This window comes from Chaetodon trifascialis, chromosome 10, assembly GCF_039877785.1.
Source record: "Chaetodon trifascialis isolate fChaTrf1 chromosome 10, fChaTrf1.hap1, whole genome shotgun sequence".
NCBI classification, from domain to species: domain Eukaryota; kingdom Metazoa; phylum Chordata; class Actinopteri; order Chaetodontiformes; family Chaetodontidae; genus Chaetodon; species Chaetodon trifascialis.
In genome coordinates, this window is record NC_092065.1 from 12639047 (window position 1) to 12783225 (window position 144179).

The following is a 144179-nucleotide window of genomic DNA, read 5'->3' on the forward strand; positions in this document are numbered from 1 at the left end:
TGCTTATCATCCTGTTTAGCTGCACCCCATCATCATCACATTATGTGGTTGCGTTGCATCATAGCCACTGCAATACCTCATCCCAGACACACTGACAACAAGATAATCCAATAATTAATGCTGGAAACATGCCGTGCAAACATTACGGCCCCGGCTACAACTTCACCCAACTATTTTTATATCTGATTGATTGTTTGAAAGGAACTGTTTTGGGAAATATGCTGATTCTCTTTCTTGGCGAGAGTTAGATGAAAAGATTGATACCATGCTCATTTCTGTGAGGTATGCAGCTGGTTGGCTTAGCTTAGCATGAGGACTGGAAACAGGTAGCCTGGCTCTTTCCATCAGTAACATCATTTGCCTTCCAGCACCTCTAAAGCTCCTGAACGAACACGTTATAGCTTGTTTCTCTGTACAAAAATTGATGTGTCAAGACAGTATATTTTGGTTTTACAGGTGGTTTAGAGTGTTTTTTCCAGTCTTTATCCAATCTCCTCCCCATCTAACTCTAAGAAAGTAAATGAACGTCGTTCCCAAAACATCAAATTATTCTTTTAAGTCGTTTTTCAAGCAAAAAATGCCAAACATTTGATTGTTCCAGCATCTCAACGCTCGATTGAAAGATTGTTTTCATTATGAGCTAATCTGTTGATTTTTTTTTTTTCAATTAATCAATTAATTAGTCTATAAAGAAACTAGTAAACTAGGAAATCCTACACTTCAGATACCTGTCCAATACTGAGTTCATTTAAAACACACGAGAGCAAATTCTTACATCAGAGAAGCCTAAGAGAAAGTTAGGCATATGCTTGATAAATGGCCGATTAATCGATTATGAAAGTATCTGCCAAATAATATCTGCTGATTGACTCATCAATATCAGCTACCCTCAGATTGCTTCAGCCCTAGAATAATCCTTGGTAGCAGCTCTGAGACTTCACAGACAATAATCCGTGTAGATTTAATGTGGGCAAATGATCAGAAAATGACAGCAAATCACTTTAAACTTGCTGTGAGGAATCACACACACACACACACACACACACACACACACACACACACACACACACACACTGGGTCCCGCAGGACTGCTGTAGTGATTTTTCAAATCAGAGGCAAGTTGAGCAGACTGGAGAAGCTGCTGCACAGCGCCTCTAGGGCCGTGCATGTGCTCACAGAGGAGGAGGGCAGCGGGGAGAGAGGTGGGAGCGCAGAGACAGAGAGCAGTCATTGTGCGTGAAAGACCATGACAGTCCGGAGCGGCAGGAGTTAGAGGAGAAGACGGAGCCTGTAACCGGACCCGTCACCTGCAGCTGAAACCAACGAAACCCCGCGACGGAAACATGCGATGTGACAGAGCTTTGCGCGCCCGTGGCTCACTTGTGCCTTTGCAAACACCTTCAGGGAGTTCACATGCTCCTGCGCGTCGACGCGGAGCCAATGTTTAGGCGCAAACGAGCGGTGGAGCCCCGCTGAGTTTGGATGTGTGTTTTCGTAGCTTGTCCGATGTAAGAAGAGCGACTGTAGGATCAGGAGAAACTGCGACAAAGGGGCACCGCGAATGTAGCCTTGGGGGGAAAACGAAACACTGTACCAGCCAGTGTCTTCCCGCGGTCCTCCTGCTGTGTGTTTCGGTTTCTCGCAGTGCTGTGTGGGTAAAAAAAAGTAGGAGAGGATGCAGGTGAAGAAGCACCGGGACTCGGACCGGAGCGGCGGGGACATGCTGGAAGGAGACGGCCTCCGCAAAAACTCCTCATGCTTCTCGAATATCAAGATATTCTTGATATCGGAATGCGCCCTCATGTTGGCACAGGGGACCGTCGGAGCATACCTGGTGAGTGCAGCACAGCCAAAGCTCATGCAGGACTGTGGGCTCAGACCCTGTTACCGTAGCCCATAGTCAGACTCGTGTGATCCGGGTCTGGGCTTCGCGTGTGGGGTTCCTGCTGCTCTTGCACGCTTTAGACTAAATAACGTGCAGCAGAGCAATGACAGGACATAGAAACGTCTCTGCTGCACAGGAAAGTACAGCCTGCAGGACACGTTACATGCTGCTCAGTTTGTTAGTTATGAGAAAATATGCTGCTGTTTGTGTGTCGTTATGTCTTGATTAATCTTTATCACAGTTCAAACTGAGCCCTTTTTTAATCCACCATGCAGCAACAACTAAAGGGCGACCTTAAAGCTCTGGTTAGTGTTAATGACAGTAGTCTTAGTATGTTTAAAGAGGCAGTAATTGGTTGATTTTACCAAAAATGTCATTCAAGGTCAAGGACTCCCCTCTCTTATTTCTCGTTTCTTTTTAAGTTTTACTCTCCCTTTCACTTTAACTATTATCCACACTGACAATATATTACATCACTATATACAAGGCTTTAAATGTGTCTTCTCTTTGTATGAAAATGTGTGTTTTTGTGATTCGGTTGCAGGGAAAACATCAAAACAGAAAAATCGGAACACATGCTGAGATTTTAATATAGATTTTGTGGGACAAAGCTCCCAGAAGTGCTCCAAAATATTCCTCAAAGTGTCCCAGAGGAGCTCCTGTGCCTCAGGCAACCACTGTGAACATTTAGTTTCAACATTAGCAATGTTTATTCTCCAAGAATCACTCGCAATTAATAGACTAAACCCCCAAATGCCTTGGCCATATTTGGAGTGGAACATCTTATCTTCTCTGTTAAGTGGACCTGCTGAGCATCAAGCATCCCGCAGCGACAGAGCACGGCGGTGCAGCTCAGAGTTAGCTATGGAGGACGTTCTTCCTCTTTATCAGCTGTTTCTGATGAAACAGGCAGTGTCGTTGTTCTGCTTTTTTTATGGCAGGTTGGTTTTGGACACCTGTTCAAACAGTTTGAACTCTAAACCTGGAGCTTCAGGTGAGGTTTGGGATCATTTCCGCACACAAACACATGAGGCTCTCTGGCCTCTTTCTAGCTCATTTACATTGAGCTTCATTTACATGGGCAGGACATTAGGTGCCTAGTTCAGTGACAATCTGGTTAACTGGTGTCGACCTGCATGAGCTACTCTATTTCTGATTGGATGATGGGACTTAAGAGTTTGCTGGCAGTGAAGGGACAAAACTCAACTATCATAGTCTCCTTGCTTTCCCTGAGCTGCTTACAGCACAAGACACTTAGCAGCATGCTGGGTGTCCTGATTTAGCAGCCTGACTTCAAGTGAACAGACAGTAAACCTGCACAGGAGTGAGTGCACTTCGCTTCTTGATTTGGGGTTTTGTGACAGGAGAGACACTTTGTGTCAGTGACAGGAGAGAACTGATGGCCTCTTGATTCAAAATCGACATCTGAACTAAACAATTTCATGAATGAGTCATTTCAGCAGGTGGTGACCTGGTTGGTGTGTGCTGTGCAGATGTAGTTTGCACCTCTGAATATTTTATTTAGTAGCCTTCTGACACCAGAGGACTCTAAAATGTACCAAAAGAAGCTGTTTACATTCAAGCATCAGTGTCGCCCAACTCGCACTTCTCTTCAGTAACTGCATCAGCCGGGAATTGAAGGCGTTGGTATGAGATTTTAAGCCCTGGGAAGCTCTATTTGTGACTTTTGAGTATGCAGCACCTGAGCGTCTAAGCTCTGTTGGTTATTGTAGCATCTCCATGATAAGAACCAAATCTGAAACTTCAGAGCTTGAGCTGCAAAGTGCAACTAACACCTGAACCTGAACTGCGCTCGTCTCAGCTGAGCGAACCTGTCAAACCGTGGTCGCAATGAATCAGCTGAGAGTCAGACGGGGAGAGAGGTCCACATTATATATCAATATTAATAGCTGTGGTCTAATAAAAAAAACATCTATTTGTTCAGAAATGGCTTAAAAAGTCATTTTGTTCATTTATTAATGATGTTTATGGTGATATGTCCAACAATTCGTCGTTGTTTCAGGTTAATACACAGAATAAATCAAAACATACATCACCCTTCATAATTGGTGTTTCAGCCTTGGGCTTTGTCCATTAAAGAGTACGAAGGTGTAGCCAGGTGTTACCAGATTACCTGACGTCAGGTGCCCTTGAGAAAGTGACGAAAGTCCAAAGTGATGAGTGAACAGTCACATTATTGATGTTAAGAATCAATAATCAGGCAGTTTTTCAAAATATACTAATAATTTATCTGTTTTTTTCTCACACACATATGCAAGAACTAAAAAAATGTACATGTGTTAAGTTTTCTTGTGCACCAAAAATAAGGATAAAGGGAGCTAAAAAGTATAAAATTCACTGTATGGACACAGGTAAGACTGTAGATGAAGCTTTTTTTAGACCGCAGTAAAACAACTCTTAAAGTAAAACAATAGCTTTTTCAGAGCCATTAAAGTACCTTTAGCTAACCTTTAGTCAACCTTAAACCACCCCATAAAACTGAGTGGAGATGATTCAAAATAGCCAAGGCTTTGGTTATTAACAGCTACTTTGCCTTCACACATAGCGCCATTTCAGCAGTTTCACGTCAGTGCTGAATGTTAATGTGCTGAAGCGAACATCGGCATTGAGCTGCTTTTTTTCTGCCAGCTGATACAGACCCTGTCGGTACAGCCTGATAGAGTCTGTGGAAGCTGGGATTCCTTGTGCTCAGACTCATTCCTCTGCTAGCTGATGGGATGTCACACAGCATGACGTGGTTTGTTTTGTTGCCATGCAACAGATTAAACATTTCCACAGTTTGAGAAAATGTGGCTGTGACCACTGACGAGTATGCGCTCGATTTTTCCTATATAATTTATTCTGGGATTAATCCTCCTGGAAAGCTGCCTGTTTAAGTCAGAGTGGAAGTGGACAAACATGCTGAAAGTGGCTTAACTCATCCCGAATGTTTCCACTGCTGAGCTACGCTGAAGCAGTCAGTCACACCGCTCGCTCGGGCCTCCCGTAACGGGATGGGATGTGATTGGATTGGATGACGGCTTCTCTGCTATACCTTGTTGCAGTGTTGCTGTCTGTGGGGAGCTGAAGCCACAGTGTCTGCAGGTTGTTGGGGCTTGGCATCGTTTCGAAGAACTGGATGAGACATTGTTGCGATCAGACCCCAGCCGGGCGGAGCCGGCCAGGCGTAAACGCCGTCCGTCCAGTGTGTTTGCATTTGTGAGAAGGAGCCACCCAAGGGGCAGAGACGTCATGACTCATTCTGAAGTTTTCTATCCACTCAACTTCACCAGAGGCACCAAAGGCACGAACCGCTCCTAACAATCATCCTCCCCACGCTTTGATCTGCAGTGGAGTCACTGCAGTTGTGTTCAGAGCAGCTGCAGGAGTGACCTGCTGTCACTTCTGCTTCCCGAAAGTCACAGAGGACAACTTCTTTTCAACTCTAATGACAAAGCAAACAGGGTGGACAATGTTTGTTTCTGTTGACAATGACGTCTCCTCCTTTACTGACCTTTTTGTGCATTAAATCAGGTTTCAAAGAGGAGTATAGAGAACAGAGTAAAGTATAGTGAGCGGTGATACATGCAGCAAGGGTGTGATCAGGTGGATAAATGTTTGGATAGCATTTTTAGTAACAGATCATATTTTAATAACCGGTGTCAGAAGGGACTGAGGGGTACAGAGTTTCTTCTCTGCCTCAGTACAGACTGTAGTATCAGAGGAAAACTTAATCCTCTATAACCTCTTGCAGCAAAGTGTGACACTTCATGTCAAATTAAAGGTACAATTCAAGTGTAACTGCATGACGAAAACCAGCACTTTTGATCTGTCACATCCACGTCAGCAAAACCAACCAGCTGGTTATAGATAAAGGAGGTGAAGTCATAGGCCCTGGTATACATTAATGGAGCAGGGGTGGAGCAGGTGAACAGTTTAAGAGAGCTCAGAACTGTATCATCATTCTGAAGCCCTAGTCAGCTTTTACAGAGGAGAGATAGAAAGCACCCTGACGAAACATTAAGAATTGGCATGGTTTGTGTCGCAGCCCAGGACAGCAGGGCTCTGCGGCAGGTGATTAAAATCGCCCAAAACATCATTGGTAGGAAGTGTCTGCTACCACCAGACTACAGGCAGCTTCTTTCCTCAAGCTGTGAGACTCCTCCACTCATCCTGCACTCCACCATAAAAATAGTTTTTCTTATGTAGTATAAAAGTGTTGTAACTTGCATTTTGTTGTGCAACTCTGTATTGTAGAATGACAAATACATGAACCTTGAGCCTTGTAAAAGCACTACGCCTCAAAAGTCATTTCCTTATTTGAACCCATTCAAATCCAACCCAGATCAACTGTGTACATTATGTTGGCATAATTGAGTAACTGATGGGAAAAGTTTCCACCAGTGAAACCACAAGTTAATTCATCTTGGAGTCCCTGTTTTTAGAAGGGCATGTTTATGTTGGCAGGATGCTTTTTTTTAGAGCTCAATCAAAACGCTTTAACGGAGCCAGTTGGGAAATGGAAAATTGTGATGCCCTTTTAAGGACAGTTTGGGACAGATCCAAAAATAGCTTGATAACTTTTAAAATGTGAGACAGTGCTTCACATGGCACCGATAGATGTTCTCTGCTTCACATCAGATTCATTATGAAATCTTTACTTTGAAATATAATGATGGAATTAAAGCTGTGGTAGTTTATTTTTAGCATCACTGGGCAAAAAGTCCATAATAAACTTTCAGCATATTGTAATTCAAGTGGTCTGAGAGAAAACTAGACTTCAGCACCTCCCCGTGGCTTGTTTTTTAGGCTTTAGAAAATCTAGCCCATGACTGGAGACTTGGAGCCAATTACAGGTCATTTCAGAGAGAGAGCGTCCCTATTGGCTGTTCTACAACCCTTGGACATGCCTTAGCCTAGTCTTGCATATCTATCAGAATGTGAAAACCTGTTTTAACGGCAGAAAATGATACAGCTTAAATAAATAAACATCCAATATGTCCTATGTCTGCAACAGCGTATCGTACAAAATGTGTGTGAACACTCAAAGCGCCGGGCTCAGTGTGTTCGATGTATGTGGCGCTCGTATCGACAAGTAGCAAAGAGGCGTGATGGTGAACAGTGGGACGGGGAGCTGTGATGTGTGTGTGGTGTGCTTCCCTCTCATGCTGCTGTTAAACGGCGTAGCGGTCGCCTCTGAAGCCTGGGGCTCTCTGCCTCCGGCCATGAAGCACTGGAGGGGCGTCTTTGAGAAGACAACTCATGGCGAGAGTTCCTGGGGTCTTGTTGAGGCTCATGCCATGGAGAACGGGCCCTACGAAGCATGAGATTTCGCAGGGCAGCATTCTGCTGCCATTCGAATTTGTGGATTTGGTGGGAGGGGGTTAGCGGAGTGATACGAGGCAGCGCAATTGATGCCTTCTGCAGCTTTAATGTCTAACACAGTTAACGTACTCACTGCCTGAAAATAAATATTGTCCCCTCATTTGATCTCTGACCACTGGCAGTTACAGTTAAACAAAAACCTGAACTGGGGTGAACAGCCTTTTTGTTGTGTCTGCTTCAGCTGGAAGTTACTGGTAGGTTCTGGCTCTTGTGTGGATGACAGCTGGTGAAAGAGAGGGAAGCTCCTGATGAGCCGTTCTCACTGAAGCCATGGAAGTCAGTGCTGCAGTGCCAGGCTAATCAGAAACAGAGGCCTGTTTCCAGGGAGGAGCCATAGTGTGGAACATCTGAACAGCTTGTTGTTCGGGGTATTCCAATGGAAAGGCACAGTCTGAACGGCGTGACTGATGATGAAAACACGCATGTCCAACAGAATCAAATACAGGCTCCATTTCCACCTGGTGGGAATATGTGCTCTGTATCTGGATACGTCATTTATACCTGGTATTATTAAGCTTCTCAACTTGCTGGGCGGCTTTCTTAAGAATGTGGTCACGCTCTGCATTTCCATCCGGCTGAGATGCCGGTCTGACAACTTTTACGTGTGAACTGTCTCATCCAATCACAGTGTGTTCTGTGTGTATTTACATCTGCATTTACACATGTTTTTCCTTTTCCAGATAGCACATGCAGATGCAGGCTGCAGGTTATTTCCAGGTGTAAAAAGAGTCGTAGAGTTAAAATGCTTATGATGCTGTACATTAACAAATCATGTGATGAATTTTCTCATTCGGTTGGTGATGTTAGATTCCCACATGTGTTGGTTTTCTAGATGTTTGTATAAATACGACCATTTTTGTTTCATTCAGCGTCACTCCCATGACCCTGGTTTGATTTTGTGTCCCGCTCTTGTTTTCAGGTGAGTGTGCTGACCACCCTGGAGCGGCGGTTCAACCTGCAGAGTGCTGACGTGGGAGTGATAGCCAGCAGCTTTGAGATAGGCAACCTGGCACTGATCCTGTTTGTCAGCTACTTTGGGGCGAAAGCACATCGACCCCGTCTAATCGGCTGCGGCGGCATCGTCATGGCGCTTGGCGCCCTTCTCTCAGCTCTGCCTGAGTTTCTAACTAATCAGTATGAGATAGGGGAAAAGTGGAGGACTGACATGGGTCGGGATGTTTGCTCCAACACCAGCAGCAATGATGCCCAGCTGGCTGAGGATGCTGTGTGCACCAACAAGGCCAACACCAACATGATGTACCTGCTGCTGATTGGAGCCCAGGTCCTGCTGGGGATCGGAGCCACACCGGTGCAGCCCCTGGGGGTGTCCTATATTGATGATCACGTGAAAAAGAAAGACTCGTCACTCTATATAGGTGAGCCACATTCACAGAACTATATGTACAAAGTGTTTAAAATCCAGACTGTACCTACTCTGTTGGGGGAAAAAAGGTTGTCACTGCTGAAGGAAGCTTTGAGATTCTTTGCCTGAATGAAATTAGCCTTCAGTGAAATGATTATTTCACTGGAAATTGAAAATCTACTGGCTCCAACACTGATTTCTCATGTCAAGTAAAACCAGTACTGCCAAAAGTCAACCATGAACATGTTAGTACATTGTCTTCAGGTGTGATATTTGCAGAATTTGAGTCAACACTGTATATATGTGTGCTCTCCGGCTGCACACCGTTTCCCTTTGTTACAAGCTCAGGCCTGTTCACGTGAGTGCCAGGTGAGCAGATCTTGGAGCTTTTTAATCTCCATTACAGCGGTTTCAGTGGCGAAGAGGCCAGATACAGGTTAAATGTCTCTGCTTCACTCAATCCTCTCTCAAAGGCAAGATGCTGCTGATGTGGCTCTTCGAGGATTAAAGGTGCATTTAAAGTGCTTCCTCTGCAAACTTCTGAATACACAATGGCTGTTTAGGGATATGTGTATTTGCTGTGATATGTATATTTTCCTATTTTGGTATACAGAATGTAGCTGTAGTACTTGGCTCATTAAGCCATGCAAAGATTCTCAGTTCTGGAGCTTTTTCTTGGAATCCACATCAGATATTTAGCAACTATTTAGTGAGATGTGTTACTATGCTAATAAACACATATTCTGCATATAGAAACCAACAAATAGCTGCTAAAATCATCCACCAGCCCATTTTATTTAATGTTTACGCTATACAAAAACCAACATGTAACAACAATAATTTGCAATTTCATGGGGAATTACATGCAGGACTATTTCATGGCTGGTAGCTGTCGTAATCATAAACTAACTGGCTGCATGCTCCTGCCACATGTTTACAATAAACCCCTTTCACACTTTGCACCATCCCTGAAATGTGCAGGAACATTTCCTGCATGGCATCAGGTGTGAATGGGAGCAGGAATTGATATTCAGGGTTATTCTCTGCCGCCAATTAGACCAAGTAAGATTTCAGGGAAAATGCAGGTAGCCTGTGTTGTAACACTCCCAGTAACACTGCAGGGACAAGCACGTGAAGGGTTACATCCGTCTGATGGAAGACGCTTGTAGGTGGAGCAAGCGAACCTTATGCTTACTTAATTATAAATTGCATGTTCCTGAAAAGGAGGCATCTTCTGATCTTGCCTCATCTTCTTCTTTTGAGTTTTATGGTGGTTGGTGTCTGTGTTGCATTGCAGCCATCTGCTGGAGTATTCCTTGCCCCATCCTCTCTGACATTGCCATGGCATATGTTGGAAGGATCAACATGGAAATGCTCCAGAATGTAGCTGCGTGTGTAAATAGTGAAAATCACCAGCACTGCCTTGAAAGTTATCCCACTGATTTACTGGTACCTGTGTGAAAGAGGCTCAACAGACAGATTGGAATCAATCGTTTAACTTTTCGTAAGAGAGCAAAAAAGCAAATTTCCCAAACTATTCCTTTAAAGCTCAGCTCTCAGAGGCTAATGTTCCTGCATTGTTGGTCATACGGGCAGAGGAGTTACCCACAAACCACAGCCGCAAATCCATTTAATAGTACGTTTCCTTGTTTTGACGGGGACCTGCCCGTTTGTTGTCCGGACTGCCACATCAGCCTTTGATGGAGTAGATGAGATGTGTCTGCATAGTGTTTGCTGTTTGTTATCAGTGCGGAGCAGAGACAATGAGAGCCTGAATGGAGGATGAGTTCAGGCTGGCACTCACCCTTTTCTGATGCATTCACACAGCAGCTTGCTGTGTGGCTGCCTTTTGTCACTCCAATACAGATGTGACCTGCGAACAAAGGCAGCAGTGTCCTCTGTAATCTCAAGCCCAAAGCTGATTTTCTTAATTGCCATTTGTTGTGTTTATTTGTCCTGAACATGAGTGGCTTTTTACAAAAAAGCACCTCGAGCTTTGTTTCAAACAATAAAGTATCTGAAAAAGTACCACAACAGACTTTGACGATTTGGCACCACCGTAGTGGCTTGCTAGCAGTTTACGGTGGGAAGTGGTCTGTGAGTGATTGAAGTTTGGCAGGCGTATGGCAGGGTTGAGGGAGGTGGGGGGGATTTGGTTCTGTCCTCCTCTGATAAGCTGCAAGGAGAGTTGGAGGAAAAACAAGCGGTGAGCAGCGAGGAACAATGTGGTATTGAGTCGCGCTCAGCTGATCGTCCTAATCCTTCTGCTGCAGGCATGTCATGTGCCCCCAGCTGCATGAATGGAGTAGATTGTGTGAAATTCTCTGAGATTTCCTTTCACATACTGATAATGTATTTGGATTATTCATCAGTTTACATCAACAAGTTCACATTGTTGCAGCAGTAACAGAAAGTTTTGTTTAAAAAGACTTTTGCTTGGCATGCAACACTTATTGCATCGCATGCCAAATATTTTTTTCATGTTTCCTGTAGGTTTTGCACAACTTCTGTGGGCTTCCACTCTTATAAATCATATTTAATTGACACACCTGAGGAATAAGTCCCACAACATCACAAGATTATTTGATGAAAAGTAAGATCAGTGTATCTTTATTGGTGGATTTGCCAAACGTGAAATTGGATCAATCCGTCATCTCGCTCATGTTATTTGGTCTCGACAAACAGGTACTGCAGAAGGTTTGAGGGGGAATTTAAGAGTGGTTTGAAGAAGAATTAGAAAGAAAACACCTTTCAAATCTGACACCAGAAACGTGATACATTTCTCACAACAGCTGCAGACAGATGTGCAGTATGAACACGTGAAGAAAAGCTACCACAAACTCTCATTTTAACGCTGCCAGATGACAAATGTGTATCTTCATGCTGCTTGGCATGTGGACTATTTCACAGCTTTAAGTGTTGAACCTTCTTCACACACTCAATGGGAGACTGCAATTCTTTAATTCACTTTAATGATGTGATATCAGATCATTTTAAGTCCAGCACAAGGTGAAAAAAACATCATGATTAACCTTGATTCATGATACATGGCACTGAGTGTAATTGAAGCTGCCCCCCTCCAACTATTGCGTGTTGTTGTTGTCAGCGCACATTTTCACCGGGTGATGTGTTAGTCTTACAATTATAGGCTGAGCTGAATGGCCAGGTGAAAAGTGTGAACCTTCAGCAGTCTCAAGTCCCACCCTTTAAGAGCGTGGCGGTGCCGGCAGGGCAGAGCCGAGAGGCCTGGAGAGGAGCCATAATTACAGAGCGAGGCAGGAATGCCAACCAGCCAGCCATGAGGTGGGTCTGAGTGGGCCGGGACGCACATGCATACCACACAGGCCTGTGAAAAACAACTCCTCCAGAGGCTGCGACTGCCTGTTTTTACTGTGTATGCTGCAGCAGACACGGCTTACTGCTGTTTAAACAGCTGTAAAACACGCTCAAGCAACGTCGGCTGTGACTCTTCAGAGAGCTTTTTGTCTCTGCCTGGTGAAGATATGTTCAGTGTCGCGGTTAGGATTTTTTCAGGATTGTGCTGCTAAGTGGTGCATGTTCTTCTTGAAACAAAGTACCTCTCAAAAAAACATTTTGAACGCCATCACCAGCTTTAAAAGCAGTGTCAAGCATAAACACATGTATTTTATGGAATCGTGTCGTTATGGTTTGTTCCTAAGTCTAGATGTAGGCACTTGTCTCTGGCCAAAGGAAATAAATATGATTGGACAGATTGCGTCAACAGGATCTCTATTCCCACTGCTCCATGACCTTTCACTATCCACTGCTAATTCTGGCTCTTCCCACAGGACCCCTGACTGCATAAATATACTGTACAGGACACACAGAGACGGCTGTAGAGCTGATGTCGTGTGTCATACAGCACAAACTCCACCCGCTGCCTCAGCACGTTTCGGAACCTTTTAAACAGCTTCAGTTTCTTCATGAAAGTATAATGCGCAGTATGCAGTGCCTGTGGTACAGTGCAGATGGTGGAGAGTGAAAGGATGACATTAATTCATTCATTAGGGTCATGTATAGAAAGTCCCACAGATTTGGACACGTGGATGTTTCTTGTTGCATAATAAATTTACATCTAACCTAAATGTCAATGTTAGATATTGTTCAGATATTTCAATCTGCACCAAAACGGTGGACTGACCGACCAACGATGCCGTGCCTTCAGCCACCAAACTAGTGTGGCACAAAAAAAAAATATAGATATCAGCACCCAAAGAAAGACATTTACATTTTACGTTTATTGTTTTCATAAAGTGCCTCCTGTCTTTGCATTTAAAAGGTCGTTGGTTCTCTGTGTACATAGTCAAAGAATGTCTTTATCAAATTAGCTTCTTATAAACTGCAGCCATTTCCTTAATACAGAAAGAGCCACTGATTTTGAGCAGTCCAAATTAGCCTTTTAGCTAATATTTCAGATAATATAACACTCTTTTCTGCAGATAAAGACGTATCTTGCGTTACCAAACAAACGTCCTCAGGGAAAGCGTGCGTAGCTCATGTCAGTTAGCTCGTAGGCTAGTCAGCTGTGGAACACTGAACAAACATCCCTGCTAATGTCAACACTGGTTGATTTACATGTTAAATGTTGTGATCCTTGTTCTTCACTACCCCTGTTAACGAAACTACAGTCTGTTCACATTGCCAGTCAAACACCGGCTCACCCACTCACAGGCTTGAATGCTGAAGGAGTATTTCTGATATCCCCCAAAGACCTTTTTTCTTCAGCTCAATAATGAATAAATATTAACAGCCAAAAGGATGACTAATTGCGATTTCAGTCGGACTTTACAACTTGGTGCAGCCTTGACAGACAGCAGTCACAGAACGCAGCAGCCGAGAACATGAAGTGCCTCTGAGTTTTACTGTCGAACACAAGCCTGTCAGAGCAGCTGTAGCAGACATGCCTGCTCTCTGTCTCTCTCTCTCTGCTGTCTTTGTCTCTCTCTCTCACACACAGCCGAACTACCAAACTAGGAATGACAGACTGGCTGTGGGGAAACACAAAGGTCCTTTTTTTCCGTTGTGGCCTGAAACAAGATAACGGCTTCTACCTGGAGAGGGAAAGCAAAGGAAGAATTTGCCTTTCGTATCTCTGCATTTTTGCCGTTTCTATTTTATTTTCAGGCCTTAGCTTTAGCTTTCACCACAGCTACTGTGTATTATTTCAAAGCTCCATATTCCAGCAATTTCCTAATGATGTATTTCATCATATTGCGTTCACTTCAGCTCTGCAGGGATAAATTTAGTTTCAGATTTGTTAGGAAAAAACGTTTGCGGCAGTGACAAAGGTCTCAGAGGGATCCTCGAGAGACTTGTCAACATTCCTGCTAAAATGCTCCGACTCCAAACAGTTGCTGCAGTAGGGCGTTTATATAAGCTACTTAAACTCAGCGCATGTTAATGTCATCTTGAAGGATTAGATTCTAAATGGGTTTTTCCGTCCCTGCCATAAGCTGCATGCTGGGTTTGCCTAGCAACACCAGTTTGTTTTATCTCAAGATGATAAACGGCGTTGCAGTAAATGTTCACCAGCCAGCCGCGGCTCCTCTGCATCACTGTAATGATCTTTGTGCGCCACGTGTGACAGCAGTCTGCTATGCTGCGAGCTGAATGACCCAGTGACGTTCACTGCACGCCGTGCAGCAGGCCGGACATGGCGGCTGCCCCCCGGCCTCAGCCTGGTCCTAGAGAGGGCAATGAACATGAGATTAACTTATGTCCAACTGGTCAGCAACATGTTGCTCCTGTCTCCAAGTTAATCAGTAATTATCCCCAAGTACTCCAAGCATCATGTAAAGGTGTCAGACAGGAACTGAGCGGAACAACCAATCATATCCAGTATTTCTATCAGGTGCCGTTACTGATGTGATTCACTCAGCAGATATCGGACTATAAATATAGAATAATGCAATGTTGCAGCACAAACTAATAAATGAAACAGTTCTACCAAGATATCTAGTAGTCCTCCTATTTTTTGTCTCCCAGAATTCTTGGAGAGGAAGCTCGCACTTGACCATGAACCTGCCCCAATGTAACATGAGACTGTCTGCAGCTGAGTAAGCTGGTAGCACTTGGCTAACTCACCATGTCTTTAATTTGCAGATATTTTTGTCTGGAAATGCAGAAAAGCCACACAGCAACTCGCTGTCTGGGATCAGAACTGGAAAAGGTGGACTGGTGCATCTCCAGGGAGGGAGACTCCACACTTTGCAGAGACCCCATTTTGATAAATGGAAAGTCAATACGATTGATTGGTGACTGCCAATTTGAGCTGAGGATGTTTTTTTGTTTTCAGTCTGCTCTCCCACCTTGAATCTGATACAGTCATCTTTCAGTCCTGCCTGTCCTGTCCTGGCATACAGGGCAAATTCATCAGCTGATAATAGTTTTAGATTTTTCAGTAGCTACTGTCTGCAGATGACAAGAGCAGACTGAAGAGTTGTTTGTTTACGTGTGGTTCTGATATGAATCGGATGGGGCGGGTGTTTGTGTTAAATGAGCCTCAGAAGGGTGTGGACTTGGCGCAAGCTTGATTTTTACTTTCCCAGATTTCTTCTGTGTGTCAGGCCGCGTAGTAGCTTCATAAGGACGCGTCATCTGGCCACTCGTCTGAAGTGAGTCACCTCCCCCAGTCAATCTGCTGTGTTTGTGGGATAGTATTGCAGTGACACCATGATTATGCCAGTGTATGTTTGGCTGTCTCTTGGGTGTCTGGCTGGTCAGATCAGATGTAAATATTCCCCCATTTTGTTAGATTTTTGACAATGTACATGGAAAATACGTGAACCAGTTTTCTTAATGGCACCATGAAGCAAAGACACAATAGAGAGTATGTTGTCCAACTGAGAAACATGGCTCTTAGTTATCCGGAGTTAGTTATCTAACACTACGGACTGGTCTAAAATGTCTTTGTAAGACTGGCTTCAGCACTGCACACCCCAAGAGTTTGACCCCTTTTAAAGATCATTTCTGAGGTTCCACTGATCAACTTCTCTGGCCGGAAGAGCCTTTCATCCCTCAGCTGGACCATGAGGGAACTGAGAAAGTGTGAGTTCGGAAGTCAGTAAATAGGTCAAACCTCTGTAGGAAGTGGATCAGTGTCGGATAAAAGATATGACACCCTCGGGTCGTCTCACCAGACCCCGCAGAGCCGTATGTTGAAGCCTCTTGCCGTTGCCATGAGCATGTTGTCCTTTTTTTTTCTACCAGATCACCATCTGTAACAGTGGAGACGAGGCCCAGCAGCCTGAAAGGTGTTCCATGTGACATCCTGCTGCATTGTGGCCAGTATTTTGTCCTGAACATGCTTGTGGCATCTTTTTCTTCTCCATCATGAATCCCTGTGGCCTCAGTAAACCTTACTATGCCATCATGCAGACTTCTTGAAGCAATCTGGGTCAGGCTCTGTCACTGCTGATTAAAAAGGGGATTTTTTTTTGTCATCCATGGGGGGAGGAGCATGGGGATAAGAGGTGGGAGGAGACGGATCATAAACACAGCAGCTTCAGCAAGCCGTTGCCACAGAAACGGCCGGTTGTTAGGCTGTTTTTTTTTTTTTCTTTACTATTGGATTGAGATGCTCAGTCCTTCCTTTGCTCCTGCTGTGGAGGATGCAGCTGTCACTCTGCTCTGCCCAATCATCAAACCACACCAAGTTTAAAAACTCAAGACCCAGTCCGCTGATCCGCTCCTGTCTCAGACTTCATTCTATATACGAATTTTTCATTCTGTAAAATGAGCAGTTAAGTTGATTTTTCTTTCTGAAAAGTGAGCAGTTAAGTGTGTGGCAAATCCTGACCTTGGACAAGGACTTTGCTCAGGAAATAGAGATTCACGCTGCGCTCATGGCTTTACCACAAATCCCAAGCCTCATTGATTGAGTGATGTGCAAGTGGTTGTTCTCTGGGCTCTTAGGATTACTCAGAAGCATGTTCGGCACTTAATCCCCATATCAGTGATGGCAGAGGGTGAGGGATGACAGTGCCTAATTAAATGGACTCTGATCAATAGGGTTGACAGTCATTATAATTAACTGTTTGATTCAGTCAACTTTTATTTGCTCGGTAAACAGAGGTGAGTCTGTCTCTTTCCAGCTCCATGCTGATCCAGCCATGTTGTGCTCCATCTGAGAACATTTGGATTTTTCCCAGCACAATGCAGCTTGATTTACACTGATGGAGAAACCTCACGCTGTAAATCAAACTTATTCAGGTGATTTTTTTTTTTTTCCTTGCATGATACGAAAGCTCGGTTTTTGATGGATGGCTCTGCAGGGCTCAGTCATAATTCAATGATGTTTATCAATTTTTAGCGGAATCATATTGTAATACCGTCCTTGTGTCATAAAATTGTGGTAGTTTAGGATGTGGCTGCCAGCCAGTAACATACCAGGATTCACTAATCCCTGAGGCCAACAAATCTCTTATTGAATCTTTTAGCAATCCTCACTATTCACCCTAACCCCTAACCCTAACCTTTTTATCGTCCAAGATCGATGTACAAAACGTTCAGGTGGCAAGCCTCTCAGTTTTAGCTTCTCATATCAAAATGACAAACAACATCTGCAGCTAATTAATGTTAATTCTATAAATAACTCAAAAGGTCAAAATGAATGTCTTGGCTGATGTCAGTTTACTCTCTGCAAGCTAATGTTTGTACTCTGTCCAAGATCATTTGTTAGACATTGAAGACCCACTCTACACTCAGGGTGGGTGATATGGCCCAAGAATGATGTGATATTTGAGGGTATTTCTGCGATATAGTGGTATTCGTGACAATGTGACAAAATATGGCGCCAGTGCAGTTTGTCGGCTCGGCTTGGATTCAGATGAGACGAATTGCTATTGAACCCCATCCTTAGACTATAGTTCACTGCATCAGTTTCATTAGTGAATTTGTTTATACTCGATGTATTGTGATACACATCCAGAGAAAAAACATCTTAATATTTAGATTCTGTTTTCAACTATACTTCCACTTATGGCTCTTTCCTTCTCATTCAACTTTTTTCCTCATCGAGCCACCTCCCACATCTGGCTTTTCCCCATTGATTCTCCTTTTCCTCAGGATGCAGCACAATTGGACACCGTTGTAATTGGTGGCAATCGTACTTATATTGTGCGCCTGCTTTCCACATGTTCCTGGAGAAAGGGGGAAACAGGCTGTTGGCATCTCTATCCTGATAATTAAGCCAAGCCACCTGCTGGAGAAGCTGTAACCAGCTGCTGTGAAAGAGTCCCTAACCTCTCCGTGCTCCTCATCTTCAATAGAGCAGCTGCAGCTCTCCAGCAGAGACCTACACGCTCTGGACTTGTGCCCTTGCTCCACCATGCCTTCCTCCTACCACCCAACTGCCCAACAAAGGAGACGGTGGGTAACTCTGTCTCAGCTCCAGTAAAACATCTGAAGCAGGATCACAAACAGATCACTGTAGCCGGGCAGAATGACAAGGCTTTGCTCTGTTACATTAACTCCTACTCACTGTCTACCCGCCGTTCTCACCCTCTGTCTCCCTCCCTCTTCCCTCCCTCCTCTGCTGACCCGATGCTCACAGAGCTGGCAGTCTGGTCGACTCCTCTGAGCTTTCAGCATCGCATCATTGCCCTGTTTGAAAACATGCCCGGACTCTTTATGTAATCTTATGGAACAGAAATCATCATTATTATTGTAACAGTGGTCGAAGCTCGCATCGTTTGCAGTGAAGACCTGGCAGCACTGATTCACAGGAACAGTGAATTAAAACATTGATCGTTATAATGGTGTGTCTGGGTCCTCACAATGAAGATCATTTCATTAATTAGCAGTGTGGATTTAAATCTGTGGAACATGAAACAAAAACAAGTGGACTTCAGTTAGAGCTGACTATTACTGATGACATTTAGGTTAATGAGGGCTTTTACTGCTTCCTGGAATAGTTGGAGAGTGATGACACAAGGTTAATTGGACTCCGAGATTAAGCTAGTGGATGTCAGGTTGAAGCAGTCTAATGCCATTGACCTACGACGTAGAAGAAGAACCTGATTAGAGGCAGACTCGGGACAGTGTGAACACTCACAAGAAAATGTTTAGCACATGTTTTGAGCTACCTTCACTTAACTAGAAAAGTAGAAGCAACTCTGCATCAGCATTTTACAGCAGTGTGTTCAACACAAACAGATTTTCTCCACAAAAGAATATGAGCTTCCAATCTGTTTGATGAACACTATGATTAAATTGTCATATGTTGTTATACAGCTGGTTTTATTATGACCCTATTTGAAATGTGTGTGTGGACGTATATTACTCACATTGTAATGTGAGGGACATAAATCTGCTTGCACAGTCGCCTTACTTACGAGAACAAAACACAAGTCATCATAATGTTTCAGTGAAGACTTGGGTTAAGGTTAGGGTAAGAAATGAAAGTAAATCAATGTGATGTCCTTTGCAGTGATGGAAATGCGAGCGTGCGTGCGTGCGTGCGTGCGTGCGTGCGTGCGTGCGTGCGTGCGTGCGTGCGTGCGTGCGTGCGTGCGTGCGTGCGTTAATTGGCTAAAGGTGAGTAAATAACACCAACAGGATCAGGAGTAGCTTCCGTAGCAAATGACATTAGACTAAACTTCTTGGAAAAGGTTCCAGCTCGTATTCCCAGTGACACTGAAATGTTCTTTTCTCCCATTGATGGAAACAGTTAAAGTACTACTCACTTTGATCAACCTGTTGCACAGTAATTGATACACTTGGGTTTAAAGTATTAAACCCATGCTACACCTACACAGGTGATATGAATTATCTTGGCCCTTTTCACTGCAGGCATTTTGATTCGTCACAGTTGGAAAAGCACAGGTGTTACTAAAAAGGCTGCCTCTGTTCTGTTCTGTTATTGTGCATGCTGACAATGAGCCGGCAATACCAAGACCCTGAAACTGAAGCATTTATATCTTCTTCTACTGTGACATGTCAAAATGTCTTCCATGAAAAACACCTATTAGAATACGTCTCAGGACTGTGGGGGCGTGTGCAGGCTGTGCTTGACTGACATCTTCCTGACTCTCTTGTCAGCTTTGTTGCACCTTTCAGGTCCAGACAGGTGACACATTTATCATATGTAGCGATTCCTGGAGTCTGGTGGCATCTTATAATTCCAGCATGCAGCTCTGCTCACCTTCAAGCTAATAATCAAAATAACTGAAAGCATGTGAATGAGTGTGAAAGGCCTTTAATGTCATGCTTAACACGGAGTCTTGAGATTCCTTTTGGCTGAGAATGTTTGACCCAAAACAGAGTGTTGGCCTGATAAAGAGTTTGTAAAAAAGCTCATCTAAAGGTCAGTTTTGAGTCTCTGGTATTGATCAACAACATTCTTGGTACTGTGTGCTGAACTCTTTATGAACGCTTTTTGAACAGTCATTCCTTTTTTTTTTTTCTTTTTTTTTATTTCCCTCACGTCTGTTTGTTGACTTTGCCTTTTTTCTGCTTTTATCATCAAATTAAGTGTTCCTCTCCAATATTTATCCGTAAGGAGACCCATACAGAATATGAACACACACACACACAGTTTGTTTCTTTCCAAAGTTTAATGTGATGGCTTCACTCTGTCTTATATAATGCAAGAGTGCCGGATGTTGATATTTTTTTTTTTTTTTTTTTTTTTTTTTTATTAAGATTAAAAAAGCATTTATTTCCATGACAGGGCCTCACTGTTCCAGCTCCCTCCATAAAACAGTTTTTTCCCATCCCGCTGCACTGTGTTTTACTTAAGTGATTTTTCTGTGTATTGTCATCCAAAGAGTCATGGGATGTGGCAGCTCGGCTGTCGCAGCCCCTGAATTATAAAACAGGACAGAGGTCTGATCCTCAGTCAGTGTTTACTGCTTTTTTAATGTCTGATATTACACAGTTGGTATGAATATCATGAAGCAATGTAAACAGTGAGGCTGCAACAAATGATTATTTGCACTGTCATCATTAAAAGGAAGTCCAAGGTCATGTCTTTAAATGCCTTGTTTGCCTGAGCAACAAAGATATAAAATTTACAATTATAGAAAACTGAGAAAAGCAGCAGATACTCATATTTGAGAAGCTGGAACCAGAAAATTTGGCCTTTTTGTTTAAGAAATGACAGATTATCAAAATAGTTGATTCATTTTCTGTTGATCGACTCATTGATTAATCAACTCATCATTTAAACTCTAATAAACACGTGTTTTAAAAAAACATGGCTATATTGAATATATAGGTTTTCATCTTTTTTGAATCCATGAATGTTCAGAAAATATCATTTTTAAGAATATAAGGTATACACAAAATAAACCTGGTACAGAAGAGTTGGACAGTATTTTGATCTGTCTGAAAAGATTACTAGTGAATGAAATATTTGTGCTGTAACTCTGCTTTAAATATTACTTCAAGTGCCATTTCCTGAGTAATATTTATACATACAGCACTGAAGCAGCGGAGATGCTGGCATCTGTGTAGAACAATTGTGTGTTTTGTGATAAGTTAAAGATTATGTAGTAAAACCATCTTGTGTACATTTAGGTTCAGTAAAAGCCATCTGATTGCTGTATAAAAATAATCTTGTTACAAGCAGTCTAGACTCATATCAGGAGTCTGTTAAAACAGACTGCAGATACAATATGAGGTCCCAAAGCCTTCAGTGAGGCCCGACGTTGACCTCCCATTTCAGGCTGTGACCTCACGGAGGCTTAGATTGAGCCAGAGCTCGGCTTAACGTGACAGGGTGTCGAGGGGAAGAGAGCCGCTGAGAAGCCGGTGTGTCGGCCGGCCGCAGAACCGGACAAAGCTCTGCAGTAACCCCACTGCTCATCCTCAGGGTCAAACTGCTAATAGTTTTAAACATGTCCTTAAGCTGCACTTTTTATATAGTGGCCATATGGCATGAGTGAAACTGTTCTGACCCTCGTCTGCTCCAGTGCAAGTTAGACACTGACTAGACTAGAAGACGTTGTTTTGATATCAGATTGCATCCGGACGTGTTTGGAGGGGTGGTTTCAAATTTTACATGATTTGACGCAAGCGGAAGTTAAAGCAGGATGATCCTGACATAATGCCATTTGAATGTGAGTTGAGAGCCTACTTTAAGCTTTGGCTTGTTATTTAGGTCATGGCTGTGCAGAGCCAACAGGGTTACTGTCGAGTACGACTGACCAACAAGCCATCTCAATTTTTTTTTAGCTTCACTCGTTCATTTAGAGCTGTAACAATGAGTTGATCATTAATTAGTCGCTCAACAGACAGATCATCAGGAATCATTTTGCTAGTTATTTTAGCCAAATGTTTGACGTTTCCAATTCACAAATGTGTAGATTTGATGCTTTACATAAAGTATATTCGGTCGGATTAAGCTGAATATTTTGGGGGTCTTTCACTGTTCATCAGATACAATAAGGAAGTTGAATACATTAACTTTGGCTATTGGAAAATTATGGTTTTTTCCTGTATTTCATAAACAAAAAGAATGAATCAGGATAATACTCCACTGATTCATCAATAAACCACAAGCTATAGCCAAATAAACCTTGTAAAATTTGTTGGATTGTCTGAAAAATGCATTGCAAAGCTGAAAACAGGGCTGCTGACATTTTGGAGATATGGGTTAAATATCTCTTTACTAAATGTACAAAAATGCAAACATTTGTCATACATGATTCCTGAGATATTTTTAAGGCCCAGTAAGTCTCCCTGCCTTCAGTGTGAATAATGTTTTCTTAGACAACTGATGTTGACGTTGATACTAAAAGCCACTCAGGTGGGCTGAGGCTTCACTTGCTGGGGTGAAAGCCGCCGCCTAATGCTATTAGTCCTTACTTATGGATCAGTGAAGATTTGGTAGCCTCTAATATCCTCTGTACCTCATCAAAATAGACTTCACCTTAGAGGCGACTTTTGCATGACTTTTACCTTGTGTGAGCGAGGCATCTAAACTGATGTCATACTCCGATCACATGGTCATTTATTCATTTAAATTGTCTCATTTCTGGTCAGGAAGTTTGTTTTTGTTCGCAGGATCATATCATGAGTGTCAACCAAGTGTCAGCAAGTCAGCGCAGATAAGTCTGCAGGGTTAGACTGTTGGTTGTACTGTCCAGAGATAAGAGATTTTCTTTGCGAAATGTAAGATAAGAATTTTGTCAGTTCCCCTTCAGAGTGCCTGAAGACAAATGACTTTGAGAATGAGATCAGATGTGACAGCGAAAGAAAAAACAAAAAAAAATGTAAAGAGACAGAACTTTACAGAGGCTGAGCAGCCAGTTCCTTATTTGAAGTTTCATTTCATCCATTTATTTTTCCTAAAATAAATTCAATACACCTGATTAGCATCAACAGAATTGAGAAAGACTGATTATTCTGATCTCAGTTGAAAACATGCAGAGTCAGTAACTGTAGGTGTGTAGCAGAGTCTCACTGTGTCATTAGCAGATGTAGTAGTAGGCAGTAATTTGAGAACCACAAATTATGTCAATTGGCTTTTTTTGACGTACTAAGACCTGATGTCAAAATGCATTTTCTTATGAGATGCTCGTTAAAATGGCACACACTTGCTGATGTGAGTCTTTTTAACAGCTTGTGTGCAGATAGTTAAGGAAGTCACTGTAGTAAGTGTAAAGTACTGACCTGCTAAAATAAACCCACAGACCAGCAAGGCACGAATTATCTCTAAGGTCAAAGTCTTATGTTCTGTCTTTTTCACAGTTCTGGTGATTTGCCAGACTATACGCTGATGTTATGTGGAAGAAGATGACGTGTGGGCGACTCTACCACTTTTTGTTCTTTTATGTGTGTAATAAAATAATTTAAATATTGTTAGTTATTTTGTCTCTTTGCAGCCAGTTGAAGCAACTTCTACAACTAATCCTTAAAACTCAACAGTGTCCTCTGACTCCCTTAACAACAGAGCACTGATGGACACATTGATGAGCACTAAGATCCTCACCCACACTAGCACATGGATGATAAACAGTGATGGTTTCTTTCACAAATGGATCACTTGAAGTGGTGCAGGAAATGACATCAGTAGATTGTATGAAGTTGCTCAGCCACCATACATGTCCCTCTCAGGCTTGTGAGGTTAATGCTCTTTATTGTTTTATTAGTGATTTTGAGTGCAGAACTTCACACATATTTATTGCCCAGCTTGTGGTAGTCTGGCTACAGTGGCATGGTAATGTGTTTGTGAGGAACTATGAAAGGCAGGACAAAAGTGCAACCAGTTATCAATACATCTGTGAAAAGTGCCAGAAGCTTTACTCACCTCATTCAACACAGCCCTCTAAAGCAAGCTATACTCACATCACCAGATAACAACTGTCAAAACATGTTAAGCTAACTAACATGTTGCCATCACTGTCAGCATGTGGTCCAGCCCATCAGTCAATCTTCCCTATCTACCTCCCCTTAACACTTTATCTACAGCATCAGCAGCCGACACCGTCGGCGAACAACATGCTAACTAACACTAATCAGCTGACATGCTAGCCAACAGTAACCAGCTAACACGTCAGCTAACAACATGCAAGCTAACAATAACAGTTTACACCAAAAGCTGACAAAATGCAAGCTAACAATGTCAACTAACACCATCAGCTAACAACTGCAAGCTAACAATAACAGCTTACACCATCAGCTGACAATATACAAGCTAACAATAACAGCTTACACCATCAGCTGACAATATACAAGCTAACAATAACAGCTAATAACATGTGTGCTAACAATGTGCTAGCACATAATAACCAGCTAACATTCAAGGATATAATATTATTAAGATAGATACAATGTAACTGGATCCATGAAAAGCTTTGGTCATTAAATGTTAATTTAAAATGCTTGTGCTCTTTCCCAGTGAAAATGTCTTCAATCTATTAAACCCAGTGCACTGCATAGTAGTGTTTCTTTCACAAACCAGAAAAAGTTTACAGTTCCTGTGCAGTTGATGAGAGTAGAGGAAGTATTGCCAGGAAGCAGATGAATGTTGTTAGGTGTGGCGTGTGAGTAAAGAGGTCTAGTCTGAATCTTTTGTGTAACTGTCATTGTGAGTGATACTTAAAATTCACATGCAGAAAATGGCCTGTGCTCAGTCTGACATCTCTGGCCTGTTTCTACTGGGTCTCTTCAGTCTTCAAATGTCTTTACACTTTTACACACAGAGGATGTTATGACCTGATGTAAGGCAGAGGAGGAAGACAGGGTTTTTGTTTGAAAGCTGTAACTTTATAGAATGTAACCTTGAATTCTTATGTCTGCTTAATGCATTTCCTCTGTCCCAAGAGTCAGTTGACCTTCTGACATAAACTCATGTTTAGGTCCCAGAGCCAAGACTCTGGCTCTTAGCTTTATCTTTAGTAATCATTTAGCTCACTCTCAGTTTCAGTCTGGCCCCTTGTGAAAGTGGCACAAGCTGTTTGGCCTCCCATATCGCACTGTCCCTCTGCTCTTATTTAGCTCAGGGGATTACTGAGCCAACTTGAGCAGGATTAATGGAGGAGAAGGAATTCCTTTTGTACAGTGAGAGCAGGAAATAAACTGTGGAGGGTGCAGGAGTAATGCATTTGACATTTCACATACGTTTAATTTATAATCTCAAACCCTGCTCTACAAACTGCGTTTTGCAACTTCTTAAATGCCCATTATCTTTATGGAGGACCCTGTATCTGTGTTGAACAGCATTAACTCAGCCTCTCACTGGTTTCACCTGGCTCCACATTAATCTCAGGCGTGATTTTCTGAAGAGTGCAGCCTGTCATGTTATCATCTCCTCTACTATGGCTTAATCTTTGCATAGTGGTTTGGCTGAACCATTACGAAGGTATATAGGGTTGAGGTGCTTATATGTGGTCATGTACTTAAAAGGAAATGCTGTGTGAAAAGTGTGACGATAAATAGCTTGATATCAGTCACCTAAATCACAAGTGCTGTGTGTGAAATACTGACCCTGATCAGCAGCTTACACAGGACACAAAACCATTCATCTGTTTTTCAAGGGAATGCATAGGCATTTGTACATTCATTTGTGTATTTAAGGTAACTCTCCAAATGTTCGTGTGGGATACGTGATGCATCTGTGGGTTAATTAATATCCGGAAAAGGACAAGGCTCATGGACAGTTGCATTCCCAGCCTTTTTTATTGGTCTCTAAACAAATTAGAGGGAGACAAAAACACTAGAGCTGAGCTTTGTTATTGAATTACATCTGACATGCTCCCCTGAGAGTATAATTCACAGGATACTAAAAGGCTCGGGCGAACTACAACATGAGCAAATTAGTTTGTTTTGTACTTATCTCGTAACAGAACCGCTGGAAGGGGAAGGGGATTTAGAAGCGGTTTGCCAAAGTAGCGTGTTACAAAGATTATACCCATGGCTGTGGTCGTGTATTGTCCTTCATGGAGATTTAATGTGCTTAACTTAGGTTTTCTTTTTTTTTCCTCCATCTTAACTCTGTTGTGACAAACATGAAATATGTCCCTTTACAGGCACAGTTGTCTTTTTTATGTGTGGCCTGAGAGCAAGGGTCGGTTATTTGAAATATGATAAGGAGAAAGAATAAGTGTGGCACTGACATGGATGGGGAATAGAGGGTTGTGATAACAGTATCCAAGCTCGTCAGTTTGTGCCAAGGGAAATCCTTCACATGAAACTTTCCAAAGCAGGCCTAATTTATGGTCACATGACATGTACATGCCTGTACACAATAAAAATTTAAAAATATTTTATTTAAAAATAACCTTAAATGGGAAGACTGAATGCTTATATCTGCGTGGAAAGTACATAGCTGGAGCCTGGAAGTAGTTAGCTTAGCTTAGTTTAGCATAAAGACTGGAAGCAAACAGCTAGCCTAAATGACAGTTATTGGATTTAGGAGAAGTTAGGTGAAGGCCCACTAATTGCATTACAAAGTGCTTGACAGACAGATAAACAATTGTTCATCAAGTAATGGTCACTAACTCCTTAGAAATTGTTATTTTTCCATCCTGTTTCTTGGACAGAGACAAGCTAACATGTTAGCTGTTTCCTCTTTTTTTCCAGTCTTTTGCTAAGCTAAGCTAATTTGTGACTGGCTATTACACATTTACCGCATTTGTAGCTAGATGAGAAAGTCAGTGTCATTCTCATGTCTGGATGGTTAACAGAATTTATGAAACCGCTTGCTTGCTACTCTTAACAATAATGAAAGGTTATGGTTTTCTTGGGAGGTAATGTGCCTGACTATTTCTTGACCAGACACAGTGACTTCCTGGTTGCCTCACAAGCTGTTTCCCCCGCTTCTACTTTTTGTGCTAATCAGCTCCCGCCTCTAGCTCTACACTCAATGGACAGACATGGAAGTGATAAAGATCTTGTCACCTAAGTCACGTCAAGCTAGCAAATAAACATGTTTCCCAAAATGTTGAACTATTCCTTTAAGGCAAACTGGAAAATCTAACCAGAGATTTGGTCAAGTTTGCATGTAGCTGCACCTAAAAAGGTAAAAAGATTGTTTTTATCTTGAGCACGTCACATTAAGAAGCTTAGGTTCCAGCTGGTAGAGGGAAACTGTACTGAAGCAGTGTTGGACTTGAGGCTTTGCTTGTGTTTTGACTACAAGATCCAGTTCATGTTCATGCTAGCTTAATCTCATTGTGAGATATTGAACTTGCTGCACATTTTTCTTCTTCCGGCTTTGACCTTTTTTTGACCAAGAAAAGTAAAAATAAAAAATATTTTAGTTCATTTTTCATGTGAAGATTACGACCACACCAATTGTGTTCCTCTTGTTTCCCGTGCAGAAGCAGCAGCTCGATAAGGACGCACGGCTCCTCGTAGATTAGTGATCTTTTCCACATGTGAGGCTCGTGCTGTGGCACAATGTTATCATCAAGGAGACAGAGTTTCTTAAAGTAACCGGGGGTAGGCACGGATCTGTGTGGAAACATTAATCCTCTCAGTGGTCGTGGACTCGTGGGCTAGCTGAGCCAACATCTCCTGCAAGGTGATTTCACTGACTGTGTTTCCTCTTTGAGGTTTCCTGTGGTGAAAGCAATTGTGATGTTGTTGCTATGAGGAGACAACACTCAGTTTCTAAGGAAACACTCGAAACAGAGAGTGCACAGGCCTCATTTGCAACACCACAGGCAAATTTGCTAGTCACACTGACTGCAGCCCTCCTTCATGAGAATGCTGTCAAACTGCGCAGTTTCATTGGTGACTAGCCACTCTAGCTCTTTCCTATGTGTCTGCATGTGTCTGTGGTTGTGATATCATCTGTGTATGTTAGAGGTGCTTCAGCACTGTCGTTTGAGCTCAATTGTTTTAAACTTTGATTTGATTTGTCAGTCTGGCAGTCAGAGAGGAAATGAGCCATAGCCTGGTCTGACCTGCCTTCTTTTCTTGTAACAAAACTTCAGAAGGTAGCTAAAGAAAGAGGTAAAAACCTGTCAAGCTCTGGCGCCTCATGGACACGCTGTTCATTTCCGTTCTGGTCTGAGTGTCAGCCGCAAAGATGTTTCAGCTTTACGCTTGTGAAACAGTAAGACAGCATGTTCACATCCCAAGATGAAAGCCCGTTTCTCTTTTGTTTCACTCCTCGTCACGTCTAATACCATAGGTAGTGAGCCACACCTGTCTGTTTCCTTTATGTGAAGAATAAACTATGTGAAATGAATGTGAAAGAGGCCACAATCATGTCAACATGTTGACTCCCTTCCTATGTGGGTGGTCAAGGCAGGAAGCAGGCCCGGTATTCACTCTCAACACTAGCAGAGACGCACAAAGCTTAGTCACAGTTTCCACGCTTGTTCATTAAGTGGCTGCTCCTGGCACTGGAACAATATCTTACTGGAGACGCTGTGCTGATAGCAGCGATGTGCAGGCCAACCTGCAGCCAGTAAAGGGGATGTTTCTCATACTGCAGGGCCGGAGGAGGAAGTGGAATAGCAGAGATGATTTTATCTTATTTTGATGGTAATTTGAAGCTAGCATTGCTGTTCTTGTGAGTAGCAGCGGTCAAACTTAGATCCGGTTTGTCGCTGTGTGCCAGATACAGTCCAACGCTCCATACTGCAGTCTAATAATAGGCCTATGACAGATCACAGGACTTACAGTCAGGGAGAAATTTGTCTCCCAAATTGAGCTTTGAGTCTTCATTATCTGCCTGCAGTCTGAATTACACGCCAGACTCTCACCCCACTGACAGCGTTCTAATGAGGATTTTGGACCAAGCTCCACATTTTATCTCCAGCTGCCCACTAGAGCAGATTAGAACAAAAAACTGGTTTGTGATGTCAGGTGTCTTACTCACAGTCTGTTTGCATTTGTTTGTTCGGTGTGTTACCCTGCGAGGATGAGAAAGCTGAGCCATGTGATCGTAATGAGCGCACGGATGGTGTGTTTTGTCACCACTGCTGCACTCCCCTTGTGGTTTTACCTGATTCGCTCGCTGATTTGATCTTTCATGACAGACAAAATATTTGCCTGTTTGCTGCCTCATATTCAAGTGGCCAAGACGTTGCTTTGCATTCATGATAAAATGTTGATTTTTAAATGTGTTTTTTAAGTCATTCATGAACTCACTGACTTTGTTGCATGCTGCGCTGGGCTTTAACATGTGTTTAAAATAAAATGTGTCCCACCAGAGCGGGAAGTGTGTCTTGCCAATATAGGCAACAAACACAATAAAACACTATCCATGTGTTCAACACAACAAGCATCACAAATCATCAGCAGTTTACTGTATGTGCAGAGGTTCATTCAGTTTATTGAAATCATGGGGACATTGCCTGCACATGGTATAAAGCATCCCTTGTGTATGTTTTTGCTTACCAGAGATGTTTTCCAGCATCATCCAGATTAACAGTATTATACAGAGCATCTCATGATATTTGTTGGTGACCTGCAGAACAATATTTATGTCTGTTCCCACTCGTTTTGGGGCTTGTTTTTGACGCTATGAACATATTTCTGAGAGTGTCAGGTGAATGAAGGCAACACCAATCATTCAAGTTGGTATTTGTTTTGTGCAGGAATCCTCTTCTCCACGCTGGTGTTTGGGCCAGCCTGTGGCTTCATCCTCGGCTCCCTCTGCACTAAGTTCTATGTGGACGCTGTCTTCATTGACACCAGTGAGTTTACTCTCTCTCTTCAGTGTTTTTTCAAGCGTTTCTCTGTGCTTGAGGTGTGCTGACTTCTGCTGTGTCTCTCACCAGGTAAGCTGGGCATCACTCCAGATGACCCGCGGTGGATCGGGGCCTGGTGGGCAGGCTTCCTCCTGTGCGGTGCCTTACTCTTCTGCTCAGCTCTTCTCATGTTTGGCTTCCCTCAGTCACTGCCGACCAGGGAGCGAGAGGAGGGGGCCGACAGTGAGCAGGTTATGCTTCCTCCCTCTCTCAATTCAGACTACGAGACTCCTAAGTCCAGCAACGGGGTGGTATGCAACCACGAGCCTGCCAACAGCCCCACCTGCTGTCAGCAACTCAGGGGTGAGTGTGCAGCATCCTGGACTGTACTGTACTGCAGTGTTGCCATGCAAAGAAAATTCACATGCTGTAAATGTAAAAACCTTTTAAAATACAGGATATATATTGATGAATGTATTTTCTATATTTCTATATAAGAATTAAAATGTTAAACTATAAGTTTATTGGAATTGGTCTAAAATGGGTAGAAGCTAGAAGCGGTGAGACCAGCTCAGTGTATAAGAATTATTCAGCTCCTTTTAATTAAATAAAAGTAGTTATACCACAATGAAAAATACCATGCTGAAAATGTTATTCAAATAAAAGTGTTAGTGGCAAAATTTACTGTACTCATTATGCAGATTATCCCCAGTCATTATTATATATATATATATTACTGTAGTATTATTACTGTTGATGCATTAACTAGTATACTAGTAATACTGTTCATTGCTCTGGCAAGCAATTTGTTTATTATTTGTGTTATTTGATCACTAAACTAATTTAATCAAGTGCCAAAAAGACACAACAACAACAACAACAACAAGAGAGTCACGTTTGTGCTGCTAATCATCATGCTTGGATGTTCATGGTCGATTCCTCCTTACTTCTTCACCACTAGTGATCCCCAAGGTGACCAAGCACCTCCTGTCGAACCCGGTGTTCACCTGCATCATCCTGGCGGCCTGCATGGAGATCGCAGTCGTGGCTGGCTTTGCAGCCTTTCTGGGGAAATACCTCGAGCAGCAGTTCAACCTCACCACCACCTCTGCAAACCAGCTGCTAGGTGTGTGTTCACACAGCGCTCACTCACATGCACGGGAGCGTATGTGTATAACGATATAACAAACGCGTTTTGGCACCGCTTTATTTTTAAGGGATGACAGCCATTCCGTGCGCATGTCTGGGGATCTTCATGGGCGGCCTGCTGGTGAAGAAGCTGAACTTGTCGGCGCTGGGAGCCATCCGCATGGCCATGCTGGTCAACCTGATCTCCACCGCCTGCTACGTCTCCTTCCTGTTCCTGGGCTGTGACACCGGTCCTGTCGCAGGAGTGACGGTCCCATACGCCAACAGGTAAGAGAGAGAGAGAATATGTGGCGGCCATTTGTATTTAAAGTTGAACACACGGTGAGGCTATATTTCTGAGATGAAGAAAAAACGCATTTACTTTTTTCTTACAATAAACAATATTCAAGCCATAAGTAGACATTTCTTTGTTTTAAGGAGTTTACAACCCAAAAAAGTTGGCAACCACTGGCTTAGAGAAGTATTATTCTGTTATATAAATATATGTTTAACTAGTTAAAGTGACTTCATCAGTGAGCGCAACGTAGTCACGCTGTCTGAAACTTCTCTGGTCTCACTTCTTGGATAACTGGTCTTATGATGGACTGGATTTTCCAGTTTAGCTGCTACAGAGTATTTATGTAAAATAAGAAGAAATAGTTGATCCCTGAAAACCAGTGAGTTTTTATAACCTATATCATGAAAGGAATGTGAAGGTTTGTGCCCTGTCATAAGGATCCAGTTATTCTAATAAATAAAAATGTGCTGTGAAAAGCTGCTGCCAAGGTTAGAGGACTTTATTAGAGTTGAAGTGCTGATGGTCTAAATGTGTTAATAAAAATTCTTATCACTGCCAGTCATTGGGCCGCAGTGGGCTTACTTTTTATTCAAACAACTTTGTGTCATCTCATGGACTCTATAAAAGATTTTCTATTCAGAAAGTGACCTCGTGTTGCTCAGGGCTGCGCAGACTGAATACGAATGCAACAGACCTCACTGAATCGCCCTCCAGTCCTCTGAAAGAGTTTAGGGCCAAATTATTATTCAACAGGACATGTTTTTGAGGTTAATAATGATTAACTGGTAGACTGTAACTACTGGCTGATTTACATACAGACAGAGGCGCTTATTAATTTTTTTTTGCAGGAGCTGGGAATTAGATTTTTGAGGAATATGAATATGTTTTATATGAAAATGTTTTCTGTTTAACAAAATAAGGCAAGCTTTTCAAAATGCAAACTCTATGAAGGAAAAATGATGATGGAAAAATCTAAATTTTTGTCAAATTCAGACTTTTCCATCATTCAAACTGTAAATTTCTAATTCAATTGATTGATTCATTGTCAGCTTGTTGTTATTATATGTTGTCATAATTATTTATAGTGCAACACAACTAAAGCTGCAACAATTATTCAATTAATTGATTATTCAATTGATAAATAGTTAATCAGCAACAATTCTGGAATTCGGTCAAGTGTTTTGTTTTCATTTTTGAAAGCAGAAATGGAAAATTAAACTAAGTATCCTGTTAAGATTTATTTATCAGACATCAGAAACATGTTGTTATTGACATTTTTTACGGATCAAATGGTTAATCTGTTCATCAAAAAATACTCTGTAGATCAATTGATAATGAAAATGTCATGGTCAACAGATTATGACACACACACACACACACCTAATCATATGACATAGTTATTCATTTGGCTTTAAGACAGTAAATGCTTACGATTAACAGAGAAGATGAATAAGAAGAATTTCCATTACAGGGGTTTTCACAGATCCAGTTAAATAGTATTCATTTTCATCCTTTATGAGTCCAGGGTACAGATACTTGACCGGTGTTAAGGTTTGATACCCAGCTGGATTGTTGCCTTTATTTCTTGTCATTTCAGTGTGAAAGCAGTATTTTGTCTGTATGGTGGTCCTGTAGAAATACTGACTTTAGGCCTTCACTGCTTTTCCATGTGGTAGCCTGAACCCAGCCTGCTCCAGAAGAGGTTTAGCTGTGCAGTGCAGTTTCCATGGAGATGTTAAAATTGGACCAGAGGCCCATAGTATCAGTGATAAAGGGCTGAGAGTGCTTCTTCGATTTTGTTTGTGCCTCATACGGATATAGTTGGTACTTCCAGCGGGAGAGGATGCTCAGCTTTCTCTATGTATCTCTGTTCAGGACTCTGCAGGTGGGCGAGAAGCCAGAAGCTCAGTGCATCAGTCACTGCAACTGCTTCACCTCCTCCATCAGCCCCGTGTGTGGCTCCAACGGCGTCACCTACCTGTCTGCCTGCTTCGCCGGCTGCACCCGCACAGGCGGCGTTGAGACCACATCGAGGATCTCTCAGGTTCTTACCCTAAGACCAGCTTCTGATAGGAATCAGTAAAGAAAAATCACAGTCTTACTGAGGGATAGTTATCCTCCTGATTGCACCACAGAAGAACTACTAAACCAACTGCAGATGACGCAAACTTTTCTTTGAATTCATTAAGATGTTCTGTATACTTTGATATGAAAGTTCAAAGTAAAAGAGTCACAGTATTTCATAGTTCTGTCGTCAGCTATCACATGCTGGGCAATCAAGTTTTACTGTGGTTCTTTGGAGATCAGATGCCGACTGCAGATTAGTGTCCTCTATATTCAAATCACATGCAGAGAGAATTTCTCTCAGCTCAGCAGCACAAAATGTCACTGTTACTGTTGTCTCGCTGCTGCAGTTACAGCAGTTTAATTTTATTGCTTTTAAAGTGCTGAAATCAAGCACAGATCACTGAGCAGTTCTGTTGCCGCGAGGCGTTCCTCCAAATGTGGAAAAAAAAAGTGAAAATAAGTTGTTTTCCCTGTAATTTGATTTCTTGTGTTTGTTCAAACGGGTCTTGAATGGTCTTTTGCCCTCCGCAGAACCTGACTGGATGCGCTTGTGTGTCTGCTGAGACTGAATTCGCGACAGCGGTTCCAGGCAAATGTCCGACGCCAGGCTGCCAGGAGGCTTTCCTCATCTTCCTGTGTGTGATCTGTGCTTGCAGCCTGGTGGGAGCCATGGCCCAGACGCCCTCTGTTATCATCCTAATCAGGTCTGTTTGTGGATGGAAACCTATGTGTGTGTGTGTGTGTGTGCGTGCGTGCGTGCGTGCGTGCGTGCGTGCGTGCGTGCGTGCGTGTGTGTGCAGCACCAAATCGTTTGTGAGCACAGAATCTAAAAGGAAAACAAAACATAATCACTTATTCTACCTGCTTTTCTTGAAGGACTGTGAGCCCTGAGCTGAAATCATACGCACTCGGAGTGTTGTTTCTTTTGCTACGACTCCTCGGTAAGTACTTTTATCAAAGATGACTTCCTAATTTTAGATGCTATGGGTCTGTCTCAGTATTCACACTTGTTGCATTTGCTACTGTGGAAGACTGATTCACTAGAACTCGACCTCAGATGCTTCCTTCGTTATATGTATCTCCAAATAGAGAAGAAACAAATCAGATCAATGGCACACATTACTGTTGATGACAGTGGAAAAACAAAAGCACGTCCAGCTGTGGGAGGAGTAATGAGATTAAGTCTAAATTGAGTTATCCAGGCATGCTGGTAAACTATATGCAAAAGGGACCAAACGTGATATTATTTTGAATGAATCCTGTCTTTTGGAAGTGTTTAGGAAAGGAGGAGCATAATTCTCAAATCACTGATAAAAAGTATATTTAATATTCATGATCACGTCAGTGTGACTTACATCCAGATAGAGCGAGGCCAGCTGTTTCCCTGTGTCCAGGCTTGATGCTAAGCTAAGCTTACCCGCTGCTGAATAATGTACATATATGAGCGAGACACCAATCTTAACATCTCACTCTTGGTAAGAAATATCAAAAATGTCAAACTACTCCTTTAAGAATGATTTGAACTTTAATGTTTTAAAGTCAGTGTGTAACTGTAGAGTGGTTATATAAGCTTCATTTGATCAGGTCGTCTCATTTAGGCCAGTTAAAAGTTTAAAACCAGCCAGTGGGATGAGACGTTCACATTCTAAAATTCTCTGTAATTCATTTCATTTATAAGGTGAAAAGTAGTGAAAGACAGACTTCTAAGGTTCGGTATTTACCCTGGGGGGGGTAACGGGAGGTAAACAGTCTCTCCTCTGGTGGGTCATGCTTTTAAACTTGAGAAGAGAAATTTTATATGAAGCAATTAGTGTTTGGGTACAGTGCACGTCCGTCATGTCAAGAAAAGAAAGAGAGAAATCAGTAAAAGAAAGAAACTGGCCAACTATTGAATTGTTATTGACCTAGAATGCACATAAAGTCGTTTTTCTAGTCTTTAAAGCTGTCGTGGAATCAGAGTCTGTGGCCTCATCAGTGTTTCTGTTTGCAGGATTCATCCCCCCTCCTCTGATCTTTGGCGCTGGCATCGACTCCACTTGCCTTTTCTGGAGCTCGGACTGCGGCGATAAGGGCGCTTGCCTGCTGTACGACAACGTAGCTTACAGGCATCTGTACGTGAGCCTCGCCATCATTCTGAAGGGCATCGCCTTCCTCCTCTACACCACCACATGGTATTGCTTACGCAGGAACTACAAGAAGTACATCAAAGGCCACGAGTGCCACATGTCGCCGGCTGAGTTTTACCCGTCTCTCACAGACGGCCCCAAACTAGTGGACAGGACAAAGTTTATATACAATCTAGAGGACCATGAGTTTTGCGAAAATATGGAGTCAGTTTTATAGTTCGTAGCGCAAGCAAAGGACAATGTGGACATTCTCTCAAAGGACTATTTTATGATTTTATTCTTCTTTTCTTGAAAGAATAAAATGTTTTTTGATAAAGGCAATCTATTTAATGGCCCTTTTCAGGTCACAGGAGATGTGGCTCTCCACTGTGCTCCACGTGCTCGCTAAACTGTCGAAAGGGTCCATTTTAGTCGTTTACGTATCAGCGAGGTGTTGTCCTGTGTTGACGTGGTGGTAGAAGACGACTACAGTACTGTCTGGCCCAGTCCTAGTTGATTATTAGTGAGTGGACATGATGCTACCACAACTATAGTTGCCATATTGTTTTAGGTCTGTCATGATTCCAGTGATCTGTGTGAAAAATGACAGTTTCCTTTCAGTCAGTGCACTGTGTGTTCTGTCTGTCGCTCTCTCAAAAAGAGATTTTTGTGGTAAAAAACAAAAAAAAGTTTGGGTGGTTCTTCAGTTATTCATATTTAAAAGTTGCCAAGTGTTTACAGACTAATAGTTCATCAGTTAATGCATTTTATGTCAATGCAGAGAAGAGGACGGGGGTTATTATAGTGGCCTATTAGATGTTTTAACTGTCAGAAAATCACGTCTAATAACTTTAAACAAGCTGGTGTTTTCACGTCATCGTGCACTGTTCAGTTTGTCGTCCTCTTGCTGGATCACAGGCACTGTTCTTCATACTGTTTAGACTAGACTGAGGTCTTGTCTCATAGGTGCAAATGTGCAATTCACATCTGATACGTCCATGTTTATCACTAGTTGTGTGTTAGACTGCAGGTTTGTTTTTCACGATAGCAGTTTTGTTTCATTTCCATGTTTTGTTTTTGCATCTGCAGCCTAATATGTCTTAATAAGGGATTGTTCAGTGAGACTGTTAATTATGTTTTCTGTTGACTTTTGCACCTAGTGAAAGAGCAAAGAAAGAAAATCAAGAGTAATATTTCTTTGTGTTTTGACATTCAAGTAAAAGAAATGAGGAGTAATATATTTGTTTCATTAGGCCCAGAATGTTTAATTAGACAGTTTATGAGAGGAGAGTATAGATTATATATGATCTCATTGTCTGAGATGTTTGTGTCTGATGCCACAGAAGATTTGGGACAATTCATAGTGATGATGAGTATGTTGCATTATTGGGGCAAAACCAAAAAAGAAAAAACATAAACTGTGTCTCCAAACCTGTAATATCTGGGGTTGAAATTTACAGAAATGCTACATTACAGAGCGCGTGTCAAACAAAGTGAACACAGAGAACACATTGAATTTATTCCCGGACACGTCTTCAGCCCAGCCCGGCGCATACAACCTACAGCTCCACTGATCTCTCTGCAGTTACAGTTTTGACATTGTCCCTTTTCTTACACTTTTTGTATGGCAGCATATCATTTATTTTACTCTGGAAATAAATTATTTTTCAGAAAATAGATTCCAATTTGAGTGTTTTTGCTTCCTTTGTATGTCGGCTTTGTCGTTTTTAGACAGCAGCTGTGGTTTGGTTTGGTTTTCTTCTGTCAGAGGCAGCTTACGCCAAACAAAATTCAAAAAGTCACAAAACAAAGATGAAAACGGACGATTCAGTTGAAGAAGGGGCATGGGCATGCGGAAACCAAACCTGTATGAAGAATTCAAATAAACCAACCCATAGCATATAAAACAAATGCATTAAATTGAAGTATGACGCTGGATGTTGCTGCTGTTCCTCTGTCACATTACACATGGACATGAAAGCATTATAGTAAATATCACTGATTGTACAATTAGTACATTTTTACTAACAAAGTATTTTCATCTGTTTTGAAATATATTGGCATCGTCTGGTGAACTGTGAACTGAATTTTCGGCTCCTGCATATTGAAAGATTGACATCCAAGAGGATAATACAAACATATTTTATGATAAACACTCTGTGAATGAATACTCTGCTTTGATACACAGATATACATGTTTTATATGATTACCTTTTATGTACTCTCTTTAACTTTGAACAAGCGTTGAAGCACCATAAAGGGAACAGCATGAGTTTTGGACTGTGGCTGTCTATTCACAGCTCATCCTGTACCCTCAATATTGCGCTAAGTGCTCGCTCACTAAGATGTGAAGTATTGAGCCGAGAAATTAATGGACCACACAAGCACAGAGAGTTCTCTTATTTTCATCCGCACAGCGGATTTAAAGCTGCTAGTTTACCTTTTTGGATTTTAGCATTCAGTCCCTATTCATAAAGGAGCCACTGAGAGTTTGAGAAGCTGTAAAATACAATGCCGTGTGAAAGAATTTACTGAGCGTATTCTCAAGTAAATCAAGCAGGTAAGTAAGCAAAACAAAGATCCCTGGTTTGTCATGTTTTTCAAGCAGATACTCAGACTTTTATTGTCTTTTAAAATGCTGCAGAGCTTTCATCAGCATCCATAGTCAGGATGGTAAATGGCATTGATGTATACTGATGTCTGGTTCAGACAGCAAACGGCTGAGGGAAGGACAAAAGACAAGGCAAGCTTATGTGTTAATGCAAAGTGCTTTACTTGAGAAATGAGGCCATATAAAAAGACACATCAATAGGATTTATAAATATATATATATAGAAAAAATAAACAGGATTAGTATGATAAAAGAGAAAATAAGAATAAGCCATAATTGAATAAAAAGGGAGAATGTTGTAAGTGCAGCACAAACTGAATGAATACACCGAAATGAATTCATTGAATCTTGAAGCAGCACATCAGAAATGCATTTTGGCCTAAAACCATTCAGGGCTTAATAAACCAAAGTCAAGTCTTTGACACGCAGGAAGACTGAGAACTGGACTGATGTGGTCTTCTCTCTTGGTCTTAGTGTCCTGAATCAGTCGTCTGCTTGACCTTTTAGAGAGAGCTGTAGAAACACCGCACCAGCAGTTGAGCCTCCACCTAAAAATCAAATCATCCTTTCATTCTTGATATATTCTGAAGATGATAGCTTGCAGCTGTCCTCATGTGGAATTCATCCTCACCGGTGTCACCAAAGTGTTTTGAACCATAACGACATGAATACATTTTCATTCCATAAACACACCGTGAAAAGCAGCCGAGACACAGACAAATGTTGTGGCATTTTGTAAGAGTGATGACCTTTTTCAGGCAAAAATAAAAGCCATGAACAGCAGATTGAAAGCAGATTCCTTTTTGTACTTCCAGCCACTACATTTCCTGATGAAAATGTCAAAACTTTGTGATTGTGCTCAATAAATCATCATTTTGGGAGCGTCTATTCAGTGTGCGGGCGCTCGCTAGATTGTTCTTGCCTTTTTGCTGACATACCTGACACCACAGTGGGATGAGCAGGCACCACCTGATCAACCTCTACACTGACATACTGACATTTTGGCCACAGTGTATGTGAGCGATACTTTGAATTGAAGCGAACAGCATGAAATACGAGATGTCACTTCTTTGTAGCCAACAATCGCATTCCCAAAATATTTCACAGGAGAAGTTGTCACACCTGCACACAGCATATTAATGCCTGACCTGAGGGGGCTTGGTTTGGTGTGTGTAGGCATGTTGCTTTTACACATTTGAAGACTGATCAGAGACACTTGTGCTTGAAATTTTAAATTCTGACTTTGTACCGTAACAAAGCTGAAGTCACTCTGCATTTCTAAACAACTGAGCCAAAACTAGGCTTTTTGTTTTTAGTGCAAAGCTCCCACGAAAGGAGACAATTATCAAGGCACCGTTTCCTTGTTATCTTTATCCAATGCAACAAAACACAGTCTGCTGGACTGGAATGAATCACAGTTTCATTAAATCGTAGACCTCACTGGGATGAGATAAATAACTGACACCATGTAAACAATAAATAATAAATTAGAACTTTATTCAAAGTGTTCATGTTTGGCTCATGCACTGAAGCAGCCTTCCATGAAAACGTGTTATGCTTTGAAACATTAGACGTGTGTGTAGAGAGTGTTTCTGCGTGAGTGTGGTTGTAAAGTCTATTAATAGCACAGCGACACTTCAAGACGAGACAAAAAAGCTCATGTATGACAACAGTATCAGCAGCATCTGCCTCAGTTAACAACAGTCTCTGATAGACACCTCACTCCTGATGCTCATCACATCAAAGACGCACAAAACGCAACTGCGACTCTCGGCCAAAGTGTCCTCGTTGAAAGTGGAAACACAGAAAGAGCCAACAACCAACCTTGAAATAGAAGCTGCTGCAGGCAAAGAGTTTTCTCTTTTAATCAAGAGGCGTCAATTAGCCTAATGGGTGCTTTAGCGAGACAAGCTGTTACACCACAACTGTGGTCGGAAACATAGAGCAGTAAATCCTCAGTGGAGAGCTTTGATTTATGTCTTTTTCATATTGTTGAGGGATATACTGTGTAGTTTTCAGTGAAGATTAATCTTGCGGAGTGGCTGAGTTCAGCCGGCTGACATTTCGATTTTCATGCTTGGTTTTTCACAACAAGATCACAAACTGCAGCAGGCCAGAGGGATGCATGGGAGATTCTACAATATAGTGTCACTGAAGTGATCTAAATGCAGACAGTTTAAACAGGGAATCAGCATTAGATTGAGTTAGATATGATCACCAGGGTCTTGTCATTATGCTCACTCTCAAGGCTCCAGCTGCACTTTTCACTTCATGTAAATAAGCCCTTTATCCATGTCTATGACACACAATTGTGTAGATAATATATGCATCAAATTTGAAAACACACACTTTACATTTGCTCTGACTAATTAATGCTTGGTGGTCAATGCTTGAGGTCAGCTATCCTGCGATGAGCAAAAAGATAATAAAAATACACTTTGATGCGATTTATTTTAGGCAGCTGCAACGTCTGAAAAGCAAGACTGGACATGTTTGTAGATCATGATTGGATGAGAAGGACTCAAGGAAAGTCCTGAAGTGCTGAAGGATGATGATGAGGATGATGCACAAAGATGTAATACAATCTGTAGTCACTTTAATAACAGTATACAGTGTGGATTTTACATGCATTCATTTTCACTTGTAGTTATTTATGAAGTAGCGTACTGACACATCAGCCACCAAAATGAGACTGCAGTGCTCTCACATACTGCGCTTAGTGACACTGATAGCTTCCAGTGAAGTTAATGTAGCTGTTATAATTAAAATGGATACTGCGCACAAACATTTGTAACTTATAGGTAATTAAAGTGTTAACATATGTTTACTCAATACTTAATCACGAGTTAATTAAGCAGCAATTTGCGAACTCTAATGTAAATCGTTGCTGCAAGTGAAATGGGGTCTTCGCTGCAGCTCCAACATTAACATTTATGTGCTGGAGGTGTAGCAAACACTTAAGCAGGAGAGGAAAGAAAGAGCAAAGCCAGCTTTTTCAGGATAAACTTAAGCTTTCAAAAATATATAATCAAAGACACAGCAGAGCTAGTGGTAGTCACAGTAATACAAAGATATATGGTCTGATGCATTTCTCTTCCCAGCATCAGCAGTCTCGCCATTTTGTAGAGAAAAAAAAAAGAACTGAAATTCCCTGAGCAATGCAGAAGAAATGATAGATGTGGGCAGCTTCAGAAACATTTTTGGGGGGAAATGAGAGCTATGTCCAGCATTTCCTACTTAGAGGGAATATCTCACTCCCAAAATCAAAGAAACATATTACAAAAACATGTACTCATGCGACTTTCAGCTCAGCCTTCCTCCCAACTACTTCTCCAAAAACACTAAGCCTCATTCACGTGGTTTGGAGCTGCAGGATTAAGATGTATTTAGATCCTTCACTAAGGAAAAATGTAAACATACTGCGTTACAAGTGAAAGTCCAGCATTTAAAAGTAAAAGTACAAAAGTATATTCTGCAAAATGTACTTAAAGTATTGCAGTAGTGCAGAAAAGTGGACCTTGTGACTTCTACCTGGCATTTTTGGACTGTTAACACTGAGGCATTAATGCATAAGCAGCATTTTACCATTGTAGCTGGTCAGTGTGGAGCTGCTTCATTAAGAGTCATGGTCATTTGTTCCAAACCTTTGCATTGAACCCCCTCTGAAGGATCATAAGATAAACTGAGGGCTCGTGAGATGATTGATGAGGTTGAGGCAGTCTTTGCTGGAGCTGACATATAGTGTGAGATGTAACTACTTTAAGTACATTTACTGAAGGATGCTACTTAAGTACAACTGTAGTTACTTTCATATTATTAGCTAGTAAAATAGTTAATAAATTATAATGTATTACTACAGGTTAAGATGTCCAACAGCGTAGTTAAAGTTAATCCCCCTGTACCAGTATTTCTACATGGTGGCAAATGACAATGGACTCTAAGTGGGGTCACACGCATTTCACAAGCGTTTCATCTTGATTGCGTGATCTTAAAATAAAATGTTAATCAGAAAAGTAACTACAGATAAATGTAGTGCAGTGAAAAATACTGTATTTTCTCTCTGAAATTAGTGGTGTTGAAGCATAAAATGCAAATCAGAAACGTATGTATACTTGCTGTACTTCCTTACCTTCTGCCACTGGTGGCCAGAGCTATAAAAGGATGTCCCCATTACCTTCAGTGGGTGTCTGATCTACTGATTCTCCCTCACTGAAGCCTTGACCTTTATTTTTGAAATGTAGGCTACAAGACCAACGCACCAGCACTGTCTCACACTGCGCGTTCTGCGCTCGGAGCCTCGTGCTTGGCGCAAACCTGCCTCGCACACCTGCCTGGCTCACTGCGGTCCTCCACCTACACCTACACCTCTCCGCGAGCCAGCATCACCTGGAGGGTGAGATCAAAGTGAGTGCAGGCAGAGCTGGACAGCGGTGCCCCTGCGCCTTTAAGGCTGCATGTGGTCTCCATCTCGCTGCTCCCGTGGCAGGCGCTGGAGGTGCACGCTTTCAAAGTTTGACTGGGGAATAGAGGTAACAGTGGAGGCGGCGGCAGCGTCGCCCCGTCGGGAAACAGATACAAGGCAATCACCATCATCCTCCTCATCTGAGGGGGGAGAGACGGGACCGCAGCTCGCGTCCGGCGATAAGAACAATGCGAGAGATGACTGAGCGGATTCTGGATTTCTAAATGGAAAACACAAGAAGGTTAATATAATCCAGTGTTTGGAGAAAGGAGGGACTCCCGGCTGCAGCCTGCCTGCCCCCCTCCCTCAGCCATGCCGCTTGTGCTCCGCACGCTGTTGTTCGGCTTTGTTACGCTGCTGGCTGTGGTTCTGATAATAGATGATATTGCAGAAGTGGAGGAAGAAACTGCGTAAGTAGCCCACCGTGGTTTATCCATGCATGGCGTGCGTGTGCGTGTGCGCGCGTGATCCATTGTTTTCTTGTCCAGCAGGTTTGTTCCTCCAGGCTTTCCTCTCAGCACTGGATGTGTGAAGTGGTAGTGGGTGAAATAAATGTGTGAAATAAATGAGTTTATTTGAATTGAATGGAAGTTTGGAGTTGAAGGTGGAGTGTGTGTGCTTTGTTTCTGCCTTTGTAACACTTGGGTGCAGCAGCAGCAGCTGCTCCGACAGCAGCCTGCCCGGGTCTCCAAGGATTAGGCTATTTGTCTTGCAGCAGGCTGCATGAGGGATAGGATACGTTTACACTACAAGAGAGAGAGGAGTGTGTGTGTGTGTGTGTGTGTGTGTGTGTGTGTGTGTGTGTGTGTGTGTGTGTGTGTGTGTGTGTGTGTGTGAGAGAGAGAGAGAGAGAGAGAGAGGGAAAGGGGGCAACAGATTGGAAACAAAAGAGGCTTTCCTTTCTTTTCTTCTTCATTTTCACACTTTGAAATGTTGAGCAGTGCAGCAGAAATCTTCCAAGTCTCACACACACACACACACACACACACACACACACACACACACACACACACACACACACACACACACACACACACACACACACACACACACTGCCCCACGTGCATTTGGCCTGCAAGAAAATACATCTCTAATTTAGCCTGAAAATACTTGTCTCACGTTGGAAAGCAAGCAGACCTCAGCAGTGCATCCTCCTCTCCTCTCCTCTCCTCTCCTCTCCTCTCCTCTCCTCTCCTCTCCTCTCGTTCTCATCACGATCATCTCAGCTATAAAGATGCTGTGTTACCTGAATAGCAGAAACCACTTTTGTTTTCTCTGTGAAGCTTTTGGATTTTCGCATTTCCCCTTCAGCAAGAACATTCTGTTTTGAATGCAATTACCCGGCTGTGGCTCACGTCGTAATGAGGTCATATTGGTGTGTGATTCGCCGTGGGAGAAGAACCAGAACCAATTCCACTTGTGCATAAATGCAGCTTAATACAATTATATATTTAAAGCCACCAGGATTGTAAAATGAGTGCAAGCGGCCCACCTGTGTGTCAGAGCAGCACTCACCTGATTCAGTTTCCAACTCTGTCGTTCACACAGCTGCTGCCTGCTTGTCATGATTTTATCAGATGTGACCAAGGTCATGATTGTGAAACAGACTGGTGCTTAAAAATCTGAATGCACATAAAGGGTGTTTACTGTAAATGCATCTCAGCTGGCGTATTCAACACCAACTGTGTAAAGAAAACCTCCTTTCAGTATAATGGGGCTCCATTAAGGCCACATTTCTGCTCATTACATCAGCAAATGGGCCCACAGTGGATTGCTCTAAAAATACCTTGATGTGCTTTTCACCTTCATTTTGTCTTAAAAGACAGACGTACAGTATGCCGGCTGTTCAATACACTGGGTGCATTATTGTTACATGATATGATTGCAGGAAGGATTCAAAGCTTCCGTCCATTATCAGCCAAGACTTCAAGCTGTACAGCCTGTGATTCAATCTAAATCTTCTTTTTTTTCTAGAAATAATGGACATTCAAAGAAGACAAGCTTGCACAGGCTCATCCCTAAACCACAAAGGTCTGAAATCCAATTATCTACACACACAAACACACACACACACACACAAGCGTAGATACATATAGCTGTACACCTCCAGAGCTCGCTGGTCTTTCCATAGCTTCAGCTGACATTGGTCATTTAACTCCTTAGCAGTCTTGAACGCAGTGACTCATTCGCAGCGAGTGTCTCATTACTTTTTTCAGAAAGGAGGCAGCTGCTATAAATACCCATCAATCTGCTGGTATCTATGTTATGACAAAAAACTTCTGCCGTCAGGATAAAGCTGAATTAAATTTCAAATAAAATGCTGTTTGTCAAATAATGTCATTTTATTGCGTTGAGATTATTCTGAGCCTCATTCAAGCCACGTCAGGGGAAGTCAGTTTTGTTTGTATGCACAGTTTTGCAGGATTGTATTCAGATCCTTAAGTGAAAGCAGCAGTACCTCTATGTAAAAATACTGCATTCTGCTTAATTGTCCTTAATTAAAGGTACAAAAGTAATGTATTTAAAGTGTCAGACATGCTGTTTATGCAGACAATGGCCTACGTGAGTGTTATAATATGACATGTTTTGTTATTAAATCACTATCCCTGATGTTGTGTTTAAGGTCTGGTTAGGTTTTGGCACAAAAACCACTTGGTTAGGGTAAGGAAGAGATTGTCCCTTTAATCTGAGCTAAATCTCTTTGTTACCTTTCATAAGAATTTCTATATTATGTATATGAAATGTTAATTTAACGTATGGATGGTTTGCAGAAACATAGAATGCCAACATTTTATTCAGGCGACTTGGCTGACCTTCAGAGAAAACATTTAATTGAGAAAAAAAAGAGGGACCGAATAACAAAGCCTTTGTTTCTTATTGATCAGTACTTAAAAGATGAACACCGTGTGTCAATAACAGGCCTCTCTGTTCCCATTTAGAAAGGCTGCGGTACACATGGATCCGACTGCTTTGACAAGATTGAGCAAAGATACAAATCGTCTCAGTCAGAACTACAATAACACTGCCAAGTTCTCCTCAAACAACTGGACCTTCAACAAGACCCTCTCCAACCTCATCAGGCAGACTCATCACCCTCCACAATTATCTCAGCATTTTCACACTCGTCTAAGCAGAGTCTTCCATAATAACTACACTTTCTCTTTTCCACAGGAAGAATATTCTGAGGTTTCTTGATCCCGAGCGAGACATCTCCATTCTGAAGGGCACGCTGAAGCCGGGAGATATCATCCACTATGTTTTTGATCGCCACAGCACCACAAACATCTCAGAGAATCTCTACCGTCTTCTGCCAACTGTGTCCCCCATGAAGAACCAACATCACAGGCGCTGTGCTATTGTGGGAAACTCTGGCATCCTGCTGAACAGCAGCTGTGGACCCGAGATTGACTCTCACGACTTTGTTATCAGGTATTATTTTGTTCCACACAAACGCCGAAAGTGATTTCAGAGCTGGAAGTCTTCCACTTGAAATCAATCATGAAACATGCAAGTAAAAGTGGACCGTTATTGAAATTGATTAGCACATTAGTTTCAGCGTTAGGTTTATCTCACTTTGCTGAGAGTATAATTCATTCACTTTCTGGAGCTCTCAGTTTTAATTCGGGTTTAAGAGTCAGTGCTCACGCAGCTGGAAATATATTAATTGCACTTTTGAAAAAGCTGTCAAAGCTTTTTAAATGATTTAAAGTTGAAAACAAACTGCCAGACGGAGAGCAATTAAATGCATGATTATACATGAAACTGACGTTTTGAAAAGCATTTGCAGCAGGCAGAAACACATTGTGCTTGTCAGAGAAACACTGACACTCTCAGGGGCCCTGCTCTCATTTACCGGAGAATTCTGTTTGTGAAGCCATCAGCTGCCTCTGTCTCGTGTTTGGGTGTAAGCAAAGGAGTCACGGAGCGGGTTATTTATCACTATTCAGACTTGTCACTGGAGGAAAATAAATCAGTCTGGGGTTATATTATCATAGAAGATGCCAAAAAGAGGAGTACTCTGGTTGGGATGCTGTGGACAGTGAGGAATAATCTAACAAAACACAATCTGCAGTGAGAAACATGCTCTCATGAATCAATGACGTTAATGCTGTATAAATGGAGCAGGAAGTAGCTGTCTGGTAGCACCTCATTGAGCTGATTGAGCCTGGAAATCCTTTTTATGTCCCTTTTTTTTCAGTTCAATTGATTCTGCTGTCTGCGTATCTTGTGTTTTATAAGTGCTGCGATGTTATACTGATGAGGAAGAGGTCATGATTTCTAGACTCCAGCAGCATGACAATAATGCCCGGGCATGGCGGTAATGGTCGGCTGAAGGCAGACAACAGGCGTTGTGGCATTTTGAGAAGCTGAGGAATTTGCTCTGGCATTCACGTATCGGATAGAGAGATAATGTCTCAGCTAAATATAGTCCCCTGTCCTACGCTTGCTTTCCACGTAATAGGTTGACAGGTTTGGAGTACAACTTATCAGTTTATGATAACTTAATGGAATCATTTGGTGTTTCAAAAATACATTTTTGACGCCATGTTTTTCATGTGTTCTTTGAACCCACTAAAGCAGGCGCATTAGCTGTTATGACAGCAATCATTCAGCTATAAAAGAACACATGCATCCGTAAATTTAGTGATTCAGAAGGTTTCAAATAAACCAAAGAATTCATTCTCCTTTACCTTTTCTTACACTGAACAAAAAACCTCCTCGAATTATCTGAAAAGCTGATGTTTTGGAGATACGTGGTTTTCACTGCACGGCGACAAGCATATCAATGGGTAAATTAGAGCATGCGAAGTTATTATGAACAAGCACTCCTGTGTGTGTGTGTGTGTGTGTGTGTGTGTGTGTGTGTGTGTGTGTGTGTGTGTGTGTGTGTGTGTGTGTGTGTTTCTGCCGCACACTTTCTTTTAGAGAATAGAGATGCTTCACTGTGAAGGTAATTATGTGTTTTCTGGCATTTATTTTGAGGCAGAGGTTAACATCAATTAACGAAATGCCATCCTCTGCTCTTCTGCTGAATTTCACTTGTGTTTCTGCTCTGTTTCACTGCTGGTGCACATTTCTGCAGGGAAAATGGTTCGAGTAGCTTGAGGACAAAGACAGACGAGTGAGAAATGAAAGGAAAAAGCAGAATAAAAGTGTCTTAAACCTCTTTCAAAAACAGTTTCAGGTAAATTACTTGGATTTACCACAATTAATTCTCACTATTCACACATGTAAGTACATTCAGGAACATTTCCATCTTGCTCCTTTTCATACACGTCATGACAATACTGGAACAGATGGGGCGAGGGACAGTCCAGCAGATGTCCAGCGGTATGAATGCTAACCGCCATGAAACTCAACAGAAGAAGAAGATAGGGGCAATTCCCAGTGCTCTTGTGTTGTATTTAATCTTCAACAAGTTTGTGCGACAAGTCTTGTTTTTTTCACGATCTATTAACCATAAAGAAGTGGCGGATTCAAATATGTCGTCAGTGGAGGCTTGTGATTGGTTTGCTTGCTGAAAGCGTCTTTCATCAGAGAGATGTGACCCTTTATGACTTTCAATCACAACACAGCCGCACCAGCCTCTATCCCTGAAATGTTACTCGGTTTCAAGGTGGAAAACTGGTGGTCCTGTATGTCTGACGTTAATATTCAAGGACATGAGGATAATGAGCTGTCATTGTAACGTGTACATTTAGCTTTGGCTTTCATTTAAGCTCCACTCTGAGTCTGAGACTGTGAAGGCCACAGCATATGAACTGAATGTGATTCTTATGTTCTGTATTGGAGCATTTGCATGAATATTTCTCCACTGATTTGTTTCAGTGATCCCCTTAATTTGTCTCCATCTATACATACATTTTAGCAAAACAAATGAGGAACAGGCTCTGCTTGCTGCCTTTACATTAAAGTCTTTCGAAATCCTTTAGGATTGAAGTTTCCTCTCAAATATTGTTCAATTAAATCATTAACATTCCAAGATACTTTGGGCTGTGCTCTCCACAGCGTGCTTGTTAAAAAAAAATGTGACGTGGTGTGTGGGATGTCAAAGCTTTAACTGTCTAAAAAGGGAGAGGAAAGCTTGTGTTGTCTGTCTCCCCTTCAGAGAATTTGTTCTTGTAATGTTTACACCAAGCTGGTGTCAAACCGTGTTGGTCTTACACTAAATGCTTAACATTTGCTTTGTTTGCAGATGTGTATGTGTATTCAAGTTTATCTATGTAGCTCAATATAACCAATCACAATTTGCCTCAATGTAAAGCAATGTAAAAAAAAATGGAATGGAAGAGAGGTTCAGAACAAAAGATCTTTCTATTTAGGAAATCATTTCACATTTGTTTGCCCTGAGGTGTAACCTGGCGCCGGTGGAGGAATACTATCGGGACGTGGGGTGGAGAACCAACTTGGTGACCATGAACCCTTCGGTGGTGCAGCGGGCCTTCCAGGACCTGGTCAGCGAAGAGTGGAGGGATCGCTTCTTGCAGCGGCTTCGAAGCCTCAGCGGCAGCGTGCTGTGGATCCCGGCCTTCATGGCCAAGGGGGGAGAGGAGCGCGTGGAGTGGGCCCTTCGGCTCATCCTGCTGCACACTGTGGACGTCCGCACCGCCTTCCCCTCACTGCGGCTTCTCCACGCTGTCAGAGGGTAAGATGCAGCTCAGGCTCACAGCTGCTGCTCCTGGTGTGCTGCGTCTCATAAGAACACCTGTGAGCAGCATAATGAAGGGGTTGGCATACTCTGATCTGCAACCCAGGTGGCTATTTTTAAACAGCGCATTAAAGCTGATAACCAGGGCCAGCGCTTTGCTCTCTCCTCACTCAGGGCGCACCTCAAGTCGTCACGCTGAATCTATCTTGATCAAGTGTGAAATTTGGCTTTGTGTGTTTGACTCTGTCTATTTTAACAGTCTATTTTATGTTTGATTTGGGTGCTGGGATCAATCATTGATGTCTTTGTCTCTCTCTGGCAGACATTTTGGGAAATGTCCTTATTTGCTTTCTTGCAAAGAGTCAGATGGGAAGATCAATAGTAGCCTCCTGCTTGTGTGGCTAATAAGAAGCAGGAGCCATACTGCAAGAGGGGGGAACCTAGTCCCGCCCTCTTCAAACTTCAAAAATATACCCACTAACACCTCCAAGGCCCACTATATCACATTATATCTGTGTTTAATCCACACACAATCAGAAATGTGGCAACAGTCTGCAATCATGCCAGCAGCTTTGTGAGGCTGTACTGAGGCACAGTGCTTTGAGCTAAATGCTAATGATAACTGCTAACATCCTGATGTTTATCAGGTATCGTTTGCGCATTCATTATTTTAGTTTAGTGTGTTAGCATGCTCACAGTTGCTAATGCACCAAAGTACAACTGAGGCTGATGGGAATGTTATTACCAGCTGTAACAGTGTGGCAGGGAAATTGTTCACTTTGCGAGTGTGTGTGTGTGTGTGTGTGTGTGTGTGTGTGTGTGTGTGTGTGTGTGTGTGTGTGTGTGTGTGTGTGTGTGTGTGTGTGTGTGTGTGTGTGTGTGTTTGTGTGTGTGTGTGTGTCAATCATCAGGGCAAAATGTGGTGCTGGAGGCACCTATTGTCGCAGGAACTACCACTCTGTCTGTCTGTTGTCAGCGCAGTAGCTTCACAGCTGTGCAAGATGCAGCCACAAAACTTGACAGATCTGTAGTTGAGATCAAAATGACAGCTGAGTTCAAAGATAGTTGTGTTCTAAGCTAGGGCGCCAGAAATATGGGGGGGTAACATTTATTTTGAGTGGTGGTTCACTGAATCCAAGGTTCAGTCATTCCCAGTCACTCTAAGATATTAAGTGAACCAAGCTATGAAACAACTTGGCTTTGATCAGTGCATCAAAGAAACAACTGCAGACAATGGACCTCTTCATTGATCACATCTGCTGCAAAAGAGTGTGTCCTGAAATCCTCACAGATGTTGTCAGCGCCTACTGCTCGGACCATGATTTCACAGCAGTGATTGTTCCTCAGGATACATGACAGCTTTTTAGCTGTTGGACATTCAATATTCATGATCTTGCCAAACAACTGATCATTTATCTCTTAGCAATAATGATGTATTCTACATTCACAAACGAGGGAATATTTCGGCAAAACACACATATATGTCTGGACTAACAGGTTAAAAGCTGATCATGGGAGGATGGTTGGCATATTAAATAAATCTGGCACAGTTCACCTGTTTCACCAAAGTCACTTTTCTCATGTCGTGTTCGATTGCACCATACATGCTGATTTGGGGTCATGGCTGGTGGGATTCCATCACTTTACATAGTTTTGCAGGTATTTGCTTCCAAACCAAAGTACTGGACAAATTAACATGGGTTCATTCTGAAGGGGACATGCATGTCTGTACCACCTATTTCACGCAGGAACACAAACGTCAGCCTCATGATGATGAAAAGTCTCATCCAGTCATTGTTGGACCAAAGTGGTGGACTGACTTTTGAGCCAAGAATCTGACCTGTCTAAAAAGAATAGTTTGTACTTTTACCGGGAGTCACATGCTTTGACTATTTCTCGGTGATCAACAGCAGTGACTTCCCAGTGTCTTGTCTTCATGGTGAGGTTACCAGGCAACCAGCAGAGACGCTGTGTGTAAGTGCGGAGCAGATGGATAAACTGCTCTTCGTCATATTGATCTTCTCATCTAACGCTCTGCAAGAAAGCGACTAAGTGCATTTCGCAAAATGTCGAGCTATGAAAATGAAGGAAAACATTCATTTGCGAGGAGATCAATTTGCTGCATGATTCAGTTATGGACAAAGTATTTGTTAGCTGCAGATTGTGCTATTTAGATACTGTTGTGGACAGGCTGGTGCAGTTGCTCGGGAATAGCGCAGATGATAAGCAATGCTGTTAAGCTGTTGTATAACAGGACTTCTATATTTTGTTAATCCTTATTATTTGTTGATTTATCATAGAGCTGGCCAAGGATCTTTTTTGAGGAATGCTTTTTGTCAGATCCAGCCTCTGCTGCCTTCAGGCTTTTAAAAAATCTCTCTCTCTCTGCAAATTTTTCTGCTGTCCTTGCCTCACTGTCATCACAACGAGGCTCTGTTCCGGATCTTTCCTGCGTTGCTCAAAGCGTAACAGCCACCACTGGTCAGTGACCAAATTATGCCATTTTCTATGCCCCAACAAACACTCTGTATTGCAAAGAGGTAGAACTGGGCCATGCGGTTAATCGTCTGTAAGATCAGTGTTTTACAAGAGAAAATAATTAGCCTGAAATTTTCCTGGAGATAAAACATACGCCTTTGTCCTTTTTATAGTTGGGTCTGATAAATGATCCCCCTGAACGTGTCCTTTTCTCAGTAAGGCTGATCCTTAAATCTCCATCAGGTGCAGTAGAGGACAAAGGATTCGCTCATAATTCCTCCACCCAAATGCCACACCAGACCGTTTCGCCGGTAATTAGACCACCTTCCTTTTCTGCTTGTTAAAATGCTCATCACCTGCTGACTGTAAACCTGCCCACTGTTTGCCCTTCATGGTGCATGAGCTGCTTTAAATAGTACAACTTCTGCATCTCGACATGACCTTCCACACTCACCACGGAGTGCACAGCCGGAGGAGGCAGCCATAGCCTCGAGGCTGGAGAAGTGGACAAGTGGAAAGGAAACTGAAGTTTGGGCAAGTGAACATCTGACCAGCTGCCCCTGAAGCTGCTGCTGAGGGCAGCGTGCGGCATCTCGCCGTTATATGAGCTCCTAGGTCACCTGAAGAATGCCATTGTGTGCGACTGTGTGCTGTGCTGTGTTAAAAGTCTGCTGCAGTGGAAGGACATATGTGCTCAGCAAACACGCAACAAGTCATTTAATCATACATTCAGCCATTAAGAAAGATAAGTCGTGCACTAAAAGCTCTGCCAATGTGATGAGATCCATTTTTCACACATTATTTCAGGAGCGTCTTTGTCTTGAAGCTAGACAAATAGAAATGATTGTTTCCTGCACAGATGGCAGCAAGGAAATGGAACTAGACTCAAGGTTTTTTGAACGAGTTTGTTTTGAATTGGACGTGTGGAATTATCTTGTTTTACTATGTTAGGAAAAGAGGCTGCAAAAAGAAAAGTCAGAAAAGAGTGAAACATTTCTTCTGATTGCTTATTTTGTCTCATCGGCAGTGCAAAATCCAAAGAGATTTATTTTACGATGACATGAAACAGAGAAAAGCAGGAAATCTTCACATTTGAGAGGCTGGAATCAGAAAATATTTCTTGATAAATGACTTAAATGTTCGATTTTTCCTATCAAAATTGGCGATCAATTAATTGACCGACTGCTTCAGCACGAGTTAAAAAATAAGATTTCAGACTGTTGCAGTAAATGGCTTGTTAAGAGGGCGAGTTTTGCACTTCATCCACTGAGCGAGCAGAAGAAAAGAAAAGGTCATTCATTGATTATCTGTGAGCAGACAGCTCTTGAGGGGGCAATTTGGTGGTCTGCAACAGAGTAAACATATTCAGCAAACACTAAATGTTTACTTGTGTGACTTTTTAGGATTCAGCTCCACTCTCCGTGCGACAGCATGCTGAATATCCGGCTTAATATCAAAACCCAGAGGGAGAAAGGTGTTAGCCAATGACATAAGAAAAAAGCTCTGGAGACCTCGAACATGTTATGCTGTATTTGTAGTATAGGAGACAGTAAAAGGAGTCAGTGAAGCAGCCAATCACACAGTGCATGTCTTTGCCAACAGGTATTGGCTAACCAACAATGTGCACATCAAGCGTCCGACCACCGGCCTCCTCATGTACACGATGGCCACTCGCTTCTGTGAGGAGATCCACCTTTACGGCTTCTGGCCCTTCCCACTCGACCCGCGGGGCAAACCAGTCAAGTACCACTACTACGACACTCTAAAGTACGAGTACACTTCCAGCTCGAGTCCTCACACCATGCCTTTGGAGTTCAGGACCCTGAGCACATTGCACAGACAGGGGGCGCTCCGGCTCCACACTGGGACCTGTGATGTCGAAAGGAGGGCACAGATGGAGCTCAAGAGCAAATAGCTGGATGGGAGAGGAGCAGACTGTGGAAACAGATGTCTTGGGACAGTACTTTTATGAAACTTGAATTAACTTATTTCCAGTTAGTGGAACAACCTTTTTCTATTTGGAGCCTTTTGGTGACTTGTTTCAATGCTGTGTTTTACCTTTTACTGAGATTTCTATGGCAACCTTTAAAATGATGAGACCCTTTTTTTCCAGCTGGTGTAACTGAAGATCCTGTCATGACCATCTGTCGGCCCCTTATAGCTGCCACAGCCCACCCAGGCTCTCGGCATGGTTAAAGTTATGGATTAAAGATTCAGAACACATACAACCTCAATTCCAAAAAAGTTGGCATGCTGAATAAAACAGAAATAAAAACAGAATGCAATCATTTACAGACTGTTTATCATCAACAGTTTTCCAAAGTGTTCCTGAGCCCATGTAGTAACATCCTTTATACGATCATGTGTTCACAAAGTGGTGAACCTCGCTCCATCCTCGCTTCTGAACGACTGAGCCTTTCCAGGATGCCCCTTTCATACCCAATCATGATCCTATCACCTGTTACCAATGAACCTGTTTACCTGTGGAATGATCCAAACAGGTGTTTTTGGAGCATTCCACATCTTTCAGTCTTTAGCTGCTCCTGTCCCAACTTGTTTGAAACATGTTGCTGCATCAAATTCAGAATTAGCAGATATTTACAAAAATCAGTGAAGTTGATGAGGTCAAGCCTTGAATATATTGTCTTTTGCACTATCAGATGAGTATATGTCAAAAAGGACGAGCAAGTTATCACACTCTGTTTCATTTATGGTTTGCACAGCACCAACTTTTTTGAACTAGTGTTTGTAACTTTTTTTCTAAATTACTCAAGAGACACCATGTATTAATATTCCCAGTTTATGGCATGATAGGGCTCCATTAATAATGTGTCATAATGTTCTCAGCACGTCAGCAGCATGAAGAGCTGTTAAGGCAACAAATGGCTGTTGTGAGTCACTGGTTGGGCCACAAGATGGAAGCACTTAATAATCAGGGAGACAGATGATAAAAGAAAAGAATGTCGGTAACCTGCTCAAACACTAGTTTTTATGATGACGAACCCTTTTGATTATGATCTTTTCAAAGACTTCATGTGACGTTTCAAACTTGTGATAAGACTTTTTCCTCTGATGGAGAACATTTTAATGCTTTTGTAGCTTCTTATAAAGCACCTTAGCTGGTGTTCAGACAGGTATTCACAAGAGTCCAGTCCACCAGAACTGCCATGTGATACGTTTCGGTTCCCCTGAGAGCCAAATGAAGGACTGGAAGCACGTTGAACTGTATTCAGTTTCTGTGAGGATAAAGGAGGAGTGTCCCAGCTGCTCACATAAGAATGTTTACACAGACTCACACAGTAAACTCGCTTTGTCAACTTCTGTCAAAGAACACCAGCCCTGTTTCTGCACTGGAAGTGTTGAGGTCTAGTTGCATCGTGGTAGCAGGAAGAGCTTTGCTTTTTATTTTTAACGAATGTATCAGTGATATTCTTGCAAACGCCGTGAGAAGTGAACCCTGTAATGTGCTTTAAATTCATTCCTATAGTTTCAGTGCAGTAACACAGCTGATGACTGCCTTTGCTCATTTGAAATAATGTACTTGTATAGTTGTATGTTTGGGCTTGTACTGAACTCATATACTGTAGGTTGATATAGATATTTGTGGATTTAACTGAAGTTAGCAGTATTTTGTGCCTCCTATCAATAAATTTGACTATTTAAAATTGTACCATTCACACACCCAGAAGTATGTTCAGGGTTTATCCATGTTATTCTTAACAGAAAGAAAATGAAGAGGTATGTGTTTGTTTAATAGTGCCGCTCACTTCTGAAACCCATATATGAATGCAAACATGCAAAAAGCAATATTTTATGAGAGACTTCAGGGAAGAAACTCAAGATTGTGTTTATTTTAAGGCCAATACTAGACTGATTTCTCAAAGCAATACATACATTTAATGCTAATTTGGTTTATATTTTGTTCGTCCAAGCTCCATCTCAGTAAAAGTCTCAGTAAAAATCCAGTTGTTCATTAACTTGATACTGGGCTTTTTTTGCCAAACATTTTGGATATTTTTCTGCAACAAAATGCCTCTGTTAATAAGAACTGACAGAAGTATTTGAAATATTTGAGGAGCTCTGCAGCTAAACAAGCAGCCTCTCATGCGCTTCCAGTCATGTGATTTATCTATAAAAGAGTTGTTTTGGCAGGATGCATATAGGCCTGCACCGCCACTTCACTTTAGAATAAACATGAAAGTTGTACCAGAGACGTCAGCAGTCTGAAGCAATGAAAGGCTTATTTGTGAAAGCTCATCTGAGCTCGGCAAAAATAGAGCCATTCTATGACCAACACAATTAAGTTTATTAACTCAGAATCTGGAATTTAGAAAACTTTGTGCACACACATAGTTTCTGCTCTGCTGTGAAACTGTCAGGGTTGTGCTGTATAGTTTTACCTTACTTGTCTTATATGTCTGTTTCCATCTGTTTAATGACAAACAGGGGTACGTTTTTGCATGTCTGTCTTGCCTTGATACATTCGATTTCAATTTTTTTGTGTTTAAAATATTCAATGTGACTCAAGGACACTGAAATTGTGCAGTTGCGACAACCTGAATGTACTTTTCTGTGACAGTAAACACACAAAAGACCAGAATGGAAAAAAAAATAACACTTCAAGCCTCTCCCTTAAAACGACTGAACACTTCAAAGGAAGCAATTTTATTTCAGTAGTGTTTTCAGACAAATGGAAACTGAGGAAGCAGCCGTGGGTACACACACTGTAACATCTCTGTGTCAAAGAAAAAGAAAAAAAGCAGGAACTTGTTTTCAATAAACTTCCAAAACAGTTTGAACACTGAACTTCGTTTTTGCTTTGACTGTGGGATTTGGGTGATTAACTAGTCTGCAAATAGCTTCCACGATGACTTTGATTCATTTTACAAGAGGAACTTTCTGCAGCTGATGATTCAGTACTAATAAAAGTCCACAATTAGCATCTTTAAATGAGCAGGCTTTTTCCACAATTTCACAGCTTGAGATAAAATAAAAGACGTTGCCAAGATGGGAGAGGATAACGGTGCCAGGCTGACAAACCCGCCTGAGATGAACTGCAGAGGCACAAAACTGGTTCTGCAGTTTCCTGCACGCACAGTGAAAGACTGAAACTAAACATGACACAATACTGACATGGACAGTGTTCGTACGGTCTGCAGCCAGCAGTCTGATTAAGAACATGACATCAAAAAATATAGTTGAAAGTTTGATTCGCATGTGATTCAATGTATGATTCAAAAACCTGGTCAGACATTCACACACACTCCCGCACAGGCTTGTACATCATTGACAATGAACATATCCAGTCAAAAACAAAGGAAAATACACAACGCTCTTTCTCCTGGAAAGAAAATGTTCAATAGGTTGTACAAGATTGCCCGCAGCCGTTTCTCTTCTTTTCTTCTGTCAGCTATGGGTGGAGGTCATTTGGAAACAGCTGCACCTGCAGGCCACCGTGCACTTTGGATTAAAACAGAAGGTCACCCACTCTCACATTTGCTGCAGAAACCTAATCTAGGTCTCCTCTGCATTGTTGTTACTTTAATTACATTTCGAGTGCAAGGAAGGTTCATTTACTTTAAATCAGATTTTTGGTTCATTATTGTGTCATGTACTTGAATGACAACAAATCCTACCAACCAAATGTCAGACGTCCATCAGCAGTCACAGCCAGCGTTGCCTTCACTCAAGGAGACATACTGGGTTAGAGTTCGGTTTAGTAGCTGGCAGTGGGTTCCGGTTTTTACCTCTGCAAGCTGCTACTACATCTAAAATAATACATTTAATACACTGACAGCAAAGGAAAATCACATTAGAGGAGAATGGCTTACATGTTTTAACTGATTTCTAAAAAATTTGCTCAATTCTTCCAAAATATTAAATCCAGTTGACGAGATCTGCATGGCACCTAGGAGCAACTCCTCAGGGGAAAAAACAGCCCTTTTCAAGTTAGACATTACAAGAGTCAGTGAGCTATTAATGGACGTTATAGTGGGAGAGACTTCACATAACACTGAACAAGCCGTTCACATGCTATCTCAAGTATCAGATAGCAGGCTTTGGGGATCTTTTTAAATGAGTTATTAGACATTATGTGGTAATATAACATTGTTTTGATTTAGAAAATAAGACACTGTGGGTGCGACAACACCGCTGCCATCTTCAAACCTGCTTTTCAGCAGTTACTTAAATGCAGTTGTCACATGACTGAACACACCTGATCACAACAGATTACAGCACTCACATTCAAAGCTAATGGATTTATCCCATAAACACCTCACAAATGTGTCCTGGCAATATTCTCTGAGCTTTTAATCAAATTTAGAAACATTAAAACTCCCGCTGAGATAGCAGCAAAACAGGAATGTCAAAAACAAAAAAAATAAAATAAAAAACACGCTTACTCTGTACATTAGGGCAGAACGCCTTCAGTATATATGCACAATAAAGTGGTTAGTAGATAGAGATATATTTGGTATGAAAGTATACTTAAAATATAATTACTGTATATCACTAGAATCTGCATAGATGCAGAATATTTTATTTGAATAAAATATTTTCTGTGCAATATTCGTTTCATGTCATCGTTTTATGCATTAACTGACTGAAGTGTGATTAATCCTGCGTTTTAATATGAGCAGCTCATTGCTTCAAAGCAGGCAGTGGTTCCTAGTATAACCTCGTCAGCCCAACGAACCGCAGCTCAAGTGTAAAAATTAAATGGAAACGACAAAAACAAGACTTGCTATGGGCGGCTGAACTCCAAGTCACAGACAGCCTGGTTACTGAATGAGTTCAGAGAATAGCCACAGCATGACGCCTCCTGATTTAATATTCCAGAGAACTGTGCAGGCTATTTGGGCCTCATGGTTGAAGCGTCACTAAAGCAGCAAACAATGATATCTATGCGGCGCCAGTCCTTTAAACACAGATAAAAGCCATGCACAGGCAGCATATGAATTTGCTGATTCGGTCAGACTTGGCAACACAAAAATACAGAGAATCACTTGAGTTGTCTTGGGCAAAACGGGAATGATCAAATATTGATGTCCATGCTGGGATTCACCTGTAAAAAAAGAAAAAAAAAGCGAGAGCTCACAGTTACTTGACAGAATTTTATCTGGCGTAACTATCTACACTCTGAGGCGGAAGCACGTTGGCCTGCAGAGTCCTGCCTGACTTGGAAGTGAAGAATGTCAGGTAAACAGGACATCATATCTTCCTTTGAGGAAGTGGTTGTGTGTTAAAGAACAATAGAAAGGACGGAAGGGTGAAACCTAATGTCAACATTGCATGAACTAAAACAGTGTTTCTTTAAAATAGCATGTTTCTTGGAGAACAGCGAGCGGCTCAAGTTTTAAATGCACTCTGAAATAGCTATTCTGCCTGTGTGGTGCTGTACAAAACAGAGCCACAAAGGGCTTGAGCTGGAGCAGTTGTAGGGACATATACTGTAAAGATCCATCCCTGTAGAAATAAAGGGCCAAAGTGCGTATTATGGACTACATTATAATGGCCCTATCATGCTTTATAGTGGTCAATATCTCCACTGCTACAGCATCTCCACTGCATAGGTAAAACAGGCCTAACTAGTCTGATATGTGTACAACTTCAATGAGATAAACCCTACAGTCTTATTCAGGCAGCAGAAACAGAAGGAAAAGACAAGTTTTCCCTGTTTTTCGAATGACAAGAACTTCTTACCCTTTAGGTAATTAAAAAAGACCAAACCTGTATTTGACGTCAAAGAGGGTTGAGTCATCCTCATCGTCGTTGTCCTCATTAAGAGGGGCCATCTCCACACGCTCTGCAGGTGTCGTTATAATGTCATATTTCCGTGTTTTTCTGATTCGTCTCCCAGATCTGTGTGAAAGAGCACGGAGGCGAACATGAGGCGAGCAAGAAATAAAACCACACCATTCAGGCTGACAGAGGGAGGTTAAGGTGGGGAGATTTGAGTTCTTACAACCACTTTAAAGCTCAAACTGGCTGCTGAAAGGACTATTTGATTGACCAAATGACACCAATTGTGAGAACTGATTAATCATTGATCACATTCTCTGATGATTTGCTCCTTTTTTCTGTTCGTAAATCAACCTGAAGGGACCCCACTGGGCTCTGGGAACTTGTCATAGTCGTTTTTCACCTCCTAAAATGATCCACTGATTAATCTATCAATGTGAAATATGGCAAGAGTGAAGCTAAAATAAAATCTTTGCGATACATGCAAAGATGCTGGTATGATCAGAAGTGTTAAAAACTCATTGATTTAGGCTGACAGATCACAGACACATTGGATAAAGCAGGTCGCTCAGTCGGTGCCTCCTCTCTACAGCTCCCTGTAACAGGCCCAGACCTTTCCTGAAGGCTTCCGCCGTCACGTTGAGGCTGACCACACGGTCCTAATCGATTCAATCACCAGGATCCCAACTGAGACTTAAATACACCATAATGTGACTGCATCACAGGGCTTACAGCTGCAGAGAAACAGAGGCATGACGCTGCCTACCTGACCACTTTGATGACCAGGCATGTGATGAGAGCAGCTGTTAACACGCAGATGAAAATAACAATGTTTTTCAGAGTTGGGAGGTGCGTCATTAGAGATGAAATCCGGGATCCCACGGCAGCATCTGTCACGTTGTGTGTCAACTCATCTTCGCTGATGATGGATGATGATGATGATGATGATGATGTTGAATTTAACTGCGTCGCGGGTGAAGAGAGAGTTTGTGGTTCGCCGCTGACCCGCCAAAGAGCCGCGATAATTAAAGTTAAAACCAGGTTGTATGTCATCATGATGCTGGAAGAAGAAGATGCAAAAGCGGGGTGTTCTTTCAGTAGTTTCTCCAAACTGGGTGAAGTGCGACAGCAGCTGTCACATCATAGACGATCGGATTACTCAATGTCAGATTTTGCTATTTACACAATAAAAACAATGTGAGACGCAAATATCCATCTCTCCGCTCCTCCAAGCTTTTCCTAATGGCGGGCTTCTGGCTCGTAACTTACAGTTTGCTTCCAAAACGTGTTTCCTTGAGGTGAGTTGGAGCAATTCCTTCCTGATTGTATTAAGACTGCGTGTGGGGATGAGGATTATCCGCCTCCGGAAGGGCTCTGCAGGCTGGCCCGCTGTTCCTAGTGCTGAAGAGGAGCATTATGTGGGCTTGTGCTGCCTTGAAGGCACCCTCGTATTTTCTAAAACCTACAGACCTGCCGTCACCGAGAAAAGGATGTTGGGAGATGGATTTGAAAGAAATGACAAGCGAAAGTTTTTGTTTTGTGGCACATGTTTGGTGACTTCGTTAAAGAATGAATTATATATATATATATATATATATATATATATATATATATATATATATATATATATATATATATATATATATATATATATATATATATATATATATATATATATATATATACTACAATTTAATTACATTGAAAAGTTTATATGCAGGACCAAAGCCAGGATTTTGGATTTACTGAGATAGTGGGTTTTATCATAAAACTTTTATCCCTCAATCTGTTTGGAAATTTGAAAAATATATTTATTTATAAAGGCATTATTCTTCCTTCTCACGTCTATTGAAATAAACTACTGTTGTTCATTTACTTGTGCATTTATTTACTGATATTATATTCTGCATTAAAACAAACATTTCCAATGACAAAATGTTAAAAAAAAAAAAAAAAAAAAAGGTGATATGCGGACTAACTGGACTTCTAAACAAAATAACAACACAATCCCATATTACCGTTTGACACAGTTAACCCATCACAGCTAACACTCGGGTAACATAACATTTTCTAACATTTTCAAACTGCGCTGCACATTTTTCAGGTTGGCTAAAAGTGACAAATTTCCGACAGTACTTGAATGCAGCATTTGTCTGTTTACCAATGAGACACAGCAAAAACAATTTGCCAAGGACAGCAGACGATTGGGTCACGACCACAGATTCTAGGGAAAATCTTTGACCAGACCAGACGTTGATAAGCAGCCAGCGGATCTGAAGACATAAGGCAAACACAAAGTCAATCTCTGTCTTTGTCTCACTCACTCAGACACACTGTTTGACATTAGTTATGTCCAAAATAGATTCTCTGTTTGCAGTCTGCATTACAGTTATGTCAAAAAACAAAAAGAGCCCATGATAGCTTGGCTTTAAAACTACTTTAGACATCACATTCATATATCAGACCAGTTTCTTACAGTGTGCAAACCTGTAGGGGCTCTCTTTATCTGAAAACAAAGACATGACAGCCTGTTGAGTATGGTCTGGTTTGATGTCACTTATTTCCATGCTCCTACTGCTGGGAGTGAGGGCCCTCTGCTGCAGAGCTGTTTGATTTGATCAAAGCCCACCAGATGGCAGCACAAAATAACAACAGAGCCTGCATTTCCCTTCATGCACAGGGTGAAATCCAGCAGAGACTGCTTTGATCTGGAGCATCTTTCAATTAATAAAACACACTGTCGCTGACATTTGTTCAAATTTGAATAAATCAGTTATAAAAGGCCTAAGGTTTCAGGTTTAAGATAAGCTCATAATGTGAGGGACACTTGCATGCACGCAAAACAAGACAGTGACGTGTAAGGTGCCCATGCAGTAGCTTTATCTTGATTTTGCATTCATTATTCACTGAGAGTGTTATGCCACTGTGAAGCATGATTCAGTTGCCACAAGAAGAAATATAACTATTTAGCCAAAGGGGGTTGTTTTCACATTCTGAAGCCTGAACTTTGCACAGAGAAAGCAGCTCTGCAGTGACTATCACATTGTTTTAAACTGGCTTTTGGCAGAGTTTGGCTTTTATACCTCAGTGCAGCACACATATTAGAATAATTTAGACAATGGCACCCTTTGAAAATACAGCTGTGGTGATGATTTTGAAACTGGTATCCAAATTCAAGACACGTATACAGAATGTTTGCCTTGCCAACTGAAAAGCAAACTTAAGAACAAAGCCTACCTGTTCTTATGTCAACTCTCAAAGGTTACTAGCAATGTAACATGAGAGTTGGTGTCCATTGTTTCATCTGGAGTAACACACCCATGAATGTAAGCCTGCGTGTTGCTGGTGCTGTGTTCAGGCACGCCCTATTCTGTGCTTTTCTTTTACAAAGCAAACAGCTGCATTTCTGCCTTCCCATTCTGACAGACATGTTTCATGTTCAGGCATGATCCTTGTTGCAGGTTAGTGTGAGCTCATTGCACACTCATATGTCATAGCTGGTGGTACTGTACTATTCTAAATATGAAGCCCTTACAAAAGCTCTCAGCAATCTTTTTATGCAACAGTATTTCTCAAGTGCATTATCCCTAAAAATGGTGAAAGTCTTTTTATAATCTGTATATAATGTACATAAACATAGTTGATTTTTTTTTTTTTTAATCCAGTATCCTTTTAATCTTTGACCCTTCTGCTTCTACTGTTTTTGCCTATTTTTAATACTTGCAGGTATCAACTCAGTTTCCCCAGCGTGGGATCAATGAAGTTGATGTAATGTATGTTACATTAATGACCATTTGTTTGTATTACAGTAAAGACCTCCAATGATTCAACTGTATCAAGCACTTTTCCTTTGTTCTTACATGCAACACTGGTATCAATAATATGCTCAGTGCATTTAACAACCTGCCTTAATTTTAATCAAAATGGTGTTCTTCAGAGGATATTCTGCTACCTTTATACTGCAACAGCACTGTAAAATAAATTTCCAAATTCTCAATCTCTTAAAAAAGCACCGTTTTTTATTACAACTTTCAGGTGACTTGCTGACACACAGATGATGGCAACAGACAAGCACTTTCTGGGCTCTTAGAGGATCTGGTGGACAAACTCCTCCATATTCACACCCATCCAGCTAACCAGTCGATGTGAGGCTGTATACGCTTCACTTCCAATGTCCGGGCTCATATTAGACTTGCAAGGCACTACTGTTGCTAGGCCAAGGATCTTTTTAAAGAAATCTTCCAGTGCAGAGAGCATGCGCAGTCGTGTCAAACATCTCATTGGTCAGTGATGGGGGTGGAGTGCATTCCACAGACTCCTCAGATTGTCCAATAAAGGCTACGCTGACCGAGCTGCAGAACTTCGCCAAGTTTTGCTGTTCGTAATGACTTATATTTCATGTTCAGAAGTTTTGCGGTGTAATAAGGCTTCTGTCAATCGTCAGACATTGCATTCACGTTTGTTATTTAGAGGAGCTTAAATGAAGCTTCACCTTCTGTAATGTATTTTTTATATATGTTAATATCATAAAAAAAAACAAACTTAAGTCAATGGGTTGTGCATGGCCTCAGTCACTCTTTCACCACTGAAATGGTGATAAACAGGTAGCCTGCACCAACACTATGAACTGAGTGCTATCTGAGCTAATCTGTAGGCCTACATAAACTAGAGAATTAACATGTTATTGATCATTTATCAACAGCCCTGTACACACAATACACGGCCTCTCGGGGCTCTCCTGACGGAAAACGTTCAAAGAGGGACTGTGTGGATGAAATTAGGTTATTACACCGGAAATGCCGTGGATCTATCTTACTTCTAAGTATTCATATACGGCCGATGAGAGGGAAAATTGAAACAGACAGCACTGCAAATAATGTTTTTTGTACCTCTTATAAAACATGTAGACCTATCGTCACATTTACAGTAGTATGACACATACTACGTTTTATACGTTATATATAATGAGTTCATTTCATATGAAGTTGCACGGGTTAGCCTACTTGCTTTTAGTAACCGTTACCGCTTACTAACGTCAAAACCTAGCTTGATTTGATTGGCTCACTGCTCACGTGACTGAGCAGTTAAATATATTTTATTAACGCTACTCTAAAACAAACATTTTTAGTTATATAGTTGCCTTTTTTCGCTTAACTAAATCATGTTTCGACGGTTTTTGGGTTCAGTGGGCTGCTAGCGTTAGCTGGACGGGGCTGGAGAGGAAGTGGAGTTTGGCTTACGTTGAGAGGAAAGTGGGCAGAGCCGCTGAAGGATATCAGCTCAGGCAGAGAGAACGGCACACACAACAGAAGAGCAGGGCGTCGAGAGCGGAGAGGAGGAAGAGCGGGACGATGCGGCCGAAAGACCCCGCAAAACGACGAAAATCGCCTCAAAACGCGACACTGGTCGGTGAAGATGACGGGGGATAGACGCGGCCTGGGAAATGGGTAAGAACTTACAAGTAATCCAACATTAATAGCTGTAAAATACGAATCAGGGGTGTATGGCAATATGGTGGATAGAACGACAGTTAGACGCAGTGTTGTAAAAATGGCCATGGTGTGTTGTTAGCGAAGAATAAAACCATCGATGCGGACAGTGTAAATTCCAAGTAAATGTGCTTTATTTGATGGAATTTGTTTGTTTGCTAACCCTGTTTGGAGTTAACTTAGGTAATATTTGGTCAAGCACATTTCTTCTCGACCTGTTAGGAGTTATTTCAACCTACGCATTTAAAATTTGCTTTGTCCTTGAAAGGGCAAATGCCCTTATGTGAATTTGCTCGATTAAAACAACAAAATAAAGCAAATGTTTGGTTTTTTCAATGCTGTATAGACACTGAGAGACATCAACTGAACAATATTAAGCAGATTTTTGTTTATTTTCTATATAGGTGTTTTTTGAGGTTTTTCACCGAATTATTTAATCCAAAACATATTTGAAAATCGATAATTTTTCATGGTAGTTTACCACAGTCTGCACAAATGTAGTTCATAAGAAGGTATAAGTAAGTGTGAATTGCTTAATGCTTGGTATTTAAACATAGTTGAAATTAATAGTGACAAGTTGTCAAAATGCTTAAAATGTGAGTATTAAACACAGTTCTTCCATTGTATACTCTGTAATTAAACTATACTTCATTTGTTTATTAACTAAACGTTCTATATGTTTTAAAAGCTTAGATAGACTTCGAAATACAAAATAGGGTGTTGGCTTTTAACCCTTTGAGGTACTGAATAGAGAAGGAATATAAATATGTACATTAATTTTGTTTTTCCACCTTACATTATACCTGTAAGACGTGTAAAAGATTTCTTCGTGTTATAAAGCCTCACTACAAGTATGTGAATTTAAGGACACTCAAAATACTGTATTAAAATTAAATAAAGAATTAAATTCATCTTTCTGTCATGGTCTCATGGACAAGGTTGTTGATTTATCCACATATGAAGGCAGGTACTTCACATTTAAAAGAAGATATGTGCTATCTTTTATCATAGATATTTTTGTATCTTTAACTATATTGTTAAATTCAAAGGATTAGTGCCACCCTTCATGTAACAAAATGGCCTCTCATAGCTATTCTCAATGGGATGTTACTGTTGAAGACAAATTTAGTTGCATTTTGAGCCACCAAGACACGAAGAGATGAAACATTTTCTTGACCAAATATGCAACGACTTATTTGTGATATTTGTAATATGTTAATGAGCTCCTAAACATTCTTGAAAACAATCTTTAAATTATCTTAAAACACTATTAGCCAATCCATGTCTGATTTTATGCCAGCGTATGTTGTGATTTTAAAAAAACTACAATGATAATAATCGCGTTTTGTATTTTGCAGATCTCCCTTGTTGTTTCACAAATTGTGTCAAAGAAGAAAGAAGATCACCTGACCTGGACAAAATGGTATGTGTTTTTAACCAGTCCAGGCTTTTAAATGTTTTTTGCAGTCTGACTAGCTTCTTTGACTTTCCTGCTACATACGTGTAACCAGTAGGGTGTGCTGTTGACACATTTCCTCTCTGAATCTGTATCTTTCTATTTTAAAGGGTTGATATGCAGTCGTCATGGAGTCGTGAATTGAAGGATCCTAGTGAATAGCACAGCGACGGGGAGTTGTAAGTATAATATTTCTGATTGATTATACATTTGTCTGAAATTCTTTGCATAGTATCTGTGTATTGAACTCTCAAAACGTCTTAAATGAAATTTACCGTTCTTACTGACCACTAAGATAACCGAAAAGACAGCCGAATGAACAGTGCGATTTTTTTCAGTTTTATGTGAAAGTCATTGCATGCAAATTCCATTAAAAAAAATTTGTTATGTAGTTCATGTGCAATGTAGTGTGCGTTGTAACAGTCTTTACTAAAAGCAATGACAATCCTGTCTGACGATAGGGCAGTTCTGCCATCTAGTGTATGTTGTGACTAGGATGTACACGTCTATGTGTAAGTGATAAAATACCTGACTAAGTGAGACATTGTGTGGTTCGTTTCAAATACTTATTTAGATTCAAGTTCAATTCATATACATTTTAGAGTATTTCGATTATTTAGTGGCTCTGATATATTATTAAAAGTGTTTAAACACCTGTGCACACTGCAGAAACGTAGGATGCGTCCAAAAGATTTTTCAAGAGTTTTCAACATCAACCTCTCTCTGTACAATCTTTTGTTGTTTAAGGTGTTAAGGTTACTGATAGAGTTTTTGAGTTAACAAGTACATTTTTTTTTAAAGCTGGATACCTACATACAATTTATTATACTGCTATTAAAGTGACACACAGATTTTTAAATGTTTCCTGATGATCTTTCGTTTAGCTAGGTAACCTGTGAAGCACGTAGCATCATTATTTGTTAATCTTTCTTTTTTTGTCATAACAGTGTGCCATGTAATAAAAAGGTACTGACAATCATCACATTGCTCTCATATCAGTCATATGCAGAACACTGAAATTGCACAACACTAACTGTGGCACCTAGTCAGGAAGTGATTTTGGTGGGTTTGCGATCCCAAAAGATGCATCAGGCAATGCTTCAAAGACACTGACCATGCAAACCTGTGACTTGGATGTTGTGTCTCTTTTTGAGTGTTTTACTTATGGTGAATTAGGAATTGTAGTGCAACTCAGCACATTTTTCGCTTTTTCCAGTTACATTTTAGTTCTATCAAGTTTTCAAGCTGGTGACATTTTGCAAGGCAAGCGTGATCATAAAAGAACTACTATCAAATTTGGTTATGCAGTTGCACTATAAAAATATAAGTATAACCTTGGCCCATAGAGGGCATCACGACAGTTGGAAATTTTATTAACATACATGCTTTCATCATAATTTAAATATAAGCTGCCGTGTTGTGCATTTGATCTGCATTGTACAGTTTTTCCTGATGGCACTGATTTTGGTTTGTGTCAATTTGAAAAATATTCTTAAGTAACCCCAAACTATCAGCCAAATGGGAATCATAGTATGCACAGGTGCCTGTCTTAACTGGCAGTTGTGAATGTTCTTTAGAGCCTGAAATTGCAAGTATCCAAGCACCAAAATGTGAAAACAAAAGCCAATCTTGAAATAAGAGAAATATCTTAAGTTGACACATATCAACATATGTTGAACATTTCTAGAGTCAATGGTTGCACCAACATCAATAAACAGCAACAGTAAACATTAACTACCTGCTTGTGATCTGTACTAGTAGCTATTGGTCAGATACCATTTTGCATCTTGAAAACATTTGCACTAATTCACAGTTCATGGTTGATGAGTAAAAGAAAATCTGAAGGCATTGTTTAACCAAATTGACAAAGCACGTCACACTGGACACAGAAGAGCTATATTTAGGCTGCCCCATTCAGATGTATTTCTCTCCCTTTACTGTTTTCCACTTGAGTATAAGAAGTGACTGTAGGAAGAAAGAGGAGGAGCCCTTACAACAAAAAGCCTGAGGCTAGAAAGCCCCCAAAAAGAACATCAAGGCAAAACCAGACAGTTATCAGTATGAGATCCATGAGTTTCTCAAGAGCACACGAATGCCACACACTCAAAGAATTGTCGACCTTACATAGAGCAATGCCTACTGATTCCTGTCTGCACATGCCTTAGTTAAAAGTGCAGGATGCTTCCCTGACCATGTACTCCATTGTTTTTTCTTCCCTGAAAAAAGACTTTAGGAATTGACTTTAAGTTGTAATTGTTACTTTAATCAGACACGGTAATGAGTAGTGATTACAGGACAGATCACATAGGAGAATCGATTTTTATTTTTTATTTTATTTTTTTATTTATTTATTTTTTTTCGGGCTGTATTTGGCCTCCCATACATTGTTAACCTCCAGAGTTTTTTTTAACCACGCATTGTTCATGTAACCAGCACAACAGCTGTACAAAGGTCATGTTTGTAACAGATTGGTAAAGTTGCAGTATTGCAGTAGTTTTAGTATAAGTAAAATGTGAAAAGATACATGTCATTTAAACTTAATGGTTCTGTTAAAATAGGGTTCTTAATAGAGCAGCAGAGTTCTTTCTTATCCATAAATCAGTTAAAGACATTTGCTGTGTAGAACATCAGCTATTGATTAATGGTTGTAGTTACTGCAAAGGTTGGAAAGAATTGTGTATTTTCTCTCAGATAAACTCATTCCTCAATTTCAAATGATTGCGCATTTGTTAAAGCAGTGTCTTATCAGTCATCATTTAAAACTAGAAAATGCCAACACTTCAAAATAGTGAAAGTCAGCCATGTTGAGTAGTCCACTCATTTACTATTTCTGTGTGGCTCTTGTGAATGGTAATAGGAGTATCATTCATTGGTCCTTGTCTCTTCCACAGTGGAGACCTGTGCTGGTGTGAGGATTTCGAAATTTGAAGAAAAAGAAGACAGCTCTGTAAGTTTTTCAAGTTTGAACTGACGAAATCCACGTGCCTACTGAGCTCATTACTATAACAACTAGAAAATTTTACTCTATAAAGTATATGTTCCCTATATCGAAATCAACATCTTGAGGTTGAGGATATTCAAGCAGACCTCACCCTACTTGGAATATTTATTGCTGCCCTTCTCTGTTAGTTCTAAAGGCTAGCAAAAGACCTAGATGTTACAATGTAGAGTCCATACATAAAGGGTAGGTTTTAAACATTGTGGTAGTACATGATGACAATTTTTATTATGTGGATACTTTCATTATTGATAATGATATAAGCTATTTGTAATGCAGCTTTATATGGACGGAGGCTGTGTTGCCTCCTGTTGGTACATTATAAAAATGGCCTCATTTCTCCAAGAGTTATTATATTTTCCATTTTTGTGAATATCTTTGATAGGTTTTTGGCCTGAAATTTGAAAACATGATTAAAAAAACACTGAACTGAATTGAAATATGACTCCAATATTTCAACATTTTAAGAGCTATGAGGGAAATTTTTCCTGATTTTTAACAATCGACATAAATTGTCATTGTACGAAGGGTGGCTTCATTGGATGCTGTTACTGTATGTTGTCTATCTGTTGGTCAGTCACACCTTTGCTTTTGTGACTCTGGTAAGCATTTTGTCAGATCATTCAAGGGATCTCAATTTGCATACAGCATTGTTTGCTCACATGCCAGTGTTTTGTTGTTTTAATCGCAATTTATTTGAACATCACTATTGCTGCGTAATTGCGTAAAAATGTTTTATGCATAACGCGTGATGTGAATTGGGCTAACTCTAGACTCATGATACCCCTGGTGGTCAGTTGAAGAATTTATTTGCAAATGATCGGAGCCTTTATCCAACTTCGTTTTTTTCGATTTCTTTGAATTCAACAAACAATATATCGATTCACCATCACATTTGACAGAACATTCATTATCGGCACGTCTTATTGCACTTCTCCCTGTATAACCAAACACTAAGGATCCCCATGAGGGAGCTTTGGCCAGATCTGTTAATTTACGTGATAAATAAAAAGTTACATTGAATGTCTTATTTGAAATTTAATACCATGAAGTTTGGCTATGAAACAATATTTAGACAGCTTTGGTCCAAAAATGGAACAACAGGCACAACACTGGATTATAAACACCCCCAAATCTGTATCTTGCATTCTATACATTATGTTGATATGACTTAGATTAACAGTTAATGAAAATAGCTAAACTTTGGTAAATATTTTTACAATTCTGTTATCTTACAAAAGCTCACATTTCAGATCAACACACACACATACACAATGCTAGCTAACGCAACTGAAGGCTAGCCATGTATGTGACTAAACTGTCATAATTTTAGTCTAGATTAGCATGCCGTCTTAAACTGCTGGACAGTGAGTCATGAGTCATTTCAGTTACACTGTGGGCTTACAACCTTTCCTTCTTTTTTTATCCTATCAAGACCCCATTCAACTGGATATTGCTGAAGTGGAGACAGCGTTGTTTAACGTGAAGATTGCAAGTGATTTGGCAGTTAGCCAAATTTTGACAACATGAAAGACGTTTTCTGACTGGACTTTGACATTTTGGATTTTTATTTTTTACAACAACATGGACACTGGAACACCGCTGCTGGCTATATAGCGGACTTGTTGAAAAATGATGTTGTTTTTGGGAAACACAAAATCCGCCTTTGTACATTTGATATTCAAATGTTTTTAAATAAAGTGTATGTCCTCGTATTTTTCCTGGCTTTGTCTCATTAGCTGATTAACCAGAAAACCACTAGAGGATATTGGCGTAACATTTTGATAACGTTTAAGTCCATTAGCTCGGCTGTTGGTTTTAGTATTTCAGCTGATCCATACAACAAATTATTTAGTTTACAATAACTCTGCCGCTTATCAATATTTGCCCATTCCTTCCATAAGCTAGCTAAGTGCTTCAGGTTTGCACAGGGTTGTGTAATCTCCTGAAGTAATACTCTCTGTTTCAGATGATGCCATTCAAAGGAAATTATCTTTCAGTCTTTGAGAAATGGGAAAATGGCTGATGAAAATGCACCAGTGTGCTTCAATAAATATTAATCTAAACAGTAACTGCATTCATTTCTCTAAATTGACATTGAAAGTAGTTAAAAAGGCATTGGTCTGAACACAAATGGTTTCCAAAGGCTCTCTAAAATGGCTCCTGGTCGCCCTTCTTCCTGTTTGAGCAGGAAGTGATGCAATTGGTGAAAAATATATATATACACTTTTAATAGCCTCTCAGTATTCTTACCTTTTTATTAAGTGGGAAGAAAAGTTTCAGCTGAAAGCTTGTGTCATGGGGCCGAAAATATATGTAAGTTTTTATAAAAGTAAAATTTAAACATAATAAAAGGGGTGGGACTTAAACATCACCTGAGTGTGGTGTAAATGGAAATAACGTCAATCAAAGGCAAAGCTTTCAGAGCTAGGAAGGAGCTCTAGATGGCGGCTGAGCCTTGGGAAGGGTGCCATGGGCTTTCGTCAGACCGTTTCTTTGCCTGTTTTTCGACCGAAATCGCTTGAATCTGGTTTAAAATTAAGCGATCTGATGATACGATCGGCGTTTTAACGGGAATATCTGCGTTTTGTGTGGTTTTGTGCTGATTTTTCGAGCCGATTGAGCCGTCTGTGCCGGGGAGTGCTTGTCGTTGTTTTCCATACTGGGCTCTGGCAGCCATGGCGCGCCTCCATTTTTAGTGTGCTGCTCGCGTCTGTCCCTCTTGACTCTGACAGTAGATGAAGACTGTAAAGGCCTACAAGCGATTTGAAAAAAGCCTATTTTTTCTTATTTATTGTTAAGTTATTATTTCTACAGTTTGTTATTTTTATTCGAGTCGGATAAAAGCCTGTGAAAGAGCGAACGTGAATCTAATAGTTCATTTATCGGTTAGCACCTTTCTTCACATTGAATTGGACTGTTTACATTGTGTAGTGCATAATTTCCTGATTTTCTCATCCTTAAATCTTATTTTTCTAATCCTTCATGTGATGACGCAGTTAGAATTAATTGCATGCGGCTTGATCCGTGGGCTATATTTAAAGACACAACTTGGATATTTAACTTAATGTATTAACACCTGCCATATTTCTTCGGTATATACATTAGCGATGTAAATAATGATCCTCAAATCTGTCGTTTTGATGCCTTTTTCCTAACTCGTGTCGCACCGCCGGGGTTTTATCTGCCACCTGAGCAAAGGCAGTCTTGTGGGACTTGTATGATAGTTCATGCTTACTCTAACTTTTTGACAGTAAATACCAGGACAAAAGATCATCCGATCACAGATTCTCAGGATAATACGATGATGAAGAATAAAAGTAAAAAACAAGAGGATGAAGGATCGACTCAGAGCAATGCATCAAGGTATGATCATTATACTTTTTACCTTTTTCATATCTGCCTTGATTGTTTACCTTGTCAAGCATGGTTGATCACCTGTGTGTACATTTGCGACGTGGTTTTGTTGAAGTGCACCACTGTCATGAATGACCTTGCCATTGTTTAATAGCCACACCCTGATTTTCCTTCCATTTCTTACACTCAATACTGAGGTTTCAGGCCTGTGTTAAGACATCATTGCCCACAAGATGTATGTGTTAGATCACAGAAAAAGTCGTTGTCCTGTATTATGTTGTACATCATTTATCACAAATGTTTGATGTCCCAACGCTTTAGTAACATGACCTTGTCTTACTAGTTGGTACTGCAATGCACCATTTTATCAACGTTGTTGTTTGGTTTTTGTTTATTTCAGAAACAATGTATGACTTTGGTGTTCCTTATGGTCAGTAACATATCCAGTCCATTAGATGGGTTACATTTTGTCGTCAGTTCTTTGACCTGAGTACACTTTGCACGTGGCTAACATTTTCATTTTTGACATCCTTCTGTAATCTTTTATCTGTACTTTTTGATCAAGTTATAGAGTTTTAGGAAATTCGGGTTTTCTCGTGCTGAGTTATTTCTGCAATTCAAGTCCTTCATACCTTAGATTTCAATACCTGATTTCAATACCCTAAAATCATTTTCTGTTAAATGGATAGTGAAACTTAAACTGCTTCTTAACTCTCATGACTTATGCCACTTGCTTATGTAACATACCCTTTTAACCTCCAACTTTGCATTTGTTTTCAGGGGAAGGCTTTCTTTTATTTTCTGTTTGGGGTATTATTGCAATGGAGAGTTTCAGTTCAAATAATTCTCTTGACACATTGATTGATTGTTAATTCTTCTTATAGATAATAAATGATTGCCATCACTTCTCAAGCAAGATAGTTGATCCCTTCATAGCCTATTGCCTACATCTATTGTCATTTTAAAGTTTCAAACAAGTTTGAAAGGCACTTTTTGTATTTGTTAGTATTTGTTTAATTGAGATTGATGTGTTACTTGAAGCATCTGTTTTGAACTTGTCTGGTGATTGTGAAAGTTAGATAAAAACACTGTTCTTTTCTATTTAAATGTGGCTTCATGTGTATAACTTGTCAGGTAGATTATATTTAAAGCTCTGTGGCCAAGAGTCACAGAGCTTGACCCTAATATATTGTTAACAGTATTGTCTGATTTTCTTTTCACAAACATGCAAAATTCTAAAGATGGTAAATGGGCAAGTGTGTATCTGTCACCCACAGGTATCTGAATCTTCAAATACCAAAACGAGTGGAAACACCATTTTATTTTTGATCAATAAAGATGGTTTTAAAAACTAATACCAGGTCATTTGCATGGTGTCAGAACAATGCAGAAATTCAGAAACAACACAAATGGCAAGCTGTTATTATTATTATTATTATTATTACTACTACTATTAAAAAGATGCTATTTCTCACCAGAAGTTCATAGTATTAGAACTGCTGCCATGTTTTCACAGTAAATAATGCAGCCTGATCTCAACAGACTGTTGTGTTTGTAGATAAAGACACAGAGAAGTTTGGATGCTAAATGCAGGTAATCACCCTCAGCATTTTCCTGACTGTTCACTGCACCAGGTTACATCACACTTGTAGTTTTTCTGTGTGATCTTGTGGCAGCCATTTTAGTATTTTCAGCTGTGAGTGAAATATGTCCTCTGCCACTGATGACAGCGTAACCTTTTCATTTGGACAGATGAGCACTGTGGACATGCAAAGCAAGAGAATGATCAGGAGAAAATCTGGTGGTTTTTTGTGCCATTACATCCTATTAAAGTTACTATATACATGCTTTCCTGAGTCACAAAATGGCCCTTGCTTTGTGTGCCCAGCTTGCTCACTTATCTGTATTAAAACTCAGCTCAGAACTACATGGAGGAGGAACAGGAAGAGTTCAGACCTGGGAAAGGCTGTACACTGTGCTGCTATAGGCTAGACTTCCACCTAGCAACACGCTAGCCAATAGTAATTTGAGATTATTTCCACGTCCCACCCACTTTTGACCTCACTTAAAGCGGAAGAGCCTTGCACTTCCGAATTTAGTCATTGAAACAGCTCAAGGTAAAGGGAGTGAAATCTTAGTGACAGAGTCAATATACGCGTTTTAACACTACGTATATTACTATTGAGTTCCAGTCAGTTAATTAATGTTCCACATCAGTTTTATTCTCATGGTTGAATATAATTGGCAGACTAGAGAGACAGCAGTACAAATTTACTTATTAGAAATTATAACAGCAGTGTTGTTTTTAAAAAACCCAAATGGATGAAATAACGATTAAGCCTACGTATAAAATGTAGTCTTTAAAAGACAAAAACCTGCATGTCTTTCCAAAGCGACCCATGCAAAGCAGTGCTTCCTGGAGATTTACTCTGAATGACTGTAGCGCCCCCACGTGTCCAAAACGAGGCGTTTCACATAGAAAACGCCAGACAGGAAAGGTCATACCATGCTCGATGTTTAACATAGAAATGATCCCCATCGCATTCAAGTGCTGTCATTTAAATATTTAACCTAAATTCTATTGTTTTTATTGACAGAATTGATCATTTTGTATTGAATTGGAATTAAATTGTATCAGGATGAAAAGTACCATCCTCTTTTTAAAGGGGTCTCAGAAACATTAGAGGCTCCTTGTTATTGGTGATACTGAGTTATGTGGCAAGCTTTTCTGAAGAAATTACACATGCAGTCTGTTACTAACTGGGTGTTTGGACATTGAAAGAGGCCTAAAGATCTTTTATTTTTATTTTTTTAAGCACAAAATACTGATTTATTTTTTCCCCCACATTTCTCTCTTTTTCTTTTGAAATACTGGATACATTCATCTCTTTAGGCTCCTAAAAATTCTTTGAATTTTAGTCTGAAAAGGGAGCAAAAGAAAATCTGTATAGCTGCTCACAACATATGTTCAACTAAAGCAGGTTAGGAACCAGTTGCATACGCTCTGGACTCATTCTTCCATATTTATTAATCAATCATTAGATTGCAAAATGTAGCAAAGTTATTTATGCAAATTTTCAGGCCATTGTAATGTTATTTTCTATTATTTCACTGCTGTACATACACGTCACAAGTAATTGCAGGTTAGCAAGAGCAGAAGCTTTCAATACTTAATTACAGTTTAGCTCAGTTTTATTTTAGTGGTGAAAGCTGATCTTAGGCTTTTCAAAATGCCTGTAAGAGGATTTGTGTGGCCTAGAAAGAATGAGGTTATTTAAGACTGTTAGCTGAGTAAGGAACATACTGCATGATGTAATGAGGTTTCTGTTTCCACACCTTGTTCATGCCATCAAGCTCCTACAGAGTGGGTGCACTGTTAAGACATTTTTAAGTTGCTCAACAATGATTTTGACATAATTCTGTCAGTAAATACATATGCACCACAAAGTCCTAAGAACATATTCTTGTTCCCGTAGCAATTCAGCTTCAGAAGAATCCAACCGCTCTGCATCGGAGTCGGGAAGTCAGTCAGAGAGCGAGCATGGCAGTGAGAGGAGGAGATCCCACAACTCCGAGTCAAACAGCTCCTCAGAGTCAGAGAGTCACTCAGAGTCAGAGAGCGAGTCTGCCGAGTCCAAGTCACAACAAACCACAGCAGAGGTCAAAGACAAGCCAGTTAGAAAGAAGGAGCGCCTGGCAGATGTGAAGAAGGTAAAGGTCACTGGGCATTAGAGGGGGCGCGTAAGTCTTCTGAGGTGACGTTCTGGTTCTAAAGCACATTAAGGTTTCTGTCCTCTAATAATGGAAGATTGTCTTAACTTTGTTTGTGTTCTCGGCTGTTAATGTGATTGTGAGGGTTTTGCATGGAGGACACATGTAGTTGCAACTGAAATTAAGCAAATACTTTACTCCAACTCCAACTTTTTACCCGTGTAAGACTGCAACTGGGTCCCATTTCCAAACTACATCCCAATTCTAAGCAGGATATGAGTGTGTAGTGTTCACACAAGCATACTCACAATACTAAGAAGGAATACTAGAAAACAATTAAAACATGCTGTTGATTCACACCACTGTTCCATAATGCAATGCACAAAGGAAGTGGAGAATGTACTCAGCTAGCAGTTTGTAGTAGGTGGTTAAAAAGGCTACAGAATCATCAACAAAATGACCATCAGATCTTTATAAAAACATATGGATTGGCTTTCAAAAGGTGCAGCTTTGATTAGCTTTCATCAGAACACACACAGCATCATTTTATGTAATTCCAAAACTTTAAAAGTCTGCTCATTCTTTTGCACTAACAGCTAAAATAGAACGACAGTCAACAAAAGGCCCATCAGAGCTGAATCAGGCAGTAGAGTAATTGGGGAGGGGACAGCAGAAATGCAGACCAAACCGAGTTCAAGATTCTCAACTATGAATACTTGCTGGGACTATTTGTTAAGTAACAATAAGACATTTGACAATGTCACCTTGAACAGCATATTGATCGATGATGAAACCAGCAGTTAGTCGCAGCCCGATGCTTTTGAATTGAATTGAACTTAGAATTTGCAAAGGAATTGGGACATGCTGTATTTGTTTAGTGAAGTGTAAAGACACTGGTTCTGATAGTAGTTGCTGTTTGTTTACAGATGTGGGAAGAACATCCAGATGTGTATGGGGTCAGGAGGTCAAATCGCAGTAGACAGGAGCCGGCTCGCTTAAACATTGGAGCTGGGGTAAGCAGATTTTTAATGAAAGCTTGAAGACGGACAGTAACGAATATGTAGCATGGCCTGGTTCCACACAATTATCTCCAGTAGTGTCAGCTCATCTGAGCAAACCGCTTGTGCCATCTAGTGGCTGTAATGAAGAAGTGCTGCTGTTCACACAGAAACAACGCTCTTACTGTATTTACAGGGCAGCAGTGACTCTGAGAGCGAAAGCCCCAAGAGAAAAACATCACGAGCTAAGAAAAAAGAGTAAGTACCAAGACTGAACAAATCTTGAGGGATTTGTGTTATTATTTTATTATGTCCTTTATTTCTGATTTATTTATTTGTATATGTTGAGATGCTTATACTGAACTCTTGTCAGCAAGGTTTTTGTTATTTAACACTGGATCCATACAGTAGTTTTGCACAGCTCATGTCTTGCCATTGTGTTTCCAGTCTGTGTTCATACTGTGATTTTATCATTTGTAACTGGGTATCTGTTTGTTCCAAATGGGCACCGTCAGTTTCAGTCAGACAGGTGATTTTCTACGTTTACGTCAAATTTGATTGGTCAGATCAGCGGCTTATCCCTGATCAGATTGGGTTGTGGCGAACACCCCATGGCCAGTATTTCGTGAGATTTGAAATTGGTTGTAGCTGTCGTGGGCCTTGAGGGTGAACTTGTGGTATTTCTTTGTTGTAAGAAATATCTGGAAAGATGATGACTCAAATGATGACGAGGAGGAGGAGGAGGAGGCTTCCGACATTACAGACAGTGAGCAGGAAGAGAAAAAAGTTAGATCCAGACGACTTCCTGCTAGAAGGTAAGAGCGTAGCGAAGCCTGGCTGCCAGACAGCTACCCACTGGTCATCTCCAAATCATTCCATACTGTGTGAGCACTTGTTTGATTGCATTTTTTCCCTTTGCTTTGGTGTGAAGAGTAGACCTGATACACACGCTGCAGCCTGATCAAAGCTCAGTCTACAATACAGCATCTAAAGATTTTAATGTAATCATAAAACATGACGCAGATATTTGAATAAAAAAAAATTTGGCTGCACCAGCTGTTTGCTGCAGCCAGAAAGTAGAATCACAGTGACGGTGATTCAGGAGGTTTGGTTCCTGCACTTTAAGTGGTGTGTGTGTGTGTTTCTGTGCTTAACTGTGTGTTTGACAGACCTCAGACCAAATCATCAGTCAAAAAGCAGCTGTCCCAAAAGGGAAGAAAATCCAGGAAACAGGACTCGTCTGCTGAAGATGATGATGATGAGGATGACGAGGATGAGGATGATGACGATGAGGAAGATACTCCGAAGAGACAGACTCGAAGACGGGGTGCAACCAAAGTTAAAAGGTGCGTTTCTGAACCCAGAGGTGTTGAATTATTGTCAGCATAGGTTTGTCCTCCAGTTGAATGTCTTCTGTCAGGACGGGCTTTTCATATTGATGCATCACCTGTGTCCTCTTCGTCCTTGTCCCACGCTGTGCGTGCGTCACAGTTATAAAGAGGACCAACATGACTTTGAAACAGACTCTGATGACCTGATAGAAATGACGGGGGATGCAGGCGAGGAGCAGCAGGATGATGACAGTGAGACCATCGAGAGGGTTATGGACACCAGGACGAGTAAAAAAGGAGGTGACCCATTTTCATTTTCATTTTCGTCCCGCTATTTTGAAAACCACGTTGCCTCTCGTCAATATATGTGGCCGCATGTATTCAGCCTATAAGGTTTTTTTTTTCCTTCTTGTTTCTTAGCCACTGGGGCCTCCACTACTGTGTATGCCGTGGAGGAAAATGGGGACCCATGTGAAGGCTTTGACCCCGAGAATGACGAAGGGGAGATTCAATATCTGATTAAGTGGAAGGGCTGGTCCTATATCCACAACACGTGGGAGAGCATGGACTCTCTGACGCAGCAGAAGGTCAAGGGACTAAAGAAAATGGACAATTATAAAAAGAAACATGAAGAGCTAACTTCATGGTGAAAGTCTTTGCTGTCGCATTTACACTTTATTTGGAAATGTGCATCTTTCAAGTGTTTTAACTGTTTATTCTGTCCCGGTTTGTAGGCTGAGGAGGGCATCTCCTGAGGATGTGGAGTTTCATAACTGCCAGCAGGAGCTCACCGCTGAGTTGAGCAAGCAGTTTCAGTTTGTGGAGCGTGTTATCGGTAAGAATATTCTCAGAAGTAGTTGCTTTTGTGTGATGGTGCTACAGATAATCTGTTTTAGCACTTGTACTAAAATGAATTCTGTTATTACCAGCAACAAGGACAGGAAAGACCCCAGGATCCTCAGACTTCCCCTGTAAGACCCTTCTCAAAGTTTTCACCAGCACTGTCACGGTCTGTTCTGTTCTATTTGTTGGTCTGATAATTTGCCTGCTTTTTTTAACCAGCTCACAGTCACAAGACACCATCCTCCAACGAGCCAGAGTATCTATGCAAGTGGATGGGCTTACCCTATTCAGAGTGCAGCTGGGAAGATGGAGCTTTGGTCAGAAAGAAGTTTCAGCCCTGCATTGACAGCTTCATGAACCGGAACTCCTGTAAGACAGTCCCCTCCAAAGACTGCAAGGTCAGAGTCCAGTCATCATGAGCCAAATGAGCTTTCTTATGCAGTCGCCTCTCTTTCTGATATTATTAAAAATATTTAAAATTGTTATGTTTTTCTCCTCGTAGTTGAAGAAATTCGCTCCTGTCATTTCAGGTGTTAAAACAAAGACCAAGGTTTGTTGCCCTGAAGAAACAGCCGTCGTACATCGGAAATGAGAACCTTCAGCTGAGGGATTATCAGCTGGATGGTTTGAACTGGTTGGCTCACTCCTGGTGCAGGTACTGTGTAAATAAATAGAATAATTTTTGCTGGTGTTGATGATGTAGAAAATGGGAAAAAACGTTCCTTTTCTTGCTCTCCCTCCTCAGGTGCAACAGCGTTATCCTCGCTGATGAGATGGGGCTCGGAAAGACTATCCAGACCATCTCTTTCCTGTCCTACCTGTTTCACCAGCATCAGCTGTACGGACCCTTCTTACTGGTCGTGCCTCTGTCCACGCTGACCTCCTGGCAGAGGGAGTTTGACACCTGGGCCCCCGACATGAACGTGGTGGTCTACCTTGGGGACGTTATGAGCAGGAAAACGGTAGGTGGGATCTGCAGAGGTTTCCTCGTGCTCTCCTGTAGTGTGTCCACAGTTGCTTACATAAATTTCCATTGTTAATTCTGTTTTGTATAGATCCGTGACTACGAGTGGGTGAATCATCAAACAAAAAGAATCCGTTTCAACGCGCTATTAACCACTTATGAAATTCTACTTAAAGACAAGGTAGGTGCAGTGATTAGTATTATAACACTGTCTGTGCATGAAGTGGATTGACCACTTTAGTTGACAAGGACTTAACATTTGTCTCCAGGGGGTGCTTGGGAACATCAACTGGGCTTTCCTGGGTGTGGATGAAGCCCACAGGCTGAAGAATGACGACTCCCTGCTGTACAAAACATTAATGGAGTTCAGGTCTAACCACAGACTCCTCATTACTGGCACTCCGCTGCAGAACTCCCTCAAAGAGCTCTGGTCCCTGCTGCACTTCCTCATGCCTGACAAGTACGTCCTGGTTTCGACATTTAATGTGTTTAACTGAGCCAAAGCAGGGAAAATGCCATCAGTTTGAATTCAAGCCACATACGAGTGTCATCTGTCATCTCTCTTGTGCGATGCAGGTTTGATTCCTGGGAGGATTTTGAGGATGTACATGGGAAAGGAAGGGATAATGGTTATCAGAGTCTCCACAAAGTCCTCGAGCCGTTTCTTCTGCGACGTGTCAAGAAGGACGTGGAAAAATCTCTCCCTGCCAAGGTGGAACAGATCCTCCGTGTAGACATGACTGCACAGCAGAAACAATTCTACAAGTACAGTTTTATTTTCGTCTTTTGTAACCTTTTCACAACATCTGTCTTGTACAGTCGCTGCATTCCTCTTCTCCTTTAACTTCATTTGTTCCTCAATATTTCCAGGTGGATTCTAACGAGGAATTACAAAGCTCTTTCCAAAGGCACCCGAGGCAGCTCCTCTGGCTTCCTGAACATAGTTATGGAGCTTAAAAAGTGCTGCAACCACAGTTTCCTCATTAAACAGCCCGAGGACGGAGACACAGAAACACAAAAGGAACACCTGCAGGTAAGTCTCCTCATGAACTTCTCTTTAGCTCCCAGCAACACCTCGGGAAGTCTGCGTTCTGCAGAAGAAACTGGCGGCGACATAACAAAGATGAAAACATGACAGTCCCAACAGAGGGCTCAGTGTTCCTTAATTTTTCCTGAATTCTAGTGTTCCCACCCAATTTTTTGTACGTTTTAGAGTCTAGTGAGAGGCAGCGGGAAGCTGGTGCTGCTGGACAAGCTGCTGACCAGACTCAGAGAGAGAGGCAACAGAGTCTTGATCTTCTCTCAGATGGTCAGGATGTTGGACATCCTTGCTGAATACCTGGCCAAGATGCGCTACCCATTCCAGGTAAGATTTGAGTCACGTTGTGTATTTCTGTACTACACAGGACCTTAGTTCACGTACAAAGTGACCTGCGGTCTGTTTTGCTTTTTGCAAGTGTTTGTTGGAACGGACAAAACTGGGCAGTGTGTTTTGAGTGCCTTAATTGGCTGGACTGCAGCAAAGTGGAGGCCAGCCCTTTTAAATGCGAAAGAACGTGACTTCCTGAATGAGTGAGTGATGAAGTTTTACCATTGGTTGGTTGAGTGTTTGAGTTTCCCCATTTGCCATTGGACTTTCAAAATGAATAGGCATGACCACATACTGTACCTCCAGATTTTATGAGTAAAGGCACAGCCCTCCATGGCTATTGCTAGTGGACAATAGGTTCCCAAAAACAGCTTTCTACAGATAAAGGAACCAGTGTTGCTCACAGCTTAGAGGGCTGCTCCTATGCTCACAGAATCTGGAGTTACACTACATAACTAGTGTTCTGTTTTGTCTATGCTTCGCCGTCTAAGGCTGTCTCTAGTGGGATAAAGGCGAAGCAGAATACGAGTCCATCTGATACCCACAAGCACAAACACACTCCCACCTTTCACGACAAATCACTAACGAGTCCATACTTGCAACAGCACATCATATGAGCACAGATGGTAGAGATTCACCACGAGGGCACGAAACTGGAAAACAGCAGAAAACCCACTGCTGTAAGAAACAGCTGATGGTCATGCACTGTAACGGTCCAGCAGAGAGCAGAGTGGGAGAGAACAGCTCTCCATGTGTTGAGAGGCGTGAGGGAGAGAGCATAGTGAAACGGCCACTCCGACACAACACTCAATACAGAGTGAGTGATAGGAAAACGAGTCGCATCCCACAGACAGAAACGCATGAAGCACGGGGAGTTCATAGATCATTCAAATCACCTCTTTCAAATCAAACATCTGAAGATATGAGAGGGGGAATATTATTCTTGCAACTGTATTTATAAAATCTGATCTGACCCAAGCATAGCTTCAACCTTGTCTTGTGATATGCTACTACCATAAAATTGATGATTATTTAAAATCCAGGAATTGACATTATACACACTACTGCTTACCATACACAGTCCAGCACATACTGGCTTTCTGTCGTCATGTCATTAATAGCAGAACAGTTGTTATTTTTGATCATAAAATCGGAGTTGCTTGTTTTCTTTATTGGTGTTTACAGTGTTTGTGCTCTCGGGGTGGGTGTTTTGAGGTGGGTGAGACTCTGATGGGGATCAGATGTCAGTTGTTGCTGCACACATACCCCACCAGGCTGAGAGTCCATGTGGTTATTTATATCACCAAGTTATTTTCTGCTGAAGACCAGCCGAACTCCTGCAAGTCACTTGACTCGGGTTGTTTTTGCTGACTTAGTCTTTGGTTGTAGACTGTTGTGATCACTCTGAGCTATAGACTGGGGGTACTATGGCATGTAAAGTGAAGTCATGCCAAGGTTATAGCAGAGAGCTGCCCGGGATATCTTCACAGGTTTAATGAGTCTGTTTGCCTCCCTCCTCTTCAGCGGCTGGACGGTTCCATAAAGGGAGAAATCCGAAAGCAAGCACTCGACCACTTCAATGCAGAAGGCTCAGAGGTGTGTATGCTCATGACTTAATGCTGCTAACTGATAGACGAGGAGATTCTATCTTTCAATTTCTGATCTCATGATAAATTAATTGCAGTAGCAGGTGAAACAGATGTTTGATAAATGGTGCAAAAAGAATCAAATTTACATAATTACGTGAAAGAAAGTCTGTTGTTGTTGTTTTTGAATTTGATTTGTGATGCCATTTCCCATTTGCTCTACAAGTGATGCATTCCTTGATTAGATCTGCATTAACAGTTTCATCTGTTTTCCAGGACTTCTGCTTCCTGTTGTCCACCAGAGCCGGAGGTTTGGGCATAAACTTGGCCTCGGCAGACACTGTAGTCATCTTCGACTCGGACTGGAACCCTCAAAACGACCTGCAGGCACAAGCCAGGGCTCACAGGATCGGCCAGAAGAAACAGGTAACCCACGATGCCAAGCGATGAGGTTCCCTCCTGCAGAGTTGGTTTGTTGTATAGTAGGTAAGAAAATGTACGCTTTCCCTTCACAGGTGAATATTTATCGACTGGTCACCAAGGGAACGGTGGAGGAGGACATCATTGAGAGGGCAAAGAAGAAGATGGTTTTGGACCATCTCGTCATTCAGAGAATGGACACCACTGGTCGAACTGTGCTGGACAGCAACTCAAGAAACACAAAGTAAGATGTCAGACATGAGCTGCACGTTTGTCGTTGATTTATTCTGTTTAATATTTTGAGTTACTGAAACCTGCTTTTTTTTGTTACAGTTCAAACCCATTCAATAAAGAAGAGCTGACTGCCATCCTCAAGTTTGGTGCAGAGGAGCTTTTCAAAGAAGCAGAGGGAGAGGAGTCTGAACCACAGGTGCTGCGACGACTAATTATCTTCTGTGCATTGAAAATACTTGTGACATATTTGTAAAAATTGAACCAGAATTTCTTTGTTTCTGCAGGAGATGGACATTGAGGAGATCCTGAGGTTGGCTGAAACAAGAGAAAGTGACCAGGGCTCGAGTGCAACAGATGAACTTCTGTCTCAGTTTAAGGTTGTCACTGTTATGTACTTGTTGCATTATTGTAGAGTACCTCAGACAGGCTTCCTTCTCTTTCAACTTCAGATCATTTCCTTACTTTCTTCTCTCTCCGGGTTGCTGCAGGTGGCCAATTTTTCCAGCATGGAAGAGAGCACTCCAGAGTTCGAGGGGAAGCACACACGAGAATGGGATGATATCATCCCTGAAGAGCAGCGACGCAAAATTGAGGAGGAGGAGAAGCAGCGGGAGATGGAGGACATCTTCATGCTGCCCAGAAGCAGGAGCTCGAACAAGAGGGTAAGAGGAGAGGAAAAATGGTGGTTTGCCCATTTCCAGCAGTGATAGCTCTTGGATTCCCTCAGAAGCATACTTTAAAATGCTTACTCTGCTCCAGCAACGTCTCAGCATTTGAATCAGGTCGTGAGATGTCGCTCTGGTTCTTTCAGGCTCAGGCCAATGACAGCGATAGTGACGTGGGCTCCAAGCTGAAGCACCGCTCCTCAGGCTCTGAGAGCGAGACTGACGATAGCGATGACGACAAGAGGCCGAAGAAGAGAGGCAGACCCAGAGCTCGCAAGAACAACGTGGAGGGTTTCACCGACACAGAGATACGCAGGTGAAATATTTACTGAGCATTTGTTTTCATTGGTGTTTTTGTGTTGGTTTCCAGTGAGGAACACAATTAAATGTTATTCATTCTAATATCATTTACAGGTTCATTAAGGCATACAAGAAATTTGGATCTCCTCTTGAAAGGTAAGCACATTTTTAACTGATATTGATAATGAATATATGTCTGTGTTCTGTGACGAGCCATGCAGTCAGCTGATCTTTTCTGCATCCAGGTTGGAGGCCATCGCCCGAGACTCTGAGCTGGTTGACAAATCCATAGCAGACCTGAAGAGACTCGGTGAACTGATTCACACTAGTTGTGTGGCTGCAGTGCAGGAGCACGAGGAACAGCTGAAAGAGAACCCAGTTGAAGGTACTGTTGCGTTGGTCACTCTTTATATTAAGGCACACATATTCACCACTAACAGGTTGCTTATAAGCATTTATATTAGTAGCATATTGACTCTTAATTAGCCATTGTAAAGCACTTATTAATTCCTTATTCTCTAGCAGTTAAGGTTATTAAATTTTAAGTTATTAAGATGGTAATTCATGTGTAACATCCTTCTTACAATCAACAAGCAGTAATCAATTAGGAGGTTATTGAGGTAAGTGGAGTAAGGCATTTATAAGTGCTTTACAATAACTAATAAATGGCCAATATGCATGTTAATGAGCAATAGTTCTTTGAAATTAAAGCATTTTCCAAGCCCCAAAAATGACGCATGTTTCTATTCCAGCCAAAGGTCCTGGGAAACGGCGAGGAATTAACATCAAGATCTCAGGAGTGCAGGTCAATGCCAAGTCCATCATTCAGCACGAGGAAGAGTTTGAGCCTCTGCACAAAGCAGTGCCCTCCAACCCTGCTGAGAGGAATAAGTAAGATACCAGTGCAGATGGCAGAAGGAGCACAGGCTCTGTGTTGTGTTAAAGATGTTTAGAAAAGTGCATCTGTGTGGCAGATTATATATGACAAATCTCTGTTTCCCTCAGGTTCAAGCTGACATGCAGGGTGAAGGTAGCCCACTTTGATGTTGACTGGGACCTGCAGGATGACATTCAGCTCTTGCTCGGTATTTACGAGCACGGCTTCGGCAACTGGGATCTGATCAAGACGGATCCTGACCTTAAACTCGCTGATAAGGCAAATGTCAAATCTCTCACTTTGGCACTAAGTTGGAGAGCGTTCTTGTATGAAGTGATGATCTGAGTCTAAAGCACGTGCTCACATTAAATGAATCTGAACTGAAATTGCCCTGTTTGGATATTGTAAAAACTTTGAAAAATACCTTTTACACATCAGGGGCCTTAATCTTTACTTCCTCTTCACAGATTCTCCCAGACGATCCGAGCAAGAAGCCTCAGGGCAAGCAGTTGCAGGCGAGAGCCGAGTATCTCCTCAAGCTGCTGAAAAAAGAACAAGACAGCACAGACCTGTCCAAAACCGGGGAGGAGGTAAGCTGCTATTAATCACGTCCATCACATCCTTACTGTTAGTTAGTGTCTGATCTACGCAAAGCGACCGACCAACCACGCAGCTCATCCAGTCTCTTCCTCTGAAGGTCAAAGTGAAGAAGAGGAAGCCTCGGGTCAAGAAGGAGAATAAGATTCTGAAGGATGAGCAGGGCAACGACATCTCCTCCCCCCGCCTGTCCGACAACCCGTCAGAGGAGGGCGAGGTCAAGGTGAGATCGCTGCAGTGTGACCTGCTTCTGCGGTGAGGTTTTCCACCGCCTGCAGCACGCGGGATGTGTTTGTGTGCTGATGTTAAAAATGTTACTCGAATTAGCAGCTATTTCAGTATTGTCTCCAAATGCATGTGGCTGTTAGTGTGCCACATTTCCATCTCATATTGCATTGTACCAAACTATAAATCAGACCCTGTGAAGGAGGAAACTAGACCGTAACCACTGCAGAAACAAAGAGATGTATTCAGCTTCAATTTCTTTACATGGAAAGATTAATGGCACACATAATTATGGTGCACATGGTAACCTTCTGTTATATTGTTTAACATAAATCGTCTTTTCTCGTGTTCGAGCAGGATGACGGAACAGAGAAGTCCCCCGCCAAGAAAAGACAAAAGAAAAAGGACAACAAAGAGAACAAAGAAAAACAGGGAACTCCTAAAAAGGAGAAGGACGGGGAGAAAGACAAAAAGGGTTCCAAGCCCAGAAAAGAAAAGGTATTTCAGCAGAGAATTCATGCTTTTATTTTGGCATTTTTCTCATGAAAGCATTAAAATGCCACATGGGGCTAAATGAACGCAGCTCGAACGTTTGTCCCCATCCTGTGAATGAGATATTTTAAGTATGCATGGTGGATGTGGGTTGTCTCGATTTCTGGTGTTTTTCAGGCTAAAGGAGCCAAAGGGAAGAAGACTCAAGGTCCAGTCCACATTACGGCTGGTTCTGAGCCCATCCCCATCGAAGGAAAGGAGGACGATGAGCTCGACCAGGAGACGTTCAGTATTGTGAGTTTCTTCTTCAGTTCTCCTGCAAAGATGAATCCAATGGACTTGGAGTTGTCAGCGAGCAGTTTATTATAATCATTTTCTTGCATGGGTCTAGTGTAAGGAGCGCATGAGGCCGGTGAAGAAGGCGCTGAAGCAGCTTGATAAACCAGACGAGGGTCTGTCTGACCAGGAGCAGCTCCAGCACACTCGCACATGCCTACTGAAGATTGGAGACCGAATCACAGAGTGCCTTAAAGCCTACAGTGACCCCGAGCATGTCAAAATATGGCGAAGGTGAGGTGATTCGATGTGGTCTTTGTGAAATGAATCATTAGGCTCTCCTGCCCCACTCTGCTAATGGTTATTTTGTGCTTTTTTGGCAGAAACCTCTGGATATTTGTGTCCAAGTTTACAGAGTTTGGTGCAAGAAAGCTTCACAAGCTTTACAAAATGGCACAGAAGAAGCGATCACATGAGGAGGAGGCAAGTTGGGCTCTGCTTTATCAAGAGTTAGCAAGTGAAGATAATCTTCTATACATAACCAACACTTAAAAATATCCTGTGACTTTTCCAGAAGGAGCAGAAGAAGAAGGAGGATCCAGCAGGGAGGATCAAAACGTTCAGACCAGAGCCGTCTGGTTCCAGTCGGGACTCCACGGGTACTCAGCCATCCTCCAAATCTACACCTCACTCGTCTCAGCCAGGCCCCCACGGACACCACAGAGAACCGTACAGCACAACTAACAAGAGGCACTTTGGCAATGACGGTGCGTGTTGATAGGATTATTTTAGTTAAAGGCACAGAAAGTGGGCTTTAGAGGTGCTGGAAGGCAGATTTTGTTATCAGTGTACAGAGCTAGGCTAGCTGTTTCCCCCTGTTTTCAGTCTTTGTGCTAAGCTAAGCTAACTATGTCCTGGCCATAGCATCATACTCACCATAGTGATTGGTATTGATCTTCTCATTTAACTCTCACCAGGAAAGGGAGTTTTCCCCCAAAATGTTGAACTATTCCTTTAATTGATGTTATTTAAATGAGGCAGAGATGTTCAGCTCCTACAACATTGTTTGATATCAGCTTTGACATTTTTCATCACAGACCGGGGAGACTGGCAGAGGGACCGGAAATACAGTTACCCGAGTAACAGCAACCAGTCTTGGCAGGGAGACCGACATCATCCCTATGACCCGCATCGCTACAAGGATCATTACAGCGATCGACGTTCACACGGAGACCCGTACCGCAGCTCAGGCAGTTATCGCAACAACAGCTCCCCTCGAAAAAGGCCGTACGACCAGTACAGCAACGACCGGGACCACAGGGGTCACAGACCCTATTACGACAGGTGAGCCACTCAAACTGTTTTTTGGTTTAAACTATTATGTCAGTAGATAATAATAATAAATGCTATATGTGAAAATTCAGGCATCCGGACCCCAAAAGAAGACGTGGTGATGAATTCCATAGCAGCTACCACCAGGGAAGAGAAGGCCCTCTTCAGGACTTCAGGAGGATGCCGGAGCACAGGCCAGCAGGTCCGCCTGGGCCAGAGCACTATAACAGGCCCTTCCACCCCGACAAACCGCCTCCACTGCTGGACCCTCGCTCCCCGCAGGCTCAGAAGTCTCCGCAGGACTCCCGCTCTCCACCCGAGCGGCCTGTAGAGCCCAACGCCGCGGCAGATCCGAACTGGAACAACAGGAAAACATAAATAGTGGCTCAGAAACTGATCTGTGTGTTTTGTCCAGGTTCAAGGCCACACGCTGCTGATGGACACGCCTGGACTTGCCAATCATAAGCTCGCAGTTGGAAAGGGAATCAACTTGTACCCTCTTTACCAGCAAGACTGTTTTGCTCTTTTCCCACAGTGACTGTGGCTGTGAATGATTTGTGCCCTGAAAGGAAGAAGTGTGTTTCCTCCTGTCGTCTTTAGGATGGAAAAAAAATGTAAAACGAGCATCTTTATTTAAATGAATTGACTCGATCAGTAAACCATGACTAAGACTGAGTGGAACGCTGATGGATGCTTAGTCCCATGGACTATTATCTAAGGAGAGTTTAGGATACATGAACTGATGACTGATCTCAATCCTAAAAGTGCCTGAAGGTTTGCTATATGTATGGGAATATTCCCAGAGGACGCATGACGTGGACTTTTTTTTTTCTCGTTTGTGTTTAGCTTTAAGTCTTGCAAATGATGTCATGTAGACGAATTCAGTACAAAAGAATGTGTAATGTGTTATCATCCGCACCTTCAAAATGTTTCTCTTGAACACGTAGCTGAGCTGAATCATGGAGCATCACCATGTGGGTTAAACTGGTGGCGCGAAGGAGGCGACCTGATTCTGCCAATCAGTGAAGCCAGCCTCTAAGCACTCAACATAACGTTAGAAAAGGTTTTTAGCTAATTCATATTTCTCACGTGTACAAATCATCATTGTTTCTGTAAGTGTGTAGCTGTAGAAATCATCGCAATCCTCTTGCTTTGTTCACTTTAACCACTCATCTGTGTCGGCCCAGCGCAGTGGAAGCTTTGTAAGCAGTATTTATTGCAACAACTCGTGCAAAGGTTCATAACACTATGACTTAGATCTACCCTTTATTTTTGGTTTTCAGTATTACGAATGGTAACCGGCTTTCCACCTGCTGTATGTAAGAACTCAATTATGTCTGAAAATACTATGTGATTAAAAAACAAAACAAAAACAAAAAAAAAAAAAAACGTTTTCTTTCCAATTCTGTGGTTTGGCATTATGTCTGACTCACAGATGTCGTGCTGTTGCTGGGAGGTTGTTTAAGGGTTATCAGGAAGTTGCTCATGACATTTCGTTGTGTTCATTTACCTTTTGGTCGTTCTTTTCCTGTGCCAAATGTGGTCCTGGTCTCTCTCGCTTTTTTTAAATGCTTCTCCATTTGTGCCTTATTTATGTGTGTATTATCATACTGTGTGTTGGTCCATGGACAGAGCTGGGGTCTAACACAGGCAGGATGTGTAGTATTACAGTCACATTTAAAGGAAATGAGTAAATAACAATCCAGTGGGAGCAGGTGAAGGGACCATGTATTCTGGTAATCATCATGAGGAGCTGATGATCTAAGGGGAAATGCTAAACATTAATATACAAAAATCATGTGTTTTTCGTCCAGGGCACTGAACCTGTTACAGCAAACAGCCAGCACATCTTTTGTTCCACTTTAAGCAAGCTACAATTCCTGTATCATATGTTCTTTAAGAAAATCTAAATAATTTATATTTGTGACAAAACCACTCTTCATGAGAAATGTGCTGTACATATGTTTGGACATATGTAATAAACTTTGTTACACAATGAAAGCTTGTCTTCTTTCATTTACATCATTGTGTCGTTGCTTCAGGAAATAGGTTTCCAGGAAAAGGTATGTAAACTTTTAGCTCTGTAATGCATTATGATTATTAGAATTGGTCTCAGTCTTGCAGGTAAGAGTTGCATTCATAAGTTTGACCAGAGGAGGCAGCAGCGGCACTCTTTGCACAGTACACAACATGAAAAAGTTGATGCAATATTCAGAATGAAGACAATGTAAGAGTGGGATTCCTCTGAAGTTCATAGTTACCACATCTATAGACAGCATAAGGAGTTTTCAGACATACTAACATGTTATTTAAGGCCTCCACCAATGGCTCTCACTACAGCAGGTTACTGTCAACCAACTCAGTGAAGATGTTTATGAATAACATCTAAACATGTTTTCAGTTTCTAGTTTACTGAAACATACAGTCCTGCATACAAAGCATAAAGCTGTGAAGACGTGACCCTGTTGGAGGTCTGCTATTGGTTGACTTAGTGCTTGTGGGCAGACATGTTTGTAGTCCTTTAGAACTTTCCTCTGTATTGGTGAACTTCACTTAAGAAGAGTTTCGGCTTCTTGATGCAAAACTTACTTGTAGTTTGTTCATATGAAGCTTTTTAATCAGTTTTTTTTTTTTTAAGAATAAGTCAAAGTTCAGGATCATTCTTAACCATTTCTTATCACACACATCTGCTCACCTTCATCACTCCATCTTTACAGCAGGGGGCAGTACAACACTGCAAACTGTGGCGAGAAAACAGGCATGGTGCTTACCCCCCTCCCCCCCCCAAAAAAAAGACAGGAAAAGAGACAAGAGGACACCTCATTAACAAGACATTTTCTTTTATTCAATAAATAATTTACATTATAAACAGCTGGCGTGTGGCACAACATTTGCTTTACATACAAACACAGTTTGATCTTTCTGGCATTTCCCATTAAGCTGTTTTTTTATTTGATTTCTTATTTATTTTACAATTTTTGAACCAGTACAAGTCTGACAGAATTTCAAACTAAATAAGAGCTAAATGAAAAAGAAAACATAAAGTGCTTCAAACTCAAAAACATGAACACCCCAGAACACGTTCCTACATTCCCTTTGTAGATGAGGTGGGCGGCATTTAGGAAGCAGAGAGTGATCCAGCGAGATATCACTCCCTCCACAAACACTAGGTGAGCACACTGTATTACCAAAGAAGATACTGTTCTGCAGTGTTCATGTTTTTGCAAAAATCCCATTTCAAATAAAAAAAAGGTTCACATTCACCAAAACATTGGATGTACAAAAACTGGAGTGATAAATTCAAAACACAACTGGTAATATACAAATTTAAACTCAACAATTCACAAAACATATGTACAATCTCACATTAAACGTGTAGAACCAGATACTGCAAAAACTCACAATACAAATTACATCTATTAACACAAGATTCAACATTACAATCATTTGTTTGTATGGTTTTCTTTTTTTGTCGTTGCACCAATACATGTTCCAAAGAGCAGTAGTAAGGCCTGCCGAATACTTCAGTGTAAAGGATAAATGACCGTAAAACTGTGCCCGAGTAGTAACAGTATCTACAGGGATGACTTACACATTACCAGATACTGCAGCTGGGAGCCAAAGTTCAAATGGAAACCTCTCGCAGTGAGGAGTGCTATCATGAAACACAAGAAAAGCAAAGGTGAGGCTGCAAAAACAGGAAAAAAAAGCTGCTTTTATAGCGCGTCACTGTAAGTTTTCGGCAAACCGCAAATTCACCCACAAACACAACTTATATACAATCAAGAATCCCCTGAATGTGAACTGTTCAAGACTGGAAGATGAAAACTCAGTTGTTGGGGAAATGTTGGCACAAGGGCTTGTTCTTTGGCAATGACTTAAGCCATGAAATCACGTCTACAGACATATGCTTATCATTTACGTACTAAGCCACAGTCAGGTCAGCACACTGGCTAGTCTACAAAATGCTAAACCGACTAGAGGTGACGTCTTTACAGCTCGCACTAACAGCATCTACGCCGCTGCTGGTCACGGCTGAGACTTGAAATGGACAGTTAAATTCACAAGATGCTATCAAAGCGGTGCCGTCGTTTGATTGGTTGATCTAAATTCTGTAAACACTTGAGCGCCCTTAACTAAGGTTGTTCTTTTGCTTGTTAGCTACATTCACATTACAGACTTAAAATACAAACACTGTCTGATCAAACAATGGCGTGAAAGGCCGGGTGACACTGAAAATGACGTACAGATGAAAAGAGATTATTTTTATCGGTTCCCTTTTGGGATTTGCTACTTGGCTGATCAAGTCCATTTTAAGAGACTGTGGAGCATCTCGGTTTTTCTATTTCTGAAATTTTGGGTGCAGCATAAAGACATGGGAAAGATTTCTCCCACTGGAGGTTTGTTATCTCATTTCTGGGAACTCCTGCACCCACAAATGCACAAAATTAACCACAGACGATGAATTCTGCACACATATTGTACTAACGCTCACTCTCACTCTCACACACACACACACACACACACACACACACACACACACACACACACACACAAAACCTAACAATATGACCCATTAATCTCCACAGCAGACAACTGGAGACGCTGCTCTGACATCCTTTTGGCTGAGTGCTTCCTCCAGAAAGGCTCAAGCTTTTCCAAAGCTGGAAACTAATCAAACATAGAGCTGCTTCTGGCCTTAGGTTAACAAAAGCCCCTGTCAGGTCCTCTCGCTTCGCCACATGAGCCACAGAGAGCTTCACTGGCTTGGCACCAATGACGGGATCAGGGGAGGGAGGATCAGCAAACTCCTCTTTCTGCAAAAGATCATCTTGTCTGGCTTCCCAGAGGCATGCAGGCCCAGTGAGAATGTGGGATTTAATCCCAGGTGGATATCCTGAGCTCTGGAGTGGCCGGGTTCTATCACCGCTGCCCTCTTCAAAGACCAGTCCCATGAACCAGCTAAATACATGTGATGAGAGGTGGGAGCATGGTGAAACTCGCCTCCCCTTTAACCCAAAGTCGAGACATGACAATACACTAAAAGGAGACTCGGGGCTGGGATGACCCTACCAGCAAGCCACCGGTCACGCCACAGAGCCAGAGCAGAAGACAGCAGCCAATGTACGACACAGCGATGATTCTCTAACGCTCACTGACACATACACCATGAGGATACTGTTGTAAAGGGACTATAGATGAACTGTATAACACTCAATCCACAATAAGACAGCGAGGAGGTTGAGGAGGAATAGTGAAAGTAAACCTTTGCCCCTCTGCGCTGCATTGCTCATAAGAGTATCCTTTTCAAAGATGTGGTATCGCTTGCTGTTTGAGTGGAGCATTTTTACATCCTCAAAGGCGTAGTAGGCTGCCATGGTGAAGTTTATGTCTCCAGAGGAGAGGAGATCAAACACGCAGGACTGAAAGTACAGGTCCTCCACTGGGAGCCGCTCTTTGCACTTGGCTTGGGCAGACTGGTAGGTAAAGCCTTGGGCCCCGGCACCACTCCTGGCCCTTCCTGCGCTGTGGGCCTCAGCTGCTCGAGCCCTGAAGTTCCTGAAGTCGATGCGCTGGTTGGCAGGGCAGCCATGAAGACACAAGTACAAGTCCTGGTTGTCACCTTCTTCCACTGAGTTCACAACTTCCTCCGGCATCCGCACGGCAAAGGTCAGGTAGCGGCCTACCTGCCGGACCACTATGGTTGTTCCAATGTACCTGGCCTGAATCTCCACATGCTGCCCAGGAACCTTCTCCACCACGCGCAGAGTGTTCGCCCCGTGCCGATCCCCTCCGTTCTTGGAGCCGTCTGCGAATGCGGCTGGCAGCTCATCTGTCTCCGCATGGTACATCTTCTGGTCCACACATTCCTGGAAATTCTTGAAGATGATTGTCAGCTGCAGGAGGACACAAGAAAAAGAGAAATCTCATTAACGCTCAGCAGAAATGACCACATGCGTTTGCCTTTAGGATCCTCATAAGTACGCAGTCATGAGCGGCTGTGTTTTTCTGGCCACATGCAGAATCCTAGTAAACGGCAGGAAATGTAAACATCAGATTTAAAAAGGAAAGTGCTTATGCTTTTGCATTAAGAACAAGTTTGTGCAATATGTGCCATCTACCCCACCACCCCACTTAAGTGTCACATTTCAGCACTAGCTCAACATGGGGGAGGCCAAGGTAAACGCCCTCAAAAAACATGAGTCTCGGCCATGTAAAATCAGGCCTCAGTTTGCAGACACAAAGACGAGCCATTCATAGCACGGAAAACCTGCCTGTGAACCCCAGAACTATGCTCCAGGGAGTGGCGTTGGGCCAGGACAGAGCAATATACTCTGCAGCTAATTAAGTGAGCCTGGTCAGGACTCTGCAAGCTTGGTTTCATCAGGACACCAATGAGCCATTGTCAGAGCAGCGATACCAGGGCGGCCTGGGGACTCTGATGTCTGCTCGCTTGGGACAGAGGACTGGGGGAGTCTGCAGAATACTCTATTAGCTCGGCAATTCATCTGTTGCACCACTTCTGTCTCAATTCCCCCTCCCTTCCGCTTACATTTCCCACCTTCATTAACTTCTTTTTTTGTCCTGGTTCATTTCTTAAGCTTTTAATGAAAACAAACAAAGGAAAAATGCCTCTGTTATCCCTCCCTCAGAATGAAGATGGAAATAACCAGACAGTTTTATTTGCTCTAGCGAGAGCAATGTACCAAACACAGAGCTCTGCTAATGCAGATCTTTTACCAGAGGGGCCTTGTTTGCACAGGTGGCATTGGCTGCTGCCTTGTTTTCCCTTTGTCCAGAATCAAGATCTTAAAAAAGCTGTCTCATTTGCTTCCAAGAACAGCAACATGAAAATGCCATTACTTTAAAAGCTAAAAAAAAAACACGAATGCTTAATAGAGCATCATTAAGAAACCTTGATTGCAGAAAATTATGCTTTCTACCAATGTGATTAATTACAAGACCCTCTTATTCCTCAGTCTAAACAGCTCTGGTACTCTGCAAAGTGGCTGAGGTCCACAATCATTGCTGTCAAAACTTTGCTAAATTTGGACCAATCCTCTAGGTGAATTTGCCAACTACAAATGCTCAGACTTCTTTGTTTTTGACCTCAAGTTTTACTGAAAGCCATTTCAGGAACTGCCAACCAAACCAACCAATGTACCATGAAACAAAACAACAACCAGGAGGAATGCGCTGCTGATACAGCTGTGAACGAAAACGTCTCAGAACGTACAGACAATATTTACAGTTTTTAAGTCAATGTGCTCGGTGTGGGCTGCCCTAGAAGTAGGCCAAACATCAGCCTGAGCTGTCCACTGTGAACAGTGAAAGTGGAGCCTCATGTTAACATCTGATACAGCACTGCTGCTATAATACTAACATATCATTTATAAAGCTTATCGAGATCTTTGCAATTGAGCTGGCTTTGGCTTCTTTATCTGTTATTATGGAACTCATCCAAACACTAACCAGAGTCCACAGTTTGACAGAAAAGCAGCCCCACAGCACAATCAGACCACGTGTAAGAAGAGACTCACGGACACAGAAATATAAACAGCAACATGTTCTGATACTAACATGCATCAGTGGTGCAGCAAGAGGTAACTGGAAAATCCAAATCCCACACATGTTCAATACAAAATGATAGAAAACAGAAAAGAGAAGATGGAACCGGTAAATTGTTTTTGCAATTTTTGCTTCATAAATGACTTCTGTGATTGATTAATTAATTATCACATAATTTTATCTGCAACTTTTTAATAATGCATTAATGATCAAAGTCACATTTTCAGCGTCACATAGCACAATAACCCGACTCTCTCTCTGTATTTCATGGTGCTGCACTGTCTAGTGGATGTGGACTGTATTTATTGTACCGCTGGAATGTTGGTACAGACTCATTTCAGTAATTAGCCTGTTTGGAAATTAGCCTCGCAAAGTGCTCAGCTAACTGGCTAGCTTGGCTAGCTTGGCCTGTATTATTGTGAATACACAGCTGACGTGGTTTCAGTGTAATGTTATAGCACTGGTGGTTATTCCAACAGTTGATGTTCAGTATTCACACAGTCACACAGAGAGTACGCTGACCTCATTTTACGGTCCTTAAATGCTTTTAGTAACTGCTGGCAGTAAGTAACAACTAACAGATATGCATGCATTTGTTTCTTTGTGCTTTCTTTCACAAACTGCAAAATGATGCACCACTCTGCTGCATGTTTGTACTATTTCTATTCTGCAGTTGTGGGGAACAATAATAAGCAGATGAATTGATAAATTAAATCAATTGTTAGTAATAGTACCACTTTAGCATGCATACAGGATGAACAGAAAGGATCCCCACCTTGCTTGTGGCGGTGGCCAAAGACCCCGGCACTACAGGAGTGTTGGTCACCTGGACAGACAGGTATTTGTTGTGGATGAGCGGCCAGGCTCCCTCCACCTTACACGTCTGGAAGTCATCACCAAAGGTTCGGAGGTGCGGGTCTCCGAAGAAGCCACAGTGGGTGTAGTTAGGTGGCGCTGTGTTGCGTGTAAGACTGCGCTCATAATGGCACACCTCTGGGCCATCGGAGCGTTCCTGGCTGTCAGGCAGGAGTGGCGGAGGTGGGGGAGGAAGCGGAGTGCGGGCACGCGGTTGAGAGGTCGGCCCCTCCTTGGAGCAGTTGTGTTGGCTCATTAGATCCTCTATGCCATGCTGGGCGGAGTGGTACGCCAAGTCACCCCTGCAGGTACGTGCGGTCCGGCGTACACAGCTGTTGTATGCTCGCAGCGCCGTGCAAAACTCCTCCTCCGGTCCAGAGTTAGAGGTGGAGGCCCAAAATTCAGAGTTACACTTGAGGATCTTGCACTGCAGACTCACTGTCAGGGAGGAACAAGATACGGTTTGAACAAAAGAAGCAAACCAGAGGCCACCACGTCATGCAGAAACATGATCCTGACACAGATAAAGCTATAAATACACTTGGGCTCTGACTGATGATAGTTTAATTCCACAGATTTACATGATGCTGGATCTAAAACAAGAAGAATAAAGGACTTTTCCAACCAGTCATGAATGCCAACTTATGTCTAATACCCACAGCCATTTTGTTGTTGGGCTGCAGTGCCAAATGTAGTCTTACTTCTCTTACATACTGTACTTCAAATTATTTCCATTCTACTGAAGCAGTAATTCTTATCTTTTGCACACGTACTTGGTTTTGTCTATTATCTAGTTGGAATTTGGTTAACATTTTAAAAACACCCCTATGACAGAGGAAAGAAATAGAAAGGATCATTGTGTGTTGCTGCTGATTTGTTTCAGCACCATGAACACTGACAAATAACATGTATATCTATACAAATCTGTACCTTTTTAAAGCATGAAATATTGTGTCTCAAGTAAATACAACAAAACCTCACATGGAAAAGCAAAAAGGAGCTCTGAACCTCCCTGACCTGAGAGCCACGGCCAGTGACTTTTGGTTTATGTACAAGTAAAATGCCACTCGGGATCCTAATCTACACCTTTGATGATAATGATAATAAACACTGCTCGGCCGTAGATTGTTGTCTCCAGCTTTACTGCCACATCCGGCAAACTCTTTACACAAATGTTCTTCAAACATTTCTCAGGATGCCCTGTTGCGACACCATGTTTGACTAGTATTACCTTTGACTAATAAAGCATGTATTTGAATGGGCTGTGAGAAGTTTCACCCAGTGTCTTGGAGGGAGGTGGGGGGGATATCAACACTTTGAAGTCACACTTAAAACAATATCCCTCCTGAAAGCTTCACAGCCGCTCTCTCCAACCCCCACATCACCTCTCCGTTTACCACCCATTTGATAGATGGCAATAAACTAATCTTGATCTCAGCTATCAGTGCATTATCACCTTGTTGTTGGACGGTAAGTGACTTAAGAGGGAAACTGATAAGGGTTTTGGCAAACATGCAAGGTGAGCTGAATAAGGTGTCCCCACTGCAAAAAGTGACCCACTGCAATCATCCTATTGTCAAATCACAAAGATGTTGATTCAGTTTAAATGCAAAAATGCAGGTTTCTTATACAAAATTTCACTGCTGATGTAGTGATACATATTTATTGGACAACTTTTCACTGGAGCTTTTGAAAAATATGAGCAAAAATAGCTGTTATGGTGAGATTTAAACCATTTTCAACAGGCACATTAAAAGCATAACATCAACACCATAAGCTGTATAAAAATAATAATAATAATAATAAATATTTACATTTGAAGGGCAACAATTTAAACATCCCATAATGCAATTATTTGCTTAATCAACGACCAAACTTAAGGTTGGGGGAAAAACTAAACTATTGGAAGCTCATGTGAAATACTGAGGCTTGCCCCATCCCCCAAACAAAACAAGAGTTGGGGGCTGCAGCAGCTCCAAAAAGACCTCTCACTTTATTTTCTCTTTCTCGGGTAAAATACAAGTTTAATACAACTGATTAAAACTGCTTAAACTAGTCAAATTCGGCGCTGCAATGGCATGGTTGTTCACTTTCAAGCCTGTAGTAATATTTTCCAAACCCTCAAACCATTTCCAGACGTCTGCACGGAAGCACTTCGCCTTAAATCTCTGTAATCTGCTAGATTTGAATCATTTTTCTATTGAGTTTGATACGATAGCAACTACTTTGCTACGGCGAATTATACATACTTAGCAATTTTAATAATAATGTAGGGATTTCAGCTAAAACCGCATAATTTTGGGTGCACTGAAAAACTCTAGTTCAATTGTAATATCACTAAAATATTTCGGCTGACAAATGGAGAGCAATCCTGGTAACTTTTACGGCCAAAGTGATATATGTATATATATATATTTATAAAAGTTAACTTAGTGACGGCTGAAGACGAACTCTGCTGAGTTACGTTGTGATAGACAAAGTTCAACATGTTAATAGCGTTGTTAATAATATTAGAGTAAAACACACCAGAGGGTTTTAAAACGGTTTTAAAAGTAAAAGCAACATCTTACCGGCGGGGAAGAGTGAGAGAAACACGGCGAGGACTCTGCACACGTCAAGCGCCGAGGGTCTTCCTCTTTTCCCCATAACCATCCATCCAGCTCGGGGTCGCACTTCACTCCTCTCCCTGGTCAAACCGGAGTAAGGAAGGATAGAGAAGAGTTAGAGCCACCGAGTCCTCGTTGGAAAAACACTAAAAAGTCCATAAAAGAGGTCTGACGTCTGTCTCGTCTTCTCATCACTGTCTGGTAAGAAGTTTTTTTTTGTTTTGCTCTCCTCGGTACGACAGTTAACTCAACGGCTACAGCCGAGTTAGCTAACGTTAGCTAGCTAACACTCCGTGCGGGACGAGCGGCTGAAAGCAGCCAGGCAGTCTCTCTTCCTTTTAGGGAGTGTCGAGAAGGTGCTGCCTCCAAAGGGCCAGCGGACATACTGAACCAATCACGGCTGCCTGTCCTGCCCTTAAACCCCCCTTCTCAAAGTTTCAAATTACATCTCAATGTACCGACTTGTTCGACGACGAACGCGGCATCACGGCCCGCAAAGTGGTAGTCCACAGCGCCATGTAAGAAAGGTCACAACAATAACTTTACTGTGAAGGGAAAACCTTAAAGGTAAAACTGTCATACCTCCACAGAGCATGTGTGCAGACATTAATACAGAGTGGAGGGAAACCAACGATATAAACAAGCACCATGTTGATTCTCTGAGAGATGTGTGGGAACTGCTTTCCCTCTTCATGCCGTCACTCACTGCCATGTGTAAACCTACTGTGTCTTATGGACATCACCTTAAATGATGGCTATAACCCACTGTTGGCCAGTTAGTAGTCTACAAAGTCACGTCACACAAAGTCAAGCCAAACAGATCCACATTGCTTTATTTTAAACGCACAGTATGTAACGATACCACGTTTGTCAGGCCTAATGTTGGATAAATGTGCACAAAATGCTGCAAAAGACATCAAGATTATTCCCAATTTTTTGAACTGGAGCAGCCATATATTTCACTCAGTGTAAACTGGAACAGGCTGATACAGAATATATTTAACTTAACTGGAACTAACAATTATTTTCAATATCAACTGATCTTTTCTTGATTACTTATTTTGTCTATAATATGTCAGAACATAATAAGCATTGTCCATCACAGTTTTCCAAAGATGACATAACCAGATGAGTTTTATCCAACCAACAGTCCAACATCTGAAGATATTCATCATACATGACAAACAAACGTATCAGATCCCTATGTTTGAAAAGGTGTAAGCAGCAGATATTTGGCACATTTGCTCAAAAAATACCTTAAATGATTAACCAACTATCAAAATAGTAGCCAATTAATGTTCTGTTGATTTATAAATTGATTGATTGCCCAGTAGTTTCAGCTCTGTGCGTGATACTGTCAGACATACTATGGTGAGAAGGGACATATGAAAAAGGGGGAACTGGGTTTTAAAGGGTCATAAGGTAATTTAACTCCCAAGACATTAGATCAAACAGAATACCACAGGGTGGAAGTAATGACAGCACATTTCGAGTCAGCATTTAAAAACCCACTTTGTGTAATATGTCTGTAATCATATGATATAAACTCATCGTCAGGTTCTTAGATGACCAACAGAAGAAATACTGGAAACATGAGTTGCGTGTTCTCACGGAAATATTGATCAGCAAACAACAAACCATGAGCTCATTAAACATGAGAGTTGCTTAAACCGCCCCACAGTACATGAAGTAATCAAAAGCAAAGTGCCTGCTCACAGGTTAACGCAACAACAATGAGAAAAGGAGTGCCAGGAGTGCTTTGACTTGATTCATGAGTACATTTTCTGATAATACTTGTTCACTTCAGTAAATCTAAGAATGTAGGGCTTTCACTTGTCAGAGTTTTTTTTCCATGCTGGTTTAAAGGATTTGAATACATTTCCATTCCTGATCACAAGAGCAGGCGGTGATCCCCTCCTCTAAAAGGCATGATACCGCCTCCTTTGATTATCTTGTGCAAATGACTTATCACGGGTGTCTTTTGCTGCCATTTAAACCAAAATATATCCAGACAGATGGCTGCGTGTTCTGGCCGTGGCTGGCTGTACAGTATTTTTCCACAGCGCGCTGCACGTCTTTGTGATTGCCGTGCCTCTCATGGATGATGGATATGTTCGTATACAATGAGGTCTGAGCCTACACATGTTTTCAACAAGGGTGGCCCTGTGCGGACTGATTTCTAGCTCTAATATGCCAGGCATTCACACCTGAAATGACTGACTGCAGCTGAATGGTATAAGCTGCTTGGCGATATGTTTTGATGAAAGGTGGAACATTTTTGGCTTTATAGCAGTGAAACTGTGGCTGTCGAGGCTGTCTGAGGCATGAAACTGTCCTGTGACACTGTCAGGGCTTTGATGCAGATATCTTTAATGGTGACTGATGTCGAGTGTTGGTTAGAAGACCCTAAAATCTTTGTTGTGTCCATCACATCTGAAAAACAGATGATGCAGATTGTACATTTGTAATATTCACCTGTTGCAGCGACTTTGAAGGTGCACCATTCCACATCATTTAATATTAGGATGTTAATAGGCTGTGTTTTGACACGGTTTGCCCCTGCTCATATAATTAGTCATTTAGTTAGTCATTTCTGTCTAATTTATTAAGAAATCTTTAGTCGATTACTAATTTTGAAATGAATAATAAGCTAATAGTCACTGAAAGATTAAAAGATTGACAGACAGTTGCATTTCTGGCATCACAATTGTAAGCTGTGGTCTTTAATAATAGATATTTAGAGATACAAGTGCCTGACTGCATTCATCTGCAATGTGACAATGATGCTGGAGAAAGGAGTTCTGCAAATATTTCATATGTCATTGAATATTACTGTGAAGTCCACAATCCTCTTGTTTAGTCAGGACAGCCGTACACATTATTTTTTCTGAATCAGAAATATCTAATTAGTCTAATTAGTGGGCAAATGATTAGCTAATTAGTAGATTAGTCAATGGACAACAATGGCACAGAAGCATTCACTGTTCTTTCTTTGTTTCATATCACTGCTGAATGAACATCTTTGTGTTTTGGGACTGTTGCAATCTGAAGACATCACCGCGAGCTCTGACAAATTATGCTGGCCATATTATTCTTTTACTATTTTCCGACATTTTATAGACTTAATGATTAATCCTACGTGAAAATAATCATTAGCTGCAGCCCTATTTCCATTCACAAAGTCTCATTTTATCAGTTTGACGACACCACCAGTCAAAATGAGGCTGGGGCCTCGTCTCGTCAGTCGCCTTTCCTCATCGAGCGTTTGCTATCAGCTCCATTTTGGCTCATGGTTAATAGTTTTAGTGATTAATCAACAGATTGTCTGATTGCTTTTCGTGGAATGAGCTTTGGGTTTGACATCTCCCTGACATAAAATGACAAAGCATCTATGAATTCAGAAATATCCCCACAGAAACATCAGGCAGATCATGTGCTCCACATGTTGTGACAGGTAGAGGTGACATAATATTGCAATAAAACATCTCCATAAATCCAGTAGGCATAATCAAATCACATTTTATGATGTGCTGCTGTAAACCTCTGATATCGCCTGTCCAACCTGTCATCAAAGGCCTTAAAACAGACACAGTTTTGACATTTCACACATCCTAAATATGGCATAATGTAAGTAATCTTGTGTGCAGTGTCACATTTTGTGCGCTAGCCTACTTTTTTTTCCTGTGCATCTTGTCTGGAGGCTCACAGAGGACTGATCCTCTTTTCCAACAGATGGCGCTTGTTATGAGCTCTGATATGAAACCTCAAATCATGACACAAACGCACATGGCATTACGAGGACAACCAAACCTGTCATTAAATCTGAGCTTTATAGACAGCCCGGTTATTGGTCTAATTACAGCTGTCATGCAATTAGGACTGTGAAAAAGGTGAAAATCTGCAGCCAGCAGGCGTATTTGTCCTGTTGCACTGCTCCGAGGGGGATCATCCTTTATTCCCTGTCAGATATTAAGTGGTCTCAGCGGTGTTTCTGCTCTAATAAACGCTGATAATATGATAAACAGCACAGTGCTGCGTGATGTTGCTGTCTTCCTTTAAATGTTTAGTTGTTATCATTATGGGTATCGTCAACAGCAAAGGATCAAGTTCTGAATGTTGCAGAAATCCAACCATCTGACTGTGCAGATGGTTGAGAAGCAGACACATTTTAGCGCATAGAGATAGAATCTGAAAAGCCCCTAAGAGCGAATAGTGCGCAAGAAACTCAGATAACGTGGCTTAAAATTCAAAATAAGTCTCCAACTAACAGACAAACCGACCTTGGCGACTGCATGGGCTCTCCGCGGCTCTGGAGTCCTGCAGGAACCCGGAGGACAGCGAACAGGAGCAAGAGGAAGCGGACTCCTCAAAAAATCTCCCCCCTTCAAAGAACTCGTCCGGCGTTGTCACAGTAATCCGAAATCAAACGCACCCAGCGGATCTCCGAGTGTAAACCCCGCCGATCTGTGCATGGTGACCACCGATCTGCCTCTCAGTGAAATCTGTGTGCTTTTTCTTGGAGTTGGGATTCATTTAAACAGCCGCTTCTCGCACCCAGGGTGGCGGTGTGTGTGTGGAGGGGGGGCTCAGATCTCTTCAGCCATTGCTTAACTCATTTGACTATCAAGCCGATCGGAAAGGGGACATTATGATAGATTAAGTCCAGTAATTGCCCTCACCCGCGCGGTGAATCCAAATTGTTAGTTATGGTCGTCAGGGAGGGGGGGGGAAAGCCTGAGGGCAAAGCTGCTGCTGCTGCTGCTGCTGCTGCGAACGGCCCGATCCGCTGTCTGGATGTTGTGAAATGGCTAGTTAGAAAGTGTGAGAGAGACAATGATCGGCTCTGCATGACGCCGCTGGGAGCCCCACATCTCAGCTGTGGAGCCCCTCTATTCTCTCCAACTTCTCTGAGACGCTTTGGGAGGCAGGACCCCTCAGATTAGGTCGCAGCTGCATTGAAAAACAAGCTAAAATTGAGTTGTGCAGTCTTGTGTTAAAGCAACTGAAACAAAACCGTAGTACTGTCAAACGTCATTCTCATGAGAGGGATATGTGCACTATTTTCTGCCTTATTTGAGAGGACCGACTGTCCTTTCTGCAGGATTTGGATACAAGTTTCCATATGAGAGTTTAAACCTGAATTAATTCATGCTTTATTCATTTGCGACATTGATTTCCAAGAAAAAAAAAGCCCCACTTTCAGCTCTACACCCTCACCAGATAACCTTTAGCAGCGCCTCATCTTTGTAAATGACAGGTTGGAAAAAGACAAATCCATAATAATCAGGATTTAATGGAGGATCAGATGGACAAACACTTTGCAGCCCTGGAGGAGGGGGGTGGGGTATGCTCAAAGGCAGAGAGGACTGCATGGAGGCTGCACCTGTGTTTTAGGATCAGACTGCATGCAGGAAAATACCACCACAACCCCCCTCCTACTCACCCACCCCCTCTTCCTCTTTAGCTTTTTCGAGCCTCCACTCCTTACAGCATAACTGGTTCTCTCTCTGCTCCAGTTTCCCTGTGATCAGGAAAATCCACCACACCAGGGAGAGCAGAGACTTACAGTATCTGACTGAAGCAGCACATTGACCAGTTCAGTGTTCTCACAGTGTGCCAGGAAGATAATTGGAGTGCACAATCCATCAGAAATGCCAAGCCGATTGTTAAAACCTTTAAAAAGGAGCCTCTCATTTCACCTTCTGTTAATGCTGATGCAGGAGTTGTTACTTGCATGCGGCTACTGGACCAGAGCTGTCACATTACATCATCCCTTTGTGCATCCAGCAAGAAACTGACCCCTGTAATCCACTCGTTTACTATCTCAGCCCAGACCTGCCCTTTCCAGATGGCCACTGAGAGGCAGCATATTTTACATTGATGTAACATAAGAACATGAAAGAGTGACACCCCAGTGTGAAAGGAATGGTTTTAGAGGTGCCGGATGCCAGCCCCATCTCAAACACAGCTGGTGTACTCGCTGCCTTGCAGAGATATTATGGCGAGTTAACACTAGATCTACTTTACATATCACTGGATTAATAAAACGCTTTGATTTTGTGTGTGTGTGTGTGTGTGTGTGTGTGTGTGTGTGTGTGGCAGTTCAGTTCCTGCTTCATTTTACAGAACAAATCAGTGACAGTCAACCATGTAACTATTACTGGTCCAAATGAAAGAAGCCTTCATAAAGCTCATCCTCAGGACTCTCTGTGATTTCCTTTAGTAGCCTGTGATTTAGTCCATTATAAAACTATAAAGCTCAGCCTGCCTCAACAACTAAAACAGAAGCTGTGTGGAGATAAAAACTGCCAAAAAAAATCTGCCAGAGAGCAGAAAATTCCTGCAAGACCAATGTAAAAAAGATTACAAGCTACTTGATTTTGACAGAAACATTTATTTTTAAAACCTTGTGATATAGAAAGAATATATATTTCTAGAAAAGACGAGTTCTCTGGTTGATTGAGACGAACTTTCCTGACACACAGAGTCATATGAAATGTCTGCATGATAAATCAGAAACCTTTTACTGTAAGTTTAGCAAACTTTCTGGTGATTTTGTCAGCTCATCACATGCTGTACTTCCCTGCTGTGGAGTCAAAAGTTCACTGTTGTCCTCTTGTTAAAGGACACTCATCATCATCATCAGTTTATCATAAATCCTACTGATGACAGATTCGGTTCCAGTGCCTGTTTTTATTCTCATTTAAACCTTTGCATCTTGATCAAGATCATTTCAGGTAAAATTATGATTATGTAGGACAGTTTTTCTCCGGGCACACATATTCATCAGAAATGTGGGTGATATTACGAAAGACATGCGGGAAACCAGTCAGCAATTGCAGTTTTTCTGAGTCAGACAGGGATTAGTAAACATAGTATGCTCTTAGTGACCCTCCAGTTGGCTTTTGAACTCCTGCAGCATAACAATTAGCTTGTCACCGTGCGTTCTGCCTCACACTGCATTGTGTTTCAAGCACCCCAGGAAGATTTGTCAGGGCCTGTTTGAGATCTTCTTGTGATCATTGTGTCACCTGAAAGAAATATATTATTTTGTCTTTCAATTGTACACCATTTAAAAGGATATTATTTATTGTAGAGTTGATGAAAAATTCATAAACTTAACATGTAACAGAGCTGAAAAGATTAGTCAGTTAATCAATTATAGCAATTATTTTCAATGTGGTTCCATCCTCTTAGTTTCGAGGATTTGCCTTATTGAAAGCATCCTTAATATTTTTCAGGTTTGACATGAAGGTCACACAAGAAATAACGTATTTTTCACAGTTTTCTGACAATTGTACACCAAACAAAGAATCCATTGATACAGAAAATATAAGTTAGCTGCAGCCCTCATCTTCAATAATAACTTTTGAAATAAAAGAAACCCAGATCTAAATTTGTTTCTTCTAAATTACAGCCTAAGAGAACCAAAAAGTTATTTAGCATAAAAGGGATATTTCAGATTTTTAAGAAACCCATTATGTCACAAACAAAAGCTGTGTTATTTGTTTTGATTATCAAAACTGAATACGTTTCTTTGCAATGCTGCCAGATTAATGAGGTTAAACCATTTTTAAATTGAAAAATATACACAGAATATGGCAGTATGCAATGTATTATCAGCACATATATGTTTACATTACTGTGCCATATCAAACTGTAGCTTACGCCATTAACTCCAATGTTGACAACTGTAGCAAATGCCAAAGCCTATCTGCTTCTTGAAATTACCCTTTTATTGTCTTCTTCCACACACATCAGAAGACTCAGTGTGAAATAATATCCATTCATTCATAAGTCACACATATATACTAAACATCCATATCCCTCAGTGTGGACTGTTGCAGACATGGTGTTTTGAACTGAAATGCATGAGAGTATCAAAAACGACTGATTAGCAGTGTTCAGTGTTAAAAATGACCCTCTGTTACTGCCAAAGGTTTCTCTTCTTCCTAAGGCTATTAAATGAGACAAATGTTAGTGAGTTAACCAGCCAGAGTCCCTTGGTAATCAGTGATTCATACAAATAGACTAAGATGTATGTTGCATGTACATGATTGATATTTAAAAAGAGGGGGTGTTTTCATCCTGCAGCACTGTCTTTGGTAATAAGGTGTGAGCATGAATTCAAAAATTCTATTAAGAGGTGATATGTGGGACTCAGACACTGTGTGGAATTACCGCCACAGTCAGTAACAATATGAATGCAGGAACCTTGCAAATTGGCCCGTTCCTGCACACAGAGGAATGGGCTTGAATGTGTAAACCCTCATTACAGAATCTCCTTTCTCATTTTAAACAGAGAAGGTGAGTTTCTTCTTTTTATTCCTTCCTTTCTAAAGCCAGACTGCAATCCAGCGAGACTTATGCACACTGTTTAATTCCAGACATGGACAGAAGTAGACAGAGTGTGTACAGACTGCAAGACAAATAATTAGCTCCGCCGCTAAACAGAACTGATCTCACTGGAAGACGCAACACATCAAGCCAAATTTTAGGGAGCAACATTAGTGAATGAATAACTGTTTCAGACCATGAATGATCGTCACAATTTTGCACCTGACAGGGTTTAAAAAAACACATGTTGGTGAGCAGCCATGACTCCATTAGCATGCAAGATGCCATGAATGCATGCAAGAAGCGAGAGGCTTATCTCAATAAAACAGCTGCCTTTTTAATTTCCTGCTTCTGAAATTCTGTGCAAAAAGTGAAGGGCTATCTAAACATTCAGTTTCTGAATATAGAATTAGATAAGGTTTTTCTCTACACGGTGTGAAATGCCTTTCCAGCAATTTAATTTATAATACTTCACAACTAATCAGTGTCTGAAATAATAAGCAAAATTGCCATTATGCCTTTATTTGTTTTTACTGTCATAAAAACAGTTATTATTGTTACTATGGTTTTTTGTTTTGTTTTGTTTTGTTTTGTTTTGTTTTTTTTGGCATTTTACACTGAATTAGGTGTATCAATTTTGACTTGCATTCATTCTTCAGGCTACATGATTAATATTATAATGTTTAAGCTAACACTGCTATATAAGGAAACCTGTTATATTCTTCATTGTCTGTCAGCGCTGCATTAGCAGCACTGTTTAATGTGCTTCTAGCTGAAATATTGTATCTCTATGCCGCTAATATGCAACCCAAGACAACCCTCTGTGTCTCTGAATATTTTCCATTCAGAACCATTATTTTCCCTCCATCTGAACTCTGGTTATCCATCCTTGACCTGTCTAAATGCAGGGTGATGGTAACACTCACAGGAATACGAGCACAGACAAAATGTCGACTTTTATAATGGTGAATGCTGCCAGTGTCTGGGTGTTGGAAAATAAGCAACCAGCCTGAATTCTTCACAGCTCTTTCATATCTTGGCTTCTTCTGCTTGGTTGTGGAACTTCACTAGTGCTCTGCAGTGTTGTCCTGTATGCACAGCTGCAGGGGCTACATCCTGCCCTTCCTTTTGTCCCATCTTGCCACAGTATAGCTGCAGCAAAAAGCTCAAGTTTTTGCAGGTGCAAGCAAATTATCCACAGCCCAAAATCACTTTGCAGCTTTCATGCTCTGCCGATAGTGAGAAACCGGAATCAGGCCGATTCATTAAGCTGCACAGGGAGTGTGATGCATGTAACGTTTGCTGTTACTTCCTACAAAGGAACACTTTAACATTCATCATATGAATCATCCTGCGTTTTGCTAAAATTCAATAAGATGTGATCCAAAATAAATTCCTAACCAGTCTAGCCAGTAAATCTTCAGCATTATGGCATGGTTGGCTCACAAGTTTTTCATTGTTCACCCTCTAGCTCTCTCTCTCTTTATTACTTTGACCACACACATTGACTTTCAAGGTTTCCCCAGCCAGGATAGCTGTTCCTACAAATCCCACAACTCGCTCCATTTCACCTTTTAGTACTCCTAATTCCATTCAAATTGTCGTTATTTCAAGCAAATATGACCGTTCTTGGATGTTTGGAAGTGGGGGATCATTCCTTCTGATATCTGTGCAGACAGTAAAGTAGATATAATTTGCAAAATAAATTGGCAGTCCTATTTAAGTTTTAAACCACTGTCATGGGTCAGTTGCTCAATAAAATTTTAGAGCAGTTCCATCCAACAGCAGTAATCTTACCCTGAGCCGGTGGAGGGAAATGAATTTGCAATTCTAGGGCAGTAGAAAAAGATCATTTCCATGCTGAAATATTTATAGTCTCCTTAAAACTGTTGAAGAGTGGAATTCAGTGGTGGCTGAAAGAACAGATTAATTTGAAACTCATTAAGATGTGTGTTATCTCCTCAGCAGGCCAAAGAGGAGCTATTTAGATGCTCCAACATATTTGGAAATGCTTCTTGTATTGTTGCTGAAGAACGAAAGGCCGCAGCTACTACATGTCATCCGTGTTCATACCCCTGTGCAGGCTTGTAGTCCACTCCATCTTCGTGAAGTGTGCTGTTGTTCATTAATGAGCTGTGGAAATGTCAACGCTTTGGGTTCAGATTAATTGAAGAGACCACAGACGTCTAATTACAGGAAAAAGACTTACAGCTATCCCCGGCCCTCTGAGACAGTGGATGTTTCCCCTGGGCTAAATGATGCTGTTATTGATCGTTATATGTAAAATGATACAGTCATTTCTCTGTCTCGCCTGTTGCAATAGAAGCAGGTTAATTGGATCAGACCCTAAAAAGGAAAAAAAAAACATTGGTGCTGAGCGAGCTATAAAGGTTTGATTCGCTATGAAGATGCCTTAGCTCGAGGATCGTCCTTAATATGCAATGAGGTTAATTAACAGCGAGTTGAATGGGTTTTGGAGCTCCACAGTCTGGCCCTGCCCTCATAGCTCATAGAGACCTTAGAGAACAGAACCATAGAGAACAGAGAGGTGATGGCGTCTTGTGTTTGGTCAGGTGTTTGCTGAACAGTGGAATGACGATGGAGGCTGTTGATGTTTTACTGACGGACGGCTCCTCATCGCGAGTGCCTCACACAGTGTAGCTCTCCTGAAAAGTTGTGAAACAGGAGGAGACTCGAGCCCCCCTCAGAAAAAAATCTCAACACCAGAGCCAAAATAACATCAGTGAGTCATAGCTGCCTTCAGGCCACGTTGACTTTATCTCCTCTGTCTCAACACGCAGGCTGGTCCTCTCACCGGTAACTTTAATTAAAGCTAGAGTAGGAGTCGCCACATATTGAACCTCATCGTATTATGTCTCTAAAACGGTTCGATTCCAAAAGTCTCCCACTTTCTTTGTGATCCACAGCCTGTTTTTGTAAGAGTTATAAGTCAAGATTTAGATTCACGTGACTGCTAAAAAACTATATTCAGATAAGGTACCACCATTGTGTAACACAACTGGAAGTGTATAATGATTTGCAGCCTCTCCTTGTCACATGGCAGTTGAGTTATGTTTTGTAGTGAAAAGTGAATGGTGGTTTTCATTACTAATATAGGAAAAGTCTGGTTCAGCCTGTGTGCCTCTACTTGCCCATGCATTGTCTATATTTCCTCTCGTTTGTGCCAATCAAAGCAAAAGCAAGGAAGAAACATACCTTTGGCTGATGAAAATTCAATGATATGACAAATGACATATTAGGTAAAATAGGTTACCTATTATGAGGAGCTATCACATGTCCTGACAGACATTTACTGCAACTGTCAGGGCATGTAAATCACTGAAACCTTTGACTGCAAAAAGAAAGAAGACAACAGAAGAATCTTAATGAAAAGCACTTAAATACCCACTTTAAATCACTTGTTCAGATGAGTGTGGCATACTATCATTTGTGCAAGATACATGTAGATATAGATATTTACTATCAAACAAACAAAAAAAACATCCTTAAACAGCATGCACTGTTGTTGACCTGTGCAACCACTGAGACACTGAGCTGCCAAATTAGCTTTGGGGGAAGAAAAAGAGTCCAAAAAGGCATGTAGGTACAGTAACTGAGAATATCCATGACAGGAAATTGTGATATCACAGGCCTTGCACCATCAGTTCAAGGTACACCTATTTAATAAAACAGCGTAACCACATGAGATGGTTTTCATGTCACGAACAGGAAAACATGCCCAATTAAACGGTTGTTTTTTAAAAGATCAAGTGCACAGTTTCCAAATTCCAAATCAAGGAAATAAATTTTACCCTGCAGCCACAGTTGACAGGTCTTTGCCAGTGGGAGAGCCCAAGGCTGTGCTGCTGCCTCTTGTTAGTCTGCTGGAAGCATCCAGCAGTCCACTTAGCACATGGCCATTATGTCCAGCACCCTGATAGGAGCTGGAGCTGCCACTTCAGCTTTACTGAAGGTGTGAGGAGCCTGGGAGGGTCTGAAAATTACCTCTTTGTACTTCTGAGCTACACTTTCAAAGACAAGAAAGTTGTTTTCTGTGCACTAGCCAAACAAGAACATGAAAACAAACTTTCTTTTCATTTCTGAATGTGATTAAATATCTTAGCCCTATGAGTCAGTAGCGCGTCTGGGGAGATATCATATTAATAATCTCTATGTTGAGCAGGAGATAATATTTGTGTGCTTTTGATGGTGGGGAGTGTTTCAGCTTGCTACAAACTAAACCAAACTAGCAGCAGAGAGGTGAGGAGATCAAGGCTACATCCACATGAATACATTTTCATTTTACAAGCATAACTTTTACTGCATGTATGCCTGGAGTCCACACTATTCTGTCACTTTAGAACCACAAATCAGAGACTTTTGGCAATGCTGCTGACCCCGTTTCAGTTAAAAACTCTAGGGGTTGCTCTGTAGTCTGGATGGTGGAAACACAGATTGCCCACTTTCACTTCCTGATTGGGTTGTATCAGTCACCACGTGTCCTATGTTTTGTCACAACCCTGTCAGATGACCCTTTTCTGACATCAGCCTGTATGTATTGATGAGCCTAGACTACCAGTGGTTAATTCAACATGGATAGCAAATGGCAGGTGTTGCTATACTAGCAGCTGCTGTGCAGTTGAATTTTATTACGCTATTACATCCTACATGCGGTCATGTGTTTTCAGGGGTGTTAGCCTAGATGGAGATGATGCTGGTTGTTTTAAAATGTCCTTTTACATAGCTCTGAAGTGCCTTTGTTAGTGACAGATGAGGCGATGGACTACAGTCTTATTGGTGGCCAACTACAGTGCGAAGGAGGAAAATATATGACCTCCCTGTTTTCTCTGAATATCAAACCACACCTGGATGAGCTCAAGGTCCAGCCCAAGTATAGCTGGTTTCTACAGCCTCAGGGCCCTTTTCACTCTGACAGGAACACTGCAGTAAAAAACCCTGGCTTCCTCATTTGTTTTAATGAGACGACTGTGTTGGTACAACGGGGATTCACATTGAAGAAGCCTCGGGCACAAGGTGACACATCTAAAAGTTGGGTCTGGCTCATCTTTTTGGGGGGAACTATGTGGTAACATCGTGCAACACCCTGCACTGACCAATTAAATGCCAGCAAGCCAAAATACCAAGTACCTGCTGTGTTACTTGTTGCATTTGGATGGGGGGGGGGGGTACTTGTGCTGTGATTAACTTCCCCAAGTTGTACTTTAAAAAAGTCTAAACCACTCTGCAGTGCCTTAGCTTTTTATTTGCTTTAATCTTGACTTGTGGGTTCAGGTTTCAGCTTCTAGCTGTACCCTGCAGCAACACGCCAACACCTTGAGTTATTTTGCAGTAGTGAAAGTCTCATTACAGAGCGAGTGAGCATTCAGCCTCAGTCGTCTGAAATAAATGGTTGTCAGCAGCCCACAGATCTTAACTGAGGAGTGACTTTTAATGCTGCGTTCACACAATCGTCTGAACAGGATGCTGAGGGAAACCCTCCGTTATTCAGACTTGGGAGTGTTCATGCATGAGTCCAAAATGGTCACCCAACCGCGTGTCTTGTATTGTATTGTTTTGCTCTGTAACATAATTGCAGCAAGTTTATCAATGAGTGAAAGCAGATATAAACTGTGTTTAGCTCCTTTGAAATGACCTCACTTGATTGTGTTATGTTGAATGTTATTTGGAGGTAACTGTCAGTGATGGAGACTTTACGGCCATAGTGCCAGGCTTTGTTGGCACTTAGGTTATTGCTGTTGTTCCTATCGAATTATAGCTTGTAGGCTGACATAAATGGTTTTTCCTACTCAGATGCTTGTAAGTCTGAAAGATATAGTGTCAAAGCAATAAAAGCCCTGTAAAATATGCTGTTCAGGTCTCTCTAAGAAATGGTGATTTTGACCACGGCCCAGCGATCAGTCCAGGGGAAGAGTTTGAAGCTGCCATCACCCTCATCAACATCAAACATCAGCTATTCTATATAGCTTTTATAACCTAGCTTTGTTTGCTTCAACTCAAGAGCTTGTTGGATGGTCTAACAGTGTCTGAAACTCCCTCTATCCACATCTTTTTCAAATTAGGAGGAGCTGCATCCAACAACTTTTTTAACTTTCTGAAAGCAGTAATCCATCAAGCAAGACTGGTTCACGTAGCAGTCGGCCAGATGTGTAGAAATAAGAAAGTAAGCAGTGTTAGAACTTCTAATTCAAGCTTTCTTTTTCCACACAACTGCAAGTGTAACAATGACTGCTTTTGATGAGAGACTGTCTGAACGTGTAGGCTGTCTCACCCCTTTCTATAACACCCATGCCCAACCTTTGAGCATAGCTGTTCAGAAAAGCCATAGCTACATTTGGCTCGGACATATTTGAACAAGACGTTACAGCACTTTTCTTGCCCCATCTTGAGAAAGCATTCAGCCACAATTGCCTCCCAACTAAAACTAATGTTTAACACAGAAGATGTCAACAGCCAATGCACCACATCTAAGCCAACTTAAGATTTTCTGTTTCAGTTTGGTCAGGGCTGAGCAATTGATTGGTGGGAGAGTTTGAAGCTGTCACCAGTCTGGCCTGGCAAACACTCATTAAAGACCCCCTCCAATGTAAATTAAGGAACCAATCAAGTCACCTTGTTGGATGGGGCAATGGGGAAACAAAGGTTATCAGAGGAGAAGCCAGGTGTAGCTACATATCGGTATTTTGCAGCTTTCAGAACGCAGCGACGTGTTTTGTTTTTGGTTCCAAAGTTGCAAAAGGAGAACTGGTGAGCCTTCATTACTGCCAAAAGATCTGAAAATAGATCTGAGCCAAACTGTAGCCTGCAGTAGCCTTTTTCCAGACCACTGTTTTGCCACAAAACTTATATTGAAGCACTACACTGTTCCATCTATTTTTTCTGGGGACACAGCAAGTACAAGGCAGCATGTTGGTCAAACAGTAAGTTTATTGTTCTCATGTTTTATCCACTGACAACAGAATTTGACTCAGAAACCCAACAATTCCCCCATGAGCAAACACTTGGCAGCATTAGCAATATTAAAATGCCCAATTTTACAACAGAGATGAACATGTTTACAGCCTCATACAATTTTCAATAATTCTCCTGTTCATGACCACTGCACAGGGGTGAATTTTTATTTAACGCAATATGGGCATGGCTGCTTTGAATGGCAGCTAACTGCTTGGTTTCAGCAATCAGGCTTCATTCTTCACCCATGCTCCACCTCTCTGACCATTTTTGGATTAGATGAGAGACAGGAACTTCTCAGAAGCCTGTGGGTGACATCACAGAGACTACATCCATGTTTTATACAGTCTATGATTTGGACTGCAGCACGATCAAAGTGTAGCTGAGTCCGTAGGAGAGGTTTAACTTATGTACATCAATATGTCAAACTGTTTCTGAGGAAAAAGGAACTACAGTTGTCTGCTTGATCTGCAGAGGAAAAAGGGGAACAAGTCTTTTCATAAAGTAAAATGACTCCTTTGTCTCAGCACAGAGGACGCATAGTGTTTTGGGTGACTTTTCCAGATGGCTGACACATGCTCACTTGCTTTCCAGCTGCTATCAGTCTCTTTTTCACAGTAAGGTGATCTGCAGTCATGATCCCAGCTGTTTCTTTGCAGTGAATTCCAGGGTATCAGCAGTCAAATGCTCAGCGTCTCTCGTCTAAGACCCAACTTTGCCCCATTTGGAAAACACTACCACACCCCATACACAAGAGAATAAAACAACGTGGGGTAGATAGATGTGAATGGATCAAAAATAAATAAAGGTGAGACAAAATGCAAAGACAGAATTCATTTGATTTGACCCATAGTATCTTTAAATATAGCCCACTTTAGGTTTTGTATCTGACACATTGGCATTACCATCAGTATGCAGAGAACTGGAAAGAAGCCGTAGTCAGTCAATGCAGCCTACGCAGAGGAACTCTGAAATCACTCTGCCATTTTAGATAAGACACTCAATTTCTGTCAGATCCCAGAGCCAAGAATTCTGCAGCACAAAACCCAGCGCGTCTGCCCGTACTTGTCCTCTGTTGCATTTTAACAGTATTGATTGACAGTATCGACTTCTTTTCCAAGTAGATTTAAAGCAGTAGTCGCAACAGAGCTGTTCTATAATGGAGAAGAATGTTTTTTTCCTTCTTTTTATGTATGAATTATCCTCACACATTTCTAAAAATCTTCACCTATGACCAATCCAGTTTCAAAACAGTTATGTAGAACACCTACAGGAGAATTTTCTGAAGCTTGGTGTTTTACTTCCTCCTGCTTTCCCTCTCTCAGAATCTGTCTTTCTTCTGCATGTGCACTCACCTACCTCTCCCACAATATTTCCCTATTCATTTACCAAGTCCTTCTTTTTGCACCTGCGAATCTGCTGTCACAATGCAGCAGGCTGATAAAGAACTGACGCCCTGGTTTCACAGAGGCAACTGTCAGCCAGCGTAGTTTTAACACAATGGAGGCTAGAAAAAACCTCTTCTAAAGCATCCAATTGGAACCGCACAGGCAAACGGCTCAAAACCAGGCAGAGAAGACGCAGACAGATACAGAAAGCCTGAAGGGTGTGTGAAAAGGGAGCTGGAGGATCCACAGATGAGCACAGACAGGCCTCACAGCAATCTACAATGCTACTGACACCCATGCAGCTGGATTCTTGCTTTTATCAACACCAACTGAAAGCAAAGCAAATACATCAGACAGAAAAGGTTTATTTGGCGTAGACATTAAAAATCATCCATTATATGAACAGCCATGCACACAGTGAGAACATTAGTCTTAATTCTGCCTATTAAGTGTTTTCATGGCATGTTTTAATCCTTATTTCAAAGTTATTTTTCTCTTTTCACACCAGAGATTGATGTACAATCAAGCAGAGAATGATGCATCTTCTATAAAACTGTGAGAACAATTGCAAACAGTTTGTTTAGTGAACAAATAAAAGCTTTGAGAAAGCAAAGACCCAGAGATTCAAACACCATTTAGTTCCAGAAGATGATTGGATCATGGATCAAGAAGGTTTAGTCTGACAATTTAACCTATTTCTACAGTATACTGCTAACAACCTCAACATGCCTCAGAGGCCTTTAATCCTCTCCTGCTGCTCTCAGTCCAGCGCACTGAACCTCTGGGTTGCGACATAAGAGTGCAACACTAATTGGACTTGATGGCTCGTGCTGTTCTTTGGTTGAAAACCAGTTAGAAACAACTGGACGTCCTTTGTGCTGTGCTGTGAGTTCAGTGATAAAACCCTTAACTTGTCAGGCTAGTTAAATTATATTCTGACAGACTACTTTGTTTGCTAATAGCACTCCGGATTATCGGTTTAACCGTTTTCCCTCATGGCAACTCGCTAATTCCATGTGCTGTAGTTAGATTTCACTTTTTAAAGTCTGACATCATTGGCTGCTGGTGATGCCTTCACTGCTCCACCTGAGACAGTCCTGTGTCGTATTGTCAGGAATTTACCATCTGTTTCAAATGTGAGGGAATGTGAGAAAGCGGAAGCAGCAATTTTGAATGTGTCTCTCTGTGGCTACAGCGTATCTGCTCTCCTAATCTTCAGCACAAAGCCTGGATGAGCAGCACTTTGTGTGTGTCAGAATGGCAGGCTTAAGAAACAGGCCCCGGCATGCACGGCTCCTCGCACAGCAGCAACATGATGGAAACTAAGCTGACACTGAGAGCATCTACAGTGATATAGGGAGTAGCACTGGCAGGGATGAGGACACATCCATACGTACACATATACGCTTTCAAGACAAACATGTCTGTTTACTACTGAGAATATTTTTGCTGAGTAGTTTTCTCGAATGTTTGGGTTGGTAGAAAACAAGAAAAAGAAGGATTCAAACTAAACGGATGTGAATGTGTCTATTCCTGCATGAAATTGTGGGTGAGGGTAAAAATTGCATCATGTTTTAGAGAAAACACGAGTCTGGTCTTACTGGTTATAGAAACAAAGATGTTCTGAGGGGCAGCAGTGATGAAAGTGACTAAGTACATTTACTGACCAGAGTATTTCCGTGGCATTCTACATATGCTTAACCACATTTCATAGAGAAATTCTACTTTTTACTCCACTACATTTATCAGACAATAGTTAACATTTCAGAGTAAGATTTTACATTATAGATAAATTGTTCAACCCGTGGCTTCCAACCAGGGATGGAGAAAGTACTTATTTACTTATGTGAAAGTAGCAATTCTACAGTGTAAAAGTGCTGCATTCAAAATCTTACTTAAATAAATGTACAGTTATAGCAGTAACAGTTTTAGCATCAAAATATACTTAAAGAAACAAAAGTACTTATTGTGCAAAAGAGTGCATATTATATTAGTTATATAATTTGTAATGCATTAATGAATTCATCACTTTAACGTTACAGCTGGTAAATGTAGGGTTAATTTGAATTACTTTATGGTCTGCTGGGTAGCTCAACCCATAATACTCTGTCAGAAAACCCATCAGTATTTATTTGTCGATTGCTGATTTTAATAATCTAAATCTGCAAATTAACTAGTAACTAAAGTTACAAATGAATGTAGTGGAGTAAAAAGTAGAAAGTAGCATAAAATGGAAATACTCAAGTAAAGTACAAGTACCTCAGAATTGTACTTAAGTACAGTGCTTCAGTAAAGGTACTTCCACTACTGCTCTTAACCTTTTTGATTTTCGACCCCTTACAAAAAAGCAGCGTCTATTTGGTCCCCTTGGCACATTTTAATGACATTCACTTATGATCATTTTACATTTATTTTACTGGTACGTTAACTTAAGTAAAAGGGTCCGTGTACTTCTTCACCGCTCAGATGGAGGGAGCATTTTGTTGGATACATTTTTACTGGCTGATGCTTCTATATGAAAGAGTTCAATACAATACAGAGTGCTGAGTGACAAATGGTCCTACGCTTGCAGACACCTACGGAAAGCTTTTGCTTTAAAAAAGAAAACATGTTTTGGTGCTTGCATGTGTGTCAATCTTGTGTTGCACCTGGGGGTGTCTGCTTCTACTTCTGCTTCTACTTCCTGGAACCTATGAGGTATTTGGAGCAGCTGTCAGAGACCCAAAATCAAACAGAGGACATCAGGCTGGAGCAAAAAATCTGAGCGCTCCACTGCTGGTGCAAGGAGCCACTTTTTCTTTGTTTGATGGAGCAGCACTTTCTGCTAAAAATCACATTCAGTTCATCTACAAACATCAAAGTGAGTCTAATATGTGCATCTAGAATGTCTGTTTTAACCTAAGATTCAGTTTAATCACTTTCAGTGTACAGCTAATATGATTTGACATCATATTCAGAAATAGATCACAGACAAAACTGTATTTAGATGTTAAAAGACACAGTTAAGTTAAGTTGGAGACTTCAGAAATTGTGTGAAGAAACGAAAGTTCAATTCGGTCCACAGGTCAACTGGAAAAAAGACCTCCCACTCATGCAAATTCATGCATTTCTATTTCAATGTGAGACTTAACAAAAAAAAAAAAAAAAAAAAAAAACTTAGCCTAACCTTGGGATGTGCTGTTGTGGAGCGTAACACATTTAGAAGCTGCCATTTTCATTAACACTGTCATGTTTCTCCGGAGCTCCCACAGGCAAACTCATTTTGGCAGCCTGGCGTTGGATCAGACCAACCACCTGTCATCTTATTTCTGCACATGGCCTCTTCTGTCAAACACTCCCTCACATTCCTCCCTGTGCCCCACACAGCACCTGTGATTGGCTCGCCTATTGCTATCACAGCTGTCAGGCTCACCCTCAGCGTTAATTAAAGTGATAGACCTCCCAAAAAGCTGTTTATTCCAACAGCCTGGTGGTTTTTAGCCTAACCTATTAGAGCAAAAATGTAAAGTGTGAGAGACCAAATATTAAGGATATGATCTGAGGCATTTAGATGTATATGCAGCTCCAGTTAATAGCTTAATACAGTGTGTTCTTAGTGGACAGCAGTGTACTGCTGTTAAATTGTGGGGATAGACACAAAGTGTAGATTTTAAAGCTGACATAATTAGTCAAGCAATCGATCAACTGATCAGCCGATTACAATTAGTCATTTCAGCCATTTATCATTCATTCATCAAATGCAATTTTAGCACAGCACCTTGCATAAAGGGTTATGATAATGGTCTCTCTTATTTTGGCATTTTTCTGGACTTTAAACGAAACTATCTATCATTTAATTGAGAAAACAATCAGCTGATTAATCGATAAGTATCATGAGTTAAAGCCCTGTAGAATGCCATCATTTTTGTATGATGGGAGCAGACTTTCCACGCACTTTCCTCTCAGAGCTTATGTGACATCAGTCCAACATGTTGAAGCTCCAGTCGTACAGACACAAATCAGCCACAGCAGACTGAATGAAAACACAAATGTGCAACGTCCCTGCACGATTGGATTCATGTCAACTTCATCTCTGGGGATTTTTGTTCCCAGAAAGCCATAATATTCGGCACAGTGAGAAAATGTCAGTTACAGTGCTTTGATCCAATTCATCCAGGCGCTAGAGACTCGTTTGGAAGTAAACACAAGCACATATTTTTGTAGATCATTTTCAAAATCATTTGCTACTTGATGTAATCTCACGAGTCTGGCCAAGCAGCAGAATAAAGGCTTGTTGGGTGGATTTGTCAAAAAATGTTTCTTAAATTAAAGAGTATTAAACTATTTAGCAGAAAATAAAGATAGCTGCATTACTAATTTTCAACATCAGACAACATTAATATGTAAAGTCTGTGGGTGGTTATGCAACAGGGTTATTGAAAGCCTCCCTCCCATCGCTGAATAATGTCATTAGATGTCTTTTAAGTGTGATGCTGAACAAAATTGAACAAAAGCCAGCAGGAGGGAAAAAAAGCAAAGAATCCAGCGACAAGAGAGCCAAGATAGATTTTGTATTCAAAGCCAACCTCCTACAGTCGTCCATATCTGTGCATGAGTCGACATTATGCTGCACCAGCAATGCCTCTGCAAATATCATCCTTTGATCCATTTCCTAGTGCTAATTCCTTACTGAAAATAAAATCGGGGCATCAGCAGAAAATTCTTCTTTTCTTCCTTATGCGTGTATTCAGCTTTTTTTAACAATAGAACTCTGAATTCCAATAGCAGCAAACAATTGTTGAATTGTTCATGAAAATATGTGCAAATCAGATGCAGAGAGGATGCATGTAAGGCTGCATAAAGGATTTATGTGACAAAATATGTTCAGGAATAGGAAAAAAGTCCCATAAATGAATGTGTTTTAAAATTAGATGAACAAATTAACCCAATAACCCGTGAATGCAATGCATTATTCATGTCTGTGACAGTTGAACTGGTCCTCATGAAAGCCAATTTGATGTTGAGTTTAAAGGGACTTTCTGGATTTTTTTCCCTTCTCTGTCCTTTTCTCTGTGATTCAACTCCGACAGTGACCGACTTTGATGTTTTCAGAAAGTGTAAATGGGAGCAGAGTTGAATGAAGCGGCTGGGTATCACTGTGTGACTGACTTTTCTTTTCATTTCTGAACACCAGTAGCTAAGCAGAGCCTCAGCTATGGATAAAGCATCTGATCCGTGCCCCCAAAACATTCTCAGGCCTCTAAACATATTTACTAGATTGGATTGTTACAATTATTATCCTGATATGACAAAACAGAAACAACAGAAGGGGTGAAAGACTTTAAATGAAACTCAATCAAATAAGCCAGTAATTAAGCTTCGCTTTTTCCTGCATGGCAGCAGTGTTTTGTTCAGCTGACAGAGGACGAAGCCTGTAGCTGAAGGAGTTCCTGAAAAAAACGTCCGGTTTTTCAAATGCCCCCATTCAGGCCAAAGGAAGGGATTTTTCCCAAGCCCAGTGTTCTCACACTTGTGCTTGCATCTCAAATAAACCTCCTATGGATTCCTAACTTCAACAGAATGGCAGTGGGGGGAGGGGAGTCAGGGGGAGATGGAGTTAGGAGGAGGGAGGGCGTGTGTGTGTGTTTGGGGGGGGGGCTTGTGCCAAAAAGAACGTTTTATAGAGATGCTGATTTCTTATTCACTGGCCCTCTGTAAGAACAGAAACCCAGAGGAATGCACATTGAAAGCTACGATTGTCATTCAGAGGCCATAATGCATCCATCCTATATGAGCTGAAAAAGAGTTTTCCCGGTGGGAAAATAGTGACCCCCCGAACCCCGTGAAAAGATAGCTGCTGTGCGGGGGGCTCGCACTGCAGAGGTGCATTGTGGAGCGAGCGCTGCTTCTCACCTGCGCAGAAAGAGAGCGAAAGCCTTCTGTAGGTGTTTACAACAAGCCCACCTCTGCCTTCCCAGTGGAGCGAAGGAATAACAACATAAGCTGTGGCTGAAAGTGCGGAAATGTGCTGTTGCTAGATCTTAATCAAGCCATTCACAAGAAGCATGGATGACACATCATTCCCACTTATTTTGCAGATATGTTCCCTTTCATCTTTTTTTTTTTTTTTTGGCCTGCGGTAGATTACACTGAAGACATTATGAAGCATGAAGATCGTCACGACAAAGCGCTGTCACACCTGATAAGCATCGTGAAAACACCGACCAAATCCAAGAAGTCAGATGGAGTGTACAGGCTGAGCAAACACAAAGAGATTTTAAATGTGCTGAGCGTTTCTAACAGCCATTTCTACTACATCTGAAGTGACTGACAGCATCGTGGCTTCAAAGACAACAAAATATGGGCTAACCCAAAAATAAGATTTCAGCCAGTAAATTAAATATAAGCTTCACTGTTTATGTTTTGGACTACTGGAGGCACAGCGATACTGTAAAATTCAGATAGGACCAACTGAATGCATAAATAAGAGCCAGTTGCACTTAATCTATATCCTGGCAGAGCTGCTTGGATGTGCATTTATTTTCTTATATTCCCTGACTTGAAGCCAGCATTATGTGCAACTTGTGCCACATTTGGAAGAATTAGAGATTATCCACTGTTCCAGCTGACAGGGCTGCTAAACAGATGTTGAATTGGAGACAGATATCCTCAGCAGAGCGAAGCCAAGAATACCAACTGGATTTACAAACTGCACTGACGGACACATGACACTTGGGCTTGTGTGTGTGTGTGTGTGTGTGACAGAGAGAGATAATACATATGAACAAAGCACCTAAACAGGGCCGTGAATGTGACGGACTCATCCTGCAGGATGGTTGAAGAGTAATGACAGCTCATTGGCAGTTGCACGGAGAATGAGTTTCCTGGGTGATATCAGTATTTGCGGTGAGTTGTGCATGGTGGTCACATTAGAGATGCTCTTTATATAAAACCTCTGAAGAACCTCAGTTCAATGGGGCCATAGTCTGGGGAATGCTTTGCAGACAGGCAGAGGTCAGGGGTTTTCTTCTGCCCCCCTCCTCTCTGAATGTGTGGTTTTGTGGTTGAGGCCATATGGTACATTTGCACTTAGAGGACTTCCACAATGTTTACGTATGAAATACTATTAACACACACATATGTCTTTTTCTATAATGCAATCATGCTTTAATTTACATATCATCATATGTTAACCAAATATTGTTCAGAAGGAAAATCAATACAGATCACTAAAGCAATGTTACCAGAAACAAATTCATGTAGCACCATGGACTGCATCGCCATCTTCATCATCAAAACCACCGTCATCATCACCACATTGAAATAAAACTATGACCAATGACCAAAGAGTTGGGTTTTTAATGCAGAATGTAAGCAATGTTAGCATGTCAGATGTTCATTTGAGTGACTGATAGGTCCTGTTAATATCTCATGATTCACACTGGAGTTTAATGTTGTTGGTTTATCACACTCTCCAAATGAATGCCATATCTCCTCTATGTTTCAGGCTGTGGCTGTTGAAACTCTGCAAGCAAGTCAAGGAGGTGGAGCACCTCTCAAAGGTGAGTGTGAGAGCAAAGGACTTCACAATCCAAGCCACAGTAGATCGAGCAGAGGCCATTGAGAAGTGCCGTAATGCTCTGCTTCGACAAGGTTGCAGGTCCGTGCAGCAAGGAATGAGTGTGTAGGAAATGATCATGGCAAGAAAATTTATGCCAAACAAGGCTAGCCATTTTTATTCTGTCCCATTATCATTCCATATAAATGAACACTGCCATGTAAACATTTTTAGATAATGAATATTAAGTACTAATTCTTATATTTGGTAATAATATTTTGCTTCTCAAATAAAACAATCACATGGTGATAACATGGCAACTTAATGTTACAAGTAGCTGTAATATTGCTGCTGTGAATTGCACTGTTAAGCTACAGCATAACACTGTCTACACTCATCATAAATTCTGCCCTCAGCGACCAAAATCCAGACCAATCAATAAGCAATTCAGGCTTGGAAATGATTTGAAAGCATGTTGCAAACGTTCATAAATCTTGTAGCAGCTGAAGTTGAACAGGCATCAGGTGGCATTTTGCAATGTTTTATGCTGAAACAATAAAATAAAGTGTGATTTTGTCATAGGAGGTTGGCTATGTGGGTGGTCTCGCTCCATAAGCACTTGTTGCAGGAGACAGACCACAAGTGTTTTTGGTCTGTTTTGAAAGGTCCAGCTGTCTTCAGCTCACTGTTAATCACTCATGTAACCATCTCCACTTGACTTCAGTCAATAACATTTCATTTTTTGGTAGTCTGTATTGCAGATATTTTGTATGTGCCTTGATTTATTTCCCATCTGAGTTCTAAGACTTTGGCATGTTATGTGTGCCAGATGATGTGAAAGTGTGAAAAAAAAAAAAAATCTCCTCCATCTTCAATTGCTCACAGCTTTGACAACGATACTATTGCAGTTGAGCCCGGCATGGATTTTAAAGTCATTCTTGAATCTATTATACAAACATTTCAAGTTGAAACCACATCTGGTTAAGTGTCTGTTGTCATCTTAAGCAAATTAAGGTAATACTGGCAAAGCTGTTCAAGCGCAGATTTAGAGGCACTGTATGATTAAATTCAAAAAACACTGGGACGTTTTGCAAAACATAAATAAAACAGAAAGTGATCATTTGCTAATCATTTTTAGCATATAATCAATTGAAAACAGTGAACATTGAAGACAATGTATTTAATATTTGACCTCATCCCCTTTATTGATTTTTGTAAATATCTGCTTATTCTGAATTTGATGCAGAAACACATTTCAAACAAGTTGGGACAGGAGCAGCTAAAGACTGGCAAAGTTGTGGAATGCTCCAAAAACACCTGTTTGGATCATTCCACAGGTAAACAGGTTCATTGGTAACAGGTGATAATATCTTGATTGGGTATGAAAGGAGCATCCTGGAAAAGCTCAGTCGTTCACAAGCGAGGATGGAGCGAGGGTCACCACTTATTGTGAACACATGATTGGATAAAGGAGATTACTACATGGACTCAGGAACACTTTGTTAAACTGCTGTCAGTAAATAGAGTTAATTTGCAAATGATTGCATTCTGTTTTATTTACGTTTTACACAGCGTCCAACTTTTTCAGAATCAAGTTGCATAAAGGGAGAAATAAAAATAAAAAGACATAAAAATAAAGGTTTTGCCGATTAGCTGAAGTTTGTAAGTGACAGCAACCTAAACAGTAAAACAGAGCTTGATATGGACACAGTGGATGATTGTTCCAATAGAGGAGCCTGTGTTATTTGTGGACGACCAATTAATCAATTCAGAGACAACCATAGAGAATTAAAGTATTTAGAGTCCCAGGGTGACATGCCAGAGAGCTGCTAATGATTTCAGTGCACATGGCAGTGCTTGGCAACTGGGTCCCCAAAACACAGAGCAGAAAATAAGCCCTCGGGTCGGTCTCAGACCTCTAATTGGGCTCTCACCAGTGACAGCCTTGACTAATACTGAGCACTAGTCAGATACAAATAGAGAGAGAGAAAGTTTATTATTCTAAGAGACTGAGGAGAATGAAAGGTTGCCTCCTTTTGGAGGTACCTCAACGGGATTCGTGCCAAACTGGAAAGATACATCCGTTCCCAACAGAGATGGCTGACATTCAAACTGACAACAGTGCTCATTGCTGAGACACTCCAGTGCTATTGACGTTATTGTTTTCTTAGGAACTCTGCTTTATTCTCTAATAAACTGAGAACAAGATGGTAATCAAACCAAGATGTACTTCTGGGAAAATTAAACAATAAATAAAAACAGATATTGGCGATGTACCTTCAGATCTTGGATCAGTATTGTTGTTTTTTGTGTGCGTCAAAGAGTTAACGAACGCCGCCGCTGTGACGTCATGTCAAGAGATTTTCTCAGAAGTCGAGTCTCACAGAAAAAAAAAAAAAAAACTGGGAACACGTGTGAACTAATTTCACACAAACCAGAAAGTAGTTATGTGGCCTCATTATGCAATCATGTTGTTGTGATGAAGCTTTATAAAATTCAGGGTTTCCCACAGTGTTTTCTTGCAGAGATGGGCCCCATTACCTGAAATAACAATCTGTGCTAACGTTTGGAAGTGCAACATTAAGCTTTAGTGCACAGGTGCTATTTCACATTTCAAAAGCTGTTGTATTTGGTGTGGGTAGTGTAAGCTTTGTCTAATAACTCAGACAGACACATCCTGTGTCAGGATCTGAAAGACTTCAGCTGGACAATTTCTTAAAAGAAACCAATCTGTCATTGTAACTGACTAAACTATACATACCTAATTCCTGTATAACAATAGCAAAAGTTCATGTTATTGTTCATGTAGTGCATGATAACAGATCTGTGAATTAAATGACTCTTTCTACAAATAATTACTGGTATAGAATAATTCATAATGGGTTCACATACACTAAAGCGAGCATGTTTTACTCATAGCAATGGCATATGTAATCCTGTGATTGATTAGTTGCTTTGACAGGAGAGAGCAGCCTCATCTATACATGAGAGTGAATATTGCAGATATGTTTGGATAGTCTGTAGGTCATTTTACAAAGTTTTGTCCCTGTCAGCCACTGTAGCTCAAAGCCAAAATTAGAAATAGAAACTGGAGCAGAGTGAGAAATCAGATATTTATTTTTTCCTCCTTAAAAAAAGTATAAAAGTCTCAAAGACGTGAGACCATGATAAAAAATTAAATGACAAAAAATAAAGAATCACTGATTTGATTCTTTGAGAAAATTTTCACAAGATTTTCAGAAACCAAATTCAAGATAACTATGTCATATGTAAGATGAACATTAACAAGAAAAGTTCAAAGTTCGTGCTTCTCTTATGGGAGTTGTTGAAAGTCACCTGAAGAGACGGACTGAAGGAAACCAAAAGTTGAACATATTTCAGGCTGATGCCATCTGCACACTTGTGTTTTTCCTTGAATCCACTTGTTTTCTCTGTGTGTGCTGGTGGTCAGCCCCCACAGATGCAGATGATTCCCCTGTTAAACCTGCTCAGTTTGTGGAGGTGAAACACCAGTAATAGAGCCCAACAGATGGTCTAACACGATACCTGTCAGCAGGCATGAGGGAGAGCAGGGAGCCCCGCTGTGGAGCAACTGAGCAGGCTCAGACCTCCCACATTTGTTTGCAGTGCTGAAGTCATTAGCAAAGAGTGTTTGTGCTGTTTCTGCAAAGTGACACAGTCACACATATGGAACACAGACAGGTGGAGCATCAAACATTTTTCATTTCAGACAAAATATGTTTTTAGGTTGGCCAACGGTTAATGATGCACATTAATGTATAAGTGGATTTCACACGAGGCAGGTCTGTGTTTGTCTTTCGTTTCCTCTCTGGTTTAAAGAAGGTTGGTCTGTGTTGGGTGTATTTTTATACAACTGCAATTTAAGAATTTTATATTTAGTAAAAAAAAATATTTCATGTCACACTTAGAGAAATAGATTTAAAATAAAAAATGTTTTCAACCCAGTGTTTATTTGCTTTACTTTTCCCAGAGCTTTCGACCATGTGATGAGACCCACAGTTATATTCGCTGAAGAAGGCCTCGAAGTATCTTCAAAAGCTCAGGGGAAAGCCAAGTAAGTGGAAGATGACTTTAGAATATTTTATCACAGATACACGTTATCAAAATTAAGAACAAATCTCAAACCTTCAAACATTTTAAAGGGGTTTATGTAAAAATGCACAAATCTAAATGTAAGAATCATAAAATTAAATATATCCGCTGCTAAAGGCAATTGTGATTTTCTCCAATCCAGATTACTGCAATTTGCCTCTAATATCTGATAATTACCGTATCATGTATTTTAGTAGAATAGGAGACATTATTCCAGGGAAGATGATAAGGATTTAAACAGACATGAAATTATGCTGGAAACTCTCCTATTTAGTTCAACAGTATCTCCTCTGAGGCCAACACAGCACTTCAGGTCCTCCACAGTGAACCTGTTCTCATGTTTTTCTTGCAAAATAACCGACAGCACACAGGTGAACAGTACACGCAGATCAGTGATGTGATAAAGGACACGCAGCTGCAAAAGATCACACAACACCTGTTGCTTTCACCATGAAAGCTATTGACAAAAACGATATGCCTTTTTCTGTCCTGGACTCCTCTCCAAGTAAGAAAATGATTCAACCATTTGCGTGGAATTCGTCATGACGTGCTGTGCTAGGCACCGGCTGAACTGGCTTGGTGAGATTACAGAGAGATGTGAAAAATAATACAAATGTCTAATTAAACAAGACATCAACAGCTTCATAATGTTTGGTTCGCAGAGCTCTGACTGTTACATACCTGACATTGCTCTGATGAGACACGGTAGGGTTTTTTTTTCTTTTTTTTTCTTAAACCGCCTGCTCTCTCAGCTTGTGTCAGACTCATGAGTTGATGGATGAAAGAAAAGCAGGCGAAGAGGTGGTGGTCCAAAGGCGCAGGCCTCAGGTGTGAACAGGTGTGTGGGTTCACTGCCATGCTGGAATGGGAGCAGTTCCAGGTGCACAGCTGCGGGGTGTGGCTCACAATCGTATATACACCCAGCCTCCCGGCCTGTGTTGAAATACTGAGTCCCTGGGAAGGAGGGAGAGACGGGCTGGGTGGGGTTTCTGCGTAAATTTAATCTCACATTGCCATAACTTTGAACAAGGAAAGTTGAGGAGGAACAGAGTGTGCGTGTGGAGCTGAGGGTTAGAGGGTGATAGAAGGGAAAAGCATGAGAAAAGGAGCAGAAAGCACTGGTTTTTAACATTTTTGCTCCAGTTTGGGCACTTAGTCTGTTTCTATGTGTTCTTCTGTGTGTGTAGGCGTGAGTGATCTGTGTATATTTAAGAAACGCAGGGCCATAAGCAAACAGAATGACAAAGAATGACGTTCCACGCATTTAGCTCCCATGTCTGGGAGCTAAATGCGTGGTAGTCTGGTCTCCTGGGAAACTATTGTTCTTATCAATCCGCGATTAAACAACTTTGGTAATTTGCAGTCCTGCTGTAACACATCCTGACGAATTTCTGTTGCGAGAACATGTCTGTATTGAACTTCTCTAATCCCTGGACGGCATCAATCTCAGCCTCAGGACAGATTAGGTTGGAGACAAGCTCTCTGTCTGCAGGGTACATGATCTCTAAGTCTTCTCCATCAAAGGTCAGAGCAGCCAAGTGAAGACGAGCATCGGGGCGTTGCGCGGTTGGTAAATTTGAAAAAAGAAATGGGTCAGTGGCTCACTTGTGCCACAAATACAAGCCCACACATGCTGTCAGGGGACACATATGTAAGCGGACAATGATGCAGGGAAGCCATCACAGATTGGGTGTATGGATTTGGAGTTTGCCATTCTGCAGCTTTAATCCCTGATTTTTCTTGTACAATGTAGTCCCACCAGTCCCATTGACTGCTAGACAGTGTGCCAGACGAGCAGTCTGACCTTTCCTGTCCTTGGAACAGTTGATGCTGTGTAATGTATTCTGCAGTTGATTCCTTTTTTCGTCCTATGAATTTTAACAACTTTTTTTTTCCTCCTCTCTGCAGAAGCACTGAGTCTTTCACTCCGTGTCTCTGCACTGCAGGATATTATTCCACCTATTACCTCTCAGAACTCCAATCACCACACGTCCTGTGGAGAAACAAAGCTGCTAGACACAGTAAAAGACGAAAAGAGCAGAGGGAATGTCAATTTCCTCCGACTGGCTACAAGGAGGGTTTTTTTTCCTGTGGATGATGATTAATTTGATGTCAAATCTGAGATCCAATGAGATAAAATATGCTGATGACAACCTGTGCTGAGTGACAATGGCAGATGAAAGATCAAAATGTGCTGAATTCATCACGAGACAGCTGTTTTAAAATCGATGTCAACCTATTTTAATTCGTCTACAGTCCCATGGTATGAATTCGTTTCTTAGTCACAGCTGCCGTTGAGATTCCTCTTCGCATCAAATCAGCCGACGATAAGTCAGAGGATGCCAGGAGTGTCCATCAGAATCCATTAGTCGTCTGTCACTAATTACCAGTGACTCCGGGGTTGATTAAAAGAAATCACCAAGCAGCAGCAGCAGCACACACCATTATGCTAATGAAAACTCATTTGGAGAGGCAGAACGAGGGCGCCAGCAAGTATTTGGATGACTTTGCATCGCAGCAGGGCTGGCTGGACTAAATGGCTTCTTGGACAGCATATCATTACAAGACTGGAGGAGGAGGAGGCCTTGTGATGATGATGATGATGATGATGATGGCAGAATTTTAATCATTTTTATCTTGTCCAAAGACTTCAGTGATGGATTTATTCCCACACTTTTTTCCTCCTCGCCTGTCATTAGCATATATATATATATATATATATATATATATATATATATATATATATATATTTATTTTTATTTTTTTTTTTCCCCATACTTGCCTGGTGGCACAAACTTCCAAATAACTACCTGGCAAGTGAAGATAAGACATGTTTGGTGTGTTTTAGTCATAATTGATTTTCTCATCTAATTAGAAACTCGAGGCACGCAAAGCAGCTGATTGCTTTGGTGCCAGTAAGTTTCAATACAAAGATGTCAGAAGACGCGATGCTGCACATAACAACATGTTACAGACATGTGTTCACTTAGAGACATTGATCATTCATTACACAAGCAATGTAAAGGTCAATACTCCATCAGTGAGCTCCATAACGCCATTAACCCACAACCAGCTCTCCGTGAGCCACATGGAGCAAACTAAGACACTTGACCTGCCTATACAATGAAAACTAATGGACCAGAATAATGTTTGGTACATGAGGCCAGTATGAAAGCTCCTTAAAGGCCCTGAAAACCTGCTTCTTAACCAGCTTCTTGTGATGATGACAGGGTCTTACAGAAACACAACTTTCCGCTTGCATTGGAACAGTTTTGCTAATTTCACATGAGAGATTTCTGTATCTTGTGTTTTTGGCATCTCTCACTGGTTTAAAGTGGTTGTGGAAAAGTTGGAAAATGGAGGGAGGTGATGTCGCGTATGTGCGTGAATTAATCTGATGACAGTTGTTGGGCTGTTTGCTTAGTTTTTGAGTATTGAACTCAGAATGCTTTTTTCCCCCAAGGTTTAACTTTGATTTTTGCTTATTTAGTCATAAATATTTGATGATGGAAATACTTAAGATTAGAAACCAAGTTTTCAGGGCCTTTAAGCTTCATATTTTAGTCTGGCAACATGAAAGTCCAAATATTTCAAAAGGAAAGTTGCTCTTTTTTTGTTGTTTTCTCCTGCCTCATCTCATACTGAAGTCTCTTTAGAGAATGCAACATAGTATGTTCTGTTCAATCAGTGATAGAGGATTTAGATCATTTACATAAGTAAAAGTAACAATACCACAATCTATCTATCTATCTATCTATCTATCTATCTATCTATCTATCTATCTATCTATCTATCTATCTATCTATCTATCTATCTATCTATCTATCATACCCCCTTAAATGTAGTGTAGTAGAAATATAATGTAGCGTAAAATCCAAATACCTCAAATTGAAACTACAGTATTGGAGTGGATATACTTTCCACCATCGTAATTTCTAATGTGACAGGTAAAAACTGACTTAGTTTTTTTCATTGTTTCATCCAAAAACATAATTTTCTTTTATTATTTTTGACATTCAGCAAGAAATCCAGTGGATTTTGTAGCAACTGGCCTAATCCCCTGCTTCCTTTGTTTGATGAAAAATAGCCCGGGGCTTTCCAGAGGTTCATCCTCATGCAGTTCAGCTCCAGATCCACCATCCAGCCCCTGAGCACCTGTTAAAGGCCACTTCTCCACTGCATCTAATAAACAGCTCCAACTCTTGATCCTCTCACATGGTGTGGAGGCCACTTTTCATCCCTCACATCTGTGATTTCCCCGAGCATTTCCAAAAATCCCCTTGGCAGTTCAGTGATCTTTCTCAGCTGTTAGCGTACCCTCGGGCCAGGGCAGCCTCGCTATGTGCTCCAGCTGCAGGCTTTTGCTATGGTCATGGGGCCCCACTGAAGGGCACTATTGTCCATTCATGGGGTTCACTGTGTGAGAGGTCAGCTGAGGGAGAGCCCGCACTGGGGCCTGGCAGGAAATGAAGGTGGAGTGGCAGTTTGGGCGATAGTGTTAAGCTGGAGCCTGGATAAATAAAATAGTCCAAATAAGCACAGAATTAAGTCGAGTAACTATTTTGTGTTGTGTGTGAGAACTATGAGGATTGATGGATGAAATCTGTCTAGCAAGTAACTTGTGCTTGCACAAAAACCTAAAATGTGCTGTTGGTCTTCGGTTGGTGTAGGAGTGAGAAGTGAGAACCCAGAGCGCCTCACAGATGTGCAGATAAATCTTCATTTCTCACCCAGTTAAGCAATTCAGTCGGTCTCTGAGGCAGCACTGCTTCAAGCCAAATGCACCTTTCAGGATCCAGAGAAACTGCAGAACAAATTGGAGAACAAACAGTCACACTGGGTCATTCACATCATCTTTTATCTGAAAAGCCAAGGTCCTCAGGAGGTGGGCTGCCTGCACCCAACAATGAACAATAACACACATGTTGTGATACTGTGCTGACACTTTTTAAAGTGGCATTTCTCACATAAATCTTTTATAATCCCTCCATCCAGAGGCAGCTAAAATGGTTTTACAGCGGACAAAGCCGTCATCAAAGACAAGTCAGAAGACTTTGTGTTGAGACTGCTAATATTAGCCCAGCCTCAGTGGGAGCAGAGGACTTTTTCAGCGTCTCTGGCTGTGCTGCAAAAAAGATGTTTCCAGTTGTTCCGACCTTTTTTTGTCCAATGTGCCCTTGCAGCCCAATCAGATGCGCTCAACTACCCCATTGTCTACCCCTGTGATAGAATTGATAGATAGAATTCAATGGTTCATCACTACTTCACAGAGCTACACATTATTCATTAATACAAGTCGTCCATTTTTGCTTTTCTACTCACCAAGCCCTCGCCAACTGGTTTCTAGGTACTGTTAGTCACAACACTTGGTCTGAAGGTGTTAAAACTGACTTAGGTTGGTGGAAAACTGTCCTGTGCAGTCGGCCTGTCAGAGCAAGAAAGTTGCTGGTTATTGTGAAAATAAATCACACAGATTTGTGATTGTGATCCAATACTTCCATGATATCCAGCTGAATATGGAGTTGTACAACAGATAGCACATATGCAAAATGTCTTGAACAAAGCTGGTGGAATAATATAAGATTAACTCAGTTTGCCTCACACTCTCACTGAATTCACCCATGATGCAGTAAAGCCTTCACTGCTGATGAGCTTAAGTGTAGAGATACATTGGACTTTCATGAGGTAAGATGAATTGGAGAATTTTCACCTCAGAAGGAAGATGCCTGTATCTCCGCACTTAATGCAGCTAATTATTTCTGTACAAGTGGCTCCATTTCAGCAGGCAAACAAAAGCTGGAATTAAAAAATAGAGAGGGATCCCTCTGTTAGGTAAAAAAACCCTGAGGAGGGCTGAGGGAGTTTTTCAAAGCCCTCACAAAGCTTAACGAGAGGCGAAAATGAGAAAGACATAGTTGCTTTCATATAATGCACCATTACTATGTCGATTTTCTTGTGGTACAAAACAAGGTCGCATATTTTCAACCGCAGATAATGAGCTACCCATGGCTCTGTTTCTCTGAAAAGAGAAACACAGACCACATACACGGAGGTAATGCTTCGCCATCAGCTGCAGTATTTCTTTGTTTTCTGTTTTCCGTCTACTGAACAGTGAAAGGGAAAGAGTAACAATTAGGATTCAGACAATAACAGACAAAAGTGATGATCCAGTTCTCGCTGGATGCTCAGAGGTGTGGAGGGGGGAGGGGGCGACACAGACACCGGGTGTTGAGGGATTATGGGCCCATAGGGTGTCTGAACAGCAGACTAACTGACCTTTCTCTACACTGCATTGGCAACTGGTAATCAGGGGCAATTATAAAGGCCTCTTGGCCACATATCACCTAATCCTGTTGTGGGAGTGGGAGCCAAATGTAATTATGGCACTCTGGTACGCTAACCCTGCACATAGCGGAACTAAGCCCAGAAGTCAACCATAGCGGTCCAAACTGCCAGCTTTAGCTCAGTCCAGGGCAGGCGACCAAAATATTCTCATTTGGTCAGAAAGAGAGAACCACCTGTTTCCTGCAGCCACTGCCTCTTTATTCCCCTGACATCGAGCTAATCAGCGTTCTGCATAATGTCAGTATGTGTACATGTGATCTGGATGGCGCATTTGGGTGATCCAAATCAAGATCAAGTATAATTATTTCATGTATGAACATAAAATGTTTGGGGTTTTGTTGTCTTTATTGCCGTTTTCATAGAGATTTAATATTATGTGGTTTTTCTGCTACTTTTTTGGCACATCTTTAGGACTTTCAGAACAAAACCAATTATTTTTAATGCTACTTCAGTGTGCTAATTTGTGTCAAACTGTCTTCACAGCGCTGACCTTTCAAAGAATGCAGAATTTGGCAGTCCATAGTTCAAGACACTGGCTGTGATTGACCATCTAGTTTAGTTCCACAGAACAGACATGATTTTCACTGACTCAGTGAGTGATGGTACAAAAACATTGCATGAAAAATCGCATGAAAAAGGGATGAAGCAGCCAATATTCCATATTTTTCTTGTAACAGACAAATTACACAAAAACACCAAAACCAACCAATGATAAACTGATGAATTGATCCCACTAACGAGTATCATCTGTGTGGCCAGAGCCTGATTTCCCTCCCTATCCCTGTGTTCCATAGTGCCCATTGTTGCTTTAAACTATTAAAAACACATTTGTCACACAGTACTGAGAGATGCAGATGTTCATCTCAATGTTTTTGGTCTTTTCATGAGATTTGTTGATAGTAACAAAAATATAGAACGTCACCAGCTTCTTTACATATTATCTAACAGTTAGCATGCCATCTAGCTTTGTGGCTAACGAAAGGTGGCCCAGCTTCTGTAACTCAATGCAATCTCTCATTCAGCAAAAATGAAGCATGCATTACTTTCCTTATTCTAAGACAAATTGTCATCCACTGCGGGAGTTAGTCTTAGAAATTGAAACCATAATCATTTTATGTTACGTTAGACAATTTTTCCTTTGTAAGCACAGAAAAAACTACAGCTCCTACGAAGGTGCAGCAAAGAGGGTGCTTCCATTGGTGTAATTTGGCATCCATATTCATTGAGTCATTTTTCAACTTTCTATCTATAATCTCTGTTGTCTCCAAACTTCTACAGTCTTCTCTGTAGATCTTTTACTGAAACAAATGACTGCGTGGATCATTATAGATATATAATACGTAGAGATAGTCTGTACCAGTACAATAAGTACCTATACAAAGGCCTACATGTAGGTACAAGAGAAGAACTGCAGGTAGGAAACAAATGTGGAAATTTAGTAATACTGTAGATTTTTTAACTGATTGGTGTGTGTGTTATGGGGTGCAGTGTAATATAGTAATTGATGAGATCTACAAGCACAAAGACATTGCTAAAAAAGAAGTTATAAAGTGGAATGATTCTTCAAGCTGCAGTGAGTTAAGTAACCACAGTCTGCTCATCAATATGTGAGTCAGGCTGCTGAGAGTCGGATAGCCAGCTCCATTACCAAGCTCCCACCAATCCAACTTCAACAACAGATTGATCACTCTGTGCAATGAACTCTGACATTAATAATGGCTGCAGTTTTTATGTTCTCACTGACTTCCTCACACTGGCTGCAAGTTTCTTAATGCACAGTGATACTAAACCGCAACTTCTCAGCAGATGTTTACCAGCAGATTGAGGTTTAGTTCATTTACATTTATTCTCACAGCAGCATGTCAGTTGATAAGCAGTGTTCCTGTCTCATTTGAAAGCTTATTTTGTATTTAATTAGAAAAGTAACCTCATGATTGATGGATGAATGTGTTATATTCAGGTGCAGTGAAAAGGCTCAGCTTGGATCAGGATCAGTTTAGAGCACCGCCAGCAGCAGCAGTGGCACCTTGTCGGATTAGATTAGAACTAATTCCAACATCACACTTAACACCATTTATTTAATGCACCTTTGACTTAACAACATCATTTATTTAACACATCATTGATTTTACCTCACAACATAATCATTTGATGGATTTCTTTGGCATTCCACCTGGAATGACCTGAAATCCTGCAACACCACAGCTGACGCCATCAGTGGTAAATCACGCCTTCTCTCATATTTGTTGTACTGTTATTATCGTTCAGCAAATGAAAAATGTTCCTGGTGTTTCAATAGATTTTCATTCAACCCTTTTCCCTGTGTGGTACTGAAGAGACTTCTCTTGATGTTTCATTCTCCCAAAATTATCTTGAAAAAATACCAGGCCTGCATAAAGTAAACCTGAAATAGTAAAACAATTTGAAAAACTGACAAAGTAATATTTATCTTCCAAAAATTTAGACATCCATTTCTATTTCCTTGTCTCTCAGGTGTGTTCAGATGTCATCTGCGTCAGAGTCAAACTGAGCTGAGCTCTGGGAGCGACGCTAATAATTCTGGTCTGTCAGGTGAAATAATGCCGGGGTATTAAATGTCAGTCAAACTGTGATAATTCATATGTCGTATTCAACACCCCACTCATGGAATAGATGCACCCACCCACAATTCATTTACCTGTCCTATAGCCTGACTCCTAAATGAAATAGAAATGGCAATCAATCATTATGGAGCAGGGTGAAAGCCTCTGGGGACAAACAGGCCGAGTCTTTGAGAGGTGGAATAGATCAGGCAGTAAAGTACAGAGAGGAACCATCAGCCGGGCAATTGAGTTTTAGCTGTTAGTGGTGCAATCAGACAGATTTATTTAATCAGATGTAAGCAAGGCAACTTCTACTGCCTCTGCAATCGATTGTTTAACCTTTAAAGAGGTTTTTTGAATTAGTTCTTTTTTTTTAACTCTAACTGTGTTCACATCGTAAGACCAATAACTACTATATGTAAGTTTCCTTCATCCGTTCTGTTGTTGGAATATGTGCAATACTTTTAAAGTGACAGTAATTTCATATATCCTTGCCAGTGTACCCAAAGGTAATATTAGAGCTGACCGTAGCTGACATGGCTGTTGTTAGCCGAGCCACTGTAGCTGACTAATCCATAACAGAAAGTTACAGCTGCCTGACCAAATAACTGACTTGTATTATTTTTCAAATCTTTATTATTGAGCAGAAATACTTTGAATGAACAACCAGTTTCATGCGTAAGTCTAAAACGGTGGGGTGGTACCTTTGAAACAGTAGGCAGGTATTTCTGAAACGGTGGGGGCTCTCTGGCTCTGCAGGGCAATGTTTGTCAAAACAATGGTCTGAGGCAGAAATGCCCTGTCCAGCTGAGATCTGCAGTCAGGTAGTTCTCTGTGAGTTCATCCTACGAACGACACCTTTCACATACAAGCAGTCATGTGATCCAGTGTTTCAATTCAATTCAATATTCCTTTATTCGTCCCTCGAGGGGAAATTCCGAATTTCACAGCAGCATCAATAACAGAATAGAATATTAAAAAGAAAGTGCATGCAGTTAACACAAAGTTTATACAAAAGGGTGTACCAGGAATAGTATTTACAGACGTTTATGTCCTAAAATATTGCACAGTTTAAGTTTAAGTTCTATATCAAATTATTAATTATGGCTGCTTTAACAATCACCGTGTAATTGCCGGTGCAATTCCTGTGTAGTAACATCTGTTTTCCCCATTTAAAGGACCAATGTGTAGGATTTTGTGGCATCTTCTCATGCGGTTGCAGATTGCAATCAGCTGAATACCCCTTGCCTCACCGCTCCCTTTCCAAGTGTGTGGGGAAATCTACAGTGGCCCCTACAAGTTTTCTACAAACTGGCTTGTCTGTGCTGGGCTACCGTAGAAACATGGTGGTGCAACATGGAGGACTCTGTGGAAGACATATTGCTCCCTCTGTAGATATAAAGGGCTCATTCTAAGGTAATGAAAGCACAATGATTCTTAATTTCATGTGATTATACACTCATGAAAACATCCATCCATCCATCCATCCATCCATCCATCCATCCATCCATCCATCCATCCATCCATCCATCCATCCATTTTCTATACCGCCTATCCCTTTCGGGGTTGCGGGGCGGCTGGAGCCTATCCCAGCTGTTAACGGGCGAGAGGCGGGGTACACCCTGAACCGGTTGCCAGTCGATCGCAGGTCAACACACAAGACAAACAACCATTCACACACGCACTCACATCTAGGGGCAATTTTAGAGTCACAAATTAACCTATTGAGCATGTTTTTGGTCTGTGGGAGGAAGCCGGAGTGCGGGAAGAACATGCCAACCTCACACAGAAAGGCCCCGTCTGGGGATCAAACCGGTGTCCTTCTTGCTGTGAGGCACGCACACTACCTGCTGCGCCACCGTGCCGCTCTCATGAAAACATATTTATGAATTTTACATTTCATTTCTTCCATATTCTGTCAATAGATCCCTGTTAATCTTACACACTGGTCCTTTACAACTTCGGGTGTAATGTCTAATGTCTTGACAGAAATTAGACAGCACAGCTCACAGTGTGACACAACAAAGAGTTAAACCTTTCTTTCTGATTGCAGAATCTCCTGTTTCAAGCAAAGGTCTTTGAGGGGTAAAATAATGAGGGATGAAGATGCAACGGATGCATCTAGCATTACAGAGAAGTGCTCCCCTGAGCGAGCAGGGCAAGAGGAGAGGGACCAGGACATGTACAAGTACAGGCAGAGGGCAAACTGCCCCTGAACTCAGACTGATGACTGCAGGAAAAACCTGATGAAGCATGTCGGCTTTCACATACATTAGAGAAATACAAAGACATCAAAGAGTCCTTAAGTCAGAATTTGCTTAATTCAAACAATTGAAAATATGTTTTGATAGTATGTCCAAACAAGATTTTTAATTTCCCCCACACACAATGACCTTGTTGATTTATTGGAGTGAACGATAAAGGCTCAGTCATTGTTTGCACCTCAGATTTATTACTCTCAGTGGAAAGTCATCTAGATGTCACAGCACATACAACACTGTTGTTAAGCATCATATCCTGTATACAGAGTGTATTTTGGATGTGACTACCTACAATATAATCAGGGGCACTAATATCATTACACCTCGGGGAAATCAGAAGCTTTTTGTTCTCGCTGTCTCTGTAAGAGGATTTCGAATAAACTCCTCTGAAAGGGAACGTGGAGGTTATCAGATGACTGCAGTGATTCTCCTGCGAGAATTTCCAGTCAACTGACTCCTAATGAGTTTTCTGCAGAAACAATTAGATATCAGCCATGCAAGACATAAGAAACTGGGCATCATGCCACATTGATTCAGTGCAACAATTCGTAGTCATTACATTTCTGATAAATGCCATTCTTTTGTTTCACGCTGACAAATAATGGGGCAGTTTATCGGACATTATGTTCCATTTTTGCATCTGCGACACAAAGCGCATTAAGGTGTTGAAATAATGCCTGTCAGCTATGAGATCATAGCTCTGCATCCATCAGTTTGAAGCTGGAATATGGCACAAATGTGGAAATGAAAGTTGGAAACACGTGTGATTTTTCTCATGCCAGCGCCAACTTCTTGCGCTCTTGTTGTCTTTTGTTTTGTTTGTCACACTCCTCTGCTGCTCTTTTGAAGATTGTATCAGTCAGAACTTTAGATGATATCTTCTTGTTCCCCTGCTGTTTATATCAGCCGAGACTAACAGGCTCACAGGAACATTTGTGCTGCTTCACAAGCATATTTCTAAAGGAGACAAGCGTGTTCATCAGAGGAGCGCCATTTTATGAGGTTTGCTCACAACCTGGCAGCATTTTTGAAATTACCGTACCACCTGGCAGCTGGATATGCTTATCAATATCAGACATAAAAGACAAACAGAAATTCACCAGGAAATTTGCAGTTTGAGATGAAATATTGATATTGTCTAGCTGCAGCATATATGAAGGTCAGGACTTTTTCTTTATTGCAGTATTACAAAGGCAGCTGTCTCAGTGAAGACTTTGTCACTCTGAGCCAAATCAATATTCTTTGACATTTGTAGTAAGGTGCAGGGCAGCAGGGGTGAGACTGAAGCAGAACGTGTACAAAGGATGGGCTTTGGAGAGGGCTGACAGGCCCCGGTGTGACCATTAGCTTTGTGAGAGACCCTGTGGTGCCTGAGTAGTGGGAGGTTGGCGAGGCGCTACAGGCTTTTTATTTAGGAGACACGACAGGAGACCCAGATGAATAACTCAGCTAGAGAACAGAGGATAATGGTGGGTTTCAATTCTTCAATGCAGAATTCAATGGGCATAAACAAAACAAGGCTTAGTGAAGCATTTGAATTGGGGGCAAATAAAACATATTTTCCGCACCATGCTCCCCTGGCTCAGATCTACCCAAGAAGATCCAGTGTAGACTATGAAATATACGTGTTGTTTGTGCTGTAATATAAGCGCTTGGGGTAATGAATTCATGCTTGTTTTGACTTGAAAAGTCATCAGTCACAGAAACAATATCCCTGAGTGACACATTCAATGAGGCCTATACAGTAAATGTCACAATGATAGAAAAACAAAGCACAACAGATGAATAGAGAAAAAAAAGCCCCGCAATCTGTACATTGCATACAAAGTTTATTGTTTTAACTCTTGTCTTAAATAATAGGTTGTTTTTTTTTTTTGCTTTGTTTCTGCACAATAGGATCAGAGCTTTTGTGCTTATCTTTTCTCCCAGAAGATTCACAGAGTATTGACAGGTTCACATTTAAAATTCATTAAGAACAATGAATCTGTGATGAGTGTGGCAACAATAGGCAAAACTGCTGTTTGCTGCAATACGATTTGCATAATTAGATGGCATAAGATACCTGGAAAAATTACAGTATTTTTAGGGAGGTGACAATTAAACAATTTAAAATGGTTATGTGTGTTTTCCTCAAATTTGCCTTTAGTACAAATCAGATTCACTGAAATGATGGAAGATATTTGGAAAAATCTTTTGTTCTCAGTGAGACTGATTGCGCCTCAGAAAAGGACATTTTCTCCCTGTACCTGCTGTGTCTAATTCAAGTGAGAGAACAGCAAAAGTGACTCATGGATCAGAATATTGATTTTAGCTGAACAGGGTTTCATCATTGTTATCATGCACGACGCGTCTCTGTGAGACGGTCTGCTGTGAAGACTCTGCCATCACGTCTTCAGGGACTGTCCTCTAACAGGTACTATGAAATAATGAGGGATTTGAGCCAGCAGATCAATAATTCAAGAGTGTTTTTTTCTTTTGTCATCATCAAAATGTTGGCGTCCTAACACGTTGCAGTGATGCTGCTGTCAGTTTGTTCTTCCCACTGTAAATCTGACCACAGGGCAGCCGCAGGGCAGCAGCACATGGGATGACTACATTTCCATTTAATGCAGTCTATACCCACCTCATCTATAAACCTGGTATTACATGCTGCTTCAGGTTCTGCCACATTTTCTATTTATTCACCAACAAATGAAAAGATTCAATCTAAACAGATTTTTGTGTCACTTTGCACAAGTTATTTGTTTTCAAATGGATCCAATTCTTTGTGTGCGAGACTGTTGAGGCTACAATATTTCACTCTCACCAGTGAAACCCAGGAGATAATCAATATGACATGCCAAACAATAGAACACAATGATTTGAGTTTAATACCCTTGGCTCGAGAATCACTAATGTTCCTGTTGCAGAAAATCGATCTCCTCCACATCGGAGCGGCTCTAACTCAAACGCACAGAGCAGCAAGGAGTGAAAGTACATCAAACACACGCGCCACTAACTGTGTGCTACACATACAGTGCAACGTCAGCATGCACCCACTACACACACATTGTTATTTAGTGTCTTTATGGTAGTCATGCTGTGAAAAACTGAAAGTAAAACACTGAACAAAGTCTCTATTGTGGTAGAATTTCTGGCATTTCAGTTACTACAGTGGAACAGATCAACACTTTTGGGGGTTTTCAGCTCAAGTTAATGTTGCAGTTTTGAGTTGTAATTTGAACAAACAGACTGGAGACATGTCTCGCTTTGCTTTTGTTTTACACAGCTGAAACAGTGGCTTAAACAATGGGGATGTTAACATGTAATGAGTTCCAATAGCTCCACTGGTACACCTACATACTATATTTACATATATGCATACATCCACACACTCTCACAGCTGTTCCTGTATGTTATTGTATACACAACACACACAGACACATGTGTATAGCCATGACCACTATCTGTTTTATCTGATCTGTTATTTGCTGTAACTGTTGCACCACCGCTTTGGTCTTTACTGACCCTGACTGATGTCACAGCAACTTTTTGATCACTTTCTGTGACATTTTGTACTGATGTTCATGGCGATCGGTGGGTGAAATCTGATGACTGATGACCCATGACTTCAGTTACACACAGCACAATGTGAGTGATTGCTGAGGAACCGGTGAGGAACTGTCAGGAACCACCACATGTGTAAGGAATTATTAATCAGTAATTTTCCTGAATGAGACTGTTTTGTGGACTATATAGTAGATAATGATAAGTTACAGTACCAGAGGGCAGACTGGGAGATACTAGAATTATACATGTATATATTAATCATGAAGTGATGTGAGACTACTTGGTAAGTACTTTGTGCAATGTACTACTTTACTTCAGGAGGCACAAAAAGAGTAACTAATCATTAATTAATTAGTAATGAATGGGTAGTTAGTAGATTGTGCCACTCAGCAGCTGGTTAATCAGTTAATCAGGAACCATTCATAAAGAAATTGGTCACTATTTTAGTACTTCTGAAATAAGCGTTATCTAATGATTCATTAAGCTAGTATCCAATCTCCCAGTCTGCTCTTTAGTAACTCATTATCTACTATATAGGAGTTGGTTCTTAGTTATTTAGGGTGTAGTCATTAATGATTCATTAGGCCTAATTATCAGGTCATTCCTGATTCATTCCTCACTCGTTCCTCAGTAACTACTCACAGTTTTTGTGTACCATATTGTAAAGTGTTCTAGAGCCACCAGCAACTTTTTACTTATCGATTGATCTCAACATCAGCTGGATGCTTTGCCCTCTATTGTACAGACATTTATGATTTGCAGATGATGAATCCTTATGATGTTCATAGTCTCCTGACTTCTCAACTAGTGAAGTATTTGTCCAATACTTTGGTTAACAAGTAAAATACCTGCAAAGATAATGACATTCCCATCAGCCTCAGCTGTGCTTTATTATTATCATGTTGTCCCAAAATGTTATCATGCTAAATGCTAAATGCTAAGACGGCGAACATAATAAACTGTAAATAGAGATAAAATGTACTTCTAGAAACTGTCAAGGTTACCTGCCATTGTGAGCATGTTAGCATGCTGACATTAGTGTTAGCTCAAAGCATTGCTGTGCCTAAGTACAAGAGCTAAATCTAAAGCTAAATCTGATTGATCCATTTGTTTGTTTTGTTGTTTCAAGCTAGATTTAAAAGCCTAATGAGCGACAGCGTTTGCAAAACAGCTGAAGCTACATGGCCTATATAGAGTACATTCAGGCCTATGGTATTACTTTCTGCCCTGCAACAATGTTTTGCCTCATTCCCAATGTCTT

The 144179-nt window shown here is 41.3% G+C and overlaps 5 protein-coding genes across 7 annotated transcripts; 3 read left to right on the top strand and 2 right to left on the bottom strand.

Annotated features, from left to right (window-relative positions):
• Window positions 1–1111: 1111 nt before the first annotated feature.
• On the top strand, window positions 1112–37023 carry slco3a1a (solute carrier organic anion transporter family member 3A1a). Its single transcript, XM_070972785.1, has 10 exons — window positions 1112–1834; window positions 8190–8646; window positions 29654–29752; window positions 29837–30109; window positions 30708–30872; window positions 30964–31162; window positions 33048–33216; window positions 33771–33943; window positions 34116–34180; window positions 35230–37023. The coding sequence occupies exons 1-10, from the start codon at window positions 1676–1678 to the stop codon at window positions 35580–35582; spliced, it is 2112 nt and encodes a 703-aa protein (XP_070828886.1). The 5' UTR covers window positions 1112–1675; the 3' UTR covers window positions 35583–37023.
• A 5178-nt stretch (window positions 37024–42201) lies between these two features.
• Window positions 42202–56350, top strand: st8sia2 (ST8 alpha-N-acetyl-neuraminide alpha-2,8-sialyltransferase 2). Of its 2 annotated transcripts, XM_070971750.1 has the most exons (6): window positions 42202–42827; window positions 44392–44448; window positions 45357–45497; window positions 45589–45846; window positions 48770–49063; window positions 53147–56350. In XM_070971750.1, exons 1-6 carry the CDS (start codon window positions 42730–42732, stop codon window positions 53457–53459), a joined length of 1161 nt encoding a protein of 386 aa, XP_070827851.1. In that variant the 5' UTR covers window positions 42202–42729; the 3' UTR covers window positions 53460–56350. The 2 variants fall into 2 exon arrangements, with proteins under 2 accessions (XP_070827851.1, XP_070827852.1); XM_070971751.1 differs by lacking the exon at window positions 44392–44448 and having other exon boundaries at window positions 42208–42827.
• Window positions 56173–60687, bottom strand: fam174b (family with sequence similarity 174 member B). The gene is made up of 4 exons (XM_070971752.1): window positions 60557–60687; window positions 60054–60347; window positions 59276–59407; window positions 56173–58610 (listed from the first exon to the last, which is right to left on the bottom strand). Exons 2-4 carry the CDS (start codon window positions 60341–60343, stop codon window positions 58607–58609), a joined length of 426 nt encoding a protein of 141 aa, XP_070827853.1. The 5' UTR covers window positions 60344–60347; window positions 60557–60687; the 3' UTR covers window positions 56173–58606.
• A 3654-nt stretch (window positions 60688–64341) lies between these two features.
• Window positions 64342–90808, top strand: chd2 (chromodomain helicase DNA binding protein 2). Of its 2 annotated transcripts, XM_070972905.1 has the most exons (42): window positions 64342–64734; window positions 66135–66199; window positions 66343–66411; window positions 69124–69179; window positions 70666–72596; window positions 76064–76298; window positions 77225–77311; window positions 77493–77554; window positions 77992–78111; window positions 78466–78642; window positions 78788–78927; window positions 79048–79273; window positions 79362–79462; window positions 79557–79598; window positions 79690–79868; window positions 80001–80125; window positions 80216–80432; window positions 80526–80615; window positions 80704–80894; window positions 81011–81199; window positions 81305–81467; window positions 81648–81800; window positions 83328–83399; window positions 83666–83815; window positions 83905–84053; window positions 84143–84239; window positions 84328–84420; window positions 84532–84705; window positions 84855–85024; window positions 85123–85164; window positions 85254–85393; window positions 85761–85899; window positions 86014–86164; window positions 86353–86475; window positions 86583–86705; window positions 87065–87205; window positions 87377–87493; window positions 87591–87769; window positions 87859–87958; window positions 88050–88242; window positions 88573–88819; window positions 88900–90808. In XM_070972905.1, the coding sequence occupies exons 5-42, from the start codon at window positions 72451–72453 to the stop codon at window positions 89183–89185; spliced, it is 5529 nt and encodes a 1842-aa protein (XP_070829006.1). In that variant the 5' UTR covers window positions 64342–64734; window positions 66135–66199; window positions 66343–66411; window positions 69124–69179; window positions 70666–72450; the 3' UTR covers window positions 89186–90808. The 2 variants fall into 2 exon arrangements, with proteins under 2 accessions (XP_070829006.1, XP_070829007.1); XM_070972906.1 differs by lacking the exon at window positions 77992–78111.
• An 822-nt stretch (window positions 90809–91630) lies between these two features.
• On the bottom strand, window positions 91631–104743 carry rgma (repulsive guidance molecule BMP co-receptor a). The gene is made up of 4 exons (XM_070972774.1): window positions 104118–104743; window positions 99802–99917; window positions 97152–97669; window positions 91631–94704 (listed from the first exon to the last, which is right to left on the bottom strand). The coding sequence occupies exons 1-4, from the start codon at window positions 104129–104131 to the stop codon at window positions 94000–94002; spliced, it is 1353 nt and encodes a 450-aa protein (XP_070828875.1). The 5' UTR covers window positions 104132–104743; the 3' UTR covers window positions 91631–93999.
• Between the last annotated feature and the right edge of the window lie 39436 nt (window positions 104744–144179).

Coding starts and splice junctions, on each gene's coding strand:
- slco3a1a (XM_070972785.1), top strand. CDS start 1,676: ATGCAGGTGAAGAAGCACCGGGACTCGGACCGGAGCGGCGGGGACATG. Junction 31,163..33,047: donor ACGGTCCCATACGCCAACAG/GTAAGAGAGAGA, acceptor ATCTCTGTTCAG/GACTCTGCAGGTGGGCGAGA. Junction 34,181..35,229: donor TCTTTTGCTACGACTCCTCG/GTAAGTACTTTT, acceptor TTCTGTTTGCAG/GATTCATCCCCCCTCCTCTG.
- st8sia2 (XM_070971750.1), top strand. CDS start 42,730: ATGCCGCTTGTGCTCCGCACGCTGTTGTTCGGCTTTGTTACGCTGCTG. Junction 42,828..44,391: donor GAAGTGGAGGAAGAAACTGC/GTAAGTAGCCCA, acceptor TTTTTTTTCTAG/AAATAATGGACATTCAAAGA. Junction 49,064..53,146: donor CTTCTCCACGCTGTCAGAGG/GTAAGATGCAGC, acceptor CTTTGCCAACAG/GTATTGGCTAACCAACAATG.
- fam174b (XM_070971752.1), bottom strand. CDS start 60,343: ATGATGACATACAACCTGGTTTTAACTTTAATTATCGCGGCTCTTTGG. Junction 59,408..60,053: donor CTGGTCATCAAAGTGGTCAG/GTAGGCAGCGTC, acceptor TCTTTCACACAG/ATCTGGGAGACGAATCAGAA.
- chd2 (XM_070972905.1), top strand. CDS start 72,451: ATGATAGTTCATGCTTACTCTAACTTTTTGACAGTAAATACCAGGACA. Junction 80,433..80,525: donor ACGTTATGAGCAGGAAAACG/GTAGGTGGGATC, acceptor TGTTTTGTATAG/ATCCGTGACTACGAGTGGGT. Junction 84,421..84,531: donor AACTTCTGTCTCAGTTTAAG/GTTGTCACTGTT, acceptor GGGTTGCTGCAG/GTGGCCAATTTTTCCAGCAT.
- rgma (XM_070972774.1), bottom strand. Junction 97,670..99,801: donor TCTCTCACTCTTCCCCGCCG/GTAAGATGTTGC, acceptor CCTCCCTGACAG/TGAGTCTGCAGTGCAAGATC. Junction 94,705..97,151: donor TGGCCACCGCCACAAGCAAG/GTGGGGATCCTT, acceptor GTCCTCCTGCAG/CTGACAATCATCTTCAAGAA.